This window comes from Rhinopithecus roxellana, chromosome 13 (assembly GCF_007565055.1).
Source record: "Rhinopithecus roxellana isolate Shanxi Qingling chromosome 13, ASM756505v1, whole genome shotgun sequence".
Classification (NCBI taxonomy): Eukaryota; Metazoa; Chordata; class Mammalia; order Primates; family Cercopithecidae; genus Rhinopithecus; species Rhinopithecus roxellana.
The window spans coordinates 35,897,288-36,036,555 of record NC_044561.1 but is presented as its reverse complement, the minus strand read 5'-3'; the positions used below and the strand labels follow the sequence as shown (position 1 = coordinate 36,036,555).

Below are 139,268 nucleotides of genomic sequence, written 5' to 3'. Positions count from 1 at the left end.
CAATTCACCTTCAGGTGACAACTCAAGAACCTCACAGCGCCACTGGGAAGGGTTTGGCAGGGTGTGAACTGCACATAGCACCTGGCTAAGTGTTCAATCAGACATCCAGCTCACCTCCATCTGCCAAACCCCTCATCCTGGGGTGGGGTTATACCTTTTCCTCATTTGCACAAAAGCGCTGATGGGCTACCATCAACCCTGACCCCAGACCTGGGTTCTTACTTTCTGGGCAACTTGGGGCAAATTACCTAACCTCTGTAAGTTTGTTCTTCTGTAAAATGGAGATTGTAATACCTACTTCAGGGGTTCGCATGTGGTTAAAGTGATAGCGTATGCACAAAGTCAGCACTCAGTTATGCCCCAGAAATCATGACACGCTTGCACAAAGGGCCACGTTCACAGATGATCAAGCAGCTTTGCTCGTAAAAGTCAAAGACTAGAAACAACCTAAATGTTCACCAGCAGGTGACTGGCTGAAAATGTTGAAGGTAGAATACATCCCAGCCTTTAGAAAGAGAAAAGTGTTTCACTGACATGGAACAATTTCCAAGACACGTTAAGGGAATAAAACCAAAGTACAGAACAGCCAGTATGGGCCAGGCATAGTGGCTCATGCCTGTAATCCTAGCACTTTGGGAGGCCAAGGCAGGAGGAACACTTAAGCCCAGGAGTTCAAGACCAGCTTGGGCAACATGGCGAGACCATGTCTCCACACAAAATATAAAAATCAGCCGGATGTGGTGGTGCACACCTCTAGTCCCAGCTACTTGGGGGACTGAGGCAGGAGGATCACTTGAGCCTAAGGGGTTGAAGCTGCAGGGAGCCATGTTTGAGTCACTGCTCTCCAGCCTGAGTGACAGAGTGAGATCCTGTCAGAAAAAATAAAAAATAAATAAATAAATAAATAAAAAGGGCCAGGCACGCTGGATCGAGCCTGTAATCCCAGCGCTTTGAGAGGCCAAGGTGGGTGGATCACGAGGTCGGGAGATGGAGACCATCCTGACCAACATGGTGAAACCCCGTCTCTACCAAAAATACGAAAAAATTAGCCAGGCATGGTGGTGGACGCCTGTAATCCCAGTTACTCTTAGGAGTCTGAAGCAGGAGAATCACTTGAACCCAGGAGGCAGAGATTGCAGTGAGCCAAGATCTCACCATTTTACTCCAGCCTGGGCAACAGAGGGAGACTCTGTCTCAAAAAAAAAAAAAAAAAAAAAAAAAAAAAAAATCCAGCAGGTGGCTCACACCAGTAATCCCAACACTTTGGGAGGCTGGGATGGGCTGATCACAAGGTCAGGAGATCGAGACCGTCCTGGCTAACATAGTGAAACCCCATCTCTACCAAAAATACAAAAAAATTAGCTGGGCGTGGTGGGGGGCGCCTGTAATCCCAGCTACTCAGGAGGCTGAGGCAGGAGAATCATTTGAATCCGGGAGGCGGAGGTTGCAGTGAGCCGAGATCGCGCCACTGCACTCCAGCCAGGGCGACAGAGCAAGACTCCATCTCGAAAAAATAAAATAATAATAAAAAAATAGATGCAGCCAATGTCTGGCATATTTTCACCTGTGTGGCACATAGAATATCCCTGGAAAGAAGCATGAGAAAGATATTGGCTGTGGGGACTGAGAAAAGAGGGAGACTTGCTTTTCCCTGTAAAACCCTTTTGAGCTGTGTAAAGTGTTTTTTTTTTTTTTTTTTTTTGAGACGGAGTCTCGCTCTGTCGCCCGAGCTGGAGTGCAGTGGCCAGATCTCAGCTCACTGCAAGCTCCGCCTCCCGGGTTTACGCCATTCTCCTGCCTCGGCCTCCCGAGTAGCTAGGACTACAGGCGCCAGCCACCTCGCCCGGCTAGCTTTTTGTATTTTTTAGTAGAGACGGGGTTTCACCGTGTTAGCCAGGATGGTCTCGAACTCCTGACCTCGTGATCCGCCCGTCTCGGCCTCCCAAAGTGCAGGGATTACAGGCTTGAGCCACCGCGCCCGGCCATGTGTAAAGTGTTTTAATCACATGCTTGTCTTAATTTGTCATTTTTTTTAAGTAGAGGTTTATCAATTGACAAGCTGTTTTTCTTCCTAATTTAGATTGTTCTCTTAGTGGCCAGCAGGGGGAGGCAAATGCTTTCTCTCTTCAAACATCTAAACCACCCCATTGACAACCATCTAAAAAAGGGGTGGCTGTAACCCGTCCCGCTGAGACAGGAGAATGGCTTGAACTGGCAGGCGGAAGTTGCAGTGAGCTGAGATTGCACCACTGCACTCCAGTCCGAACAACAGAGCAAGACTCCTGTCTCAGGGAGTGGGGCGGGGGTTGGGGAGTAGTGGCTGTACTCTGTGGCAGGGACTCACCTTAAAAGGTGGAACCTTAGGCCAGGCGCGGTGGCTCACGCCTGTAATCCCAGCACTTTGGGAGACCGATGGGGGAGGATCAAGAGGTCGGGAGTTCAAGATCAGCTTGGCCAACATGGTAAAACCCCATCTCTACTGAAAATACAAAAATTAGCCAGGTGTCGTGACAGGCCCCTGTAATCCCAGCTACTCAGGAGGCTGAGGCAGGAGAATTGCTTGAATCCTGGAGGTGGAGGTTGCAGTGAGCTGAGATCACGCCACTTCACCCCAGCCTGGGTGACAGAGCGAGACTCTGTCTCAAAAGAAAAAAAAAAAAAAAAAGTTGGGGCCTTAAAAGGAAAGGCAGTGAAAATAAGTTGCCATTAAGAACTCCAGGGAAAACATGATTTAAAAAAATAGCTTTATTGACATATAATTCACACACCATACAATTGGCCCATTTAAAGTGTGAAAAGTATTTGGTATATTACATTATAAAGGCTGGGCAAGGTGGCTCATGCCTGTAATCCCAGCATTTTGGGAGGCCAAGGCAGGTGGATCATTTGAACTCAGGAGTTTGAGACCACTCTGAGCAACGTGGTGAAACCCAGTCTCCATAAAAAATAAAAAATCAGCTGGGTGTGGTGGTGGTGGCGTGTGCCCATGGTCCCAGCTACTTGGGGGACTGATGTGGGAGGATGGCTTGAGCCCCAGAGGGTGAAGCCTCAGTGAGCCATTAAACAGTAACTCCACTATTCTCCCATCCCCTCAGCCCCTGGTAACTTCTAATCTACTTTCTGTCTCCATAATTGTCTATTGTAAATATTTCATATAAGTAAAATCATACAATATTTGTCCTTTTGTGTTTGGCTTCTTTCACTGAACATAATGTTTTCAAGTTTCATCCATGCTGTAGCATGTATCATGTATCGGCACTTCATCCTTTTTCATGACTAAATAATATTCCATTATCTGCCAGGCACAGTGGCTCACTCTTGTAATCCCAGCACTTTGGGAGGCTGATGTGGGTGAATCACAAGGTTAGGAGTTCAAGACCAGCCTGGCCAAAATGGTGAAACCCCGTTTCTACTAAAAATACAAAAATTAGCTGGGCGTGGTGGCAGATGCCTGTAATCTCAGCTACTCGAGTGGCTGAGGAAGAGAATTGCTTGAATCTGGGAGGCAGAAGTGGCAGTGAGCCAAGATCATGCCATTGCACTCCAGCCTGGAAGACAGAGCGAGACTCCATCTCAAAAAAAAAAAAAAATTCCACTGTCTGTATATACCATATTTTGTTTATCCATTCTTTTTTTTTTTTTTTTTTTAGACAAGGTCTTGGTCTATTGCCCAGGCTAGGGTGCGATGGTGCAATCATAGCTCACTACAGTCTTGGCCTCTTTTCTTTTTAGATGGAATCTCGCTCTGTCGCCCAGGCTGGAGTGCAGTGGCATGATCTCAGCTCACTGCAAGCTCCGCCTCCCAGGTTCACACCACTCTCCTGCCTCAGCCTCCTGAGTAGCTGGGACTACAGGCGCCCGCCACCACGCCTGGCTAATTTTTTGTATTTTTAGTAGAGACGGGGTTTCACCGTGTTAGCCAGGATGGTCTCGATCTCCTGACCTCGTGATCTGTCTACCTCAGCCTCCCAAAGTGCTGGGATTACAGGCGTGAGCCACCGTGCCCGGCCCAGCCTTGGCCTCTTAAGCCTAAATGATTCTCCCACCTCAGCCTCCCAAGTAGCTGGAACTACAGGTGTGTACCACCATACCTGGCTAATTTTAAAAAATTTTTCTTTTTTTTGTAGACATGAAGTCTCACTATGTTGCCCAGGCTGGTCTCGAACTCCTGGCCTCAATCAGTCCTCCTGCCTCAGCCTCCCAAAGTGTTGGAATTACAGGCATGAGCCACCATGCCCAGCTCTTTTCATCTGTTGGTAGGTGCTTGGGTTTTTCCACCTTTGGTCTGGTGAATAGTGTTGCTATGAACATTGGTTTACAAATACTAGTTTGAGTTCCTGCTTTCAATTACTTTGGGTATGTACATACTTGGGAGTGGAATTGCTAGATCATAGGGTAATTCTATGTTTAGCTTTTTGAGGAACTGCCTAACTATTTATCATAGCAGCTGCAACATTTTACATTCTCTTTAGCAACATATTATACAAGAATTGAATTTATTTTTATTTTTATTTATTTTTTATTTTTTATTTTTTTTGAGGAGTCTTGCTGTGTTTCCCAGGCTGGATGGAGCGCAGCGCTGCGATCTTGGCTCATTGCAACCTCTACCTCCTGTGTTCAAACGATTCTTGTGCCTCAGCCTCCTGAGTAGCTGAGATTACAGGCATGAGCCACCATGCCCGGCTAATTTTTGTATTTTTAGTAGAGATGGGATTTCACCATGTTGGCAGGGCTGATCTTGAACTCCTAACCTGAGGTAATCTGCCCCCCTTGGCCTCCCAAAGTGCTGGGATTAGAGGTATGAGCTACCCTGCCTGGCCAAGAATTGAAACCTTAATTTATAAAACCAAACAAGTGTCAGTTGCTTGGTAGGAAATAGACTGCTGAAGCAAGGAAACACTTATGTTTACTGGTCTATTATAAAGAATGTTATAAAACACACAGATGAAGAGATGCATAGGGCGGATTATGGGGAAGGGACACAGAGCTTCCCCTCCCACCTGGGGGAACCATCCTTTAGGACCACCAAGTGTTCAGCTATCTCAGAAGATGCCCAAACCCGATCCCCCTGGGCCTTTTATGGGAACTTTATTGTGCCGGCATGATTGACCTCTGTGTAGAACTGTGAATGGGCAAAAAGGATCTGATTTAATATTACTAGACGAAGTGTGGAACCCCCACAAGGCCTGTTTGTTCAGATGATTCTTGGCCTGTCTGTGCAGCATTTCTTACTCCAAAGGATGGGGCAGGACCTCTTCTGAAATGAGGGCCTTATGATCCGTAATCAGAAAAGGTAGGTCACAGAATTTCTTTAAGGAAGAATTTCTTGGCTGGGCGCGGTGGCTCAAGCCTGTAATCCCAGCACTTTGGGAGGCCGAGACGGGCGGATCACGAGGTCAGGAGATTGAGACCATCCTGGCTAATACGGTGAAACCCCGTCTCTACTAAAAAATACAAAAAACTAGCCGGGCGAGGTGGTGGGCGCCTGTAGTCCCAGCTACTTGGGAGGCTGAGGCAGGAGAATGGCGTAAACCCGGGGGGCGGAGCTTGCAGTGAGCTGAGATCCGGCCACTGCACTCCAGCCTGGGCGACACAGCGAGACTCCGTCTCAAAAAAAAAAAAAAAGGAAGAATTTCTGTTTTTTAGTTTTTGTTTTTGTTTTGAGGTGGACTCTCACTCTTGTGACACAGGCTGGAGTGCAATGGCGTGATCTCAGCTCACTGAAACCTCCGCCTCCCAGGTTCAAGTGATTCTCCTGTCTCAGCCTCCTAAGATGTGGAGGGGAGGCGGCCAGGGCGATCCAGCTGGGGGCCGGATCGCGGGGAGTGCCTCACCCCCCGGCGATGGGGCTCCCAATAGCCCTCGAGGCAAGTGATTGGCTGTTAGTCCCTACATCGCTAGGGGTGCGTCACAGATATCACACAGTTTGTGTTCACCTTCTGCCATTTGGGAATTAACACCGTCTTCTCCTCTTCCGGATATCAGGAAGAGCGTCACTCGGGGTTGTACAGTGTCTGCGATAGTCGGAGTAGTATCTACCTCTCGGCCTTCGAATATGAAGAAGAATGTCACAGGGTGGAGGTTCATCCTCTGTCATATTGGAAGTAATGTCAGCCTGTGCACTCCGTGGATATTAGGAACGATATCCCAGGCTGTGTGTACGCCTCCTGCTGTACGGAGTGTAATATCACCCTCTCCCTTCCAGGATGTTAATAACAATATCACAGGGCCGGTGAACACAGCCTGCGAATTATCATCATCCTCTCCTCCTCTGGATACTAGGAACAGTATCTCAGAAGCGCTGTACCCTCCCTGCGATATTGGGAGTAATAGCATAGGCTTCTTCTGGGAATATTAGGAGAAATATTACCAGGTGGCTGTCCATTCATTGCTATGTTGGGAGTCATGTCATACTCTACCCCCCTGGATATTAGGATCAGTGTCACGGGGTGAGTGTACAGCTAGTGCGATATTAAAACTAAAATCATGCTCTCCGTCCCAGGATATTAGGAACATCACAGGTAGGTGTACACTGCCTGTGGTATTAGGAGTAATAATATGATTATTAAACATCAATGATCGATTTTAATAATTATCAATGGTTCTAATAATAGGATACCATTATTAATTATGGATAATTATTTCAAATATATGAGTATGCAGACTTAAAATTAATTATTAATATTAATGTCATTTAACAATATTATTAGTCCCTAATAGTATTATTTTATTACCAGCATCACTGTGTATTGATATAAGTAACATTAATTGCTGATATCATTATTTGATTATTAATAGTGATATTACTATTAATTAATATTACAAATCGTTAACATTTTAAACCACTATTAATTTTTACTATCTTTAATGTGGTCATTAATATCAATTATTAGTATTAATTTTTATCATATTTATTAATATTAATAATTAATAGACTTGCTCCTGATATCCACCGGGGAGAGGATGATATTACTTTAAATATCACAAAAGGTGTACACGCCCCAATTGATATTGCTTCGAAATTCCGCGTGGGAGAGCAGGATATGACAGCCAACATCGCATGGAGTAGAAACACTCCTGGGCTAGTGTTCTTAATATTTGGGGGGAAGAGGATGATATGACTCCCAGTACAGACGGTTGTACACCCTCTGAGGGTGTACACACTTGGGGTGTACACCCGTTTGCGAAAGAGTTCATAATGTTCAGAGGGGGAGATAACATTACTCGGAATGTTGGAAACAGGCTGTGAGTCCACCATGGCCCCCAGGCGCCGGGGGACGGGCCGGGGCGGCTGCTGGGGGCTGGATCGCGGAGGGTGCCCCCCGCCGCGATCGGGCCCTCAGCCGCCGGGGGACGGGTCGGGGCGGCCGCTGGGCACCGGATCGAGGGGGGTGCCTCACCCCACCGGCGATGGGGCCCCCATCGCCGGGGGGCGGGGCGGGGCCGCTGCTGGGGGCGGGATCGCGGCCAGTTATTCCGGAGGCTCAGGCAGGAGAATCATTGAATCCAGAAGGTGGAGGTTGCAGTCAGTCGAAATCACGCCACTGCACTCTAGCGTGGGCGACAAGAGCAAAACTCCATCTCAAAATAAAAATGAAAATTAAAAAATGAAAATATCTTTTTAGAGATTAAGTCCTGCCATGTTGCCCAGGTTGGTCTTGAACTCTTATGCTTAAGCGATTCGCCTGCCTTGGCCTCTTAAAATGTTGGGATTACAGGTGTAAGGCACTGTACCTGGCTCCCAAATTTTTAATATATAATATGAATATATTCATTTGATTTTGCTGTAAAATAGAATTACATATATGTGCACACATATTTATGTATATCAACTATGTATATGTGTGTAGGAAGGGGCGGAAGTGCCTCAGGCATACAAAAGTCATAATGGAACCCTGGGGGCTTGTGAGGAGAGTCCTTAGGGCTGAGACACAGACTCATTCCCAGAGTCCTTAGGGCTGAGACACAGCTGCCAGGTGGAGATGACTGCCTCCTGCATAGGTGACACAGGTGGGGCACTGGGCTCTCTGATAATAATAAACAGCATCCTTTAAGTATAGGCCGGGTGCGGTGGCTCAAGCCTGTAATCCCAGCACTTTGGGAGGCCAAGGCGGGCGGATCACGAGGTCAGGAGATCGAGACCCTCCTGGCTAACACGGTGAAACCCCGTCTCTACTAAAAATACAAAAAACTAGCCGGGCACGGTGGCTGGCGCCTGTAGTCCCAGCTACTCGGAGGCTGAGGCGGGAGAATGGCGGGAACCCGGGAGGCGGAGCTTGCAGTGAGCCGAGATGGTGCCACTGCACTCCAGCCTGGGCGACATAGCGAGACTCCGTCTCAAAAAAAAAAAAAAGTATTAATGAAGGGTTGGACTTTATCTGCCTTCATTCTCACAATACTTAATGTTCTCATTTCACACACGAGAAACCTGAACTTAGAGGTCAACTGACTTGGCCCAAGGTCACACAGTTAGGAAAAGGTAGAACCAAGATTTGAGTCCCATACTATCCGCCAAGTGGCTTTTTTTTTTTTTTTTTTTTTGAGACGGAGTCTCGCTCTGTCGCCCAGGCTGGAGTGCAGTGGCCGGATCTCAGCTCACTGCAACCTCCACCTTCTGGTTTTAAGCGATTCTCCTGCCTTAGCCTCCCAAGTAGCTGGGATAACAGGCATCCACTACCACACCCGGCTAATTTTTGTATTATTAGTAGAGACGGGGTGTCACCATGTTTGGCCAGGCTGGTCTTGAACTTCTGACCTCAGATGTTCCACATGCTTCGGCCTCCCAAAGTGCTGGGATTACAGGTGTGAGCCACTGTGCCCGGCCTGTAGCATCATTTATTATTACGTAGTCAATCCTGTTTTACTGATGTTTCACATTCTAACTCCTTCCTGACGATGACGGTGGGGATGACTGGTATCCAGTTAATCAGTCAGTAAAGATTTATTAAGCACAGTTACTGAATGCTGAGAACAACTTTCTGACCCTCTGGCTTAATTCAAGGGTAACATTTACAGTGTTGAGGGGAACACCTCGGAACCTGTGAGAAATGGCCAAAGCGGCAGTCAGAGGACAATTTAGAACCTTCAATACATTTACTAGTAAACAGAGAATATGAAAAACAAGTGAGTGAAGCATTCAACCCAACAAGCTACAAAAACAGCAGTTAAATAAAAGAAAAACTAAAAGAATGCCAGGTGCAGTGGCTCGAACCTATAATCTCAGCACTTTGGGTCGCTGAGGCAGGAGGATCATTTGGGCCCAGGAGTTTGAGACCAGCCTGGGCAACACAGTGAGACTCCATCTCTAAAAAAAAAAAAAATAAAGAAAAAAGAAAAAAATAATTTTAGTTAGCTAGGTATAGTGGCATGTACTTGTGGTTCCAGTTACTTCAGGAGGTTGAGGCAGGAGGATTGCTTGGGACTGGGAGGTTGAGGCTTCAGTGAACCGTCTTTGCACCACTGTCCACTCTAGCCTGGGCAACAGAGTAAAACCCTGTCTGAAAAAAAAAAAATGCAGAAAAAAAAATGAAGGAAATAAAAACCAAGGGCTGGTTCTTTAAAAAGATTAGTATAGGCCGGGCACGGTGGCTCACACCTGTAATCCTAGCATTTTGAGAGGCCGAGGAGGGCGAATTACGAGGTCAGGAGTTCAAGACCAGCCTGGCCAGCATGGTGAAACCCCGTCTCTACTAAAAATACAAAAAGTTAGCTGGGCGTAGTGGTGGGTGCCTGTAATCCCAGGTACTTGTGAGGCTTAGGCAGGAGAATTGCTTGAACCTGGGAGGCGGAAGTTGCAGTGAGCCGAGATGGTGCCATTACACTCCAGCCTGGGCGACGAGAGCAAGATTCCATCTCAAAAAAGAAAAGGGGGAGGGGGGGAGGGATTGCATTGGGGAGTTATACATGATATAAATGATGAATTGATGGGTGCTGACGAGTTGATGGGTGCAGCACACCAACATGGCACAAATATACATATGTAACAAACCTGCACGTTATGCACATGTACCCTAGAACTTAAAGTATAAAAAAAAAAAAAAATCAGCATAGTATTATAGAATGTCTGTGGACATCTATGGACCAAAGATTCTTTACTCAGGAGGGAGGGAGGAATATTTTTTCTTCCTACTAACCTTCCAGTAACAATTGCTTGGCAAAATATATCAGTTATCTATCACTGCGTAATAAATTAACCCAAAATGGAGGGACTTAAAATAAGAAACATGTTTCTCACAGTTTCTTTGGGGCAGGAATCCAGCTGGGGTTTAGCTGGGAGCCTCTGGCTCTGGGTCTCACAAGGCTGCAGTCAGGGTGTCGGCTGCACGAGTTGTCTCCAGGCTGGCGTGGGGTGAGATCCAATGCCAAATTCACTCACGTGGCTGTTGGCAGGTCCTGGTCTTCATTGGTGGTTGGCTGGAGATGTCAGTTCCTTGGCACATGGGCCTCTCCATAGAGCTACTCACAAGGTGGTTTCATTGCTTCTTCCCCAGGGCAACAGCAGAGCAGAGGGCGAGAGACACACCGAGACAACAGTTTTGTTGTAACCTAACTTTGGAAGTGACATCCCATGACTTTTGCCATATTCTAGTATTCTTTTAGTTAGAAGCGAGTCCCGTGTCCAGCCATGCTCAAGGGAGCTGATTAGGCAAGTGTGTGATTACCAGGAGCTGGAGATCATTGGGGCCATCTCAGAGGCGGCCACCACACAGAGGGCTCGAGGTCACACTGGAGGTCAAATGCTCTTTTTGCTAAGTGAGGGCAGTGCCACACACCTTGGCAGGCGCCTGAGCCAGGGATTGGTTGCTAGACAGCAAGCTCTGCTACTTTCCAGTCGCATGAGTCCTGGGATCCCTAATTCCCCACCTGAAAAATGGGGTGAGAACAGAGATGAGGGCTGGAGAAAGTGGTTTGCAAAGTGCAGAATGCCCTTCAGAAGGTAGCCATTGTTAAGAGGACAATGTTACAGATGTGAGTATCGGGATTTCTGCTCTTTTTTTTTTTTCTTTGAGACAAGGTTCGTCACTGTCACCCAGGCTGGAGTGCAGTGGCACAATCACGGCTCACTGCAGCCTGGATCTCCAGGGCTCAAGTGATTCTCCTACCTCAGACTCCTGAGTAGCTGGGACTACTGGCGTGTACCACCATGTGGTACTGGCTAATTAAAAAACAATTGTTTTAGTAGAGACAGAGTGTCTCACTATGTGGTCCAGGCTGGTCTCGAACTCCTGGACTCAAGCAATCCACCCACCTCAGCCTCCCAAAGTGTTGGGATTACAGGGGTAAGCCATAACACCCAGCCATTCTTTTTTCTTTTTTTTAAATCTTTCATTGGTATAAAACATATACACAGCAAAGTACATAAATCATATGTATGGTCATGTTCCCCTGCTTTTGAACATTCTTTCAAAACAAGTGAACTTTAAGTTCCTTTAACTTTGTGTACTTTCTGGAACCTCCTATGGTGAGATAATATTATCATGATAATCAGAAAAGTACCACCTTTAAAAGGTATAATTTCTGTTTATTAGTTTCCAGGGAGAAAGCGTTTTAAAATTCCTTATCTCACTGGGATTTTACCATGCCTCTGGGAGAAAGGCCGAGAGAGGATTAATTTCCTTGTGGGTGAAAAGGGGAAGTCACTCCCCACTCCGGGCTGGCAGGGGACTGAAGGTGGTGTCCTACGTGGGCACTGGGCAGTGAGCCACCTGCAGACTCCTGGCACCGAGGGCCCTGGGCAAAGCCAGCTCCCCACATCCTGCCCGGAGTGACCACCGCCAACTCTGATGGAAAAGGCTCCGGCTCGCCAAATCCTGTGCTCCAGAAAAGTTCTTCTGGGAATCTGCCCTCCATAAGTTGTCACAATGCAGCCAAACTTTGTGTCCAAATAGATTTAACGCAGCAGTATTTTTAATAGCAAAAACTTAGAATTAATGTGCGTATTCAGCAGAAAGAAATTGGTTAAATAAATCCAGTTGTTGAAAGGTAGAATATTTCACAGGCGTTAAAGTATGGTTCTGAAATATAGATTTGTGGTCTTTAATGTTTCCCAAATGAAGAAAGATAAACAAATGCGCAGACAGAGGGATGTCTATAATATAAATCTGTGGAGAACCACCTGGAAGGAAATGTGCCAATAGAGTAAGCCGGTTCCCTCCTGGCGGTGGCATTATGAGTGATTATTTTTCTTCTTATTTAATATCTCTAATTGTCTATAGTAAGCATGACAGTTACATAAGTAACAGAAGTCAACAGCAAAGCATTTTAATCCTCCGTGTCCCCCACTCAGCCCTCCCAGTCCTTCTCCACTTTTATTTATTTTTTATTTGAGACGGAGCCTCACTCTGTCACCCAGGCGGGAGTGTAGTGGCACAATCTCAGCTCCCTGTAACCTCTGCCTCCCGGGTTCGAGCGATTCTCCTGCCTCAGCCTCTGGAGTAGCTGTGACTACAGGCTCCCGTCACCATGTCTGGCTAATTTTTGTATTATTTATTTATTTATTTTTGAGACGGAGTCTCGCTCTGTCACCCGGGCTGGAGTTCAGTGTTGCGATCTCGGCTCACTGCAAGCTCCGTCTCCTGGGTTCACGCCATTCTCCTGCCTCAGCCTCCCGAGTAGCTGGGACTACAGGTGCCCGCCACCACGTCCGGCTAATTTTTTGTATTTTTAGTAGAGACGGGGTTTCACCGTGTTAGCCAGGATGGTCTCGATCTCCTGACCTCGTGATCCGCCTGTCTCGGCCTTCCATAGTGTTGGGATTACAGGTGTGAGCCACCGCGCCCAGCTAATTTTTGTATTTTTAGTAGAGATGGGGTTTCACCATTGGACGGGCTGGTGGCTAACTCCTGACTTCAGGTGATTCACCTGCCTTGGCCTCCCAAAGTACTGGGATAACAGGCTTAAGCAACTGCACCCAGCTCTTCTCTGTTTTTGACAATTTGTTGTAAATACTTTGAAATCTTTTCTTTGAATCCATGTATTGGTTTTGAAACCTACATGTCCATTCGGATAAATAATATGGGGAGGGAAGTAGAAAACATAATGCTCTCTGACAGTGAATCATGACATCACAGAAAATTAGAAGTTTAGGCCGGGCGCGGTGGCTCAAGCCTGTAATCCCAGCACTTTGGGAGGCCGAGGCGGGTGGATCACGAGGTCAGGAGATCAAGACCATCCTGGCTAACACGGTGAAACCTCGTCTCTACAAAATATACAAAAGAATTAGCCGGGCGTGGTGGCAGGTGCTTGTAGTCCCAGCTACTTGGGAGGCTGAGGTAGGAGAATGGCGTGAACCCGGGAGGCGGAGCTTGCAATGAGCCAAGATCACACCACTGCACTCCAGCCTGGGGGACAGAGCGAGACTCCGTTTAAAAAAAAGTAGAAGCTTACCCTGTTTTTTTTTTTTTTTTTCTTGCAAAGCAAATCTCTCTTTTTACAGACAAGGAAGCTGGGCTCAGTGAGGGAGGTTGGGAAAGCTGTCAAGCGGCTGCATTGTGGTTTGTGTGGGGGCAGTGATGGGGTTGCCTCCCCTCTCCCGCTCTGGGAGGGCTGAGGAGGGGGAGGCTGGGCTGGAGGAAGGCCAGGAGGATGCTCCGGGCTGGGTGGGGTGGAGCTGGCTGAGGAGTCTTCTGCCTGTTTGCGCTGGGTACTGGGAGATGCAGGCGGGGAGATACCAGGTAGAAGGGGCAAAGTCCTCACTTAGGGACTTGAGGGAGTTAATGTGTAATATTCTAGGATATAAGCTTGACCACGAGTTAAGACCCTAAGCACAGGCCTCCAGGAGCCGCTGGGAGCTGCCACCAGGAGCTGTCACCATGATGGTAAGGACACCAGTTCCCCGATGCCTGCCCCACTCCGTTCATCTTTGTCTTTGCCTGGGTGGGGGCTTTTAGGGAAAACCATTGCTGTTCCTCTCTGGGCCTCAGTTTCCCCATCTGTGCAGCAAACAAGTTGGACAGAAATATTTTTTTAAAAAACAGCATATTGGGCCAGCCGCAGTGGCTCATGCCTGTAATCCCAGCACTTTGGGAGGCTGAGGCGGGTGGGCGGATCATCTGAAGTTGGGAGTTTGAGACCAGCCTGACCAATATGGAGAAACCCTGTCTCTGCTAAAAAAAAAAAAAATACAAAATTAGCTAGGCCTAGTGAGTGGTGAATGCCTGTAATCCCAGCTACTCAGGAGGCTGAGGCAGGAGAATTGCTTGAACCTGGGAGGCGGAGGTTGTGGTGAGCCAAGATTGCGCCATTGCACTCCAGCCTGGACAATAAGAGTGAAACTCCATCTCAAAACAACAACAACAACAACAACAACAACAAATACAGCATCTTGTTCTGTCACCAGGTGGAGTGCAGTGGTGGCGATCATAGCTCACTACAGACTTGACCTCCTTGGCTCAAATAATCCTCCTACCTCAGCCTCTTGAGTAGCTGGGACCCCAGGCACGCACCACCACATTGGCTAATTTTGTTTGTTTCTTTTCTTTCGGTTTTTTTTTTGTTTTGTTTTGTTTTTTTGAGATGGAGTCTCGCTCTGTTGCCCAGGCTGGAGTACAGTGGCCTGATCTCAGCTCACTGCAACTTCTGCTGCGTGGGTTCAAGCAATTCTCTGGCCTCAGGCTCAGGCTCCCAAGTAGCTGGGATTACAGGCATGCGCCACTACACCTGGTTAATTTTTTTTTTTTTTTAAGATGGAGTTTCTGTTGCCCAGGCTGGAGTGCAATGGCACGATCTGGGTTCACCACAACCTCTGCCTCCCAGATTCAAGCAATTCTCCTGCCTCAGCCTCCTGAGTAGCAGGGATTAGAGGCATGTGCCACCATACCCGACTAATTTTGTATTTTTACTAGAAATAGGGTTTCTCTGTGTTGGTCAGGCTGGTCTCGAACTCCCGACCTTAGGTGATCCACCCGCCTTGGCCTCCTAAAGTGCTGGGATTACAGGCATGAGCCACCCCACCCAGCTTATTTCTTATTTTTTGTAGAGATGAGGTCTCACTATGTTGCTCAGGCTGATATCAAACTCCTGGGTTCAAGGGATCCTCCCACCTTGGCCTCTCGAAATGCTGAGATTACAGGTGTGAGCCACTGTGCCTGGCTTCCAGTGATCTTTATAGAGATTAAAAAAATCTCAGCTTGGGCAATATAGTGAGACTTTGTCTGCTACATGTGCATGCCACTACGCCTCGCCTTAAAAAATTAGCTGGGGTTAGTGGCACACTCCTGTAGTCCCAATGACTTGGGAGGCTGAGGTGGGAGGATCACTTGAGCCCAGGACGTCGAGGCTACAGTGAGCTGTAATTGCACTACTGTATTCCAGCCTGGGCAACAGAGTGAGACCTTGTCTCATAGACACACACACAAAATCCAAGTCTGGGAGAGCAAATTGCCCAAGGCTACAAGCTGCAAATTGCAATTGGTTGAGTAGATTCCGACTGAGGTCTCTCTGATTCTTTGCTTCTACACCTGACTCCGCCACAGCTTTACTCTGTGGCCTTGGCCAAGTCGCTGACCCTCTCTGAGCCCCAGTCTTCCTTACATCTGTGGAATGGGATCACAGGCTGATCTTCTGAGGATTAGATGGTGTATTCATTGCCTAGGGCTGCAGTAACAAACTACCACCAAATTGTGGGTGGTTTCACACAATAGACGTTTGTTCTGTCTTGGTTTTGGTGACTAGAAGCCTAAAACCAAAGTGCTACGCTCCTGTTGAAGGTGTTAGGGGAGGATTCTTTCTTGCCTCTTCCAGCTTCTGGTGGCTCCTGGCATTCCTTGGCTTACATCACTCTAATCTCTGCCTCCGACTTCACATGGCCTCCTCTGTGTCTCTGTCTCTGTGTCTGTATCTCTCCTCTTATGAGAACACTGCTCATATTGGATTTAGGACCAACCCTAAAGCAGTTTGACCTCTTTTTTTTTTTTTTTTTTTTGAGACGGAGTCTGGCTCTGTCGCCCAGGCTGGAGTGCGGTGGCCGGATCTCAGCTCACTGCAAGCTCCGCCTCCCAGGTTCACGCCATTCTCCTGCCTCCGCCTCCCAGGTAGCTGGGACTACAGGCGCCCGCCTTGTCGCCCGGCTAGTTTTTTGTATTCTTTAGTAGAGACGGGGTTTCACCATATTAGCCAGGATGGTCTCGATCTCCTGACCTTGTGATCCGCCCGTCTCGGCCTCCCAAAGTGCTGGGATTACAGGCTTGAGCCACCGTGCCCGGCCCAGTTTGACCTCTTAAATGGATTACACCTACAAAGGAACTATTTTTAAATAGTTCGCATTGAGGCCGGGTGCAGTGGCTCACACCTGTAATCCCATCACTTTGGGAGGCCAAGGCAGGTGGATCACCTGAGGTCAGGAGATCAAGACCAGCCTGGCCAACATGGTGAAACCCTGTCTGTACCAAAAATACTAAAAAAAAAAAAAAAAAAAAAAGAAATAAAATTTAGACAGATGTTGTGGCGAGCACCCATAATCCCAGCTACTTGGGAGACTGAGGCAGGAGAATCGGTTGAACCCGGGAGGCAGATGTTGCAGTGAGCTGAGACTGCGCCACTGTACTCCAGCCTAGGTGACAGAGTGAGACTTCATCTCAAAAAAAGAGGTCACATTGACAGGTTCCAGGTGGACATGAATTTTGGGGGGGCGCTATTCAAGTGCAGGGGGGATGCAGGACGTGAACGTGCCAGGGGTCCTGCGTGGAAGGGTCTATGCCCTCATCACCCTCTGCCTCTCCGGGAGGACTGCTGTGACCACAGACTCTCCCAACCTCTTTCCTGGTCATTCCACCTCTGCCTTTTCTTTCCTCGCTCTCCGCCTCCAGAGGCCACATCATCCAAATCGCTTATATGATAGACAAGGGAACCAGGGCCCAGAAAGGGTCTAGGCTGGTCCCAGGCCCCTCTACCAATTAGGGGCAGAGTCGGCACTAGAGTCTGGGTCCCCAACTCCCCACCCCCCAGCTCTAGGGACGACCCCACCCCCACCCAGTTCTACCTGTCTCTCTCTGCGACTTTGACTCTGTTGGGTGGGGACAAGGCTCCCGGGCCTGCATCCTCCCATCGCTCTCAGCATCTCTATTTGTCCAAGTGCACCACCGATCCTGGCCTTCCGAGTGCCTCTGCCTTGCAGCAGTCCCCACCTCTACCCTTGGGGTTCTTTGCTGTTTCAGCCAGGCAGCCCCCAGGAGCTGCAAGGGGAGTAGGGGTGCTTCTTTTAGCCCAGACCTAGCTCCCCTACCCCGGCCTGACTGTTCCAGGGCTCAAGGTGTGGGCACAGGCTGCTGGGAGGAGGCAGGGAGCCATCTCCTGATGCTTGGTGTTAGACGTGTGTGTGCACAGGGCATACGTCTGTGAGTGCCTGCTGTGTGGCAGGCACACCTGTGTTCTGCTTCTTGTTTGAGCCCCTTTGGGACTGTCCTCACTGGGTAACCTCATCTCCCAGAGGTAATGCTCTTTGTCAGCGAGAGACTGATTTTAATCCCATCTGTCTGGCTCCAAAATCCGGACCACCCCGTTACATTAAGCGCAGACGTTGGGGGTTAGGTGTCCAGGCTCCAATACCCACTTTCTCTAAAGCAGGGAGGTTTTGCCCCCAGAGGACAATGGATCCTGTCTGGAGACATTTTTGGTTGTCACAGCTCAGGGGAGGGTGTCACTGGCATCCAGTGGCTAGAGGCCAGGGATACTGCTCAACATCCTACAACACATGGGACAGACCCCAACAAAGAAATGCCTGCCCCAAACGTCCAGAGGCCCAAGGCTGAGAAGCCCTGGTCTGAGCAGCCTCGTGTCTGACATGCTGCCGTCATGGCCCACTGTTCTGGGTTAAGCATTGCTGCCTCCTCCAGGCTTCTCTTCTAAAATGTACTGCCAGGCCGGGCGCAGTGGCTCACACCGGTAATCCCAGCACTTTGGAGGCTGAGGCAGGAGGATCCTTTGAGCCCAGGAGGTCGAGGCTGGCCTGGACAACATAGTGAGACCCCATCTCCAAAAAAAAAAATCAGCTGGGCCAGGTGGGATGCCTGTGGTCCCAGCTATTTGGGAGGCTGAGGGGGGAGGATTGCTTGAGCTCAAGAGGTCAAGGCTGTAGTGAGCTATGATTACATCACTGCACTCCAGCCTGGGTGACAGTGCCAGACCTTTCAAAAAAAAAACATGTATTACCGGTTGAGATGGGAGGATCACTTGAGAGGCAGGAGTTCCAGAGCAGCCTGGGCAACATAGCAAAACCGTATCTCTACAAAAAATTTAAAAATTAGCTGGGCATGGTGGCACACATCTATAGTCGTAGCTACTTAGGAGACTGAGGCAGGAGAATCGTTTGAGCTCAGGAGGCTGTGAGGCTGCAGTGAGCTATAATTGTGCTACTGCACTCTAGCTTGGGTGACAGAGTGAGACCCTGTCTCAAAAAAAAAAAAAAAAAAAAAAAAAAAAAAAACACACACAAGAAAGAAAAGAAAAAAAAAGCTGGGTGTGGTGTCTCACACCTGTAATCCCAGAACTTTGGGAGGCCCAGCAGGGTGGATCACTTGAGGTCAGGAATTCGAGGCCAACCAGGCCAAAGTGGTGAAACCCCGTCTCTACTAAAAATACAAGCAAAATTAGCTAGGTGTGGGTGCCTGTAATCTCAGCGACTTGGGAGGCTGAGGCAGGAGAATTGTTTGCACCCAGGAGGTGGCGGTTGCTGTGAGCTGAGATCGCACCACTGCACTCCAGCCTGGGCGACAGAGTGAGACTCCATCTCAACATCTCAAAAAAAAAAAAAAAAAAAAAGAAAGAAAGAAAAAAAGAAAAAAAAAAGAACTTAATTGCCTGTGGGAGAGTTGGGCAATACCTTACAGTCTATCCCTATGTGTAACCAGTGTATCACTTCCTCCTCTGCAGAGAGGAGGCGGCTGCCAGTGAGAGGGCACTAAGGGTCTTCCCATGGTCACTGCCCTTGACTTCTGGCAGATTGCCCCAGTTCAATGAGCTCATTCAGGGCATCTCAGATTATGCTCTTTCTGGAAAAAAAAAAAAAGAAAAAAGTCAGTGAGCAGAACTCCCACAATGTAAAAGTGTCCTCTCATAAGTTGATCTAAATCTTTGGTGCCTGTTGCATCCTGGTCAGAGCAACCCTTGCCCTCTGGTCATAGATGTGAAAACTGGTCTTCGGTAATGAGTTTTTTTTTTGTTTTGTTGTTTTTTTAGACAGTCTTGCTCTGTCGCCCAGGCCAGAGTGCAGTGGCACAATCTCAGCTCACTGCAACCTCCACCTCCCAGGTTCAAGTGATTCTCCTGCCTCAGCCTCCCAAGTAGGTAGGACTACAGACACCGCCACCACGCCTGGCTAATTTTTATAGTTTTGGTAGAGACGAGGTTTTGCCATGTTGGCCGGGCTGATCTCAAACTACTGACCACAGGTGATCCACCCGACTCAGCCTCCCAAAATGCTGGAATTATAGGTGTGAGCCACCGCGCCCAGCCTTGGGTAATGAACTTTGAAAACCCAGCTTAGAAATCTTCCCTAGTAACCACCATGAGGCTAGAGGAGGCTCCTGCTGTACAGAAATTCAGGTGCTACTTTCCTGTGGAAAATAAGGAGCGGATGAATCATAACAACAAGTAATCAAAATGATGGTCATTCGGGCAGACCACTGTCCAGAAAAAAAGAAAAAATTTAAAAAAGAAAATTAAGGCTGGGCTTGGCTCACACCTGTAATCCCAGCACTTTGGGGAGCTGAGGTGGGCAGATCAGTTGAGGCCAGGAGTTTGAGACCAGCCTCGCCAATATGGTGAAACCTCGTCTCTACTAAAAATACAAAAATTAGGCATGGTGGTACATACCTGTGATCCCAGCTACTCGGGAGGCTGAGGCAGGAGAATCGCTTGAACCTGAGAGGCGGAGGCTGCAGTGAGTTGAGATTGCACCATTGCCTGGGCGACAGAGCAAGACTCTGCTAAAAAACACACACACACACACACACACAAAACAAAAAAGGAAAAGGAAATTAAAACAATAAATGACGGTGGCCCTTTGATTTGCTATTGTCTATGTGAGGCCCTGTGCATGGGATTTCACAAACATGTTCTTGAATCCTCTCAAAACCAGCTTGAAGGTTGGTGGTGTCTCCCTGGTGTGGAGGGTGTGTCATACATCTGGCGTTCAGCAACAACAACAACAAAAATATAGAAATGGGGGTCTCGCTATGTTGCCCAGGCTGGTCTCCAACTCCTGGGCTCAAGTGACTCTCCTGTCTCAGCCTCCCGAGTAGCTGGAATGCAGGTACACACTTCCACACCCAGGCTAGCAACTGTTTTCTAAATGAATAAATCAAATTAGTCAATTTTACAGAAGGGGAAAATGAGGCTTGGAGAGAGACTTTGATGGATATGTTCAGACATGGGACTTGCAGAGTTTTATAGATTCTTAGTTTTTTTTTTTTTTTTTTTTGAGATGGAGTCTTGCTCTGTCACCTAGGCTGGAGTGCAGTGGCGTGATCTTGGCTTACTGCAACCCCTGCCTCCCAGGCTCAAGCAATTCTCCTGCCTCAGCCTCCCAAGTAGCTGGGACTATAGATGCGTGCTACCACACCTGGCTAATTTTTGCGTTTTTAGTAGAGACGGGGTTAAATGTTAGGCAGGCTGGTGTCGAACTCCTGACCTCACGTGATCCACCTGCCTCGACCTCCCAAAGTGCTGGGATTAGAAGTGTTAGCCACTGTGCCTGGTCTTTTTTTTTTTTTTTTTTTCTTTGAGATGAAATTTCACTCTTGTCACCCAGGCTGGAGTGCAATGGAAATGGAAGTGGCAACCTCCACTTCCAGGGTTCAAGCGATTCTCCTGCCTCAGCCTCCCGAGTAACTGGGATTACAGGTGCCCGCCACCACGCTCAGATAATTTTTTTATTTTTTTATTTTTTATTTTTATTTTTATTTTATTTATTTATTTTTTTTGAGACGGAGTCTAGCTCTGTCACCCAGGCTGGAGTGCAGTGGCCGGATCTCAGCTCACTGCAAGCTCCGCCTCCTGGGTTTATGCCATTCTCCTGCCTCAGCCTCCCGAGTAGCTGGGACTACAGGCGCCCGCCACCTTGCCCGGCTAGTTTTTTGTATTTTTTTTTAGTAGAGACGGGGTTTCACCGTGTTAGCCAGGATGGTCTCGATCTCCTGACCTCGTGATCCACCCGTCTCGGCCTCCCAAAGTGCTGGGATTACAGGCTTGAGCCACCGCGCCCGGCCAATTTTTTTATTTTTAATAGAGACGAGGTTTCACCATGTTGCCCAGGCTGGTTGCAAACTCCTGACCTCAGGTGATCAGTCCACCTCGGCCTCCCAAAATGTTGGGATTATAGGCGTGAGCCACTGCGCCTGGCCAGATTCTTAGTTTTGGATGGGCCAAGACCTCGTGCCTCTGATACAGTCATTTTCCATATCATATTTTTGTTTCTGGGGTTCTGCAGAGGGCAGTGTGATTTCATCACTTGAACACTTTGTGGAACTGGGCAGGAAGCACTCTGTCCATTTCATAGATGGGCAAACTGAGCCTCCCCCAACTAGGCCCTGTGCCTCCTTGGGTTGGGGTGGATAACAGCAAAACAGTGCAGGGAGCGGGGAAGCTCTGGGAGGCCTTGATCAGAGAACTCAGGCTCTGCTACTTTCCAGCTTGGTGGCCTCCTGCATCCTCACGTGGGCAGGGGGATTATGAGACCTGCAGCTGGGTTGGGATGAGATGGATGAAGGTGCTGGGCAAGTGTGGGATTGATTTTCTGTGGGGACTTGAGTGGAACGTTTCTCTGTTGGTCCAGGGGGAGCTTGAGGTTAAGAACATGGACATGAAGCCGGGGTCAACCCTGAAGATCACAGGCAGGATCGCCGATGGCGCTGATTCGTGAGCAAAGTTTCAGGGTAGGGGGAGTCTGCAGGCCTGGAACAGGCAAGGTGGGCGGGGCGGGCAGGGCAGCCCTGTGAACTGGTCAGGCAAGAGGGACTTCAGGCCAATGGGCCTTTTTCACACCCTTCTCCCCACACCCCTGTTGGCCCCCACTTCATGTCTGAGGCTAGGTTTGGGGACCTGAAGAATTTCAGAGTTGATGCCATATGCTCTGTTCTTTTGCCCTAACAGCAGCCATTGAAGGGGCAGGTGGAGAAGTCCCTGGAACTCTGCCTGGCCCCCTGTGGGGCAGGTGCCTCTAGGGAACCCCCAAATCCCCAGAGACACCACCCTCTTTACCCAGTGGAATGGCCACAGGCTGGCCTTTCATGCGCATTAAACCTGGGCAGCCACCGGGGAAGGCTGAGTGGTGTCGCTGGCATCCTCTTGGTTAGAACCAGAGGCCTCACCGCCTCTGTGAGTCACAGTCCAGTGACGGGCTGTCTCGCCTGCAGAACACGTCAGTGCCATCTTGGAACTATGCTTTATCTACTTTTTTTTTTTTTTTTTTTGAGATGCAGTCTCGCTCTGTCGCCCAGGCTGGAATGCAGTGGCCGGATCTCAGCTCACTGCAAGCTCTGCCTCCTGGGTTTACGCCATTCTCCTGCCTCAGCTTCCCGAGTAGCTGGGACTACAGGCGCCCGCCACCTCTCCCGGCTAGTTTTTTGTAGTTTTTAGTAGAGACGGGGTTTCACCGTGTTAGCCAGGATGGTCTCGATCTCCTGACCTCGTGATCCGCCCGTCTCGGCCTCCCAAAGTGCTGGGATTACAGGCTTGAGCCACCGCGCCTGGCCCTATGCTTTATCTATTTTTTTTTTTTTTTTTTTTTTTTTTTTGAGACGGAGTCTGGCTCTGTCGCCCAGGCTGGAGTGCAGTGGCCGGATCTCAGCTCACTGCAAACTCCGCCTCCCAGGTTCACGCCATTCTCCTGCCTCAGCCTCCCGAGTAGCTGGGATTACAGGCGCCCGCCACCTCGCCCGGCTAGTTTTTTGTATTTTTTAGTAGAGACGGTGTTTCACCGTGTTAGCCAGGATGGTCTCGATCTCCTGACCTCGTGATCCAACTGTCTCGGCCTCCCAAAGTGCTGGGATTACAGGCTTGAGCCACCGCGCCCGGCCGCTTTATCTACTTTTGATTAGAGAGGGGGCGGGCAGACGCACATCATAGGAGCTAAGAGAAAAGTGACTTCTTTCTCCTACTTGGGCCCCTCAAGTTTGCCAAAATGTGTGGTACCCTTGGTCTGAGACTCCCGAATGAAGGCACCCCATGACCCAGAATACCCCACTTTCAGGAACCCTTCAGGTCTAGCCCAGGATCCTGTGGTGATCCTGCCAAGAAGTCATACAACCCCAGTTGCATACCTGTAGTGACAGGAGCTCACCACCTTAGGTTGGCTGTTTGTGGCTAAATTGAATAGGTCTTCAGATATCTAATAGATAGCATTTCTCTCTCCCAGGAGAGCCACCCCCAATTCCTGAAGCTGTCAATATAAGTTACCCTTCTCTCAACAACTTGATCCCTGCTCCAAATAGAATGTGCTACCACAGTGCTAAGTCTGAGGAGGTTGTTACCTCCCTTGTTTTAAGGCACAGATCTCAACTAACACAAGCTTTGATTCTTCCAGCTTGTGGCCAACCAAGATCCTCTAACCCAAGCTGCTTTATCCAGGCCTGAGCCCCGAACCTCACCTGCTACCCCTTCTCCTACAGCTTTGTAATTAACCTGGGCCAGGGGACAGACAAGCTGAACCTGCATTTCAACCCTCGCTTCAGCGAATCCACCATTGTCTGCAACTCACTGGATGGCAGCAACTGGGGGCAAGAACAATGGGAAGATCACCTGTGCTTCAGCCCAGGGTCAGAGGTCAAGGTGAGGTCAAGAGGGGAAAGGGCACTGGGGATGATGTCAAGGGGAGGGCCCAGATGGAAGGGAGCCTGGCCTGGACACAGGTGCTGGCCTTGTTTGAGCCATCAGGCACTGCCCTGGTCCATTTCCAGGGCCTCCTGTCTCCTTGACATCCTCCTTCCCCACAGTTCACGGTGACCTTTGAGAGTGACAAATTCAAGGTGAAGCTGCCAGATGGGCACGAGCTGACCTTTCTCAACAGGCTGGGCCACAGCCACCTGAGCTACCTGAGCGTGAGGGGCGGGTTCAACACATCCTCTTTCAAGTTAAAAGAATAAAAGACGGCCGGGCGCGGTGGCTCAAGCCTGTAATCCCAGCACTTTGGGAGGCCGAGACGGGCGGATCACGAGGTCAGGAGATCGAGACCATCCTGGCTAACACGGTGAAACCCCGTCTCTACTAAAAATACAAAAACTAGCCGGGCGAAGTGGCGGGCGCCTGTAGTCCCAGCTACTCGGGAGGCTGAGGCAGGAGAATGGCGTAAACTCGGAAGGCGGAGCTTGCAGTGAGCTGAGATCTGGCCACTGCACTCCAGTCCGGGCGACAGAGCGAGACTCCGCCTCAAAAAAAAAAAAAAAAAAAAAAAAAGAATAAAAGACTAACAACCAAGATTCCCCATCTGAGGTCTGAGTCACAACAGGATCAATAGCCCTTGGGTCCCGGGTGTGTCCCCCTATCTCTACCTGCAGTTCCTGCCCCAAGGCTAAAAGCAACCAAAATAATCCATTTTTATCGAGTCTTCCTGTGGCAAGAACTGCGGTTCATGATTCCTTTCTCTCCTGGGTCCCTCGAGTTTACCAAAACATGGGATACTTCTGGTCTGAGGACCTCTGAATGCAGGCACCCCATGACCTAGAATGTCCCGCTTTCAGGGATCCTGAGGTCCCGTAGTGATCCTGCCACACATCCTCTGGCTGCATACCTCTAGTGACAGGGAGCTCACCACCTGACGTTGGCTGTTTATGGCTAAATTTAACTGGTCTTCTGATACCTAAGGAGGGCATTTCTCTTTCTATGCATTTTAATGCTCCTGGCATTTTCAAGATACTGAGGAGGAAACTGAGATATGAAGACACCCGGCTGCCACGTTGGGAGGCTGAGACATGCTCCCAACAGTTCTACGCACTTGCTCCTGTCTACTTGCCCCCACTATCGCCAGAGCAAATGCCACGCTACTCTGTGGGATTATGGGACAGACACCAGTCCCAGGCACCTGGGCCAGGAGCTGTTCCCGGAACTGCAGATAAGGCTCCCACCTGGGTCTCTTATCTCAGGGGCATTCCAGCCTGGTTACTCATTACCCTCCCCTTGGTGCGTACACTTCCCTCCCCTGCTGGGGGCCTTGACTTGGGGGGGGGGGTCCTTGGCTTTCTAAACGCCCTGGAGGGGAGGGGACTGAAGCAGGTAGAGCTGATGCTGTTCTCCCACGTCCCCAAGCATCTTGCAGGACACCTTTTATCAAAACAGCCTTATTTAATCAGGCCCCAGAGGCAAGTCTGGGGTATACAGGCAGGTGGGATTCCTCCCCGGCAGGTCATACCTGACCTTTCTGGGGTAGGAGGGAGGCTGAGGTGGGGATGTTGGGGAAGCCGCCTGGGAGAGGGCTGTCAGGGTTACAGCGGGGACGCTCTGGGATGAGCTGGGGGCAGGCAGTTCCTTTGGGAGGTGAGACAATGGCCCTGTGTGGTACACTCCCTGCCCCCCACCCCCCACGGGCAGCTTGGTCTGGCACAAAGGCCACACTGTGAGGCTGGGCCCTCCAGCTGGTGGGGGTGGCGTGGAGTGGGGCCTAAGGAAGAGCTATTAGGTCCAGAGTGGCGGTGGGAGGAGGTGGTCAGCTTGGCAGGGCCTCTGGGAGCATCCAAGTGCCGGAGCAATCCTGGCCTTCCCTGTCTTCCCTCCCATGTCTGTCCTGCAGAGGTGGAGAGGGGTTTAGGGGCAACTCGGCTTCTCCCCTCTCTGGTCTGGTAGGAACCAGCTGTTAGGTGAGGGGCCGGCTCTGCACCTAGGTGGGGCCCCGGGACCATGTCCCAGCCCCTCACACCTTGACCTCATCATCCTCCTCAGCATCTGCAAATTCAAAGGTGTTTGCTTGCACCGTGCTGGGCACCGGGGTCCTGCTGTGTGCCTGGGGCGCCCTCCACTCTTCATCCAGGCTCTCCCAGGAGGCCCGGGTTTGGGGCAGCACCTCCACCCGCTCCTGCCGCGCATTCATCTCCGGGTAGTGGCAGCTGCCACCCCAGCCTGCTCCCCAGTGCCTGCCGAGGGCAGGGCCAGCAGGTCCTCGTGGACCCCCTCCCACTGGGCTGGCCTTCACCTCAGCCACTGGGCCCAACCCAGCTGTTACCCCATTGGGACAGTGTCCATGGGGTGTGGAGCTTGTGGCAGGGGCTGGAGGGTTTGCAGCAGGACCCGGGGGGTTGGCGGCAGGGGCTGGGGGGTTTGCGGCAGGGGCTGGAGTCTCAGCTGCAGGGGCTTCCGGGAGGCTCATGACCCCTAGCAGCTCGCTGAGGAGTGAGGGCCCAAGGTCGAGGTCCAGGCGGAAGGACAAGAGAGAGTCTGAGCGGCGAAGCCCGGGCTCAGAGGGGAAGGAACCATCCCGGTCTCGGTCATGCGGCTTTTCTGAGCGAGGCAGGCGGGAGATGGTGCAGAACCCAGAGTCCAGGCCTAGAAGAGAAATGGGCAGTGGGCTCAGAGCTGGGGTCCCTCACCAGGAATTCAGGAGGGGAGACAGGACAAGTCCTGGCTTGCTGTATGGCTTCTGGCTAGTCCCTCCCCTCTCTGGCCTCAGTTTCTCCCACCTTTCCAATAGAATATGCTCCATGGTCACCTGTGTGGTCTTCCTGTCTACCCTGAAAGCTGAAAATCATCACTATCCTCATTTCCATTATGCAGATGAGGAAAGTGAGGCTGAGTTTGGGGTGGGGCGAAGGGGCTAGCCCAAGGCCATAGAAGTCTGACGAGGTGAAATCAAGCCTGGAGCTCAAATCTCCTCTCAGTCCCAATTGTGACCTCAGCCATGGCCACTGGCTCCCTGCCATGACCCTGGTTGATGGCTGCAGGTGAACCCATAGCACGTGGGTTGGTTTGTGGACACAGGATGGGACCAGCAGCCACGATCTGACTGTATAGAAATGAAGGACAGATACGTGCCTTCCCAAGGTCATCTAGTCCAGCCCGTGCTTCCAGGACTACAGACCTGAGACAGAATCGAGTTTCCGTGGACCAGTCCTCAGCAGTGGCATTAGAGCATTTGCCCCAAATGCCGCAAGGCAGGGAGTGGCCACCAGGTGGCAGCAGGGGCCCATGGTTCTCAGGTGAACTCTGCCCAAACCGCCAAGGTGGCACTTCTGGCTGGGTAAGAAGGCCCCTGAGTTGTGGTCCCTGTGAGTGGTTTTCCAAATTTGTCGAGTTACAGGAAACCAAGTTCAGATAACAACAGCTCCAGTGTCCTGAGCACCTACTATGTACCAGCCCCCCTACGCCTCTCCTGGCACTGAATCTTAGCAATGACCCCGAGAGAATCATTATCCAGGTGAGGACTTGAACTTACAGAGGTCAGTTGACTTCCTGAAAATCAGGCAGAACCGGATTGGAATCCAGAGCCCAGGCCCTTCACCTCTCCATGATATCATTCCAACATGAGGGGAAGGCTTTGGTTGAAGGGGGCAAGAATGGGTGGATGACTGGTTCAGTCGAGGCCCAGAGAGGGGGACGTGCTTGCCCAGGTCACACAGCAAGTAAGGGGCAGCTAGAACTCAAACTCCACCTCCTCACTCTCAACCTCAGGTGTTTTGGGAAGTCAGCTTGTTCCCACCACTGCACCCCCTCCCCATCCTTGATGTGGGGTTTGGGCCTGCCCTCTGTGGTAAGACCGAGGGGCTTGGGCAACAGAGCTCGCTTGGAGTTTGGAGGAACCACTGAACCCCTCTGGGCCTCAGTCTCAGCCTCTGAAAAGTGGGCCAAGATAACCCAGGCCCTCACCATAGCTGGAGTGGCCGTCCGTGGAGCTGCTGGGGCTGCTGTCGAAACTGAGCTTGCCAACCACGAGGCTATCGTAGGCAGCCTGGTTGAGCTGGGGCAGGGAGATGGCATTCTTGATGATGGGGGAGATGGCCGGTGGAGCCGGGGAGGGTGCAGGGGGAGATGCCATCCTCCGGGGTGGCGCCCCCACCCTCCGCACCAGCTGCAGCTTCTTGGCCAGGAAGTTGCGGGGTGAGCGATGGGTGCCCCCGGAGCTGCCACCATGGTTGCTGAGGAAGGAGGTGTCCCCGAAGACGTCCCCGCCACGGCCCACATGCATGGTGTGGCGGAAGTCCCCGAGCGGGGGGCTGATCATGTCTGCGGTCAGCCGCCTCTTTCCCTGTGAACTGGACCCCCAGACCACAGGTGAGAGCTTGCCCAGGCTCATGGTGGGGGCGCCTCCGCCCCCCTGGGGGCCGGGCATCAGCTCTGGCTGCTCACAGCTGCTAGTCCATGTCCACCAGGGGCCGGGGGAAGGAGGTGGGTCGGGCTCGGGATGGCTGCTCAGCTCCTTTGCCCTGGCGGAAGCTGTAAATGACGCTGTCCTAAAGTGAGGTCACCGAATGCTGAGGCTGTGGGGGGTCCATGGCTCGTCTCTCCCCAGGGCCGGCTGCCAGCCCCCCGGAAGCAGCTGTAGATGTTCAAGCGTAGAGAAAGCACCCCCGCGGTGGTTGGCTTCTCTCCTGCCCAGGGGTGGAGACCTGGAAGGAAGACAAAAAGGGCGGTGATGGCAAGCCCAGGACAGAGGAGGAAATCTGGGGTCCAAACATTGGTAGCTGAAGAGGATAGATCATCACACCCAACCACATGGATAGAGGCCCTCAACTGATGTGGGGCAGAAGCTAGGCACAAGGGGACCTGAGTGAGTCTGTGTATAGAAAGTTCAAGAACACAGCCAGGCACGGTAGCTCACGCCGGTAATCCCAGCACTTCGGGAGGTTGAGGTGGGTGGCTCAACTGAGATCAGGAGTTCGAGACCAGCCTGGCCAACATGGGGAAACCCCGTCTCTACTAAAAATACAAAACTTAGCCGGATGTGGTGGTGCGCGCCTGTAATCCCAGCTACCCGGGAACCTCCAGCAGGAGAATCACTTGAACCAGGGAGGCAGAGGTTGCAGTGAGCTGAGATCGCACTATGACACTCCAGCCTGGGCAACAAGACCAAAATTACGTCTCAAAAAAAAAAAAAAAGAAAAGAAAAAAAAGAAAGTTCAGTAACAGGCAAAACCAATTGATTCCATTAGCAATCAGAATGATAGCAGCCTCTGAGCAGGTACTGACTCAACAGGGGAAGAAGAATTCATCGAGCTATACACTTAAACCATGTATGAGGGAAAAACAGAAGCACTCATTCCAAGTCTGAGCAACGTAATGAGACCTGGTTTTCACAAAACATTTTTAAAAAATTAGTTGGGTGTGGTGGTGTGTGCCTGTGGTCCTAGCTACTCAGAAGGCTAAGAAGGGAAGATCCCTTGAGCCCAGGAGGTCAAGGCTGCAATGAGCCATGATTGTGTCACTGCACTCCAGCCTGGGCGACAGAGCGAGACCCTGTCTCAAAAAAAAAAAAGAAAAGAAAAAAGCGCTTATTCTGCAGGGCCCACTTATGAAGCACTTACTAAGTGCCAACACCTCACCTGCCTCATCGTTTAAACCCATATAATACTCCTGAGGGGCTGGGTGTGGTGGCTCACGCCTGTACTCCCAGCACTTTGGGAGGCCGAGGTGGGGGAATCACAAGGTCAGGAGTTACAGACCAGCCTGGTGGTGCTGGTCTCCACCATGGTGAAACCCCGTCTCTACTAGAAATATAAAAAATTAGCTGGGCATAGTGGCAGGCACCTGTAATCCCAGCTACTCAGGAGGCTGAGGCAGGAGAATTGCTTGAACCCAGGAGGCGGAGGTTGCAGTGAGCCGAGATTGTGCCACTGCACTCCAGCCTGTGCGACAGAGAGAGACTCTGTCTCACAAACAACAACAACAACAACAACAAAAACATTACTCCTGAGGGCAGCACGGTATCAGTTAGAGAGGGGAAACTGAGGCACGAAGTGAAGTAACTTGCCTGAGGCTACATAGCAACAAATGGTGAAACAGGCCCCACATCCCAGAGCTCTGGAGCCCCAGGCTACTCTGCCTTCTGCTGAGTAACTGAGTAAGTCACCTCCCTTCTCTGTGCATTAAAATCTCTGCCACCCAGCGAAGCCAGGAGGGAGCAGATGCCTCACCAAGGCTTTGTGAAGCTGGGTAAACGGCCAGAGCAGAGGTTCCTCCAAACCATCCACCTTCAAGGAGCTTCCTGGAATAAGGATCCTGTGGTCAAAAGTGGCTTTTTCCAGCTGCCTCCTCCATGCGTAAGCATATTCAAGGCTCTGAGAAGGCCCGCAGGAAAAGACTTTATCACAGTTTGTCAAATTGATGTAGGAGCCTTGTTGTCAGGGAGCAAGCTTTGGAAAAAGCTCAGCCAGTGCCAAAAGCTATTTCTTGCCCATCTCTCCCTTCCTGATTCCCCATCCCCACCACACACACACATATCCTCCCCAGCTCCAGCCTCTCTAAGCATTTCTTGTTCTGATCCCTTTCCTTCTGACCCCTTTTCTTCTAGTATCATACAAAGTCCAGGCTAGAGCACACCTGTGATCCTATGCTTTTCCTGTGGCCCACTGAGGGCAAAGCTGGCTCAAGGTCAGATCCACAGAGCTAGTCGAGACTTGAACTCAAAGCCTCTGACTCACATAAGTCCTTGACTGGCTTGTGGAGCCCTGTCTCACCTCCTGAGATCGGCAATGCACTTGGAGGGTGGGGCAGTGGCCTGGATTTTCCTGCTTTTCTCCCTGGGGCATCCAGCTTGGGCTCTGCACTTAGCAAGTGCCAAATCAATGCCAGCTGAATCACAGATCTCCATGATAACCTGCATGCCAAAACATCACCCTGGCCCCTTCTGAGAGTGGGAGGGCAGGCTGGGCTCAGTGTCCTCACAGTGTGACCTTGGGCAAGTCACCTACCTACACAGACCTGGGACCTCAGCTGATGAAAGTCAATAGTGATCCTTAACAAGAACACTTACATCTGCGGCTCAGCCTTCTTCCTTTTTTAAAACCATTGCTGTCACCTCCAAGCATAAAAATGTCAATACTGCCCTTCTAATGTTATTTGAAATTCAAAATAGGTTAAATAACAAGATAAGAACAAAGAAGCCAATAGGACAAAGCTTGCTTTGTTTTCTGACTACATTCTCTTCCCTTCCCACCATCTGATCCTCCCCCAACCCTAACTCCTCCCCCTTGGAGGGGAGGAACTTCTGAATCATCTTTTTCCCTCCCTGGCACCCCCGGCACCAAGAAGTCCTCGTGGAATGTTTGCTGAAGTTCTGAAGGGCTCCACAGTTGGCCAACCATTACATGATGTCATCTGATTCTCCAACAACCCTGCAAACCCACAGCTTGGCCCATTTGACAGGCAGCACTGAGGTTCGGAGGGAAGGGAGACCTGTCCAAGGTTCCGTGACAGGTTCATGGCAGGGCCAAGTTTCCCTGCTCAGCAGGGATTAAGGATGCATCTCTGGGGGAAGGAATGGGAGTGGGGAGGGTGTTCCTCTGTAAAAAGTCCTATAGAAGGGTCTGCCATGTGGCCTCACCCACTTGCTCCCATCCCAGCTCCCTGACTTTTTTTTTTTTTTTTTCTGATGCAGGGTTTCACTCTGTCACCCAGGCTGAGTGCAGTGGCTCCATCACAGCTAACTGCAGCCTCGAACTCCCAGGCTCAAGCGATCCTCCCACCTCAGCCTCCTGAGTAGCTGGGACTACAGACACGTACCACCATGCTCAGCTAAGTTTTTCCACTTTTTGTAAGGACAGGGTCTCACTCCATTGCCCAGGTTGGTCTCAAATTCCTGAACTCAAGCCATCCTGCTGCCTCAGGTTGCCAAAGTGCTGGGATTACAGGTGTGAACCACCACACCTGGCCTCCCTAACTTCTTGAGGCAGCACCTCTTCTCCCAGCAAAAGGGGCTCCTCCCCCCGAACCCCCATGGGCACTTTTGACTTGGGGGACCAGCTTCCTCCCCAATCTTGTGATGATCCCATCTTTCAAATGTTTCTGGGCACCCCCCAATAGTACCCATCCCCCACGCCACCCTGCCTCCTGCCGTATAGAGGCTGCGTAGTGCTGTGGCGCTGAGGGCAGGGTACTGGGACCCGCCTTCCCATGTGGAAAACAGGAACAGCACACCAGGCAGTTCCCCTCCCAGGGGAGTTGCAAGGGTAGAAAATGTAATGAAGGCCGGGTGCGGTGGCTCAAGCCTGTAATCCCAGCACTTTGGGAGGCTGAGACGGGCGGATCACGAGGTCAGGAGATCGAGACCCTCCTGGCTAACACGGTGAAACCCCATCTCTACTAAAAAATACCAAAAACTAGCCGGGCGAGGTGGCAGGCGCCTGTAGCCCCAGCTACTCGGGAGGCTGAGGCAGGAGAATGGCGTAAACCCGGGAGGCGGAGCTTGCAGTGAGCTGAGATCCGGCCACTGCACTCCAGCCTGGGCGACAGAGTGAGACTCCGTCTCAAAAAAAAAAAGAAAATGTAATGAAACCCCCAGATGCTGGATGGAGCAGGGCAGCCATGGGTTCAAATCTGACACCTTTACACATCTCTCATTCCAGGGACCCCTGGCGGCAGCCACATGACACTTGCTGCCAACCACAGGGCACTGCTGGCCATCAGGTGTGCCTCACCTGGCACTAGGAGTAAGCACGGCTCCAAGTGTCCTGGTGCCAGGCTCACCTCCCCTCACCTGCCCAGGAATACTAAAAGGGGTGTTAGTATTCAGAACACCCCTTTTACAGATGGAAAAAACAAAACTCAGAAAGGAGACATTTACCCTCAATCACAGACCAACATCGCTGATAAATGCCCCAGGGTGGGGGTGAAGACGATGGGGAATGGGGAAGAGGATTTGGAGGGCTTGGATGCCCAGTGCTGAGCACGGTGTGGGGTGCAGGTGCAGGCCTGGGAAGACAGGAGACCCAGCTCTGCAGATTCAGTGCCTGTGACCTGGGCAAGGAGGTCATCACACAGCTTCAGTGTCCCTGGAGTCCTTATATTTACCATATAGAGGATAGTCAGGGCCTGGGCGCATGGCCTGAGCTTACTCAATGGTGGGAATGACGCAAGAACAAGTTTTGGAGCCAGGATCCGGCCAACAGGGGCCGCTGTGGAGGCACATGTGGTCGCGGGGAGGCCAAGGGCCGCTCTGAAGGAGAGCGGGGGCGGCTGCAGCCTGGCATTCACCTGGGGGTCACCCGCAGGCCGCAGTGCTGGCCAGGGGCCCACGTCTCATCCTGGAGGTCACTGCTCGGGTGCACACAGCCCCCTTCCTGCGGGCATCCAGCTGGGTGATGCCCCCGCCCCCTACCGCTGGACAGCGGGTCCCTGTCTTGGTTACGGCAGCTCCCCCAAACTTGCTCTGGTCCCTGGGTTAAGGGGTTAACCCGGGCAGCTGGCTTCTCCTTCCCCTCAAAGTCCAGACGCTTCAAGGTGGAGAGACGTGGAAACAGGCCAGAACGGGGTAGCTAGTTGTTCTCAGTCGCGCTAGGGGACCCGGTCCTCCGTATTCCAAGGGGGCACCGTGGGCCATTGGGGAGCGACGGGAAAAGTGGAAAGGAGACGCGCTTCTTGCCCACCGCCCCGAGTTAGAGCCAAACCAGCCCTGGACCAGGCGAGGAGGAGCGGCTGCGGGCTGCGTCTCGGGTTCCCGCTCCACGTTTTGTGTCGCTGCGGCCTCCCGGCCAGTCCTCTCTCCTCTCTAAGCCTCAGTTTCCCGGTTTAGGAAAGGGGCTTCGAATGTTGGGGGTCTGGCACGGCTGGGGCAAAGGCAGAACAATCTGGAGGGCGACCGGGATTGGAAGTCCGGGAAAGACTTCGACCACCCAACGTTCCCTGGGGGGACGCGGGAGCCTGGGGCTCAGGACGCGGAGGGTCGCTCCGCGGGGGAAGGGGACGGCCGGCTGTCTTGGCCGGAGGGGAACCGGATGGGATGACCTCATCCGCGGCTCCAGCCTGGAATGCGGCGGTCGGGGAGGGGGCAGGGTGCCTGTCCCTCTCCCCGGGCCCCCCACCCCCCACTTCCCGCTCTCCGCGTGGGCCTCGGCGGAGGGGAGACATTCCGCCGCGTCGCCCGCTCCCCGCCCCTGCCCTTCCTTCCCCCGCGCAGGAAGACGCGGAGACAGCCCCCGCTCTGAACCTCGGCTCGCCCCCTCCTCACGCAGTTCGGCCGCTGAGTTTCGTCCGATCCTCTGCCCTCTCCGCCCGCCCGGAACGGGACACGAAGCCCGAAAGTTCGGAGTTTCCCCGCGCGGCTCCGCGGCCGCGCCTGGCCTTCCCGTGGGCACCCGGGGGCGCCTCTCCCGGGCTGGTCCGGTCCCCGTCCCGGCCCCGGGAGCCTAGGAGGGTGCAGAGCCCCCGCAGGCGCCCGGACTCGCCGGCCTCCACGGCCTCCGCCCCGAGGACCCGCGCGCCCCAGCTGTTACCTGGCTTCGCGAGCCCCGGGGGCGCGGGACGAGGGCGGACTCGTCCTGCAGCGGCGGCTGCCGCGCGTCCCGGCTGGCAGCCCGGGAGAGTCGCTGGGCCGGTCTGCGCCGCCCTGGCCGCGGGCTCCGCGGGCTGGATCCGGGGGCGGGGGCGGGGTGTGGGCGCTCCCGCCTCCCGCCCCTCTCCTCCCGCCCGCGGGTGGGGCCCGGCCCCCTTCCCGGCCCCCTTCCCGGCCCCCTCCCCGGCACCGTCCTCGCCCCCGCCGAGAGCTGGCAGGGACGCGGCTGGGGGGCCAAGCCAGGCCTCTCTCCTCGCCACCCCGGCCAGGGCCAGCCGGGGAACGTGCGGGCTGCCCCGGGGAGGCGACTCCGGTCCCCGGCCGCCAACCCCTCCTCCACCGGTTCCCCGCGTGGCCTTGGGGCGTCCAGGCCTGGTGAACTCTCCTCCCTCCTGGGCCCTCCAGCCGCGCCCTGCAGGAGTTTGGGGAATCGGGAAGCTCGATCTGAGGCCCTGAATGCCTGGGCCTTTAAACCTTGATGTTTACAAGCATGACATGCCCACTCCTTTCCTCCGGATTCTCATTCCCTTCCACCCGGTACAGGCCCCGCGGTGCCCAGGAGGAAGACAGCCACACTGGGGCGACTGGTAGAGTCGGGTAGAGTGGCTGTCAAGGCCGGGACCCTGGAGCCGGACAGCCTGGGCTCCTGTCCTGCCTCAGTAACTACTTACCTTTCTCTGCCTCAGTTTCCTGATCTGAAAGTGGGATAGATAATAGCAGCATCAGATGTTGTGTGAAATGTCCCCTGCTCCAAGAGCACCTAGGAGGCTTGCTTGGCAGGTAAATGAGGTCGCATCTCAGAGACTTTACAGATCCCGCCCCCCCCACCTCCATGGGGGGCAGGGAATCAGCCATACCCAGGACCCTGTGCCATCATCAAGGAGGGGAGATAGATTCTGGCCCCTGCCTCCCGTTGTTGTGCCCTCCTCTGACTACGCCCCTCTGACTATAGAGTCCTCGGGCTGTCAGGGCACAGGGAGGTCCCTAACACTGCCTGAGGTCCTGGGGCCTCAGGAAAGCTTCCTAGAGGAGATGATACTGGAGTTGTCTTTTTTTTTTTTGACGGAGTCTCGCTCTGTTGCTCAGGCCGGAGTGCCTTGGCACGATCTCGGCTCACTGCAGCTTCCACCTCCCCGGTTCAAGCGATTCTCCCTCAGCCTCCGGACTAGCTGGGATTACAGGCACCCGCCCACGCCCGGCTAATTTTTGTATTTTTTAGTAGAGAGGGGGTTTCGCCATGTTGGCCAGGCTGGTCTTGAATTCCTTACCTCAGGTGATCCGCCTGCCTCAGGCTCCCCAAGTGCTGGGATTATAGGTGTGAGCCACTGCGCGGTTGTGAGTTAAGTCTTAAAGGACGTGTAGACAGAGGGAAGGGCAATGGAAAGGCACAGTGCACAGCAGGCAGGGGGACAGCACAGCAAAGGCTGGGAGCGGAGGACCCCGCAGCGGAGGCAAACCTGGCTGGAGGAGACTGGCTAAGTGCTGTTGTGGCAGGGGACGAGGAGCCGTATTTACCCGCAGGTGGAGGAGACAAGGTCTTTACTGTTCACCCAGGGGCTAGGCCTCTTCCACTGGCTCCCTGAATCCCCATGCTGGCCACCAAGGGAAGGAGCTATTTCTGCAGCTGGACAAATGAGAAAACGGAGGCACAAAGCCTTCTAGCATTTGCTCAAGTGGCACAGCAGTAGGAACTCTTTCCCTGGGGGCCGGCCCAGGAGCATTTTGTCCCATGGAGAATTGGAACAGCATCAGGACAGTGAGCCAGCAGGCAGCACTGGCAGGTGTAGATTTAGAAGACTGACTGTCGGCAGGCGTGGTTGCTCACACCGGTTGTCCCAGCACTTTGGGAGGCTGAGGTGGGCAGATTACTTGAGGCTGGGAGTTTGAGACCAGCCTGACCAATACGCTAAAACTCCGTCCTGACTGAAAATACAAACATTAGCCAGGCGTGGTGGCAGGTGCCTGTAATCCCAGCTACTCGGGAGGCTGAGGCAGGGAGAATTGCTTGAAGCTGGGAGGCAAAGGTTGCAGTGAGCCTAGATCGCACCACGGCACTGCAGCCTGGTCAACAGAGCGAGATTCCATCTCAAAAAATAAAAATAAAAAAGTGCCGGTTGCGGTGGCTCACGCCTGTAATCCCAGCACTTTGGGAGGCCGAGGCAGGCGGATTACTTGAGGTCAGGAATTTGTGACCAGCCTGGCCAACATGGTGAAACCCTGTCTCTACTAAAAATACCAAATATTAGCCGGGCATAGTGGCGGGATGCTGAGGCAGGAGAATTGCTTGAACCTGGGAGATGGGGGTTGCAGTAAGCTGAGATCGTGCTACTGCACTCCAGCCTGGGCAACAGAGCAAGACTCTGTCTGAAAAACACAAAAAACAAAACAGAAGTCTGACTGTGAGTGAAGAATGGACTGAAAGGACAGTGATGGAAGCAAATAACTAGTGATGCTGTGGTTGTTACTATTAATTGCATCAGTAGTAACCAGCACTTAATGAGCACCTGATGCATACCAGGTCCTGTAGCTCCTTAACAAGCATTATGACATTTAATTCTTGTGAGACCCCCATGGGGAAAGTCCTGCCATGGTGTCCCGTTTGCAGATAAGTGAAGTGATTTGCGTAAAACCCCCTACTTTGACAGGATGGCCACACTTTCCAGTTTGCCTAGGACAGCCCAGATTACACATACTATTCCAGTGTAATTATTTTTTTTTTTTTTTTTTTTTTTTTTTTTTTTTTTTTTTTTTTTGTATTCTTTAGTAGAGACGGGGTTTCACCGTATTAGCCAGGGTGGTCTCGATCTCCTGACCTCGTGATCCGCCCATCTCGGCCTCCCAAAGTGCTGGGATTACAGGCTTGAGCCACCGCGCCCGGCCTCCAGTGTAATTATTAATAGCACTTCCTTTCATTCTCAAAGGTGACCTGTTTAGACAATCAATTACAAGTCACTTTAGTCAGAGGATCCCTAGAGCAGTAGTAAAGGAGGCAGTTTGGTGCAATGTCAAAGGCCCTGAGCTCAAATCCCGGCCTAGTGGCTGACTGTGGGCAAAGCACTTGGCCCATCTGAACCTCAAGTTTCTCATCTCTGAAATGGGTATAATAGCAGTGTGGGTATTTACTAGTTGGGGTGTTGTGAGCCCCAGGCAGATGACCGAGCAAGCAGTCCTGATGGAAGTGGCCACAACCTGCCCCATGCTTGCTCCATCTTCTTCATCCATGGGCAGGGAGGGCAGGCAGGAAAGAAAAAGTGGTTGAGAACCTCCCCTACTATATGCCACATGCTTTGTCTTCTCCAGCTCATTGACAGGAAACCTGTGAATCAGGAATTCTTGCGCCCTTTTACATCTGGGTAAGCTAAGGCAGAGAGGAGCCCTCTCCCTCCTTTGCAGCCTGTCTCCAGATAGAAATCTATCTCCATGTAGGCTGTGCCCTCGTTCCTGGCTCCACTCCTGATTTAAGGATCTGACTCAGGTTTTCCCTCTGGAAAACGGGAGAAAGGGAGAAGTTTCAATATCCCCAGGAAGGATCCAGGGTTGGGTAGTCTCCCTTTCTCATGCTTTTCTCCTCCCCCAATTTCCTGCAGTCCCCTTCCCTTTGAGAGGCTGTGCCCAGGAGTGCAGGGGTTAACCTTGGCAGGACTGTAATCACCGTGCAGAATGCAGAACAAATGCCTCCCAGCTGGGGACTGGGAGCTGCTAGGTGAACCAACTGCCCGGAGCTCAGGATCCCCTACCTCCCTGTTTTGAAGGAACCAGGCTATAGTCCCAGAGCTCAGCTGCCCCCTCCACTCAGCCCAGCAGATTGGGTTGGCCAAGGCAAGGGGTCTAAGGGAAGGAGGCAGGTCCTGGGCAGGGAGCAGTCTATACAGCCAGGGAGGAGGGGGCAGGGCACAGGTAGGGAGAAGTATTTCCTCCTGGGACCGAGGGATGCTAGTGGCTGCTTCCAGGTTCCAGGGAGGTTTGGGATGGGAGCCTTGAACTCAGGCCACAACTATTAGCCCCTCCCTAGGGTGCATGTCCCCTTTGTACCCCAAAGTCTGGCTGGGCTTTTGGTCAGTTAATGCATCTGCTCATTGACCTACTGATTGGTCTTTCCTGTTCTCCAGCTCTTGAGTATCCACTGGTCCATCGATCCACTGATGCGATTGCTAATTCATCCATCTACCACTGCCCACTCTCCTGTCCATCCATTTGCCCTCCCCTCCATGCACCCATTTACCCACCTACTTCCTGTCCATGTCTTGATCTGCCACTCACACACATCCAGTCACGGAACCACTTACTTACCCACCCCTCCATTGACACACTGCCTATCCCCCATTCATCCATCCATCCACTCACCCACCCATCCAGCCGCCTACACACCCATGCATCCTTCCACTCCATCATCCATTTACCCACCTGTACACCCACCCACCCACTTTATCCAGCATCGCTTGATCCACTGCCCACACCCATGGCCATCTACTCACCCACCTGTCTATCTACTCCTTACACTTCCATCCTGTAATGCCCTCACACTGACTCACACCTGGTCCCTGCTGACCAATATGGGTGTCTGAGCACGTCTCCATCTTTCTCACATACATGCACTTCACTCACCTCATCAGTGGGTTACCTGGAGGCAAAATACCCTTGAAGACTGCTTTTTTTTTCTTTTCTTTCTTTCTTTTTTTTTTTTTTTTTGTGAGACAGAGTCTTGCTCTGTCACCCAGGTTGGAGTGCAATGACGTGATCTCAGCTCACTGCAACCTCTGCCTCCAGGATTCAGGCAATTCTCTTGCCTCAGCCTCCTGAGTAGCTGGGATTACAGGCGTCCACCATCAAGCCCAGCTAATTTTTTTTTTTTTTTTTTTTTTTTGTATTTTTAGTAGAGATGGGGTTTTGCCACGTTGGCCAGGCTGGTCTCTAACTCCTGACCTCAGGTGATCCATCCGCCTTGGCCTCCCAAAAATGCTGGGATTACAGGCATGAGCCACCGTGCCCGGTCAAAGACTGCTTTGAAATGTCACCTTCTCCTGGAAGAACTCCTTCAAAATGAGCCTCCCCACTGCATCTGGTCCATCCTCCATGTTGGTGTCTATTTCCGGGTGAGATCGCCAATGGGACAGTGATGTCTGCGCATGCTCTGTGCTCCTGGCACACTGGGAAATGGATGATTAGGACCAACATAGGAATCCTTGTCACTCGTTCCTTGACTGAGCCAACCGAGAGCAGGTACCCTCCTCCTGGGACCAATTCAGGGATAATCACTGGCTAGACCCCTGCAGGGGGTCTTTGGACTCAAGAGGTTTGTGCTGTGACCTAGTTCTCCAGAGGTGACCTCACACCTAGGGAAGACTGGCAATGGGCCAAGGAGGCTGACCCCATGCTCTCCCCTCTGCGATCCAGTGTGCATTGCCAAGTCAGAAAAACCTGAGTGCAAATCAGGACTTTGTCTCTCACTAGCAGAGTGACCTTGGATAAGTCAGTTCCCAGCATTGGTCTCAGCTCCATTATCTGTAATAAGCCATAAAGTTCATTGCCTGACCTGTAGTTATGGTCAAGGAAGGGTAGCTGTTATAATGACTTTTCTTTATTTTCTTTTCTTTCTTTCTTTTTTTTTTTTTTTTAGATCAAGTCTTGCTCTGTGGCCCAGGCTGGAGTGAAATGGCACCATCTCGGCTCACTGCAAACTGCGCCTCCTGGGTTCAAGCGATTCTCCTGCCTCAGCCTCCTAAGTAGCTGGGATTATAGGCATCCGCAACCACGCCCAGCTAATTTTTGTGTTTTTAGTAGAGACGAAGTTTCCCCATGTTGGCCAGGCTAGTCTTGAATTCCTGACCTCAGGTGATCCGCCCGCCTTAGCTCCCAAAGTGCTGGGATTACAGGTGTGAGCCTCTGCACCCGACCTTTTTTTTTTTTTTTTTTGAGATGGAGTCTCGCTCTGTCACCCAGGCTGGAATGCAGTAGTGGTGATCTTGGCTCACTGCAACCTCTGCCTCCAGGTTCAAGTGATTCTCGTGCCTCAGTCTCCCAAGTAGCTGGGATTACAGGTGCCCACCACCACACCCGGCTAATTTTTGTATTTTTAGTAGAGACGGGGTTTCATCGTGTTGGCCAGGCTGATCTCAAACTCCTGGGTTCAAGCGATCCACTCACCTCAAGCTCCCAAAGTGCTGGGATTACAGGCATGAGCCACTGTCCCCAGCCTGTTAGCCTGTTATGACTTTATCATTTTCTCTTTACCGGTAGGCAGGTTCATTGAACACCTGGTAAATGGGTAGCAGCTGCAGCAGGCCCTGGGCTAGGTGCCTTCTGAGGGGGCAGCGGTAAGGAACATGGGCCCTAATTTCAAGACACTCAGAGTCTGCTGGGGAAGACAGAGCCGAGGAGACTGGTGGTGATGAAAGGCCGAAGCAACCGTTGAAGGGGCCAGGGAGGCAGAAGACTGACTGAGGAGGGCCAAGGAGGCTTCCTGGAGAAGGTGGCATTTGAGTTGGGCATTCTGTCTTGGGGTAAGATTGTCTGTAGGTGAAGTTGGGGAGAGAACCGCCCTCAGTAGAGAGGTGGAAGTGGGAATGGGTATACCTGAGGGCGGTTCATGATCTGGTTCTGGAAGGCTAGAAGTTGAGCTGGGTCTACTGTGGAGGATGCAGGAGAGGCATTGAATGCCACACACATGGAGGGTAGTGTTGGGTGCTAGGCTGGGCCACTGCCCCACCCAGTGATGGTGGTCCTCGGGGATCACAGACCCCGGGGGTGACTCAGGATCCTTGATGGGGCTTCCTCATTAGCAGAGGCTGGGGGCAACCCTTTCTAATGCTGTTTTTTTTTTTCCCTTGTGGCCCTTGATGACAGGAATGTGTTCCGAAAGAGCCAGGAGATGGAGACCCTCCTGGAAGGACCCTTTGGCTCTCTGGTTCCTTCCCCTGACTCCAGATCCCCACAAGTCAACACTTGATCGGGGATGGGGGCGGTTTCAGGGTTCTCAGAAGGCTCCTGGGGGCTAGGGGCAGTGGCTCACACCTGTAGTCCCAGCATTTTGGGAGACTGAGGCCAGCAGATCACTTGAGGTCAGGAGTTCGAGACCAGCCTAGCCAATGTGGCAAAACCCCGTCTCTACTAAAAATACAAAAATTAGCCGGGTGTGGTGGTGCACGCCAGTAATCCCAGCTACTAGGGAGGCTGAGGCATAGGAATCGCTTGAACCTGGCAGGTGGAGGTTGCAGTGAGCTGAGATGTGCCACTGCACTCCAGCCTGGGCAACTGAAATAATAATAATAATAATAATAATAATAATAATAATAATAATAATAAGGCTTCTGAGGCCACTGAGGCCCGGAGACAATCGACTTGTCGGGGTTGCATGCGAGTGTGCAGTGGAGTCCTGGGCTGCCACACACTCCATGGCTGGCTTCAGGGTGGTTGAGCATCTGTTGAGTGTGTGCCATCTCTCAGCCTAACAGGGTGAGACAGGCTCACAGACAGGTAAGGCTCAGCACCGACTTGGCAGGGCTTCCAGGAAGACTGCCTGGAGGAGGTAGGATGAGCGAGGCTCTATAGATGTATGAGGCTTTGTGCAAACAGTGAAAGCCAGGCTGGGAACACTGTGTGTGTCTGATATGGGTATACGCGGCCAAGGTGTGTCAGCCGCAGTGATGACTGAGACCTGCGGGAGTCAGGGCCTGGCCTGAGGCTAGGGAGTAGCCTGGGGGCCAAGTGATGGCAGATGCGTCCCTATCTGTGTCACCCAGCTGCTTCTCCTCCCTATCTGTGTCACCCAGCTGCTCCTTGAGGTGGTGTCTGGGTGCGAAAAGATTCTTGGGAGCAGTAGGGTCAGGATGGGAGTTAATCCCAGGGGCATTTTGGAGGGCGTGGCTGTGAGGCCCACGGGGAGGGCATGTCTCCAGGAGACAGCTGTCAGAGCCGGAAACGCCTCTGGAATTCCAGGCTCTGGGAAAAGGGCTGGCCTGTGGAAGAGCTTTCTCAGGCGGAGCCTTCCAAACCGACCCAGCTCTGGTTTCTTGTTCACTGGTCCGCAGGGAAATGGGGGTGGGGAGGCCCCCACAACCCCTCTGGCTCCCTTTCTCCTGGAGAGCAAGAAGTTGGAGGGGGGTTGAGGAAGGATGTGGGGTCAGTTCCTCCAGCCCCACCCCGAGGAGGACAGACAGATGGATGTACTGAGGGTGGAGTGGGGGTACGCAGTTGTAGTTTGAGGGGGTGGGAGGGGCAGCAGAAGGGGTCAGGGCCAGGTGACCCTGTTGTCCCTGGGTGATGACAGTGTGCTCTCCAGACCTGGACCAGGTGGTTGGGGCCTGGATGGAAGGGTGGTGGGGAGGGGTCCTCCAGGAGACCTTTGTTCTCACTCTGAGGTGGGTGGGGTGGAGAGAGGAGGGGCATGCAGGGGGGACAGGAAAAGCGTTTGAGGAGCAGAAACAATGGCCTATTCTCTGTGGCCCAGCCTGGCCTAAGAGATAGGCCTGTGGGCTGCAGGCCAGTCCTGCTTTGCCCTGACCATCTCCTGCATGGCCTCCTCCAGCCTGGCCCAGCCCTGGGGGCTTCACGTGGCCTTGCCTGGGTGGGCCGTGGGGGCACCTTCCTCACCCCCATGGCCACGCGCTCATTCCTGGACACATGGATCTCTCTGTTTTCTTCTAACAAAAGCCCGTCCGCTTTGGTTAATGAAGCACTTCCATGTTCATGATCTCCTTTGTGTGGTAGAGACAGAAATGGACAAGCAAACACCCCTTTTGCCCATGGCACCTGCCTATTCATCAAAGACTGGGAGTCGGACCTGGCGCTCCTGGCTCTAGGTCCTGGGTTCATCCAGCAACCTCCTATGCCCCAAACCTGCCTCCTAGCTCCTGGTTTCCTCCTCTCTTTCCTGGACTGATGATAAGAATAACAGCAGAAGCAGGAGGAGCATTAACTGAGCATCTCCTGATTGCCAGACACAGCTCAGAACTTGAAGTTCCACCTATATTTACTCTGATCCTCACAACGCCGTTGTGCAGATGAGGAAACTGAGAACACGGAGGTGAAGTAACCTCTCATGGCTTGGAAATGATCACGCTGGATTTGAGTCCAGGTCTGTCGCCCCTCAGTGGCCTGCTGCCTTGAGGGCAAAGGCTCTGGGACCATGCTCAGAGGGATCATGATCTCCCCTGGTCTCCATGGGTGAGGAGGAAACTTACGTCCTGTACACACATCCTTCTGGGGCAGGAATTGTTCAGAAGCTTCCCTGATTGATGGCTGTTGCCTCTACTTACATCCCTTTGGTGACTGGAAGCTCACCACTGCCCCAGGAGGACAGCTCTGCCAGCTAAGAATTTCTCCCTGAAATGGAGCAGAAATCAACTCCTCATAACCTCTGCTCACTGCTCCTCCTTCCACCTCTGAGAATAGAGAGTTCCCCAGATGCTTCCCTTTGCCGAAAGTCAGAAGAAGACCTGGCTCCAAGTAGTCCCAGTTGTGGATTTTGGGCAAGTTGTTCAGCCTCCCTGTGCCTCAGTTTTCTCATCTGTCAAGTGGGAGTAACAATGCCTGTGGTTGGCCAGGCACAGTGGCTCATGCCTGTAATCCCAGCACTTTGGGAGGGCCAGGTGGGCGGATCACAAGGTCAAGAGACTGAGACCATCCTGGCCAACATGGTGAAACCCCGTCTCTACTAACAATACAAAAATTAGCCAGGCATGGTGGCGCATGCCTGTAGACCCAGCTACTCGGGAGGCTGAGGCGGGAGAATCACTTGAACCCGGGAGGTGGAGGTTGCAGTGAGCTGAGATGGCGCCACTGCACTCCAGCTTGGTGACAGAGCGAGACTCCGTCTCAAAACAAACAACAAACAAACAAAAAAACACCCAAAAACAAACAAACAAAAAGTGCCTGTGATCAAACATGTCTGCGAAAGGAGCTTTAGAAACACAGGTTGGGGGTGTGTTGTAATCATTGCAGAGGCTCAAGCTTCTTGTACTTTTCTCGTTTGTTTCACGGACTTAACTTTCACTTCACAGCAAACACTCATGAAACCCCAGCTCAGCACCTGGCAGCAGGGCACAGCCACTGCCTTTGTGGTTTTTTGTCTTTCTTTCTTTGTTTTTTTGAAAGAGTATCACTCTGTAGCCCAAACTGGAGTGCAGTGGTGCGCTCTTGGCTCACTGCAACCTCCACCTCTCGGGTTCAAGCGATTCTGGTGCCTCAGCCTCCGGAGTAGCTGGGACTACAGGCGCCCACCACCACACCTGGCTATTTTTTTTTGTATTTTAGTAGAGACAGGGTTTCACCATGTAGCCCAGGGTGGTCTCAAACTCCTGAGCTCAGGTGATCTGTCCGCCTCGGACTCCCAAAGTGTTGGGATTACAGGCGTGAGCCACCATGCCTGGCCCAGCTGCCGCCTTTGAACTCAGAAATTCACACTCCCAGGTTGCAGAGAGGAGACGCAATGGTTTAGGGTTTTATGTGCAGAGTCATCTTTATGAATTCATAAAGACTCTAACAACATCCTCACGGGCAAGTGGAGGATCTCACAGCCAAGGAAACTGCCCAGAGAGGTGAAGTGACCTGTCTGAAGTCCCATACCACCATTCCAAAGGGGATTGACAGTGGATTCTCACCAGGCCATTCCCCGATTGGGTCTGCAGGGGTTAACCCGGCTGGCTGGCGCCTAACAAGCAGGAGGGGGGATCTCACAGAGAGTGAGAGTTGGAGAATGGGCAGCCCCCTCTGGATCTCTGACTCCCCCTCAGTGGGCAGCTTGAGCCCCTGCCAGCCTCTTGTTGACTCAGCCGGCCTCTCTTCTGCCAAGTCCTGCTGGTCAGAGCTCCTACGGGGAGGGTCAGGCCACATTCTTCTCTGGCTGGAGCCTGAGGGGTGGCTGGCACCTCCTGGTGGAGTCTGTGTGCTGGAGAGAAGCTCATCTGGTTTGTGGGCACTGGGACAGATGCTGGGGTGAGGCAGAAAATGTTTTTTGCGGGGATCGAGGATGGCTTCCCAAGGGACCATCTCAGAGCAAATGGATTAGCCTGGGAACTGGGCTACTTGGTTACATGGCTCAACTTGGTCTTTTTTTTCTTTTTCTTTTGGAGACAGGGTCTTGTTCTGTTGCCCAGGCTGGAGTACAGTGGCATGAATATGGCTTACAGGAGCCTCAACCTCCCAGGCTCAAGCAATCCTCCCTCCTCAGCTTCCTGAGTAACAAGGATCACAGGTGCATACCACCATGCTCAGCTTGGCTAATTTTTAAATTACCGTAGAGATGTGGTCGTGCTATGTTGCCCAGGCTGGTCTCGATCTCCTGGGCTCAAGTGATCCTCCCATCTCAGCCTCCCGAAGTGTTGGGATTACAGGCATGAGCCACTACACCTGGCCAGCTTTGCCATGAATGAGCTGGGTGATCTTAGTGAGACGCCCCCACCATCCTGCACCCCACCTCAGTTTCCCCATCTATCAAATGGGTATATGTGATAATATACCCTGCCTGCCTTACTCCACAGCTGTTGGGAGGATCAAAGGCAAAAACAAGTTGGGCCAGAGTGAATGCCCTTTGTAGAGCAAAGGCCCACACATGCTGGCTGGCCAGCCTGGCGTTCTCTAGGGGAGCAAGCGAAGGGAAGGGGAGGCAGGGGCAACCCTTAGCTGTGGTGTTATCTGCCTGACATCCCTGCCTCCTCCCTGCAGGACATAGTGACACTGATAGTAATAGCACTTCCTGGCCAGGCACGGTGGCTCACACCTGTAATCCCAGCACTTTGGAAGGCTGAGGTGGGCAGATTATGAGGTCAGGCGTTCCAGACCAGCCTGGCCAACATGGTGAAACCCCATCTTTACTAAAAATACAAAAATTAATTGGGTGTGGTGATGCTTACCTGTAATCCCAGCTACTCTGGAGGCTGAGACAGGAGAATCGCTTGAACCTGGGAGGCGGAGGTTGCTGTGAGCTGAGATTGCACCACCGCACTCCAGCCTGGGTGACAGAGTGAGATTCCATCTCAAAAAAACAAATAATAGGCTGGGCACTGTGGCTTACGTCTGTAATCCCAGCACTTTGGGAAGCCGGGGTGGGCGGATCACAAGGTCAGGAGATTGGGACCACCGTGAAACCCCGTCTCTACTGAAAATACAAAAAATTAGCTGGGCGCTGTGGCGGGCGCCTGTAGTCCCAGCTACTCAGGAGGCTGAGGCAGGAGAATGGCGTGAACCCGGGAGGCGGTGCTTGCAATGAGCTGAGATTGCGCCACTGCACTCCAGCCTGGGCGACAGAGCGAGATTCCCTCTCATAAAAACAAATAATAATAATAATAATAATAATAATAATAATAATGGCACCTCCTGCCAGGTGCACAGCCCTCTAGGGTTTACAAAGTCCTTTCATTTCCATACCTGTCACCTGCTGCCTGGGCCCTGGTGCTGCCCTTCCTTCTACAGGAAAGGGCAAGTGAGAGGCTGTTTTCTGCTCAGTTCAAATGTCCCCTCCTCAGGGGACTACAGGACCGGGGATCTAAATTAAGTTCTTGGCTGGGTGCATTGGCTCACGCCTGTAATCCCAACATTTTGGGAGGTTGAGGTGGGCAGATCGCCTGAGGTCAGGAGTTCGAGACCAGCCTGGCCCACATGACGAAACCCCGATTCTACTAAAAATACAAAAATCAGCTGGGCATGGTGATGTGTGCCTGTAATTCCAGCTACTTGGGAGGTTGAGGCAGGAGAATCACTTGAACCAGCGAGGTGGAGGTTGCAGTGAGCCGAGATTGTGCCATTGCCTCTGGCCTGGGCAAAAAGAGTGAAGCTGTGTCAAAAAACCAAAACAAATAAATTAAGTTCTCTCCCATCCCTGCCCCTCAGCACCCTCCCTTCCATGCTGCTGCTCTGTGCCTCTGGTGACTGCCATGACCTTGTTCAGGGGATCATCTTCCCCCATGATGTTAACCTCCGCGAGGGCAGGGATGGTGACTGCCTTGCTCATCGCTGTGCCTGGTGACAGACAGCAGCCTTCCACGGTAGCTGTGATTGTTTTCTTTTGTAGAGAAGCTTAGAGAGACCAAATGCCTTGCCCAAGTCCACACAGCTGGGAAGGAATGGAGCCAGGACTGGGGCCCAGGCCTCCTAGATTCCAGTCCGTGGCTCTTTCAAGAAATGCCCACAACTGCAATGCCTGTTTCCTCTGCAGGCCCTGACTCCCTGGAAAAGAGAAAGCATGTCTCACTCCTTTGTTACCCCACAAGGTCCAGCTCGTGTCTCCTCCTTACACACAGTAGGTGCTGTGCACATATTTCTTTGGAGGATATGGGAGGAAGAAGCTACTATATTCAACATGCAAAGCCTGGCTGCCACCCTTATGGGCCTCTGTCCCTTCACCAGGGACTAAGGACTAATGCCTCGGGCCCAGGGTAGGGGCATTCCAGGGGCCTCCTCACCCTGCTCAGGCAGTCCGGCTGGGCCAGCAGCTGTGGGGTGGCCGGATGCCCCACCCCTGACGCCTTTGGGCCCTGAGCCCAGGCCGCAGGCTGAGCTGTTGGCTGGCACTGCTCCTTAGGCTTGGGGCAGGAACACCACAGGGATTTTAAAAATAAAGGGCCTTGAGACAGTGGCCTGGCCCAGGCAACCACGGGGCGGGGCGGGGGCCAGACAGGGATGGTGGGGGAATGCTGAGCCCGCAGCGGGCTGCACAGCCAGGGTGGCCTCATTTTTTCCTCCAGAAACACTGCTGTCTTCCAAGAACACCTCCTCCCGGCCTACTCTAAACATGGATCTCAAATATTTCCCGAGCACCTACTATGTGCCAGGCCTTGGTGGCAGTGGGATGAATCCTCCAGACACTCTTCCCCGCAACTGTATGGCTCTCCTCAGAGGGGTCCCTCCCTTTTTACCCAAACTCAGGCCACAGACTATTTATTGAGTACCTACTGTGTGCCAGGCGGCTCTGGCCTTTCACTCTCGGCCTCGGTTCTTTCCCCTTCTGCTCTCACTCCCTCAGGCACCTCCCCTGTCCAGCCCATTTCAGTCCCCTTCTTTCTCCTCTGGCCCAGCTAACAGGAAACACAGCCAGGGAGGTCAAGAGCCCCCGGCCTCTGGAGCCCAGCGTCTGCACACACAGGGCCTGTGTACATGGTGCGGTGGGGAAAGGGCAGCTTCCTGTTTACGACAATCACAAGTACCCTTGGGTGGTGCCTGGACAGGCCTCCAGGGCAGCCCCTCTAGTCTAGATCTAATCCCTCCCTAGGAGGGGCCCCCTGAGTACCGCCACAGGCCCCAGGCAGCTACTTCAGACCCAGGCCACTAACACCCGTGCCCCCCGCCTGCAACATGGGATGGGTAGAGAAGGGAGGAGGAGCGAGGAGTCTTGGGAACAGCCTGGAATGTGGGAGTTGAAGGGCCGCAGGAAGCATCCCTGGCTCCAGGCCCCACTCCAAGTCTGGGTGCCCCGCCCCAGTCCTCTCCGCGGATCCCGGGGCCTCTCCAGCTCTGATGGGGGCAGGGCTGAGGGAGCCAGGAAGGAGGAGACCAGATTCCTTCCCGTCCCGCTGGGGCCCGAAGCTTCAGCTCTGGTTTGACCAGGCTCTGGCAGCCTGTCTCTCCATCCCTAGGGCAGGGCGTTGAGCCAGTTCACGGGTCAGCCCCCATTTGCTGCTGCCTCCCTTTTTTTCCCCCCTGCTGCCTCCACAATCCCAGAGGAGGGGTGAGGACATCAAGAGGCTGGGACCAGCAGGGAAGACCCCCACGGAGGGGTGGGGCTGGCCAAAGGTGCCCTTGGGGAAGCAAACAACCCTGCCTACCTCCCCCTCCAGGCAGCTCCAGCCAATCGATCCTGTGATTGCCCAATGGGTATTGACTGAGGGCCTGAGGGTCAGGGTCGCTAGTCCAGAAGAGGCTGGGCAGAGGGAGGCCTGCCCCATCGTCCACACCCTCCCGCACCTAACCCAAAAGGAGGTAGGTGACCCCAGTCCTCGTCTCCCCTCTGGACCCCGGCCCCTTAGGGCACAACATGGTCAATGCTTGGGGCAGTCATCCTCCAGAGGCCGTGGGGGCACATTGGAACTAGCTAGCTCGGAGGAGGCAGTCAGGGAGGGCTTCCTGGAGGAAGGAGGCCACCCTCTAAATTTAGAAGCCTGACATTGGGAAAGAGTGTGCCTGACCCAGGAAACAACTTGGCCAAAGGCATGGCACTTCTAGAGAAATGCTAGTGACATGATAGGGTTGGAGAAAGGCACAGGTGAGGGAAGGAGGGGAGGTTTTAGGGAGTGTAGGGCTGGGGTGCAAGGATGAGGTCATTCGTCCCAGTGGACTTTCCGTGGCTCTGGAGCGCCCTCTTTTGCCCCAGGCAGGAAGGCAGAGGGGAGCCTGGTAAAGGAGCCACCGCAATTTAATGTGGCTATGCAGACTTGGCGAGGGGACCGGCCTGGGGACTGGGACTGGAACTACAGCCTCTAGCTCTGTGAAGCCGCCCTACTGCCCTGGGAAGACCCCAGGTTTTCAGCCCTGTGAGACCCGCTCTGGGTCAGCGCCTCCAGGTGCTTGACTGGGGCACTGGGGTAGTTCAGGCAGGCTGTTCTGTGATGGGAAAGAGAGTCCTGGCTCTTCCGAGTTTTCAGCTATGTAACCTTGGGTGAGTTATGAACTCCCCTGGCCTCAGTTTCCCTCTCTGTAAGATGGAGCTAAAAATAACTGCCCCAGAGGGCTACTGGTGAGTGAAATTAATTAATTTATATTTTAGAAAGCACCTGGCACTAGTGAGCATCCAATTCCAGTTAGGAAGTGTTATTATTAATTGAGAAGAAGAGAAAGTTGGCTTTACCCCAAGGACATGTTGACAGGTGGGCGGAAGGTGTTTCACCAGAACAGTCTTCAAAGAAGGACCTGATACTCAGCCTCTAGGATTCCCAGATTTGCCTGATCCAAGAAACACCCCAGGGCTGTGGTTCGAAATATTAGCTTCTGGCCGGGCGCGGTGGCTCATGCCTGTAATCCCAGCACTTTGAGAGGCCGAGATGGGGGTGGATCACCTGAGGTGAGGAGTTCGAGACTAGTCTGGCCAACATGGTGAAACCCTGTCTCTACTAAAAAAAAAAAAATCCAGATGTGGTGGTGTGCCTGTAGTTCCAGCTACTCAGGAGGCTGAGGCAGGAGAATTGCTTGAACTCAGGAGGTGGAGGTTGCAGTGAGCCCAGATTGTACCACTGCACTCCAGCCTGGGTGATACAGCGAATCTCTGTCTAAAAAACAAAAACAAAAACAAACCCAAAATATCAGCTCCCCTCGTCCAAGTCTCTGACTGGGCAGGTCTGGGTGGAACAGGTCTTGGGATTTATAAGGAGGCCCCAGGCCTGAGCTTTCTACCAGGCAGGTATGGGGAACATTCCTCTCTGTTGACAAGGTCTCACCCAAATGGTTCCTCCTTGGAAAGTGAATCTTTCTTTCTCTCTCTTTCTTTCTTTCTTTCTTTCTTTCTTTCTTTCTTTCTTTCTTTCTTTCTTTCTTTCTTTCTCTCTCTCTCTCTCTCTCCTTCCTTCCTTCTCTTTCTTTCTTTTCTTTCTTTCCCTCCCTCCTTCCCTCCCTCCCTCTCTCTCTCTTCCTTCCTCTCTTTCTTTCCTTCCTTCCTTCCTTCCTTCCTTCCTTCCTTCCTTCCTTCCTTCCTTCCTTCCTTCCTTCCTTCCTTCCTTCCTTCCTTCCTTCCTTCCTTCCTTCCTTCTTTCCGTCCCTCTGTCCCTCCCTCCCTCCCTCTCTTTCTTTCTTTCTTTTTTTTTTTTTTGCGACGGAGTCTCGCTCTGCCGCCCAGGCTGGAGTGCAATGGCCGGATCTCAGCTCACTGCAAGCCCCGCCTCCTGGGTTTACGCCATTCTCCTGCCTCAGCCTCCCGAGTAGCTGGGACTACAGGCACCTGCCACCTCGCCCGGCTAGTTTTTGTATTTTTTAGTAGAGATGGGGTTTCACTGTGTTAGCCAGGATGGTCTCGATCTCCTGACCTCGTGATCCGCCCGTCTCGGCCTCCCAAAGTGCTGGGATTACAGGCTTGAGCCACCGCGCCCGGCCCTTTCTTTCTTTCTTTCCCTGCCTCCTTCCCTCCCTCTCTCTCTCCTTCCTTCCTTCCTTCCTTCCTTCCTTCCTTCCTTCCTTCCTTCCCTCCTTCCTTCCTTCCTTCCTTCCTTCCTTCCTTTTTCCTTCTTTCTTTCTTTCTTTCTTTCTTTCTTTCTTTCTTTCTTTCTTTCTTTCTTTCTTTCTTTCTTTCTTTCTTTTTTTCTTCCTTTCTTTCCTTTTTTTTTGAGATGAAGTTTCACTCTTTTTGCTCAGGCTGGAGTGCAATGGTGCTATCTCGGCTCGTCGCAACCTCCGCCTCCCGAGTTCAAGCTATTCCCCTGCCTCAGTCTCCCGAGTAGCTGGGATTACAGGCCTGCACCACCACGCCCAGCTAATTTTTTTGTATTTGCAGTTGAGATGGGGTTTCTCCATGTTGGTCAGGCTGGTCTGGAACTCCCAACCTCAGGTGATCTGCCTGCCTTGGCCTCCCAAAGTTCTGGGATTACAGGTGTGAGCCACCATGCCTGGCCTGAATCTTTCAAAATACTTTTAAAAACCCTGCTGTTTATTGAGCATATACTGCCCACCTGGCACTGCTCTGAGCCTCATCCGTGTTGATTCACATCATCCTCACCACAATCCTACGCTGCAGTAGGTACTTAGATTTGTTCCCATTTCACTGATGGGGAAACTGAAACCTACAGAAGCTAAGAAACTTGCCCAACCTCACAAAAACCCTGTGACTTGTGAGGTGTCCACTTGAGATTTGAACCTGGACATGGGCTCTTACTCACTGCTTTGCAGTTTCCCAACCTGCCTCAGGGTCCTTGAACGCTTAATGAAATTCCTCCAGGAGTCTTAGATAGGAGCTGGGATCCTTATTTTTCACTCTTTTGCCCTCTAAGTTTGTGACGTTTGAATCAAGAAATGGCTGAATGCTTGAGGCCCAGAGTTTGAGACCAGCCTGATCAGTGAGATCCATCTCTAGGGTGAGTCTACAGTAAGACTCCATCTCTAGGGTGTGGTGGCAGGTACCTGTAATCCCAGCTACTCGGGAGGCTGAGGCAGGAGAATTGCTTGAACCTGGGAAGTGGAGGTTGCAGTGAGCCGAGATCATGCCACTGCACTCCAGCCTGGGTGACAGAGAGAGACTCTGTCTCAAAAAGAAAAAAAAAAAAGAAGAAAGAAAGAAAATGAGCTAGACATGGTGGTGCTACTCAGGAGGCTGAGGCAGGAGGATCGCCTGAGCCCAGGAGGCTGCAGTGAGCCATGATTGCACCACTGCACTCCAGCCTGGGCCACAGGGCAATTCCCAGTCTCAAAAAAAAAAAAAAAAAAAAAAAAAAAAAAGGGCCAATTCTGCTTTAAACTCCGCTGGAAAGGCAGAAGACTGGGGTTCAACTTCCTAGGCCCTACTTACTTTCTTTGGGGTGGTCTTGGGTAGTTCACTCACCCTGAACTTTGGTTTCTGTATCTCTAAAACGGGGATATAGTACCTTCCTGGATACCATTCCTGAGTTACTCAAGACTGGGCTTGGGAAGGGAGGTTTGAGAATGGTTCAGGCTGTGGGTTCCTCGGGACCCAGGGGTGGTGGGCTCAGGGATAGGAGTGTGGACAGTCCAGGAGTTGCTCAAACTTGTCTGTCCCCAGAGCTAGGCTCTTTCCTAGCTAGTCTCACCAGTGGCTGGGGAGGTCATGCCGTGATGGCAAAGTTGGGGGTGGCAGGAGTAGCAAGGAAGTCTGGTTGTGAGCCTGCCTTCTCCCATCCACCCGACTGACACCCAGCACGCCCTGGCTGGCAGTTGCTAGTGATTCACCAGCTTTAAGCCCTAGTTTCATTTGTAATCAGGAAACGGGCCACTAGAGAGCCCGGGGCACTTTCTGGTGAGCCCAGACACCCTCCCAGAAACCTAGTGGGGAGGAGGAAAGCGGAGGGCCATGTCCCAGAGAATTTGCATAATTTGTTCTTTGAGGAGGGTGAGAAATCCCCAGGGCCCGATTTCCCTGGAAACCATTTGCTCATGAGCTCATTCATTCTCGTTTACTAAACCCCTGCGCTGTGCCAGTTACCAGGGACCTAGACAAGTACAGTGAAGTTTTCCGGGGGGCTTCGGGGATGGGGAGACCACCGTGTAATCGGGGTAACCCTTGCACAGCACAGTGAGGGATGTGTTTACAAAATTTGCAATCCACGGAGGAGAGGGTGGTGAATTCGGGCTTGGTGTGGGTAAGGGGAGGTTCAACAGTTCTGAGGCCCCTACCAGGAAGGTTGACAGTGCAGGCTGGGTTTGGCTCCTTTTGCCACTTCTGAATGGTTCTTCTCCCATCTGGGCCTTGGTGTTCCCATCTATGAGCTGGACACAGGAATGGTGCCTTTTTCCTGGGGTTGTTATGAGAATCCAAAGAGTTAACACATGTAAAGCATTTACAACAGCACCTGGTGTATGGTCAGCCTTGTGATGTTTTAGCTGATGCCATTGCTGAGTGGTGGGTACTGTGGGAAGGGCTGCCCAAGACATGGGTTGGAGCATGCCTGGCAGACAGGGAGAGGACATGCCAGGGGAAAGCCACTGCCTGTGCAAAGGCCTAGAGGTGTGTAGCACGTGGATGTGTTGAACACTGATGAGGTGCGAGGTGGGAAGGAGCATTTGAAGATGCTATCATTCCCTTTGGACATTCTCCTCAGGGCAGCAGGGAGCCATGGAAGGCTCTTGAGCAGAGGAGTGACATGGTAGAGGTGAATGTCAGGGCTACAGAGTGGTGATGGACTGGAGGGGCCAGACCAGGGCAGAGGGACCAGTGAGGAGTCAGCACAAGAAGGCTGGTGGGTGATGGGGGGCCTGAAAAAGGGCATTAGCTCTGGGGATGGAGAGGCCAGGAGAGGACTAGTGGAGGGGGCAGCATGTAGCTGAGCTGACAGTGATGAAACAAGGAGCGAGGAACACAGTGGGCTGAGGGAGATGGAGGAGTGTGGGTGTCCTGGAAGCCACTGATTGAGAAGATACTAATATACTTAGGAGGGGATGTTGAAGGAGGACTTTGAAGTGTCTCTAGGAGTTGTCCAGCGGATCAGCAAGGGAAGGGCATACCAGACAGAGAGTCCCCAAAGCAAGAGTGCAGAGGTGTCAAAGAGCCTGTGTGTTTGGAGAGCAGTGGGCGTGGTGGAGTTTGAGTTTTGGGGGGAAGTAGGGGGGCCAGGAGTTTGGAGCCTTGGGCACCATCCTGTAGGCTATTGGGAGTGGGGGTCAGTGAACTGTGTGACAGGAAGAGAATTTAAACGTCTCTATTAGTTTCCTGTGGCAGCTGTAACAAATGACCACAAACTTGGTGGCTTAAAACAATAAAAATTTATTCTCTCCACGCCAGGTGAAGGACTCTCGCTTGTGATCCCAGCACTTTGGGAGGCCAATGCAGGAGGATCGCTTGAGCCCAGTGGTTCGAGATCAGCTTGGGCAACATAGTGAGACCCTCATCTCTACAAAAAACTTTAAAAAATTAGCTGGACATAGTGGTGTAAGCTGGGAGTCCCAGCTACTTGGGAGACTGAGATGGGAGAATCGCTTGAGCCCAGGAGGTCAAGGCTGCAGTGAGCTATGATCACACCGCTGCACTCCAGCCCGGGCAATAGAGCAAGACCCTGCCACTGAAAAAACAAACAAACAAACAAACAAACAAACACGATTAGTTCTGGAATCCAGAAGTCTGAAATCAAGGTCTCAGAGGGGCCCCACTCCCCCTGAAGGTGCTAGGGGAGAATCCTTCCTGGCCTCTTCCCGTGTCAGGGGGCTCCAGGTGTCCTTGCCTTGTGGCTGCCTCACTCCTGCCTCTGCCATCGTGTCTGTGTAGCTCCCTCTGTGTCAGCATCTTTTCTTCTTGTAAGGACACTTGTCAGTGGATTTGGCACCCTCTGGATAATCCAAGAGGATTTCATCTTGAGAGCCTTACCTTTTTTTTTTTTTTTTTGATGGAGTTTCATTCTTGTCGCCCAGGCTGGCGTGCAATGGTGCAATCTGGGCTCGCTGCAACCTTCTCCTCCCGGGTTCAAGCGATTCTCCTGCCTCAGCCTCCCAAGTAGCTGGAATTACAGGTGCCCACCACTATGCCTGGCTAATTTTTTATTTATAGTTTTATTAGAGACGGGGTTTCGCTGTGTTGGTCACAGTGAACTCCTGACCTCAGGTGATCCACCAGCCTCAGCCTCCCAAAGTGCTGGGATTACAGGTGTGAGCCACTGTGCCCGGCCGAGATCCTTATCTTCATTACATCCACAAAGACTCTTTTTTCACATAAGGCTACATTCCCTGGTTCCAGGTGGACGTGTCTTTTGCACGGGGGCCACCAGTCAACCCACTGCAAAATCCCCAGGCAGTGCCCTCTCCCATGTTCCTCTCCTCCTCGGGGCTCCCAGCGCCTCCAATCCAGCCTCCTTGAGTAGGAACTGTGTGGTCCTCATTCACCTTTCCACCCCTAGGCCCCAGAGTGGGCAATGTGTTTGCAGATGTAACTCTGTTCCTCTCTTCTTCCCTCCCTCCAGTAACTGATGCCCCCAGAGGCTGGAACTGGCGCTGCACCTGCGGGATGAGGGCGCCACCGTGTGTCCAGCTTGGAGCAATGTGGTCGCAGGCTTGAGCCCAGTGTCTGCCCTGCTGACAGCCACTTACAGAGCGCCTGCCGTCCACCAGTCACTCCACACACATCAGTCCTCTTCTTCATGGCCACAATATAAAGAGGGATTACTATCCACTTTTTCAGATGAGGAGACTGAGGCTCAGACCTTGCCAATGTCACGCAGCCCTCAGCTGCTGCCCACTCCAAAGTCACACCCACGCCATGCTGTGGACAAAAACCAGACCTGTGCATGGGTCTGGGTGCAAGCCTTCAGACTGCTCAGGGTGTCCTGTTTCCTCTTCTGTAAAGGGGGGAAGGTGCCAACGACTGCCCCTGCCAGGTGGCCCCTTCCCCATCTCTGGCCCTGAGAGAAACCTGCAGACCCCTGAGGCCCGTGGGTCTTGGGGGAATGAATTTTTGGGGAACATAATTCTGAGTACTTTCCAAACACTAGTTTTTTTGAATATTTTGGTGTTCATTGTTTTTCTCTAAACATTTGCATATGTGTGAACTATTTAGTGATTTTAAAAACATACTTACTGGGTTAAAACTTTATGTAGGGCTGAGTGTGGTGGCTCACGCCTGTAATCTCAGCCCTTTGGGAAGCCGTGGTGGGTGGATCATTTGAGGTCAGGAGTTTGAGACCAGCCTGGCCAACATGGTGAAACCCTGTCTCTACTGAAAATACAAAAATTAGCCGGCTGTGGTGGTGCATTGCCTGTAGTGTCAGTTACTTGGGAGGCTGAGGCAGGAGAATCACTTGAACTGGGGAGGTGGAAGTTGCAGTGAGCTGAGACTGTGCCACCGCACTTGAGCCTGGGCGATGGAGCGAGACTCTGTCTCAAAAAACAAACTAAAACAAAACAAAACCAACTTTATGTAGGCCTCTAGTTCCCCTCTAAAAGATGACAGCTGGCTGGGCGCAATGGCTCACACCTGTAATCCCAGCACTTTGGGGAAGCCAAGGCAGGAGGTTCATTTGAGGCCAGGGCTTTGAGACCAGTCTGGGCAACATAGTGAGACCCTGTTTCTACTAAGAAAAAAAAAAAAAAAAAAAAGGCCCGGCACCGTGGCTCACGCCTGTAATCCCAGCATTTTGGGAAGCTGAGGCAGGCGGATCACCTGAAGTCAGGAGTTTGAGACCAGCCTGGTCATATGGCAAAACCCCTACTAAAAATACAAAAATTAGGCTGGGTGTGGTGGCTCACACCTGTAATCCCAGCACTTTGGGAGGCTGAGGCAGGCAGATCACGAGGTCAGGAGATCGAGACCATCCTGGCCAACACGGTGAAACCCCGTCTGTACTAAAAATACTAAAAGAAATCAGCCGGGCGTGGTGGCAGGCACCTGTAGTCCCAGCTACTGGGGAGGCTGTGGCAGGAGAATGGCATGAACCTGGGAGGCGGAGCTTGCTTTGAGCCGAGATTGTGCCACTGCACTCCAGCCTGGGTGACAGCGAGACTCCATCTTAAAAACAAACAAACAAACAAAAAACCTCCAAAAATAGCCACGTGTGGTAGGTTGGGGGGCGCCTGTAATCCCAGCTACTCAGGAGGCTGCAGCAGGGAAAATTGCTTGAACCTGGGAAGTGGAGGTTGCAGTGAGCCGAGATCGCACCATGGCACTCCAGCCTAGGCAACAGAGCGAGACTCCATCTCAAAAAAAAAAAAAAAAAAAGTAATAAAATAAATGAAAAACAACAACTGATGGCAGTTTTCCTCCATATTCTTGCAGAGATGATCTGGGATGATTTATCTATGTATGTATGTATGTACATGTATACAGTATATGCAGACACATCACACACACATTCCCCCACTTCTTTTTTAAAACAAATGGTGGCATACGATATACAATTCTGCACTTTCTTTTGCCACCTAATGACATTTTTGCATTTATTCCATATGATTGCATATAATTTACCTTTGGGGTTGTATTACTGTAGGCTGCCTTAACAAACAGACCGGGGGACTGAAATAGCAGAAATTGATTTCCTCACAGTCTGGAGGTTGGAAGGTCAGGATCAAAGGAAGGCAATGGTGGTTTCTTCCTAGGCCTCTCTCCTTGGCTTGTAGATGGCCGTCTTCCCCTCATCTTTCCTCTGTACATATCTGTGTCCAAATCTCCTCTTCTTATAAGAAGCAAGGGTACAATTTTGATAGATATTATATACATGAAATAAGTGTATACAGAGTGAACACGCCATGTAGCCAGCAACCAAATAAAGACCCAAATCATATTGGATTAGGGTTTGCCCTAAGACCTCATTTTAACTTCTTTTTTTGAGACAGGGTCTCTCTCTTTTGCCCAGACTGGAGTGTAGTGGTATGATCTCGGCTCACTGCAATCTCCGCATTCCCAGTTCAAGTGATACTCCTGCCTCAGCCTCCCAAATAGCTGGGATTACAGGCGTGCACTACTACGCCCAGATAATTTTTGTATTTTAGTAGAGATGAAGTTTCACATTTTGGCCAGGCTGGTCTCAAACTCCTGTCCTTAAGTGCCCCCTTGGCCTCCCAGAGTCTTGGGATTACAGGCATGAGCCACCGAACCCCGTCCCTCATTTTAACTTAGTCACCTCTTTATGTTTTGTTTTTGTTTTTAGAGACAGTCTCGCTCTGTTGCCCAGGCTGGAGTGCAGTGGCACAATCACGGCTCACTGCAGTGTTGACCTCCTGGGCTCAAGCTATCCTCCTGCATCAGCCTCCAGGGCAGCTAGGACCTCAGACAGGCACCACCACACCTGGCTAATTTGTATGGAGAGGAGGGTCTCACTATGGTGCCAGGCTGTTCTCGAACTCCTGGGCTCAAGCCATCCTTACTCCTCAGCCTCCCAAAGTGCTAGGATTACAGATGTAAGCCACCTCATCCAGTCTTTTTTTGTTGTTTGTTTTTTGAGACAAAGTCTTGCTCTGTCACCTAGGCTGGAGTGTAGTGGCACAGACTCAGCTCACTGCAACTTCTGCCTCCCAGGTTCAAGCAATTCTCCTGCCTCAGCCTCCCAAGTAGCTGGGATTACAGGCGCACGCCACCATGCCCGGCTAATTTTTTATATTTTTAGTAGAGATGGGGTTTCACCATGTTGGCCAGGCTGGTCTGGAACTCCTGACCTCTGGTGATCTGCCTGCCTCGACCTCCCAAAGGGTTGGGATTACAGGCATAAGCTACCGTGCCCAGCTTACCCAGTCTTCAGTCACCTCTTTAAAGACCTTATAGGCTGGGCGCGGTGGCTCAAGCCTGTAATCCCAGCACTTTGGGAGGCCGAGACGGGCGGATCACGAGGTCAGGAGATCGAGACTATCCTGGCTAACATGGTGAAACCCCGTCTCTACTAAAAATACAAAAAACTAGCTGGGCGAGGTGGCGGGCGCCTGTAGTCCCAGCTACTCCGGAGGCTGAGGCAGGAGAATGGCGTAAACCCGGAAGGCGGAGCTTGCAGTGAGCTGAGATCCGGCCACTGCACTCCAGCCCGGGCGACAGAGCAAGACTCCGTCTCAGAAAAAAAGAAAAAGAAAAAAAAAAAAAAGACCTTATCTCCAAATATGGTCACATCCTGAGATACTGGGGGTTAGGACTTCAACATATGGATTTTTTGGGGAACACACCTCAGCCCATGGCAGAGAAGCAGGGGTACAATTTTGATTGAAATATTGTATATATGAAATAAGTGTATACACAGTGAGTAAGCCATGTAGCCAGCAACCAAATAAAGACACAGAACGCAGCCAGCCTCCATGGACCCCTGAGAGCCCACTTTCTACACTTTCTCCCATAAGGAAGGACTGTCCTGACCTTGCAGATTTTAACCTGGTTTTTGTCCTCCGCGTAAATGGAATCCTGTCCTCTTTTCTGTCTGGCTTTCTTTTTTTTTTTTTGAGATGGAGTCTCGCTCTGTCGCCCAGGCTGGAGTGCAGTGGCGCGATCTCCGCTTACTGCAAGCTCCGCCGCCTCCCGGGTTCACGCCAGTCTCCTGCCTCAGCCTCCCTAGAAGCTGGGACTACAGGCTCCCGCCACCACGCCCGGCTAATTTTTTTGTATTTTCAGTAGAGACGGGATTTCACCGTGTTCGCCAGGATGGTCTCAATCTCCTGACCTCGTGATCTGCCCGCCTCGGCCTCCCAAAGTGCTGGGATTACAGGCGTGAGCCACCGCGCCCGACCTTTTTTTTTTTTTGAGACAGGGTCTCGCTCTGTCGCCCAGGCTTGAGTGCCATGGTGTGGTCTTGGCTCACTGCAACCTCTGCTTCTTGGATTCAGATGATTCTCGTGCTCACTATAGCCTTGACCTCCTGGGCTTGAGTGATCCTGTTCGGCAGCTGGGACTGCAGCCATGTGCCACCATACCTGGCTAATCTTTAAATTATTTTTTGTAGAGACTGGATCTCACTATGTTGCCCAGGCTGGTCTGGAACCTCCTGGGCTCAATCAATCTTTTTGCCTTGGCCTCTCAAAGTGTTGAGATTACAGGTGTGAGCCACTGTGCCCAGAGATGTATTTAGATCTTATTTAATTTCCCACAGTAATGTCATTTTATTAATTTTAAAAATTGAGATGTAACTCATATACAATAAAATTCACCTGTTTTAAAGTGTACAATTTAGTGGGTTTGTTTGTTTGTTTGTTTATTGAGACAGAGTTTGGGTCTTGTTGCCCAGGCTGGAGTGCGATGCCACAATCTCGGCTCACTGCAACCTTCACCTCTTGGGGTTCAAGTGATTCTCCTGACTTAGCCTCCCAAGTAGCTGGGATTACAGGCACCTGCCACCATGCCCAGCTAATTTTGTATTTTTAGTAGAGATGGGGTTTCACCATGTTGGTCAGGCTGATCTCGAACTCCTGACCTTGTGATCTATCCCTTTCAGCCTCCCAAAGTGCTGGAATTACAGGTGTGAGCCACTGCGCCTGGCCAGGTTTTTAGTGTATTTAAAAAGTTGTGCAATCATCACCACTACCTAATTTCCGGATACGTTTTCACTCCCGCCAAAACCCCATACACCACCCGTCACCCTCCATTCCTGTCATTCTCTGTTTCCCTTTCCCCTAGTCCCTAGCAACCACTAATTACTTTCTGTCTCTATGGATTTGCCTATTTTGGACTTTCCATATAAATGGGATCATACAATCTGTGGCCTTTTGTGTCTGACTTCTTTCGCTTAGTGTAATGTTTTCAAGGTTCATCCATGTGGTAGCACATATCAGAACTTTATTTCTTTTTATGGCTGGAATGATACGTTTATTATCCACTCACCCATGCATTTGGGTCGTTAACACTTTTGTTCTATTATGAATAATGCTGCTATGAATATCATGTGTAAAGAATATCATGTGTGGGCATGTATTTTCAATTCTCTTGGGTATTTTATACCTAGGAGTGAAGTGGCTGGGTCATATGGTAACTCTATATTTAACTTTTTGAGGAACTGCTAAACCGTTTCCCAAAGAGACCGTGCCATTGTACGTTCCTACCAGCAACGTGTGAGGGAGCTAATTTCCCCGCCTTCTGGTGAACACTTGTTTTGTCTTTTTGATTACGGCCATCTGAGTGGGTGCGAAGTGGTATCGAATTGTGGTTTGGATCTGCATTTCTTAGTGACTCATACATAATAACGTTCTGTAGTTTTCAGTGTACGGATCTTGCACATCTTTGGTTTATTCTTACCAACTTGATGTTTTTGATGGTTCCATAAATGGCTTCGTTTTAAAAATAGACTTTCTTTATTTTTTAGAGCAGTTTTAGGTTCATAGTAAAATTGAGCTGAAAGTACAGAGATTTCCCATATAACACCCACCCTGCTAACTCAGCATTCTCCACAAACATCACACACCCGGGTGGCACATTTGCTATAATCAGTGAAGGTACATGGATAGATACATCTTTACCACCCAAAGCCCATAGTTGACATAAGCTTCATTGTAAACGCTTAGAGTACATCCATGCTTGATGTACAGCCTATGAAATTGACAAATTACAATGACATGTATCCACCATTATAGTATCTAGTATCATAGTCAATAGTTTCACTGTCCTAAAAATCCTCTGTGTTCCACCTAATCATCCCCTCCCTCCCCGGGGCCCCTGGCAAACACTGATCCTTTTGCCATCTCCATAGTTTTGCCTTTTCCGGAATATCATATAGTATGTAGAGTACTCACACTGGTTTCTTTCACTTAGCAATATGCAGTTAAGGTTCTTCCATGTCTTTTTATGGCCTGATAACTCATTTTTTTTTTTTTTTTTGAGATGGAGTCTCGCTCTGTCGCCCAGGCTGGAGTGCAGCGGCCGGATCTCCGCTCACTGCAAGCTCCGCCTCCCGGGTTCACGCCATTCTCCTGCCTCTGCCTCCCGAGTAGCTGGGACTACAGGTGCCCGCCACCACGCCTGGCTAGTTTTTTGTATTTTTTTAGTCGAGACGGGGTTTCACCGTGTTAGCCAGGATGGTCTCGATCTCCTGACCTCGTGATCCACCCGTCTCGGCCTCCCAAAGTGCTGGGATTACAGGCTTGAGCCACCGCGCCCGGCTGTTTTTTTTTTTTTTTTTGAGATGGAGTCTCACTTTGTCACCCAGGCTGAATGCAGTGGCACTATCTTGGCTCACTTCAACCTCCACCTCCTGGGTTCAAGCGATTCTCCTGCCTCAACCTCCTGAGTAGCTGGGACTACAGGTGCGCACCACCACGCCCAGCTAATTTTTGTGTTTTTAGTAAAGATAGGGTTTCACCATGTTGGCCAGCCTGGTCTCGAACTCCTGTAATCCCAATACTTTGGTAGGCCAAGGCAGGTGGATTACAAGAGTGAGCCACCGTGCCCGGCCTCATTTCTTTTTAGTACTGAATAATATTTCACTGTCTGGACGTACCACAGTTTATCTGCTCACCCTCCAAATGACATCTGAATGGCTCTCAAGTTTTGTAATTACAAAGAAAGCTTCAATAAACATATGTGTGCAGGTTTTGTGTAGAAGTAAATTTTCAACTTTTTTTTGGATAAGTATCAAAGAGTACAATGATTGCTGGTTTGTATGGTAACAGTGTATTTATTTATTTATTTAATTTTTGAGACAAGGTCTCACTCTGTCAGCCAGGCTGCAGTGCAGTGGCATGATCATTGTTCATTGCAGCCTTGACCTCCTGGACTCACCTGATTCTCCCACCTCAGCTTCCTGAGTAGCTGGGACCACAGGCACATGCTACCACACCTGGCTAATTTTTAAAACCTTTTCATTCGGTAGAGATGGGGTCTTACTATGTTGCCCAAGCTGGTCTTGAGCTGCTGGGCTCAAGCGATTCTCCCACCTCGGCTTTCCAAACTGCTGGGATTACAGACATGTGTTACTGCACCCAGCCTATATTTATTTTTGTGAGAAGCTTTACTGTCTTGCCAACTGTCTTCCAATGTGGCTGTATCATTTTGCATTCCCGCCAACAAAGAATGAGAGTTTCTGTTACTCCACATCCTTGTCAGCATTTGACGTTTTCAGTGTTTTAGATTTTGGACATTCTAAAAGGTGTTTGTACTGGTATTTTGTTGCTTTAATTTGCACTTCCCTAACGACACAGGATATGGAACATCTTCTCAAGTGCTTATTTGCCATCTATTCATCTTCTTTGGGGAGGTGTCTGTTCAGATCTTTTGCCCATTTTTTAATCAGGTTGTTCATTTGCTTTCTTTTCTCTCTTTCCTTCCTTCCCTTCCTCCCTCCCTGTCTCTCTTTCTTTCTTTCTTTCTTTTTTTTTTTTGAGATGGAGTCTCGCTCTGCCACCCAGGCTGGAATGCAGTGGCCAGATCTCAGCTCACTGCAAGCTCCGCCTCCCGGGTTCACGCCATTCTCCTGCCTCAGCCTCCCGAGTAGCTGGGACTACAGGCGCCTGCCACCTCGCCTGGCTAGTTTTTTTTTTTTTTTGTATTTTTTAGTAGAGACGGGGTTTCACTGTGTTAGCCAGGATGGTCTCGATCTCCTGACCTCGTGATCCGCCCGTCTCGGCCTCCCAAAGTGCTGGGATTACAGGCTTGAGCCACCGCGCCCGGCTTTTCTCTCTCTCTCTCTCTCTCTCTCTCTCTCCTTCCTTCCTTCCTTCCTTCCTTCCTTCCTTCCTCCTTCCTTCTTTTCTTTTCCTTTCTTCCTTCCTTCCTTCCTTCCTTCCTTCCTTCCTTCCTTCCTTCCTTCCTTTCTTTCTTCTTTCTTTCTTTTTCTCTTCCTTCCTTCCTTCCTTCCTTCCTTCCTTCCTTCCTTCCTTCCTTCCTTCCTTCCTTCCTCCCTCCCTCCCTCCCTCCCTCCCTCCCTCTCTCTCTCTCTCTCTCTTTCTTTCTTTCTGTTGCCTAAGTTGGAGGACAGTGGCATGATCTGGGTTCACTGTCACTTCTACCTCTTGGGTTCAAGGAATTCTTCTGTCTCAGCCTCCTAAGTAGCTGGGATTACAGGCATGTGCCAACATGCCCAGCTACTTTTTGTATTTTTAGTAGAGATGGGGTTTCACCATATTGGTCAGGCTGGTCTCGAATTCCTACCTTAGGTGATCCACCTGCCTCAGCCTCCCAAAGTGCTGGGATTACCTTCTTTTCTTTTCTTTTCTTTCTTTTTTTGAGATGGGGGGTCTCCCTATGTTGCCCAGGCTGGTCTTGAATTCCTGGGCCCAAGTGATCCTCTTGCCTCAGCCTCCTGAGTAGCTGGGACTATAGGCACGTTCCACTGTTCATTTTCTTTTCTTTTTTTTTTTTTTTTTTGAGACGGAGTCTTGCTCTGCCGCCCAGGCTGGAGTGCAGTGGCCGGCTCTCAGCTCACTGCAAGCTCCGCCTCCCGGGTTTACGCCATTCTCCTGCCTCAGCCTCCCGAGTAGCTGGGACTACAGGCGCCCGCCTCGTTGCCCGGCTAGTTTTTTGTATTTTTTAGTAGAGACGGGGTTTCACCGTATTAGCCAGGATGGTCTCGATCTCCTGACCTCATGATCCGCCCGTCTCGGCCTCCCAAAGTGCTGGGATTACAGGCTTGAGCCACCGCGCCCGGCCCACTGTTCATTTTCTTATTGTTGAGTTTTCAGAGTTTCATATATTTTGGCCAACAGTCTTTTATCAGGTATGTCTTTTGCAAATATTTTCTCCTGGTCTTACCTTTTTATTCTCTTGACAGTGTGTTTCTCAGAGCACAGGTTTTAAATTTTTTTTTTTTTTTTTTTTTTTAAACACAGTCTCGCTCTGTCGCCCAGGCTGGAGTGCAGTGGCACGATCTTGGCTCACTGCAACCTCTGCTTCCTGGGTTCTGGCAATTCTCCTGCCTCAGCCTCCCAAGTAGCTGGGACTACAGGCGCCCGCCACCACACCCGGCTAATTTTTGTATTTTTAGTAGAGACGGGGTTTCACCATATTGGCCAGGCTAGTCTCAAACTCCTGACCTTGTGATCCACCTGCCTCGGCCTCCCAAAATGCTGGGATTACAGGTGTGAGCCACCGTGCCCAGCCAAGGTTTTAAATTTTAATGAAGCCCAAGTCATCAATTATTTATTCTTTTTTGTTTGTTTTTGTTTTTTGTTTTGTTTTGAGACAGAGTCTCACTCTGTTGCCAGGCTGGAGTGCAGTGGCACGATCTCAGCTTACTGCAACCTCCACCTCCCGGGTTCAAGTGATCCTCCTGACTCAGCCTCCTGAGTAACTGGGACTGCAGGTACACGCTACCATGCCCAGCTAATTTTTGTATTTTTAATAGAGACAGTGTTTCACTATGTTGGCCAGTAAGGTCTCGATCGTTTGACCTCGTGATTTGCCCGCCTCGGCCTCCCAAAGTCCTGGGATTACAGGCGTGAGCCACCGCGCCCAGCTCTTTTTTTTTTTTTTGAGTTGGAATCTCGCTCTGTCGCCCAGGCTGGAGTGCAGTGGTGCGGTCTTGGCTCACTGCAAGCTCCGCCTCCCAGGTTCACGCCTTTCTCCTGCCTCAGCCTCCCGAGTAGCTGGGATTACAGGCGCCTGCCACCACGCCCGGCTAATTTTTTTTTTTTTTTTTGTATTTTTAATAGAGATGGGCTTCCACCGTGTTAACCAGCATGGTCTTGATTTCCTGGCCTCGTGATCCCCCTGCCTCGGCCTCCCAAAGTGCTGGGATTACAGGCCTGAGCCACCGCGCCCGGCCTCATCAATTATTTCTTTTATGGATCATGGCTTTGCAGTTTTATCTAAAAGTCATTACCTTCTTTCTGAGCCTGTGACAAACCAGAAGGAAAAAAATAAAGAGAAAAATAAGACTGGGAGTGGTGGCTCCCGCGTGTAATCCCAGCGCTTCGGGAGGCCGAGGTGGGAGGGTACTTGAACCCAGAGGGTCGAAGCAGCAGCGAACCATGATTATGTCACTGCACTCCAGCCTGGGTGACAGTGCAAGACCCTGTCTCCAAAAACAAAACCAAAAACAGCAACAAAACAACAAAAGAAAAATAAAAAGAAAAAGTCGTTGCCAACGACTAGATTTTCTAAATCTAGATGACTAGGTCATCTAGATTTTCTTCCATATTATCTGCTAGGAGTTTAATGGGTTCATTTAAAAAACTTTGTTTATATTTGTGGCTAGTAGACAGAGATATAGTTGTTCTTATATATTGACCCCATATCTAGTGACTTTGTTAAATCTACATAAGTTATTTATTTATTTATTTATTTATTTATTTATTTATTTATTTTTTTGAGGCGGAGTCTCGCTCTGTCGCCCAGACTGGAGTGCAGTAGCGCAATCTCGGCTCACTGCAAGCTCCGCCTCCCAGGTTCACGCCATTCTCCTGCCTCAGCCTCCGGAGTAGCTGGGACTACAGGCGCCCGTCACCTCGCCCGGCTAGTTTTTTGTATTTTTAGTAGAGACGGGGTTTCACCATGTTAGCCAGGATGGTCTCGATCTCCTGACCTCGTGATCCGCCCATCTCGGCCTCCCAAAGTGCTGGGATTACAGGCTTGAGCCACCGCACCCGGCCTCACATAAGTTTTTTAGAGATGTGTGTTTAAGTCTCCTTCCACGACTAGACTTGCCCATTTCTCCTGTTAGTTCCATTAGGCTTTAGTTGTATTTTGAAGCTCTGCTATTGGATGTATACAGATTTGGGATTCTGATACCTTCTTAACTGAAATGAAATTTCTGCTCATGCTTCCTACCTTAAATTCTACTCTTTAACTTTGGGACAGGTATAGCAGATTTATTGTGGTTATTGTTTGGGTGATATATCTCTTTCTATCTTTTAATTTGCAGCAGCCTTTCTGTGTTCTTTTTTTTTTTTTTGAGAAGGAGTTTTGCTGTGTCTCCCAACCTGGAGTACAGGGGCATGATCTTGGCTCACTGCAACCTCTGCCTCCCAAGTTCAAGCAATTCTCTGCCTCAGCCTCCCGAGTAGGTGGGATTACAGGTGCCTGCCACCACACCCAGCTAATTTTGTATTTTTAGTAGAGACAGAGTTTCACCATCTTGGCCAGGCTGGTCTTGAACTCTTGACCTCATGATCCACCCACCTCGGCCTCCCAAAGTGCTGGGATTATAGGTATGAGCCACTGCACCCAGCCTTCTGTGGTCTTATATTTAAATCATGTATCTTGTAAGTAGCATATAGTGGGGTTTATTACTTTTATTCAGCCTGACAGTCTTATCTTTCATTTGGAATATTTTTATTTTGAATAATTAAAAAAGAACTACATGTTTCAATTTAATCAGTATGAATTGATTCTTTGTAACAAAAGGTGAAAGTTCTTTTACATTTTTTCCCTATTTCCCCTCCTACTATTATTGTTGATTTTATTTTTGTTTTCTCGGGGTTTATAACACTTAAATGCTGTTTTTTCATCAAGCTACGGTCTGAATGTTTGTTTCTTCCTAAAATTCGTATGTTGAAATCCTAACCTTCAAGGTGATGGTATTAGGAGGTAGGGCAGCCAGGTGCAGTGGCTCATGCCTGTAATCTCAGCACTTTGGGAGGCTGAGGTGAGACTAGCCTGGTGAACATGATGAAACACTGTCTCTACTAAAAATACAAAAAATTAGCAGGGTGTGCTGGCAGGTGCCTGTAATCCCAGCTACTTGGGAGGCTGAGGCAGGAGAATTGCTTGAACCCAGGAGGCAGAGGTTGCAGTGAGCAGAGATCGCGACATTGCACTCCAGCCTGGGCAAGAGAGTGAGACTCTGTCTCAAAAAAAACCTAAAAAACAATTAGGAGGTGGGGCTTTGGGGAGGTGATTAGATCATGAGAGTGGAGCCCTCATGAGTGGGATTAGTGTCCTTACAAAAGAGACCTTTGAGAGACCCCTTACCCCTTCCATCATGAAGACACAATAAGAAGGTACCATCAATGAATCAGAAAGTGGGCCCTCACCAGACCCAAATCTCCTGACTCCTTGATCTTGGACTTCTCAGCCTTCAGAACTATCTATCAGACTATAAAACAGGCTATACCTAGTCCTCCTCTTTCCCCTGAACCTGGGCAGACTTATATTTTGACTAATACAATATAACAGAAGTGACACTGGCTGACTTCCAAGGCCAGATCATAAAAGGCGATGGCTTCCTCTGGCTGTCTCTTGCCACGTGTCTTTGAAACCACCATGTAGGAAGCTGACTGCCCTGCTGCCACCATGTTGTAGAGGCCAGGTAGTGACACTACAGAGAACTGACGTCATGTGAGCAGAGATGAGCTGTCCCTGCTGAATCCTGCCAATTGCAGATTCCTGAGTTAAGTATATGGTTGTTGCTAAGTCAATGCAGTCATGTTTTTGGGTGGATTCCTATCAGCAAGAGATAACTGAAACATCTGCCAACCTTATTCCCCAGTGCCATCTCCGCTCCACTCCTGCCAGCTGCTGCACCCAGCGACTCAGTTCCCTATTGTAGGAATCTATTCCACTCTCCCAGGCCCAGCTTCTGCCCTCTCTCCTCCAGGAAGCCTTCCTGCTTGCAGTAGCGGGCAGGGTTGAAAAGCAAGTCAACTTTGTGAACCAGAGTGTGTCTAGGTTCAAATTCCAGGTCACACAGCTGGGTGCCCTTGGGCAAGTTCCTTGCCTCTGAGCCTCAGTTTTCTCATCCATAAAATCTGGATAGAAATTGTGGCTGCTGGCCGGGCGCGGTGGCTCACGCCTGTAATCCCAGCACTTTCGGAGGCCGAGGCAGGTGGATCACCTGAGGTCAGGAGTTTGAGACCAACTTAGCCAACATGGTGAAACCCTGTCTCTACTAAAAATACAAAAATCAGCCAGGCATGGTGGTGCATACCTGTAATCCCAGCTACTCAGGAGGCCGAGGCAGGAGAATCACTTGAACCCAGGAGGTGGAGGTTGCAGTAAGCCGAGATCACGCCACTGCACTCCAGCCTGGGTGACAAGAGTGAGACTCGGTCACACACACACACACACACACACACACACACACACACACAAAACAGAAATAGTGACTGCTTCACTGGTTCGTTGTGGGGAGGAAAGATGTTAATCTATGGAAAGCACTCAGAATGCTCCCTAGAATATAACAAGCATTCCATAATGTTGGCAATTATTATTATTATTATTTGAGACAGGTTCAAGCGATTCTCCTGCCTCAGCCTCCTAAGTAGCTGGGATTACAGGCATGTACCACCACGCCCGACTAATTTTTGTATTTTTGGTGGAGATGGGGGTTTCACTATGTTGGACAGTCTGGTCTCGAACTCCTGACCCCAGGTGATCCACCCACCTTGGCCTCTCAAAGTGCTGGGATTACAGGCATGAGCCACCGTGCCTGGCCTATTATTATTATTTTTTGAGACAGGGTCTTGCTGTGTTACCCAGCCCCAAGTGCAGTGGTGCGACCTTGGCTCACTGCAACCTCCACCTCCCAGGGTCAGGCCATCCTTCCACCTCAGCCCCTCTGAGTAGCTGGGACTATGGGCATGTGCCACCACACCCAGCTAATTTTTGTATTTTTCTTGTAGATACGGGATTTCATCATGTTGCCCAGGCTGGTCTCAAACTCCTGGGCTTAAGTGATTTACCTGCCTCGGCCTCTCAAACTGCTGGGATTATAGCCATGAGCCACCTCACCCAGCCATAATGTTGGCAATTATTGTATTTCCCCAGGCACTAGGGTCCCATCCTGCACTCTGGGAGCCCACTCATTGGGAACCTAATTCATAGTATTAATTAATTCATTTTACACATATCTCTTGAGAGCACCTATATGCCAGGCACTGATGAGCTAGGCTTAGTGTGTAGGATTTACTAGGAAACCTACTGCATACTATCCATCCATTGATTCTACCTGTATCTCTGGAGTACCAGGCACTGAGCTAGGAGCTAGGGATGCAGCGATGGAGGTGCGAACACCACCTCTGCCCTCAGGGGTGTACATTCTATAGAGACGGAAGTGGACAAATACATAAAAGAGTTGACAGATTTTTTTTTTTTTTTGAGGCAGAGTCTCGCTCTGTCACCCAGGCTGGACTGCAGTGGCGCCATCTCGGCTCATTGCAATCTCTGCCTCCCGGATTCATGCCATTCTCCTGCCTCAGCCTCCTGAGTAGCTGGGACTACAGGCAGCTGTCACCATGCCTGGCTAATTTTTTTTTTTTTTTTTTTTTTTTTGAGACGGAGTCTTGCTCTGTCGCCCGGGCTGGAGTGCAGTGGCCGGATCTCAGCTCACTGCAAGCTCCGCCTCCCAGGTTTATGCCATTCTCCTGCCTCAGCCTCCGGAGTAGCTGGGACTACAGGCGCCCGCCACCTCGCCCGGCTATTTTTTTGTATTTTTAGTAGAGACGGGGTTTCACCGTGTTAGCCAGGATGGTCTCGATCTCCTGACCTCGTGATCCGCCCGTCTCGGCCTCCCAAAGTGCTGGGATTACAGGCTTGAGCCACCGCGCCCGGCCAACCTGGCTAATTTTTTATATTTTTAGTAGAGATGGGGTTTCACCGTGTTAGCCAGGATGGTCTCGATCTCCTGACCTCGTGATCCGCCCGCCTCGGCCTCCCAAAGTGCTGGGATTACAGGCGTGAGCCACCGGCGCCTGGCCAGAGTTGACAAATTTTGATGAGAGTACCAAAGTGAAAAATAGGGACTGGAGAAAAAAAAACTAATTGGAGGGCTGGGCACAGTGGCTCACGCCTGTAATCCCAGCACTTGGGGAAGCCCAGGCGGGTGGATCACCTGAGGTCAGGAATTTGAGACCAGCCTGGCCAACATGATGAAACCCCGTCTTTACCAAAAATACAAAAAATTAGCCAGGCGTGGTGACGGGTGCCTATAATCCCAGCTACTCAGGAGGCTGAGGCAGGAGAATCGCTTGAACCTGGGAGGTGGAGGTTGCAGTGAGCCAAGATCGTACCATTGTGCTCCAGCCTGGGCAACAATAGTGAAACTCCATCATAATATAACATAACATAACATAACATAACGTAACATAACATAACATAATTGGAGGACCTCCTTTCTACTGGGTGGGCAGGACCTGTGAGCAGAGAAACAAAGGGTGTTTTGGAACCGGGCATGAGGAAAGGGGAGGGAAAAGCATTCCAGACAGAGGGGTGGAGCTAGTCCAGAAGTGTCTTTGGGGCCGGGTGCGTGGGACTTAGGCCAGGATGGGCATGAGATGGTGGGGGTTGGGGGGAGTGAGCAGAATTTGCTGCCACCCTGATTGCTGGTCAGGGTTGTCACGGCAGATAGTATACTCATATATGACAACAGCCAACACTATGCTGAACACTTACTGTGTGGAGGCCACTGTGCTAAGCAATTTATGTGTATTAACTCATTCAGTCCTCAGAACAACCCTATCTGCTAGGTGCTATTAAATAAAATGCACGGGAGGCCATTGTTTCAGACTAGCCTCCTGTACTAGGCCCATCCTACCAGACCAAATCAGAAAGGAGTCACTTGTGCTAAGAGCTCCATGCTCAAACTGAACTTTGAAATGAGTCTGTTGTTCTAGAAAACAGGAGCTGCCACTCAACCTGAGTCTCTGCTCTAACCCTTTACAAGGAAAGTAACTGTGAAACAACCATCCCGTTTTTTGTTCTCTGTCTCTGCCCTCTTTAGCGCCTCTCTGCCTATAAAAAAGTTAACATCCTCTGTTCAGCTTATGGGAATCTCCCTTCTATTTTACACAGGGAGGTGTTGCCTGATTCTAGAACTGCAAATAAAAGGCAATTAGATTTTTTTTTTCTTTTTTTTGAGATGGAGTCTCGCTCTGTTGCCCAGGCTAGAGTGTGGTGGCTCTCTCTCGGCTCACTGCAGCCTCCACCTCCTGGATTCAAGCAATTCTCCTGCCTCAGCCTTCCTAGTAGCTGGGATTACAGGCACCTGCCACCACACCCAGCTAATTTTTGTATTTTAGTAGAGACGGGGTTTCACCATGGTGGCCAGGCTGGTCTCGAACTCCTGACCTCAAGCAATCCACCTGCCTTGGCCTCCCAAAGTGCTGGGACTACAGGTGTGAGCCACTGCACCCAGCCCTAAAATCCAATTAGATCTTTAAACTAAATGTATTGTCATTTGACAGTGCTCCTGTCCTCCCCATTTTACAGATGAGGAGACTGAGACCCAGAGAGAAGGTGTGAATGCAGGCAGCAGCTCCAGAGCCCGTGCTCCTGACCCCAGGCCATGCTGCAGTCCCTTTCATTCAGGCTGCCCCTATTGCACAGGGATGGAAAATGGGGCCAAGAAAGGAGGTGTCCACTCCCCAAAGTCCAGTAACAAAAGAGGGGCAGAGTAGGGATTTCAGCTTGGGTTTCCACAGCCACAGAGGCTGCTCGTTCTCCCAAGTGTGTGTTGAGGCTGATGTAGGTGCCTGGGTGCGACCGGGGGCGCTCTGCCCATGGCCTTACCTGAGCCTGGGCCTCCTTGCTTGGACCTGGGGTAGTCACAGGCCCCGCCCCCTGGGGTAGCGTGAGATGGAATGAGTTCAGTCCTAGTGTGAACCCCAGTGGGATAATTATTCACTAGCCTTCCAGGCAGGGAGGGCCCACTCACCAGCTCCTCCTCTCCTGTGCGGGGGGCGCCTGAGTCATGGGAACAAGGACAAACAGGACCGAATGCTTCCTATGCTTGTACATCATACGTTGGATGCATAGAAAGTGCTCAAAACTGTTTGCTACTGAGCAAAGTGTTTGTCACTGAGTGACATCTTTGTGCCAAGCACTTTACATAAAGTCATTCATTTAATCAGACACATCCATGATTGTCTCTACACATCAGTCCCGTCAAGGGTCATGACCTGACAACCTCACTGATCTGGGATTTGAATCCAGGTCAGGATGATTCCGTGGTTGGGGCTCTGTGGTTGGGTGGGCGGCAGAGGAAGGCAGGTCAGCCTGCGCAGCCCCGGTGACTCAGAGCCACGGCTCCCCTGGCCCGCCCTTTCCTCTGAGTCAGCCTCAGTGATTCCACAGGCTCTTCTCTGGAATTCAGGGCCCCAGGCAGTGTTCCTCCATGGAGATGCTGGTGGGTGCCTTGAGCCCCCATGGCCGCCCTTGGCTGTGTCCTGTGGCCCCCTGGGAGCCCCTCTCAAGTGCAGGCGCTTGCTAGGGTGAGCATTTCCCTCCAACCACCTTGTGGTGCAGAGGGGCAAACTGAGACACAGAGAGGGGCAGGGACCGGGCTGGATGGCACAGCCTCAGCGAGGGGAGCCAGGCCTGGGGAGCCCAGCTTCACTTTTTTCCGTCTTTTCCCAGCCTGCCCCAGTCCCATCTCTCACCTCCTGGCACAGCTTCCTGCCCCATGCCTGGATATCCCCAGCCTAGCCCAGCTCCTTGCCTAGCCCAAGGTCAGGCGGTAGGCACACATCTCCGTAATTGGTCTGAATTGGGGTGAGGGTGGGTCAACATTTCTACTCCGTGCTCTCAAGGCTGCTGGAGGTGGCCATGGGAGAAAGGGAAGGTGGGGACAGGGCCACCCTTCCTCTGGCCCCTGCAGGAGTCCCTGGTTCTCAGGCAGATGCAGTCACCTGATACTGGAGGGCAAACACCATCCCTTTGGCTCTTCCTATCTCACTTCCTTGTGCTCGGCTCTCTCTGCCTTGGGGAACCCAGGGCTCACTTGGGCCACTGCAACCTCAGTTTCCCCAATATCTATCAAATTATAAAATAATAGTGTTGTTTTTTTTTTTTTTTGAGACAGAGTCTTGCTCTGTTGCCCAGGCTGGAATGCAGTGGCACCATCTCGGCTCACTGCAACCTTTGGCTCCTGGGTTGAAGCAATTCTCCTGCCTCAGCCTCCCGAGTATCTGGGATTACAGGTGCCCGCCACCACACCTGGCTGATTTTTGTATTTTTGGTGGAGATGGGGTTTCACCATGTTGACCAGGCTGGTCTCGAACTCCTGACCTTAAGAGATCTGCCCGCCTTGGCCTCCCAAAATGCTGGGATTACAGTTGTGCCTGGCTATAAAATAAAGGTCTTAAGTACCCTTTCAGCCTAGACTCTTGTGATTGGGCACAATAACCTCCCTAGCCCCTTCTCTCCCCAGTCTCATAGAATAGGACCTAGGGAGCCGGGCATGGTGGCTCACGCTTATAATCCCAGCACTTTGGGAGGCCGAGGTGGGCAGATCACAAGGTCAGGAGTTCTAGACCAGCCTGGCCAATATGGTGGAACCCTGTCTCTACTAAAAGTATAGAAATTAGGTGGGCGTGGTGGCAGGCGCCGGTAATTCCAGCTACTAGGGTGGCTGAGGCAGGAGAATTGCTTGAACCCAGGGATCAGAGGTTGCAGTGAGCTGAGATCGCGCCACTGCACTCCAGCCTGGGCGATAGGCAAGACTCTGTCTCAAAAAAAAAAAAAAAAAAAAAAAGGAATGTGACCTAGGGAAGGCTGCTATGTAAAGGTGCCCCAGGGGGACACTGGCAATGGGGAGGAGAAGCGACATCTCCAGATGAATTCAATTGAGGATGGGCATTTAGCATCGGTCTTGTGCTCAGGCTGTGCCAGAGCCCCTCAGATGAGGGGTAAAGAAAGGTTTAGGAACTTGTCCATGATCACAGGCACACATTGCCCTGGAATTTGAACCATGGGCATTCTGGCTGTGGTGTAGTGCAGCTCATCACAGGAATTCACCCCACTCTTCGGCCCACTCACTCATCCCCTGCTGAACACCTGAGTGCCAGGTCCTGTGCTGGGATCCATGCGGCCCAGGCCCTGATCCTAGTGAAGAGATGGCCAGAGGAGGCAAGATGGGGTTGGGGGCTGGGTCAGGGAGCACAGGTTCACTAGGCACCCTGACTTACGGACTAGATAACTCCAGACCCACATTTCTGGATGCAATCAGAGACCGACAAAAGGGAATAGAAGGGTTGCTAGGGTCAGGGGCATCCTTGAAGGAATGAACAAAAAGTGGATCCCTGCTTCTGTGGCCTCTGTGGCTGATTTGGGGAAGACAATGATAGCAGGGTATTGCTACCGAGAAAAGTGAAGGCCAAAGTCCTCATAATGACCTTCAGGGCTTTTGCTCTGTCTGCTCCCCTTCCAATCCTCCTTCAACCTCCTCTCCTCCCCTGTTGCACTCCTCATCCTCACCACTCTTGGAACATTCCAGCTCACTCCTGCTAGCCAAGGACGGCTCTGTTCTTGGATGGAAGTAGGCAACACACAGGTTGCTGACATTTTCCTCGTGCAGCAAAGCAAGCACCAAGAAAATGTCAGATAGAGAGGAAATGGCTGTCGGGGTTCAGAAAGTGATACCTGCCAAATATGGCGCTTTGACAGGCCGAATAAAGATGCAGCCTCAAGGTCTCTCTGCCCACCTTTCCCCCATCCTGTCTGTCAATCCTCTGTGTCTCTCAAAGCACAGGAGGAGGCTGTTCTCTGCAGTTCCCTTATCTACTAGAAACTGGACCCCCAAAGAGGAGCACGATTGCTTTCGATCCCTTCCCTGAAATCTCATTAACGGGAGATTAAAATTCATATCACAGAGGAAGAGAAAATTAAACATCACATCTAGAGTCCAGACAAACTTTGTCCCAAACGAGTGTTTCTTCTTCGGTCCCATTCAATTTCCAAAGAAAATAATCTGTAAGATAATGTCTACCTCCCAGGCCAATTAATGCCTCCTAACAGTCATTCACTCCAAAAGCCCGTCTCCCCTTCCCCAGTGAAGAAGCCGATATAAACGTCTGGACCTCAGTGGATTATTGGATAATCATTCTCCTATGACTCCCCTGTGCTATGTATGTTAAATACATTTTTTTTTTTTTTTTTGAGACGGAGTCTCGCTCTGTCACCCAGGCTGGAGTGCTGTGGCCGGATCTCAGCTCACTGCAAGCTCCGCCTCCCGGGCTCACGCCATTCTCCTGCCTCAGCCTCCCGAGTAGCTGGGACTACAGGCGCCGCCACCTCGCCCGGCTAGTGTTTTTTGTACTTTTTAGTAGAGATGGGGTTTCACCGTGTTAGCCAGGATGGTCTCGATCTCCTGACCTCGTGATCCGCCCGTCTCGGCCTCCCAAAGTGCTGGGATTACAGGCTTGAGCCACCGCGCCCGGCCGTTAAATACATTTTTTATGCTTTTTTCCTTCTACTTATCTGCCTATTGTCAGCGCATTTCCGGCAAACCTTTAGAGGGAGAAGGGGAAGCTGTCCTTTGGCCTCCAAGTAGCACAGAATGGCTTGGATGGGGTGTATGGAACTCCCTGCCGGGGGTAGGGGGTCCCCTGAATCAAGGGAGGGGAAATTTGATCTGAGACCTGAAAAGCTAGAAGGAACCGTCCATAACAAGAGTGGAGGGACAAGCAGTCCCAGCAGAGGCAACAGGCTGGACAAGGGCCTTGACGCGGAAGAAGCTGACAGGTTCCAGGAACAGAATGAAGCTGGTGAGTGAGTGGGGCAGTGCGAAGTGGAAGGCAGGGGAGCCAGCAGGGTCTGGGGACAGTTTGCATTTTATTCCAATTTGGTGGAAACCATTAAGAGGTTTTAAGCCAGATAAAAGCCTGTTCTGTTTTTAAAACCATCATTCTTTCCAGCTTAGGTAACGTGGCAAAACCCCTCTCTACCAAGAGTATAAAAAGGTAGCCGGGCATGGTGATGCATATGTGTAGTCCCAGCTATATGGGAGCCTGAGGCAGAAGGATTGCTTGAGCCCAGGAGTTCAAGGCTGCACTGAGCTATGATTGGGCCACTGTACTCTAGGCTGAGTGACAGAGCCAGACTTTGTCTCAGAAAAACCTCCCAAACCAAACAAACATCATTAAGGCTGTAGAGTGGAGAACATACCATAGCCCAGAACCCTGTGGGTGGGAGTTTGTGGGGGTGTGTGTGGCTTGGACCAATGGGGCTACAGGTGGTAGGACACGGACCTGTTTGAAACATGGAGGCATGCCTTTTGATGAGTTGGGAAGAGGACTGACATTCCTGTACCCATTTCACATACGGAGCGACTGCAACTCAGAGGCAGTCCCTGCACATGGGAGACTATTGTTCATTTTTCAGATGTAGAAGTTGAGAGGGGGAGGAATTTGTCCGAGTACATGCAGCTAAGGCTGAATGTTGGTCTCCAGGGCACTCACTGCTCCCGGACTGTCTGCCTTTGTAGGTGTGGCTGGGACTACTCACCGCCTGCCTTTTGCAGACAGGGAAATGAAGACTCAAAGAAGAACAATACTCATAGTGGTGAGCCCATGATAGAACCCAGGGCCCCTGGTACAAAGTCTAGATTCTCTGTGTTCCTGCTGTAGTCCCTGCCCGCCTTCCTGGCATAGCTATAGAGAGCAGATGAATGTAGCAGAACCCACAAGAGGACAATAATGGACGTGGTACCTAATCACACGCTAGCACACTCGGTGCTATGGACACCCAGGGAAAGATGAGGAGGCTCAGATGTTTGTGGGGAAGTGGGGACGCCCCTGTCTGCCTCCTGCCTGGCTTGATGCCCGCAGTGGGTGAGTGTGTATGTGTGCATGTATATGTGATGGTGTGTGTGCATGCCTGTATAATTGTACATGTGAATGTGGCAGTGCGGTGCCCACAGGAACACTGTCGTTCCCCCTGGAATGCCGGGCACCAGGGGAGCTCAGGGTACCCAGCTACCTGTCTGTTCGGACCCAGTGTGCCATCACTTCTCTGTCCACTTATCTGCAGAGACCTCTTGGCTTCTGTGCCTTATCTTTGGGCCCTGCTTAGGCTTCTTGATGAAAAAATAATTAACCATAGCCTCATTTTCCAAGGCGTCCATCCCACTCTGCTGGCCAAGTTAAAAATACTCACAAGGAGCAGGGCTGCTAGTGGGAGGAGCTGCCACTCTGCGTAGGACAGCAACCAAGGCCACAGAGAGGGAAAGGACATATTGAAAGGGAGGCCTGGTGCGTGCCTGGACTCAGGGCTTGGAGAGGAGAGAAGCCAGGGGCTGGGCTCCGGCCTATTCCCACCGTGGCTTCGCTGTGTGAATTTGGGCAAGTTCCTTGCCCTCTCTGAGCTCTGCTTCCTCCTCTATTAATTGAGGAATTTGCACTAGAATTCAGTTCTCCCAAAGCATTTCTTCTGCATGTGAACGGGTGACACCCAAAGCAGAAACACGTGTACAACAAATCCAAACCAAAAAGAGGCTGTGGTTAATTAAGTTTGGAAAAGGACACCAGGATATATAAAGTTAAATCTGTTTCTTTACTGCTGGGCCTCTTTTCTCTCTTTCTCTCTTTCTTTCTTTCTTTGGGGGAGTCTCACTCTGTTGCCCAGGCTGCTGGAGTGCAGTGGCACGATATCACTGCAACCTCCGCCTCCTGGGTTCCAGAGATTCTCGTGTCCCAGCTTCCTGAGTAGCTGGGATTACAGACGCGCACCATCACACCCGGCTAATTTTTGTGTTTTTAGTACAGATGGGGTTTTGCCATATTGGTCAGGCTGGTCTCGAACTCCTGACCTCAGGTGATCCACCTGCCTCGGTCTCCCAAAGTGCCGGGATTACAGGCATGAGTCACAGCCCCCCGCCTTAATTTAAGAAGGGCTTTGCAGAGCCTTTATTGATTGAAACCTTAATTCTTTGGATAAGTAATACATATGTCCACGGCATCTAATTCAGAAGTTGTGGAAGGGGTTTGGGGAGCTCACACCTCTTTCCTGTACCGGTTGTGCCTCCTCTGTTCCTCCCTGGCAGCAGGTACCTGGAAGCTTCTAATGCATAGCGAGGCTGTATCGCATGCACCAGCAGATACCGTGTAGACTCAGCCACTATCATGGTAAGCGACCACGGGCCTCCCAGGCGGGAGTGGGAGCATGGATGGCTAGCCACAGCCCGCCCCCAGCATCTCTAGGACCAACACCTGGAGGAACACCCTTTGAGAATTGTGGGGTCCCTGGTCCCCAAGTGCCACGGGGGTTTGCATAGGAGGGAAGTTGGTAGCGCCGCCCTGCAGGTTCAGATCCCCATCTTGCAAAAGGCGCCCATGACCTCTGCCCTTTGCTGCCCCCAGCTGGGCTGTCCTGCGCTCCAGGGAAGCTCCGAAGCCTGCAGTGTATGTGGGGACCCGGGAAGGGCAAGCTCAGGTTGTGAGCCCGCAGGCTGCGCCGGGAGTGAGCGGCTAGCCCCGCGCGGGCGGGCGCGCTGTGGGCGTAGGGAGGCGATGCGCGTGGCCCGGGGAAGGTGTGTCGCGGCGCGCTGGGGGTGTGAGCGCGCGTGCCCGCCCCGGCCCCGCCCAGAGGCCGGGCAGGTGTGGGCGGGCGGCCAGGACCCCGCCGAGCCGGGCTGGGAGAGCCGGCGGGAAACAGGAAGCAGGGGGAGGCGCGGCCGGACGGCCGGGAGGGAGGGCGTGCAGACGGACGCGCGGGGTGGCCGGGGGCCGGACGCGCGGCCCGGGGCTGGCGGCGATGTGGGGAGGCCCGGGCAGCCTGGGCGGTGGCGGGGACGGGGGCGGAGCCGGGGGCGCCGTGGGCACCGCCCCCCTGCGCCTGCGGAGCCGCCGCCCGAGCGCGGACTCGGGAGCCCGAGGCGGCTGTAGCGTGCGAGGTGAGTCGCTGGGAGCTCCGGGCGCGTCCTCGACGGCAGGTCCTGCGGACGACGCCCCCAGGTGGGCCCAGCCGCACACCCAGCCCCAGGGCGCCCTGGTCGACCCCCGTGCGCCTCTTGCTCGCAGACCCCGAGGACACGGCCATGCCGGGCCGGGCGGAGGCGGGGGAGACCGAGGAGGAGGCCGGGGCCGGCTCGGGGTCCGAGGCGGAGGAGGACGCGCTGTGGGAGCGGATCGAGGGCGTCCGGCACCGGCTGGCTCGCGCCCTGAACCCGGCCAAGCTCACGCCGTATCTGCGCCAGTGCCGGGTCATCGACGAGCAGGACGAGGAGGAGGTGCTGAGTACCTACCGCTTCCCGTGCCGCGTCAACCGCACCGGTGAGCCGCGAGGCCCGCGTGGGTCACGACCCGGGCCGGCCATGCCCTTGGGCGCAGCGCCCAGAGCCGTGGAGCGAGAAGCTAGGGCTCTGCTGTCCTGGGGCTCGGTCTCCGCATCCGTAAAGTGGGCCGGCTGGGTATGCTCACCAGCCTGCCTCGTCCCCAACAGCCACTGCGCCCTGGTGGTCCGCGTTGCCCACACCGGCGTCAGAGTTTTGTCTCGGGGTTCTCTCCTACTTCCCGGGTCCACATTAGAGCAGAGGGTTGGATGTGGCTGCCAGGGCCGGCTGGGCCTGGGACCTGCCGGTCACAGCCGGCGGACTTGGCACCTTTCCTGCGCTCTTTGATGTCCGAGTTCTGTCTGTCCCCTCCTCTGTGCGCCACACACTCCTGGGGGAGTCATTTTTCAAGTGTCAAGACCCATCGCAGCTTTACGAGGGTCCTCTCTCCCACAGGGTGTGCCTTTGAACCAGAGCTCACAAAGGCATGATGGAATGGTCTTAATGGTGGAATTTCAGGCATGGCCGATGGGAGAAGTATTTTCTTTGCTTCTGGTGATAGAGGGGCTTCTCTGTGCCACTGAAAAGGCAGACTGCATTTGCGGACCCGCATCTGTGTCTGTGGGAGGTGCTGGGGAGCTCTGGGAGCCCAGGAGTCATGAGGGAGTGTGCTCCCCTGGCTATGGCAGACTGGCTCTCTTCTCTTCCCTGATGTGTTGGGACAGGCCCCTGTGTGTGTCACTGGCTCAAAAATTTGGGGAACGTGGGCCTGGAGCATGGTGGGGGCAGAAGCAACCAGGCACCTGGGGAGGCCCTCCCCTGGACCGTGGGTGCATCCCCCCACTACTCTCCAGGGCGCCTGATGGACATCTTGCGCTGCCGTGGCAAGAGGGGCTATGAGGCCTTCCTGGAAGCCCTGGAGTTCTACTACCCCGAACACTTCACGCTGCTCACGGGCCAGGAACCCGCCCAGCGGTGCTCCATGATCCTCGGTGAGTGGACCTGCGGTGGATGCTGGCACCTCGGCTTCCAGTGCACAGGCTCCTTCCCCCATCCCTGTTAGGGAGGCGCTCCCACTATGCTTGTTGAACAGTAAGGGAAACTGAGGCATGGAGCAGCTGAAGGAGCTTGCCCAGGGCCCCACGGTAGGCTGAGGGTGGGGCTGGATGCTAGTGCTGTTATTCCAAGTTCAGAGCCACATGCTTAAGATGGCTCTTTCTCCCTGATACTGTTTTCAGACATATGTCGGACATACGCAGATGTACAGTTTTTTAATGTAAAAAAATACAGAGGCTTCAGGTGACTTTGAACTTTTTTTTGTGTGTGAGACAGAGTCTTGCTCTGTCACCAGGCTGGAGTGCAGTGGTGTGATCTCGGCTCACTGCAACCTCTGCCTCCCAGTTTCAAGCAATTCTCCTGCCTCAGCCTCCTGAGTAGCTGGGATTACAGGCATGAGCCACCATACCCCGCTAATTTTTGTATGTTTAATAGAGATGGGGTTTCATCATGTTGGCCAGGATGGTCTTGATCTCCTGACCTTGTGATCTGCTTTCCTCAGCCTCCCAATGTGCTGGGATTACAGGCATGAGCCACTGCGCCCAGCTGAATTTTTTAATATAAAACACACACACGCCTACATGTGTATTTTGCTTTTTTTTTTAAGAACAACTGATTTTAGTGATTCTTTCACCTCTGTTACATACACTTGTTTTAAGTGACTGCATACTATTCATTAGTGAAGTTAGGACATAATTCATTTATCCCATTTCCAGTTGATGGATACTTAGGTTTCCATTTTTGTATTATTACAACGATGCCAGCAACATTCTTGTATGTGCATCTTTGTGCAAATGCGTCTCAGGCGAAGAGGTTCTGAGAATAATTTCTCAAAGAGTCTGTGTATTTTAACTGTTAAATCAACATACCTCCTACCAGGAGTGTGTAAGTGACCATTTGAATCCTGGGGATCATGTTTAAATATTTTTGCCATTCTGATATGTAAAAAATAATGTTACTGTTTTAAGTTTATATTTCATTGAGTGATATCGTTCCCAGGTCACTATTTATTAAACTTTGGATAAATAACTGCTCTGTGCTTCAGTTTTTCTGTTTTTGAAATGGGTACAATAATAGTACTTACCTTATAGGGTTGTCATAAAGATTAAATAAGATGTATCTAGCACAAAGAATGAAGTTAACAAATATGAGAAGCTACTGTAATTATTGTTGGTAGGTTGGTGCATATTTTCCTGTATTTATTAGCCATTTTTATTTTGGGACTTGTCTATTGATAGTTTTTGTCCATATTTTTATTTGGTCATTGATCTTTTCTTATTGATTTGTAGGAGCTCTTTATATATTATGGCTGTGAGTTCTTGTTATATTTTCTCCCACTCTGTTGCTTATTAACTTTGTTGCATCTTTCATTTTTCAGAGGTTTAAACTTTTTTTTTTTTGAGACGGAGTCTCGCTCTGTCGCCCGGGCTGGAGTGCAGTGGCACGATCTTGGCTCACTGCAACCTCCGCCGCCTCCCGGGTTCATGCCATTCTCCTGCCTCAGCCTCCCGAGAAGCTGGGACTACAGGCGCCCACCACCGCACCCGGCTAATTTTTTTTGTATTTTTAGTAGAGATGGGGTTTCACCGTGTTCGCCAGGATGGTCTCAATCTCCTGACCTCGTGATCCGTCTGCCTCGGCCTCCCAAAGTGCTGGGATTACAGGCGTGAGCCACCGCGCCCGGCCGGTTTAAACATTTTTATATGGATTTGTCTCTTTTTTCTCTCAAAACTCCTGGATTTTGTGTGTTGTTTAGGAAGACCTCCCCTGCTCCCAAATTCTACAAATATATTCCAGAATTTCCCTCTAGTGTTTTTATGATTTGAGTTTTTTGACACAGTCTACTGTCTCCTGGATTTTACTTGCCTGAGCTGCCTATTCTGTCCCCTGTTCTGTCCTGGCAGATGAGGAGGGGCCTGAGGGCCTGACCCAATTCTTGATGACAGAGGTGCGACGGCTACGGGAAGCTCGCAAGGGCCAGCTGCAGCGGGAGCAGCAACTGCAGGCCCGGGGCCGGGTGCTTGAGGAGGAGCGGGCAGGGCTGGAGCAGCGACTGCGGGACCAGCAGCAGGCTCAGGAGCGCTGTCAACGGCTGCGGGAGGACTGGGAGGCTAGCAGCCTGGAGCTGCTGCGGCTCAAGGATGAGAACTACATGATTGCCATGCGCCTGGCACAGCTCAGTGAGGAGAAGAACTCGGCTGTACTTCGCAGCCGTGACCTGCAGCTGGCGGTAGGCCCTGGGGAGATGAGTTGGGGAGGCAAGGGAAGGGGCAGCTTTTGCAATATAGTAGCCAGCCAGCCTGTGTCCCAGAGCAACCATTGCGTGCTCTTTGACATGGATAAGTCCTTTTAGTGCTCGGTGTACCTACTTCATTGGGTTATGACTGTAATTCTCAATGGGGGACGATTTTGACCCCCTAGAAACATTTGGCCATGTCTGGGAGACATTTCTGGTTGTCACAATGAGTGGGGATTTATTGGCATCTGGTGTCAGGGATGCTGTCAAATGCCCTGAGGGCACAGGACAGTCCCCAACAAAGAATTACCCAGCCTAGGGCCGAGGCGGAGAAACGCTGGGCTATGAGGATTCAGTGAGTTTTTATTTTTTTGTGAGACGGACTCTCACCCTCGTTGCCCAGGCTGGAGTGCAGTGGTGTGATCTCGGCTCCCTGCAGCCTCTGCCTCCAGGGTTCCAGCGATTCTCCTGCCTCAGGTGGGTACCTGAGATTACAGGCATGTGCCACCACACCCAGCTAATTTTTGTATTTTTAGTAGAGATGGGGTTTCACCAAGTTGACCTGGCTGGTCTCGAACTCCTGACCTCAGGTGATCCGCCCGTCTGGGCCTCCCAAAGTGCTGGGATTATAGGCGTGAGAAACCATACCCGGCCCGGTGAGTTTCCATTTAAGACACAGAGTTTCAAACATGTACAGCCCCTAGCACACTGCTCACAACTTGTGTCAATAGCCATTGTTGATATTATCGAGAGCCACACAAGTTATAAACATCATGTCTTCTAATCCTCCCCAAAGCACCATACGCCAAGTCCTCATTTGCAAATACAGACTCAGACTCAGATTAGTGAAAGGACTTGCTCAAGGTCACAGAGCCAGGAAGCTGCACAGCCTGGGTTTGAACCGGGTCCGGCGGGCTCCAGTGCCAGCCCCCTTCCCACACTGCTGTTCCGCCCTGCCCCTTGTGTGGGGAAGTTTCACCCTGACTCCCTCCAGCAGCAAGTGAGGTCGTGCCTCCTACTGCATCTCACTTTCTTGGTTTCCGACTGGGACTCAGCAGGGGGATAATACTGGTATTTGACTGCCGCAGGGCATTGTTCCAAGGATTTAATGAGCTCATCCACGTCAAGGGCTTAGCAGTGCCAGCCGCATGGCACGCAGGAGGCTTTCTCCAGCCATGTTGCTCAAGGCTCCACAGTGGGTTCTGACTATGGAGTTTGAAGCCTCCCTACCCCAGGAGCCTCGGGCTGTGGCTACTGCGTTGCAGGTGGCTGTGAAGCTGTAGATGTGGGTGCACCGGTGTGCCAGTCCTCGGTTTGTGCATGCCAGGTGGGTCGATATCCTGGGGAGGTGAGCCCTGATGGGGGTGTTGAGGCCACCAGTTGAAGGGTCCAGGCCGCTGGTCCTGCTTGAGGATGTAGGTGGCTGGTTTGAGGTTGTGAGATGACCTTGAGGCCATCGTTTGAGGGCCTGGTTGGTGTGTGGCATGAGATGGAGGCTTTCTGAGGAGTGGTAGGCAGGGACAGGGACACAGGTCCCAGGCCTGCTCTACTGCGAAAAATCATGTGGCGTGGGGAAGGCTTTCCTTTCTGTGCCTCAGTTTCCTCATCATCACAGATAAGGGTGATGTAACAATTATAAAACACGCTTTTGCTTTATAGGTACCATCCTAAGTGCTTGCCACATATAGACCCCTTTAATTTTCCAGCCACCCTACGCTGGGGTGGACACACCATCTTCCCCGTTTCTAGAGGAGGAAACAGGCACAGAGAAGCTGGTTAGAGCACTTTCCCAATGTCCTGGGATTGAAGGATTTTTTTTTTTTTGGGATGGTGTCTTGCTCTGTTACCCAGGCTTGAGTGCAGTGGCGAGATCTTTGCTCACTGCAACCTCCACCTCCCAGGTTCAAGCGATTCTTCTGCTTTAGCCTCCTGAGTAGCTGGGATTACAGGCGTGTGCCACCATGCCTGGCTAATTTTTTTTTTGTATTTTCAGTACAGATGGGGTATCACCATGTTAGCCAGGCTGGTCTCAAACTCCTGACCTCAGGTGATCCGCCCGCCTTGGCCTCCCAAAGTGCCACTGTGTTCGGCCGGATGGAAGGATTTCTGAGTTGGCTCTCAGCACTGCTTGAGGGGTGGTGGCTGGCAGGTGGGAGTGCTCCCCTTTCTTTACCCAGAGAGTTCCCCTTTTTTCTGAAACAGACATGGGCTTGCTGTAACGTTTTCTCAGAAGAAATAATCTGCTGCTCAGAGAGGACGGCGTGAGGGCTGCGGACTGGGGGCTCTGGGAGAGGCTGCAGCCCGCATGGCTTATCCCACCTTTGGGTTGGGTGTGATGGGATCAGGAGATGTCCTGTGTGTGTGGCCATCTGGGGGCTGCTGTGACAGGGGAGGGGGATGGAAAAGAGATGGTTGGAGGTGCCTCTGTAGTCTGCAGGTCATCTACCTCTAGGCAGAGTGACTGCTTTTTCCTATTTTAGGGGCCTAAGAAGTGAAATTGGCCGGGCGCAGTGGCTCACGCCTGTAATCCCAGCATTTTGGGAGGCTGAGGCGGGTGGATCACGAGGTCAGGAGATCGAGACCATCCTGGCTAACATGGTGAAACCCCGTCTCTACTAAAAATGCAAAAAATTAGCCAGGCATGGTGGCACGCACCTGTAGTCTCAGGGACTCGGGAGGCTGAGGCAGGAGAATCGCTTGAACCCAGGAGGTGGAGTTTGCAGTGAGCCGAGATTGAGCCACTGCACTCCAGCTTGGGCAACACAGTGAGACTCCATGTCAAAAAAAAAAAAAAAAAAAAAAGGAAATGAAATTAAACTTAGCTACTATAAGTTTGCCTTAATGTATAATTTATGTTTAGAGCTTTTCTGCTCCAAAATTAACAAAGGTGTTGCAGATGGATCTGAACAGAGCACCTGATCGTGCTTGGCTTGGCAGCTTCTGTCCTCACCTCCCATGTACAGGTGTGTGGCGGCTGGGATTTAATACCCTGTTTTATGAGGTGCAAATTTAATGAGCGGTTATTTCCAAGCAACATAAACTGAAGGAACGAACGCTATAATTTTGTGCTCAGTGAGTTTGTGCACTGAGATTAAATGCATCTGTATTTCCTGTTGCTCGTCGGAGACTCCCAGGTGTCCTGTCCTCTGAGCTCATCAGGGAAGCCGGCCGGCCAGGGGTCAGGCAGGAGGCTCTGGTGTGTGGCTGCGGTTTGCTGAGAGGGTGTGACCACAGTTGTCCTTGTAACGAGCTGTCTTTCTCTGGCTATTCACAAAGCATGTTTTGTGAGTGGAAAGGAATGTGGGAGTCATGAATTTCTTTCTGAGTCTCTTGCGGAGGAGGAGGAGTGGACTGTTAATTTGTGGAATTGCCTGACCCAGCCTCCAGACCCGTGTGTGTGTGTGTGTGTGTGTGTGTGTGTGTGTTAGGGGTGCCATTCTAACCTCTCAAGGCTGGGGGACTAGCAAGTCATTTTCCAAGAGAGGCCGGGGGACTCCTGGGGCACCAAATATTGCATGCCTGACTATGGCACCAGAAGTCATTGTGACCTTTTCCCAACAATGACTTCATTTTATAGCCTGCCACCTGCTGCCACTCTTGTCACTGTCTGGCCACCTCAGACCCCACATGCGTCACACTTGGCTGAGTGCACTCATAGTCCAGCAAACTGACCATGCACGTCTGCTCCCAGCTTGGTGGTCACCCCACAGCTGCCCACTCACCACATCGGGCCAAGTTCTGGCTGCACACTCTGAACTGGTGATTGATTAGGGGCATGGGATTTTATTTAACGCTGTGAAGACAGCCACGGTCACACTGTGGCAGCTCTGTAGCCTGCCTTTCACAGTTTAGAGGCCTCTGCCCACTTGCCGCCTTGTTTAATTCTTGCAACACCTTTGGAAGGCAAATGATGAGGCCAGGAGATCGACTGGGCCCATTTTACTGATGAGGAAACTGAGGCCCAGAGGAGGTAAGTGACTTGCTCAGGATGACAGAGCCTAGAAGTAGCAAAATTGAAACCTGAACCCTGGACATGGAGCTCTTGAGGGAGGATGAACCAAAAGCCAAATCTTCTGGAGTAGAGGCTTTCTTAGGAATTCCTTTCAGGGTAGACCAGACTAAGTCTGTTCACTGAGAATATGTTGAGGTGAGATGTTGGCTTGCAGGGGGAGCGTCTGGTTCCTAGGCTGGATGAGACCCTCAACTCTTAAAACCATTGCCCTCTCCTCTCCCCTCACACCCCAGGTACAGATGAGAAGATTGAGGCACAGAGAGGGACCATGACTTGTCCAGGGTCACACTGAGCTAGAGACGGAGCTGGAGTCTGACCCTGGTTTTGTTTTTTGTTTTTTTTCTCCTCTTCTTTCTTTCTTCTTTCTTCCTTCTTCCTTCTTTCCTCCTCCTCCTCCTCCTCCAGCCTCCTCTCCCCTCCTTCCCCCTTTTCCTCCTCCTCCTCCTCCTCCAGCCTCCTCTCCCTCCTTCCCCCTTTTCCTTCTCCTTCTCCTCCTTCTTCTCCTTCTTCTACTCCTTCTCCTTCTCCTCCTCCTCCCTCCTTCCCCTCCTCCTCCCTCCTTCCCCTCCCTCTTCCTCCTCCCTTCTCCTACTCCCTCCTTCTTTCTTTTTCTTCTCTCTCTTTTTTTTTTTTTTTTTGAGACAGGGTCTCGCTCTGTTGCCCAGGCTGGAGTGCAGTGGCACGATCATGGTTCACTGCAGCCTCAACCTCCCAATGCTCAAGTGATTCTCCTGCTTCAGCCTCCAGAATAGCTGGGATAATAGGCAGGCACCACCACACCCAACTAATGTTTTAAATTTTTTTTGTTAAGAGGAGGTCTCACTGTGTTAACTAGGCTAGTGTCGATCCGCCCACCTCAGCCTCCTAAAGTGTTAGGATTACAGGTGTGAGCACTGCACCTGGCCTGGTTTCCCGTATTCTTTTTTTTTTTTTTTTTTTTCTGAGACAGAGTCTTGCTCTGTTGTCCAGGCTGGAGTGTAGTGGTGTAATCTTGGCTCACTGCAACCTCTACCTTCTGGGTTCAAACGATTCTCGTGCCTCAGCCTCCCTTGTAGCTGGGACTACAGGCATGTGCCACCATGCCAGGCTAATTTTTGTATTTTTACTAGAGACGGGGTTTCACCATGTTGGTCAGGCTGATGGGATTACAGGCGTGAGCCGCTGTACCTGGCCCCCCTTCTTCTGGATGTGGCCCTCCTCCTTTCTGCCATGAGGATACTGGGCTAAATGGATGGGAGTCAGTGTCAGAACTGCGGGACAGACAGCGTGTTGTGGTGCAGCACATCCACCCACAAGTTCTTAGAGTAGATTCCCCTGGGGGGTGTCCTTGGCCTTACTGCCCACTGCTTCTTCCTCAGCCCTGTTTGTTTTATATCTGCCCAGCCTGTCCTGTTTTCATAGACAAGTCTGGGGAGGACCCCTGCTTCGGCTTCTCTGGGAATCTGGAAGGCATCCAGGAGCGAGGGAGCAGGACTTCCCACCCCTGTGACCTGTGGCTCCCAGTGTGTCCCCCTCTGGGCTGACCCATGTCTTGGGCTCCAGGTGGATCAGCTCAAGCTCAAGGTGAGTCGGCTGGAGGAAGAGTGTGCACTGCTGCGAAGGGCCAGAGGATCGCCTCCTGGGGCAGAAGAGAAGGAGAAGGAGAAGGAGAAGGAGCCGGACAACATGGACCTCGTCTCTGAGCTGCGTGCTGAGAACCAGCGGCTGATGGCATCGCTGCGGGAGCTGCAGGAGGGCCTGCAGCAGGTACCAGGGCCAGGGCTCGTGGGCACAGGCTGGGGGTGGTCAGGAGGGCCTGCAGCAGGTACCAGGGCCGAGGCTTGTGGGCATAGGCTGGGGGGGCGGTCAGGAGGAGCTGCAGCAGCTATCATGGCTGGGGTTCATGGACATGGAGTGGGGGTGGGGGTTAGACCCGGAAAACAGGCCCTCTTGCTGCTTGCTCATCCTCCCAAGGCCTGGAAAGCTGAGGATTTCAGAACCAGGGATCTGAGATCTGGATGGAGTCCCGGCAGCCTCTTGCCTGAAGCTCTGAGCTGAGGGCCCTTAGCACGTGGCTGTCCCTGGTTGTCTGGTCTGAGGTGTGTGAGCAGCCTCCAGGAGGTCCCCGAACTCCCTAAAACTGTCCACCTGATTTTGAGTATGAGCATTTTTCTGGGGAAAGGGCCCCAGCTTTCATTTGATGTGTAGAGAGTGTGGTCTGGTGGTCCCAGAGCTTGCTTAGTGTCCTGTGACAGGTCAGTGGCAGGTCAGCAGCTACATGGGCCTGCCTCCTGGCCATTGTTCCACACTAGGAAGTGGGGGATGGGAACCAGTGTGTTTCATGAGGTTGGGGCACTTGGCTGGAGTGTGGGTCTGGGGGCAAGATCTTGGGCCCAGGGTCTACCTGTATAGGCCAGGCTCAGCCCCTTGAAGACCCCTAATCATGGGGGTGGGAATAGGCCTTGGAAATGGCTGCGGTCTGCTGCCCCGGATGGTGGGTGAGGGCCAGAGCACAAGTGTGTGCCTGGTGCTTGCTTAGGAATAAGATCCTGGCTGAATTTGTCCAGTCACACCCTCATCCACTTAGCTTATTAGCTTACTTGTACCCCAGATGCTCCCTGGAGGGTAGGTAGGGCTGGTGGGGCCACACCCACTCTGCCGAGGGGGAAACAGAGATCCAGAGATGGTCAAGTCCCCAGGCCAGCATGGCAGAGCTGGTCAGGTGGTTTTGGAGGGCTGACAGCTGCGTGTCCCCTTCCTTCCCACGCCCAGGGTGGGCCCCGAGCCAGACCCTGAGGTGGCCCTGCCCTGTGATCCCCAGGAGGCAAGCCGGCCAGGGGCCCCGGGCTCCGAGCGCATCCTGCTGGACATCCTAGAGCATGACTGGCGGGAAGCGCAGGACAGCAGGCAGGAGCTGTGCCAGAAGCTGCATGCCGTGCAGGGGGAGCTGCAGTGGGCCGAGGAGCTGCGTGACCAGGTGGGGCCCTGCCCATGCCCTGCCTCTGGTGGGGGAGGGTGTCAGCCAGGGCCAGTGTGCTCACGCCTTCTCTGAGCATCCGCTTGACGCAGGCGCCTTACTGAGAACTGCGTTCGTTCGTTCGTTCTCAGATGTTGACGGAGGCACCCTTCTAGGCGCTTGGGATGCCGCAGTGAGCAAAACAAAGGTGCCTTTTCCTTTAGGGGGAACTCCAGCAGGGGAGACCGGCAGTATGTGAGACACACAGTCCCACGTCAACTGTTTCATGTAGCCAAAGGCGATGAGTACCGTGGGAGACGCAGAGCTGGGGAAGGGGCCGGTTGCAGTTTCAGTGGGGAGGCCAAGGGTGGCCGGGTGGGTGAAATGATGATCATTCTTCTCATTTTACAGATTAGGCAGTTGAGGGCCCGTGAGGTAAAGTCAGTGGCTCAGACCACTCCACTGGGCAGGAGGGGACTTGCTATCGGGTCTCAGGCTCTTGGCTCTCACTGGCCCTCCTGGGCACCTGCTGGTTAGCTTTCTGGTGGTCCCCAGCCCTGTGGTCTGACCTCGCCCCCGTGCCACCCTCAGTACCTGCAGGAGATGGAAGACCTGCGGCTCAAGCACCGCACACTGCAGAAGGACTGTGACCTGTACAAGCACCGCATGGCCACTGTCCTGGCCCAGCTGGAGGAGATTGAGAAGGAGCGAGACCAGGTGAGCCCAGTCTGCTGTGTACGAGGCCCTGGGCCAGTTGCTGCTTCTCATATGGGAGGAGATGAGAAGCAATGGAGGGGACTAGAATGGTAGAAAGAGAGGTTAGCAGCTCCCTGGTGGGTTAGGACAGGGCACAAAGCCTGGGGGAACAGACAGGGGACCTGGAGCCCTTGAGATACCAACCTTACACCCTGGACCCACTGGCCTCAGTCTGAGCTCCCATGGCAGTTGCAGAAGCTGGTCCTGGTGTCTTCATTTCCGAATATCCCTTGTTCTCTCCATCTCAAAGACAAGGCCAGTACAGAGGAGGTGCTTACAAATAGAAGCCGATGAAGAAATTCTCAAAAGTTTTGGCTCTCCGTCCCTGGATGACCCTTGTCTCCTGCCAAGGTTGTAGGGTGGGCTGAGGACCTCCGGCCAGTGTCACCAGGTTCCATGTGCAGTGGGTGAGGGCAGGAGGTTTTTGTTCTTGACCAAGTGTGAATCCCACTAGAGGAGTTGAAGTCTACATATTATTATTATTATTATTATTATTATTACTTTTTGAGAGTGAGTCTAGCTCTGTTGCCCAGGCTGGAGTGCAATGGCGCGATCTCAGCTCACTGCGGTCTTCACCTCCCGGGTTCAAGTGATTCTCCTGCCTCAGCCTCCCAAGTAGCCGGTATTACAGGCATGCCCCCATGCCTGGCTAATTTTTGTATCTTTAGTAGAGACAGGGTCTCACCATATTCACCAGGCTGATCTTGAACTCCTGGGCTCAACTGATCCACCCACCTCAGCCTCCCAAAGTGCTGGGATTACAGGCGTGAGCCACCATGCCCAGCCGAGGTCTAAAATGCCCTCAGAATCCCCTGGCAAGCTTGAAAGTGCAAAATTGGGACTTCATTCTCCGGATGTTCTCATTCAGGTGGTCTGGGGTGGGCCCCAGGAATCTGCATTTTATGGGGCTGCCCTCAGCTCTCTCTGAGGCGTGGCTGTCAGGTCTGGACCATGGGTCTAGATCTGGAGCCCCTGGTCTCCACTGTGGATGCAATGGGCTGGGTTTGACTCCTGGCTTCCCCACCAACTGGGATGCTGGGAGTGAAGCCCCTGGCACTCAGCAGGTCTCGTGGAAAAGTTTTCATTTCTCGGTGAAACAGTGAGAGCCTGGATTCTGCAAATGGACTGCCCGATTTGAATCCCAGCGCTCTCTCTCCTGGCTTGGTTTCCCCAATCTGCAGAATGAGAATAATGATATTAATAGTATCTCACTAAGCCAGTTAGTATGAAGATATTTAAATGAGCTGATATTTAGCTCAGGGCCCGGCACACAGTGCTCAGTAAGTGATAGCTGCCGTTCTCCTTACTGTCCCCATTCTTCAAGTCATAGGCCAGGACAGCTGAGCCAGGGTAGCTCCTTCAGCTGCTGCCTCTCCTCCCCCAACCCTAGGCCATACAAAGCCGTGACCGGATCCAGTTGCAGTACTCACAGAGCCTCATTGAGAAGGACCAGTATCGCAAGCAGGTGCGGGGCCTGGAGGCAGAGCGGGATGAGCTGCTGACGACACTCACCAGCCTGGAGGGCACCAAGGCTCTGCTGGAGGTGCAGCTGCAGCGGGCCCAGGGTGGCACCTGCCTCAAGGTGAGCGGGTCAGGACTGTGGGAGTCCTGGTGGGAAGGCTGGGGTCCTGGCAGGAGCTCTTGGCCAGGGCTGGGAACCTGCCGGCCCTAGTGGGAGACCTCAGCCGGGGGAGGAAGCTCAGGGGAAGTGGTAAGAGCCCTCAGTTACGAGTGGGAACTTGAACCCAGGCTGGGCTGGGTGTGGGCTGGTGAGCAGGCAGGGGGCATGTTGATCTCTGAGTTTCTGTGGTTGCTTCTGGGACACTAAGAATAGCTTGGAGCTGGTCTTTGCATTTAGCTGGGGAAAGCTGGCTGCCCGAAGGCCTGTGTGCTTGTTAGAATGCAAAGCCTGGGCCTCAGAGACCAGCTAGTCAGGACTAGCATGAGCCTAAGCATCCCTCAGAGAACAGCTGGTATAATCCTCTCATTGCACAGGGCCCAGAGAGGGTCAGGGGCTTGCCCAAGGCCACATAACCAACTGGCACTGGAGCTGGAGTCCCAGACCCATTGTAAATTGGATCGTGGTCCTCAGGCTGCTGCCGGGAGCTCTGCTTTTCTCTCTTTTTTTTTTTTTTTGAGATGGAATCTTGCTGTGTCACCCAGGTTAAAGCTGTTCTCGTCCCTCAGCCTCCCTAGTAGCTGGGATTGCAGGTGCCTGCCACAACGCCCAGCTAAGTTTTTTGTATTTTCAGTAGAGGTGGGGGTTTCACCATGTTGGCCAGGCTGGTTTCAAACTCCTAACCTCAACGGATCCTCCCGCCTCAGCCTTCCAAAGTGCTGGGTCCTGCTTTTTCTTTTTCTTTTTTTTCTTTTTTGAGACGGAGTCTCGCTCCGTCGCCTAGGCTGGAGTGCAGTGGCGTGATCTCAGCTCACTGCAGGCTCTGCCCCTCCCTGGGTTCATGCCATTCTTCTGCCTCAGCCTCCCGAGTAGCTGGGACTACAGGAACCTGCCACCTCACCTGGCTAACTTTTTGTATTTTTAATAGAGACGATGTTTCACCGTGTTAGCCAGGATGGTCTTGATCTCCTGACCTCGTGATCCGCCTGCCTCGGCCTCCCAAAGTGCTGAGATTACAGGCATGAGCCACCGCGCCTGGCCCCAGCCTGCTTTTTCTTATTTTGAGTTGCCTGACAGTGAGCTCTGCAGGCTTGGTGTTTGAAGCATTGGAGCCCAGAGGAATATAGGAAAAGTCAGCATTAATCCATGACTTGTTTTTTTTAAACCCGCTGTGGCTTTTTTGCTGTCTGGTAAAGACAGAGTCCCTTTTCATGGCCAAGAGGCCCTGCAGATGGGATTCCTTTTGTCCTCTAGCCTGATTCTGTGGGTTTTAGCCTTTCAACTGGAATGCATCACAGTCCTGCCTCAGGGCCTTTGCACATGCCGTTGATCTGCCTGGACCATCCCAACTGGACCTACTTAGTGCCTGTATACCCTTGAGTTCTCAGTTCCAACCACACTTTCTTTGGAGAGTACTTGGACTCCCAGGCTGGATGGGGTGTTTGTATGTTTTCCACACCCCAGGCACCTTCCTTTTGCTATCGTCTCAGCTTGAGGCTATTTTGTTCACATGTCTGCTGGTTTACGGTTTGTCTCCCTGTCTAGGCTGTGAGCTCCCTGAGGACAGGGATCTGTCCCTGTGCTGGCACATGGCAGGTGCTCAGTAAAGGACTGTGGCTGGCCTGGGCCTAGCACTGCTCACCTCCTTCCTCCCCTCTCCCTCTTCCAGGCCTGTGCCTCCTCCCATTCCCTGTGCTCCAACCTCAGCAGCACTTGGAGCCTGAGCGAGTTCCCCTCCCCTCTGGGAGGCCCAGAAGCAACTGGGGAGGCCGCTGTCATGGGGGGACCTGAACCTCACAACTCGGTAAGACAACTGCCTCATCCCAAATAAGGGGGGACGCTGCTGTAGCATTATTACTAACGTAGAGAGTGCTTTCCGAAGGATCATTTCACAGGTGAGGACACTGAGGCTCAGGGAGGCCAAGTACTTTACTGAAGCTCACCCAGAACCATTTCCTTGCCAGGCCTGGGTGCCAGGAGGCCTGGGGAGCCACCCACACACTATAATCTTGCAGACCCCATTCCTCTGCTCTGGGCCCTAGTTCTCATCTGTGGAATGGGCACAAACCAGGTGTGCTGAGGACTGGGGTGGTGCTGAGCAGTGGGGGTGACCCAGGCCCTGTCATGGCATTGCAGGAGGAAGCCACAGACAGTGAAAAGGAGATCAACCGGCTCTCCATCCTGCCTTTCCCCCCCAGTGCTGGCTCCATCCTCCGCCGGCAGCGTGAGGAGGACCCCGCACCCCCTAAGAGGTGAGATGGCTGGGGATAGCAGTAGACACCCAGGGAGGTGGGGCTGCTGTCTCCTGAACAGCCACCTCCCAGAATCTGCAATGCCAAAGTCAGGTCCAGGGGGTCACTTCCCTTTATTGCCCTCAGATGGCTGGAGCTCTGGAAACCCAGGCCCTGTGAGTCACAGGGGCGACCAAGGTTAGAGTTAAGACAAGGCCGATGGGCAGAGCGAACTCAGTCCTAGCCAAGCATCCTGGCAGGAGAGTCACTGGGGGTCAAGCCTCGAAGATCCTATACCCAAGGAGAGAAGCTTGATGGTTCAGGACTAGGGGGCGTGGAGAATGTTTCAAGGTGTCAGGGACCTCGGGCAAGAAAGCCAGGTCTCAGGTTTGGGCATCAGCAGCAAATAGGGACCAGAAAATAGGGACCGAGGCGCACCCTCTGGTAACAAGACCAAGGGCGGGAGATAGCCTGCCTCCTGGGGCGCGATCCCTGTCACTGCTTTTCCCTGTAAGCAGCCTTTGATTTATTCCTTTACTGGTGAGAGGCTGGGCCTGGGAGGCTGTGGTCAGTATGGCCTCGGTCTGTGTGAATCTGTCCCAAGGAGGCATCTGATGAGGAGGTCATGGTTTAATTTAGGAGGCGTACCTGGGAGCCACAAACCACAAAGATGGCAAGTGAGGATGAGATGAGGGGTGAGAGATCAGGGGTGGCTTCCAGGAGGAGGTGGCATTGAAAGAGCTGGCTTTGAAGGGCATGCCAGGGCATTGTAGGTGGAACAACACCGGACAGAGGCCAGGACATTAACTTCTTGCTCTGTGAGTTTAGGGGAGCCAGGTGGCATGGATGCCTTGTACCTGGGATCCCGCCTTGAGTCTTGCCTGCATTTGCTTGGGGGCTGTGAGACCTTTCCCTGGTGTGGGGGCAGGAGGAGGGAACAAGGCAGAGTGCCCACTGTGCCTCACCTCCTACCCCCTCCCTGCCCTCTCTCTGCCCAGATCCTTCAGCAGCATGTCAGACATCACAGGTAACAGCCCTTGAGTTCCATGGGGAGAGATCCTCTGGGGAGGGGGAGGTGGCTTTGCAGTCCACCTGAAGCCTGCCACCTGCGCTACCCTTGGGCTGCATCCCCTTCCCTGAAGCCCCACCATGGCCCCTGCCAGGCAGGAAGGTTGTGCTTGGGAGGCCCCTGGGGGCTTTGGTTCCGGCCTCTCACCCTGAGCCCAGTCCTGGGCCTCACTCTTGTTCCTGGCTGTGATGTACGAGGCTCTTCAGTTCTGGGCCACCTTTCACCCTCTTCCGGGAAACTGCGGGGTCAGCCTGGTGGGCTCTGACCTGTCTCTGAGCCCAGTGGGTCTGATGTGTTCCTGGGACCTCCAACCTGCCAAGGCCTCTCGGGTCCTGGGCTGGAGGGGGTCAGCCCCGGTCGTGGACCCTGGCCATCCCTGTTTCCCAGTCCCAGACCCCTGAACCTTGTTCTTTTTCCCCAGGGAGTGTGACACTTAAGCCCTGGTCCCCTGGCCTCTCTTCATCCTCGTCCTCTGACAGCGTGTGGCCTTTGGGAAAGCCGGAAGGCCTCCTGGACTCGGGGCTGTGGCCTGGACTTCCTCAACAGGTACCGTAGCTGCCTGCGGTGGGTGGAGCTAGGGTGATTGCTTGAGAGGGGAACAGGAGTGAAGTAGGAGGAGCAACTGCCTCACCCCTGTTTTATGCAACTGTCGGAAGATTAAGGTCTGTAGACGCTGGCAGCCTTTGGATTCAGATCCTGCTGCTGCTCTTGATTGTCCATGTAACTTAGTCTGGTCCCTTCAACTCTGTGGGCCTCCGTTTCCTGAGTAGCTAAAGGGAGATCATGACCCGTTTTGCATGGAGGTCTTTTGAGGGCTCTGCTAACAGAAGCAAAGCACCCAGCTCTGCCAGGCACATAGCAGGTGCTTAGTGATAGTTGTCACTACAAGCTGTCCTTATCCCAATGTCCTGCCTGTCAGTCCCTTGGCTCTGAGTCCCTGGGACTGAGCCACCAGCAAAGTTTCATGCTGTGGGTGGGCTTGGGTCTCCTCAGGAGCCCTGTGACTGGGCCAGCCACAGGCCCTGTAACAGGAGTCACAAAGCCCATTAGCGCAGAGTGCACTGTAGGCGATGTGCTGTTGGTGTGGCTGGTGCGTGGCCACTGTTCACACTTGCCAGTGTATCTAAGGAGGGGTGAGGCACAGCGGGGGCTGCACTGCCATTGTGGTCTTGGAACTCAGCTGTGAGGAGAGGGCAGATAGGGAGAGCATCCGGTGACTGTGGAGGAGGAGTGAGGGGGAAGGGCGAAAATCAAGGCTTCCTGAGTCAGGCCGGGAAAGTGTGGACTTTGGCTTGTACACTCTGGGAAATGTGGGAGGGTTTAGTTATTAACTGCAAGGCCAGCTGCTGGCTGTTTTACAGCATGCTGTTTGTCCTGGGAGTAGGCATAATTACGATTATCTCTCTTCCATAGAGGAGGTAACTGGGGCTCAGAGAGGTTAAGCAACTTGCCCAGGGTCTCACAGTTGGGAAGTACCAGGTCTGGGTTCATAGTGACCTGATCAGATTTGGGTTTTGGAAAGGGCGTAGGAAACGTGAATTGTCAGCTCTGGAATGTGGGGGTGTTGGGTGCAGAGGGACGGGTCACACAGCAGATCAGTGCAGCATAGGACCAGGGCCTCTGGCCTCCGGAGCGGCTTTGTCAGGCCAGTGTCCGGGCCCTGCCCCCACCTGGCCCCCGGCAGTGGGCCCAGCGAGACATTGTTTTTGCCTGTGCAGGACGTGCTTCTCGGGGAAGGGGTGGAGGTGCCTCCCTTCCTGCTTGCCTCGGCCCTTCCTCCCTTCCTCCAGTTTGGGCTGCAGCAGGGGTCCTGGCTGCTGTCCAGGGGGCGCCAGCATGCAGCCAGGGAGCAGGAGCCTCTGTCCCAGCCCCGCCCAGGCCCCACGGTCACATGGGGCCACTTCTGCTGCCCATGCTGTTCCTGGGGAGGAGAGAGGATCCTGGGAAAGAACCCAGGCTGGGGAGGGCGCAGAGGTGGTGGACCGAGAGAGAGAGAGAGAGAGAGAGAGAGAGAGAGAGAGACAGAGACAGAGAGAGAGAGAGAGAGAGAGGCGGACAGGTGGAGAGGGAGATGAGGGCCCAGATAGGGCCCAGGTCTGGGCAACTTGCATGTCTCGTGGGGTTGTGTTGTGGTGAGGTGGGAAGAGCCGGCTTTGGTGCCAGCACTTGCTACTGTGGGACCTTGGGCAAGTCTCTGAATTTCCCAGTGCCTCAGTTTCCTGCTCTGTAAAATGGGCTCACATAGTGCCTGTCCCTTAGGGCCACTGTGGGGGTTCCAGTATCCCTTCTAGACTGCTTAGCACACTCAAAGTGGATGTCAGCATATGCTCGCGGTTAGCTATAATTATTGTCGCCATTGTTGTTTAACCCCCAGAGCAGCTCTGCAAGGCTGGAATTTTAACCTCGTTACACAAACCAGGACACTGAAGTGCAGAGACAGTTAGAAATTGGTCCCAAGGGCCGGGCGCGGTAGCTCAGGCGTGTAATCCCAGCACTTTGGGAGGCCGGGGCGGGCGGATCACGAGGTCAGGAGATCGAGACCATCCTGGCTAACACGATGAAACCCTGTCTCTACTAAAAACACAAAAAATTAGCTGGGCAGTGGTGGTGGGCACCTGTAGTCCCAGCTCCTGGGGAGGCTGAGGCAGGAGAATGGCGTGAACCCGGGAGGCAGAGCTTGCAGTGAGCTGAGACTGTGCCACTGCACTCCAGCCTGGGCGACAGAGCGAGACTGTCTCAAAAAAAGAAAAGAAATTGGTCCCAAGTCACAGGCCCCTCGGAGCTGGTTGGGGATTCCGATGTGCCTTCCCCCTGTCTCAGCTGCTGGAGATCTCACATCTGTGTTGTGTGCCCACTGTGTGCTGGGCACTATGCTAGGCATTTTCTCTCCTCTTTCCCATTTCCTGCCCATCTCTTGCCCTCAGCCTCTGCCCTGTCCTTCCCAGCTCCTGGAGCCTGAGTGCCGGGAGGGGATGGTGGATAGTGGGGGGCTGGGGCAGGCAGGGGGATGGACTGACAGATAGCCAGGTGGGGGACAGCAAGGGAGAGCTCATGGGGCAAGTGAGGTGCTGGGTGAGAGGGGCAGGGCATGGAGAGCACTGGAGGGTTTCGGGGTGCTGTCTCCCCAGCATAGCCCCGCCACTGCCCCAGCTCGCTCACGTGGCCCTAGGGGATCTCTGGCACTTTCTGTCTTTGCAAAGAGAAGATTCCCATAAGTCATTGCCTGGCTCCATGGCCTACTAGCTGTGCCATTCTTGGCAAGTTAACTTTCCTGTGCCTCAGTTTCCCTTAACCATCGGGTTGTCAGGAGGATTGACTGAGGTGATCTGTGTGGCATGCTTCAGTCTAAGCATCAGGTCCCTGACCTGGTACCAAGCAGGCATGCAGACTACTCAGAGATCTTCCCATGGGGCCCTGGGGGACACTCACTGAGGCCATGTGGCCCGTCACTGCTCAGAGCTGGCAGAGCTGGCAGACTTGCCCCATTCCTGTCTGCCTGTGACCTGACCTGACTTGGGGCGGGTGGCCGGGAGCTGGTGGCTAGGGACACCGTGCTTCCTAGCACTCCACAGGCAGCCAGTTGGTCAGCCAGTCCCAGGAGCGGGGAGCAGGTAGCCCCTCTCCCTGCTGTGTTATTTCTCTACCCCTCCTGCTTGTCTCTGCCCCTCCTGCTTGTCTCTACCCCTCCTGCTTGTCTCTACCCCTCCTGCTTGTCTCTACCCCTCCTGCTTGTCTCTACCCCTCCTGCTTGTCTCTACCCCTCCTGCTGAGGCGGGGGTGCTGGGAGGGACCCTATCTGGACCCTGCTCCCGCAAGCCCCCAGGTGGGCTCTGCAGACTCTGAGGAGTGCTGGGAGTGGGTATTCCTGATCTACTGGAGTCTCAGAGAAGTCGCTGGTCCTTTGAGGAGGTTGGCAAGGGTGTCCTGGAGGAGCGGGTGCCTGAGCTGGGTCTTCAGGGATCTGTAGGAGTTGTCAAGAAGAGCCTGAAAAACCTGTGGTCAAGGCTGGGGTCAGCCTTGATACTTGCATTGCAGAGGGGAGGGGTGTGGGGGAGGGAGCGAGTAGAGGTGGGTGGGGTGGGTGGGGTTGGCGGAAGAGCCTGGGTGCCGGCTGCTCACTGGGCTCTGGTCTGGGGAGGCCGTGATGGTCAGTTGTCTGTGGGTTTGAAACAGGTGGGGAAACTGAGGCGAGAGAGGTGATTTGTTATGAATTACACCTGGTGCCAGTCAATGTCTAGTTTTGACAGAGCACTTAGTGTCTCCTGGGCCCTGTTCTGAGAGCTGCCTATGTCTAAACTCAGCGAGTAGCCAGGGAGGTAGGTGGAGCTGAGGCTCAGCGGCTGAGCGGCCTGGCCATTTGACCCCAGAGTTCCTGCTGGCGCCCTGTGTGCTGTGCTTCTCAGACCATCTGACCACAACCCACAGTGAGAGAAACCTGGTACACACGCCTGGAACAAAAAGGTCATGAGATAATAATTGGATTTACCTGGGGTGACGGGAGGAGGGTGGGGGATAGCCTTGTACTTTCTATTCCATCGCATTATCTAGCTGTGCCAGTCACAACCCAGTGAATGTCACCACCCACTAAGGGCCAGGCCTGCAGTTTGGAGGCCCCAGAGCTCTCTGGTTTCCCCGCTCCCTGCATTATCTTTTATTCATGTGCCCCCCCGCCTACACCCACAGAGGGCAGGGGGTGCCATTGTCAGCCTCATGTTATGCATACAGTAACTGATGCTCAGCAACCGGCTCATTTGCCCAGGCTAGGTTACAGTTTGCCCTGGGGTTTGGAGCGGACTGTGTGCTCCAGCTACACAGCCAGGGCCAGCATAGCCAGGCCGGGTCTCAGGCCTGTCACCTTTCCATGCCACCTCGATGCAGCCAGGACATGAGCACTGAATGATGCCTCCCACGCCTGCATCTGCCCAGCCCCTCGGCCTGGCTCTGTGTCTTACCTGAGGGGGCGGGGCTGCTCCCCAGCGGTGCTGATTGGGTGAAGGTTCTTGCAGCCTCGCCCTCCCCAGGCTGGCAGCAGGGGGCAGTGCAGCTGTGTCTGGGCTGCAGCTCCTGGGGTGGATGGAGATGCTTTGCCCTGCTGCCTCTCCAGCCAGCACACCTGCTGACCTTGGTCTCCCCACCTCCTCCAGGCCAAGCTGTCTGGTAGGGGACTTTGGGTCCATTTGTCTCTGAGCCTGGCCACAGGGCCTCACCTTTTCTCATCCAGGGACAGGCAGAAACCTACCATGAAGGGGATTTTGGTGACGTCTTAACTGTCAGTGGTCCCTCTACCTATGGGAGGAAAACCAGACACCTCTGTTCCACGCCCTCCAAAGGGTGGCTCCAGCTTGCCTTTCCTGGGAGCTGCTTCCCAGGATGTAAAATGAGAATTAGTTCAAGGAGCTCAGCATGGTGTCTGGTGCATGGAAAGCACCCAGGAAGTGTTCGCTGCTATTGTTGTTATTAAATTCTTCCACACATCGTGTGTTCTGTTCTCCACACCTTTGCTTTGATATATTCCTTCAGCCTGGAACTCCAATTCCTCCATCTGTCACCAAAGTGCGTCTATTCTTCACCAGTGTGTAGCCCAGGTACTTCTTCCGTGGGAAGCTTCTCTCTGCTTCTATGGCTGGTTGTAACCACCTTCACATCTGTGCCACGTGCTAATGGCGACCTCCCTCCTCAGACTGTGAGCATAACAAGCGTTTTTTTTTTTTTTTTTTTTTTTTTGAGACAGAGTATCACTCTTGTTGCCCAGGCTGGAGTGCAGTGGCATGGTCTCGGCTCACTGCAACCTCTGCCTCCTGGGTTCAAGCAATTCTTCTGCCTCAGCCTCCCGAGTAGCTGGAATTACAGGCACCTGCCACCACACCTCGCTAATTTTTTTGTATTTTTGGTAGAGATGGGGTTTCACTGTGTTGGCCAGGCTGGTCTCGAACTCCTGACCTCGTGATCCACCTGCCTTGGCCTCCCAAAGTGCTGAGATTACAGGCGTGAGCCACCGTGCCCGGCTGTATAACAAGCTTTTATTAGTCATCCGCTATGTGCCTAGACACTGGGTTTGGTGCCAAGGATACAGAGCGTAACAGTATAGAAGTTTGGTCCTGGAGGCGTTCGTTCTGATGGAGGAAACGAAAGGGCCGTGGCAAGGCAAAGTTGGAATGCTCCTGTGGCAGGCTCCACTGCACTGTGTGCCCATGTCCAGGGGAGAGGCTGCTTGTGACTTGAGCTTTGAAGGATGGTCAACATTTCCCAGGTGGAGAAGGCAAGGAAGGGCATTCCAGGCAGAGGGCGCAGAAGATGGAGAGGCCTGGGGGTGGGAGTCATGGCATATTTGGGAAATGGAATCACTGTGGTTTTCCAAGAATGCTGAACTGAATCCAAGTACTGACTGGATTCTAATTCTTGTCTCCTTTCTCCCTTCTCAGGTCTCTGGCTATTCGGGTGTCTGGCCGGAGCCCCCCAGGGGGCCCAGAGCCGCAGGACAAGGGACCAGATGGACTGTCGTTTTATGGGGACAGATGGTCTGGGGCTGTGGTGCGCAGGGTGCTGTCTGGGCCTGGGTCCGCCAGGATGGAACCAAGAGAGGTGAGGCCCCGCCTCCTGAGCTGGGGGGCGGGGTCAGTGCTTTGGCCTGGGCTGGACACCCCCTAATTGGTGGATCAAGATCACTGGGCGGAGCTTCTGGGGATTGGCCAAAGTAGAAGCGGGCTGTGATTAGCTCTGGTTGCCCGCTCAGCCAGGGTTAATTGAAGTCTGATTGGGTGGGGACTGGGAGGTGGAGCCAACTGACAGCACCTTACATCCCTGCACTTCAAGTCGGATGAGCTGGGTGGGTTGGGGAGTCCTGTGGATGGAGGCGGGTCTGACTGGGCTGGGCATGGCAGTTTCTGAGGGGGCGCTATCTGAGTTGTGAGGCATGATCATCCCCACACCCGGTCTTCCTCCAGTCCCTGGGCTGCTCTGCTCTCAGTCTCACTTCTTTCCCTCCCTGCCTGGGTTTTCTCCCAGCAAAGGGTGGAAGCTGCTGGTCTGGAGGGGGCATGCCTGGAAGCCGAGGCCCAGCAGAGAACCTTGCTCTGGAACCAGGGATCCACCCTCCCCTCCCTGATGGACTCGAAGGGTAAGTCTGCCTTGGGAGTTGGAGCTGATGGCCCGAGAGGGGTCCACTAACCCGTGGTGCATGGGGGCAGGGGGATCAAGGACCTGAGAAGGGACCAGCCTTGCCCCAATTTCCCTTCTCCTGGCTCCCCTGCTGCTGACGCCTCCTTCTGTCTGTCCTTGTGCCCTTTCTCTCTGTCTCCCTCTGTAAGCAGCGTACAGAAAAGGAGCACTGCATTAGGAGTCCAGAGACCTGGGTTTGAGTCCTGGCTCTCCTCCTAGAAGGCACTGGCCTTGGGCAAGTCCCTGCTCCCTCTGGACCTAAGTCTCTCATTCTAAGAAGGGGAAGGTGAAGTCCTGGGAGCTCAGGCCTCGAGAGGGCCATAGGCCACCGAAGCCGATCCTGGACCTCACCATCCACCTCTTGTCCTCCTTGTTGCCCCTTGCCCCATCCATGCCCAGCTTGCCAGTCCTTCCACGAGGCCCTAGAAGCCTGGGCAAAGGGGCCAAGTGCTGAGCCCTTCTACATTCGTGCCAACCTCACCCTGCCTGAGAGGTCAGATCCCCATGCCCTTTGTGTGAAAGCCCAAGAGATCCTTCGGCTGGTGGACCCGGCTTACAAGCGGAGGCAGGAATGGTTCTGCACCCGGGTTGACCCCCTCACTCTGCGGGACCTGGATCGGGGCACCGTGCCCAATTATCAGAGGTGATGCAGAGCCAGGAGCTGGGGATGGGGTCCTCCTGGGAGCCAGGGCCCAGATGGGGGTGCTCTTCCTCCTCCCGCAGTTCCTCACTATCCTCTGGGACAGGGCGAGGGATTCGAGGAGAAGAGATGAGGTGCTTTCCTTCTTCCTACACACATGATGTCACTCCCTCCCACAGAGCCCAGCAGCTCCTAGAAGTTCAGGAGAAATGCCTGCCCTCCAGCCGGCACCGAGGCCCCCGCAGTAATGTGAGCACAGCTGGGCGGGAAGTGGGTGGGGGGGCCCCAAGGGTGGAGCCCAAAAGGGAGCTAGCAGGCTCTGTTCTCTGGCAACCTAGGAAGACACGCCCTCCCTCCTTCCCTGGTGATTTAATTGGTCATCTACTATGTGCCCAGCAAGCAGAACAGCAGAGCTCACCGTCCGGGGTAGTTTAGAGATGAAATGAGGTAAAGTGTGCCTAGTACTCAGGAGTACCCCTGGCACATTTGACAGGCCGGGCACGGTGGTTCACGCCTATAATCCCAGCACTTTGGGAGGCTGAGGCGGGCGGATCACAAGGTCAGGAGATCAAGATCATCCTGGCTAACATGATGAAACCCTGTCTCTACTAAAAATACGAAAACAAAATTAGCCAGACATGGTGGTGGGCACCTGTAGTCCCAGCTACTCGGGAGGCTGAGGCGGGAGAATAGTGTGAACCTGGGAGACGGAGCTTGCAGTGAGCCGAGATCACGTCACTACACTCCAGCCTGGGCGACAGGGCGAGATTCCGTCTCAGAAAAACCCCAAAAACAAAAAACAGCCGTCACGTACCCTTTTCCAACGCCTGGATGGTGGCTGGGCTACATGGCCAGCCCTGCTGTGCACAAGGGCAAGTGAGGCTCAGAGCCATCAGATAAAGGAAGAGCAGGGCCCCAGCCAGGCAGCCTGCATTCGACCCCAGCTCTGCCACTATCAGTTGTGTGACTGGACAATCACCTGAACCTTCCTTAAGGCTGTTTCCCTATCTGTAAACTGCGGGGGTTGCACTGCCTCTCAGGCTGTGTGCATGGCGGGAGATGGCCTCTGTGAGTTATTGCCCCTCAAGGGCTTAGTGAGTGTTTGTCATGTCGTAGGCATTCGAGACCTGTCAGATGTCGTTATTGGTTTCATTAATGTTCCCACCAAGGTCCCATTGCTAATTCATTGGAAGAGACCCTAAAGTTTGCCTCGTATGTGACATTTGGTTCCTCTTGGTCTCTGGGCCTCAGTCTCCCCATCTGTAACTTGGGGGTTAGACCTAAGGCTCCTCCACCGGGCTCAGACGGGCTGGTTTCCTGGGGCCACAGGGATGGTTGCTCTCATCTGCCTGGGGGACTGCGCTGGGCCGGGGAGGGGCAGGAGAGGGCCTGGTTGAGGAGGACATCTTTGTTGACCCAGGCTCTTCCAGCAAGCCTAGACCACAGTGGCTGGGGGGTCCACTCTGCCAGGGGTCCCCTTTCCTCCTCTCTCCCTGAGCAGGCAGGGCTGAGCTCTCAGATGCTCCTCTCTCCCTGCACCCTCCCAGCTGAAGAAGAGAGCCCTGGACCAACTGCGGTTGGTGAGGCCCAAGCCCATGGGGGCGCCCGCAGGGGACTCGCCAGAGCAGCTGCTGCTGGAGCCCTGTGCAGGTGAGTGCGCGGGGGCAAAGCTGTATCCGTGTTGCTCCTGGTGTCCAGGGATGTGTGCGGCTGGGTGTCCTTTAGCTTGGGTGGCCTCTTTGGCCTGGAAGGGCCTGTTGTGAGGGTTCCAACAGGGGTGGGGGTCATGCTGGTGACCTGAGAGACAAGACCACCCTGCTGCCATAGTGATCGCCAAGGTTGAGGGAGACCCTGCGGGGAGGTGCATGTAGGCATGACTGTGGCTGTGGGTTCGGACAAACATGGGCTTGTTCTTGTCTGGCAGAGTGTGTGTAGTGGTGGGTGCTTTGAGGACCCAGGGGGGTTCCCGGAGGCAGTAGGGTGAGGTCTTAGGCCAGACAGGGAGAAGGGGCTGTGGGAGCTCAGATGAGGGAGTAGTAAATCTGGGGCAAGAGGAGTGGGTAGTTAGGGAAGACTTCCTGGAAGAGAGGGAGTTTCCACTGGGGCCTTCAAAGATAAAGAGGAGTTTGTTCCAGGCAGAAGGCACAGAGGCATGGCTGTGTGTGGTGTGTTTGGAAGGTCTTGGGTACAGCAGGTGAGTATTGAGCACCAGCTCTGTCAGGCATTGGGGATGTGACTGTCCCTGCCCTCATGGAGCTTGCCGTCTAACTTGGGGGTAGAGGGTCAGATAATCCCACCTGTGAACACAATTAGAGAGTGTGAGGTGTGCAGTGGAGGAGAACCGGGGGCCATGGGGCACATGCCAGGGGCCCTGCTGTCTGGGGACCAGGGAAGGTGTGACCTAGGCTCTGAAGGGAGGGCAAGGGTTAACTGGACTGAGTGGTGCAGGGGTGGGGCTTTGGGCAGCCTCAGGGCATGCAAAGGCCCCGTGGTTGGAGGCAGCTGAGAGTGGAGGTGGTGGTGTGGGGTCAGTGGCTAGCAGCCTCCCCAGGCTCTCAGGCAGGACTGCATCACCTACGTGGGGGTTGTGGTTTTTATTCCAGAGAATTTGGGAAGTCACTGGTGTGTTGAAAGCAAGGGAGTTAACATGATCTGATTTGCTTTTTAAAGCCTCTCTGGCTGCTGGGTGGAGAATGACCTGTAGGGGGCAGGGATGAGGCAGACAATCAGGGAGGAGCCTACTGCCACCGTAGGTCCTACTAAGGGTGTGTGTGTGTGCGTGTGTGTGTGTGTAGGAGGAGCAGCAGCAGGACTTAGGAAGGGATGGGTGGCGGTGTGGGTTTTGGGGTATCAAGGAGCTGGTATGCTGTCTGCCTGTGCCCTTATCTCTTCTGCGCCCCTCCCCTGCCACAGAGCCAGAGCGGAGCCTCAGACCCTACAGTTTGGTGCGGCCGCTGCTGGTGTCTGCCCTGCGGCCCGTGGTGCTGTTGCCTGAGTGCCTGGCGCCCCGGCTCATCCGCAACCTGCTAGACCTGCCCAGCTCCCGGCTGGACTTCCAAGTGTGCCCAGCGGGTGAGACCATGTGCCGTGGAGGGGAGGGCTGGGGGGCCCTCTGGGCAGCTGGGCCCATGGCCCCTTCATCTCTCCCTCTCCACTCCCTGTGCAGAGAGCCTCTCCGGGGAGGAACTGTGCCCATCCTCAGCGCCTGGAGCCCCCAAGGCTCAGCCTGCCTCCCCTGGGCTGGGCAGCAGGATCCGGGCCATCCAGGAGTCTGTTGGGAAGGTGGGTGCTGAGGGCTGGTCTGGGGTGCTCAGAGAGGTGGCCCAGAGCGGGAGCTGCTATTCTGGGCTTGAGCGCTGGCGTCTGAGTGCGGGCCATGCTCTTGCTGCTCACTGGCAGGGTGGCCCTGGGCAAGTCCTTTCCCTCCTGTGGCCCTCAGTTTCCTCACCTGTGGCCTGGGTGTGTGGGGGGCAGTTGACTGCATGTGGGCCCCCCTTGCGGTGTCCGGCTGACACAGCTCACCTACACGTCCTTGTCGCTGAACTTGCCACTCTCCTGGGAGCTGGCGGTTGGCTGGTGGGTGGAGGGTGGTGGGTGGGTTTGGGTCAACTTCATCCTCTGGATGGGGAGGTCTGGGTCCTGAGGGGGAGGTCTATCTCCAGGTCGCCCCATGAGCCCAGGCTTCTTGTCTGTCCTGTTGGGCTCCTTCCTCGTTGCCAGGGTTCCTTTGGGTGGGGAGGCAGGACTTGCATCTGGGAAGGCGGTGATAGGGGACCCTTCTGGGAGCAGAGCGTGGGAGGCTGATGTCTCTGGCCCAAGAGTACAGTGTGGCCTCGATCTTCCAAGCAGAAGCACTGCCTGCTGGAGCTGGGCGCTCGGGGTGTGCGGGAGCTGGTGCAGAATGAGATCTACCCCATCGTCATCCATGTGGAGGTGACTGAGAAGAATGTCAGGGAAGTCAGGTGAGGCGGGTGGGTGGGTGGGGGAGCGGGCGGGGCACTCAGACCCCAGAGCTTGTGCCTTGAGGATGTCTCTCTCCCTTTCCTCTCTCTCTCCCTCCCACACTCTCTCCCTCCCCCACTCTCTCCCTCCCTGCCTCTCTCCCTCCCCCCTCCCCCTCCTCTACCCCTCTGTCTCCCTCCCCACCTCTCTCCCTCCCCACCCTCTCTCCCCCCCCTCCCCTCCTCCTCTCCCTACCCCTCTCCTCCCTCTCGCCATATCCTACCCACTCTCTGCTCCTCTTCCTCCCCCCCCCCCCCCTCCTCTCCCTGCCCTTTCTCTCTCTCCCCCATCTCTCTCCCTTCCCGCTTTCTTCCCTACCCCGTCTCTCCCTTCCCTCTCTCTCCCCTGTCTCTCTCCCTCCCCCTCCTTCTTCCCTACCCCTCTCTCTCCCTCCCTCCTCTTTCCCCCTCCCCCCCTCCCCGTCCCTGTCTCCTCCCCTACCCCCTTTCCCTTCCCTCCTCCCCCTCCCTCCTCCCTTCCTCCCCCCTCTCTCCTCCCCTACCCCTCTCTCTCCCTCCCCCGCCACCTCTCTCTCTCTCTCTCCATCTCCATCTGCCATCTGTCTCTCTTGTCTTGGGTTGTCCATCTTCTCTCTCTGACTCTTCCACCTTTGTCTGTCCCTCTCTCCCTGTCTCTCTGTCCGTCTTGGTCCCCCACTTTGACCACCACCCACTTCTCTCTCGGCAGGGGTCTGCTAGGCCGGCCAGGCTGGCGGGACTCAGAGCTGCTGAGGCAGTGCCGTGGCTCGGAGCAGGTGCTCTGGGGGCTGCCCTGCTCCTGGGTGCAGGTGCCTGCCCAAGAGTGGGGCCACGCAGAGGAGCTGGCCAAGGTGGTGCGCGGCCGCATCCTGCAGGAGCAGGCCCGCCTCGTGTGGGTGGAGCGCGGCAGCAGCAGAGGCTGCCCCGGTAGCAGTGAGGCCTGAGGCTCATCTGATACCTGCAGCTTCTTCCCAAGTCAGGGGGGACCCTGGTGTCTGCGGTGCAGCTGGGCCCTCCCACCCTGAGCCTTCCTAGACCCTTGGACTCTCAGACACAGGGCCCTTGGCTCTGGCATCTCACCCCCAAGACTGTCTCTGGCCCTGCCGAGCCTGCGGGAGCCCCGGGACAGAGCGCCCACTCCCCTCTACTTGCTGCTCTGGGCCTCCCCACGTGTCCCGGGCTCTCCACATTCCCACTAGTGGGTCTCACATGTGTGTCTGTGTCTTCTCCTTAAACACTCACCCTGGAGTCTGTTCTCACACCTGTGCACAGGTTTGCACACTCAAGTTCTCATGGGCAGGCTCAGGTCTGTCCCGCTGCCCTGGGCACGAGATCTCCCAAGGACCTGGGCCTGTTCTGCTCCCAGGAGCCCCGAGCCTGTTACCGCATGACTCCTGCCATCCAGCTCATGTTCCTCATGGATTCAGCCGTGCATGGACTGGGGGCTTCCCTGCCCACGGTCACCTGTACCCCTTGTGTCTCCTCACATGGGTGTCTGTGGTTCTCTCCTGTGTAAATGTCACGCCCCACCCCGTTTCATGTGGGCACTAACACGTGTGCGTTCCTGGTGTGCACACGCAGGACTGTGCCTTACAGGGCCCACTCCCTGCCTATGCCTCCCTCTTGGGGGGCCAGGGAGGGCGGCTGCTCTGTCATGAGAATGTACGGCCCGTGGGTGATTAACGGGCCTTTTTCACTCAGAAGCTGCACATTATGGAACATTAAACACTTTTGTCATAGATGCTGGTGGCCTTCTGCTCGCTTGTATCCCTGGCCTGGGCCCCCGCCACTCTCCTCGTTTGTCTCCCAGCTCAGGTGGATACCACCTTTCAGGTCCCCGCTTGCCCATTGGGAGGATCAGATTTCCCGCCTGCCTCTTCCCAGGGCCGCCTGCCATCTGCTGGCGTCACCTTACCTGCCCCTGAATGACCAGAGTAGGGCCCCACAGATGGGCCACCCCAGTGCTCAGCCCTGCCCACAGCTGACCATCAGAGGAGTGTCCCCGGAGTGGGGCACCAAAACTGGCAGGGTGTGGCCTCAGACTGAAGGGACCTGGCTGCTGAGCCCAGGAGCTCAAGAGCAAATCCTCGGTATGCACACGGGTTCCTGAGACGGCTCTACTAGAGAGAGGATGGTTGCTCCCACTGGGAGCAATCCAGGCAGCCTTACTGGAGGAGGTGCCACTTGAGCTTGGGAGTTGGGATTCCTTCCTTCCAGAACCACTTATTGGACCTATGTGTCCACGTGCAGGTGACTGTCCTCAGCCACAGTGAGGAGCCTGGGCAGGCCCCTGGGGCTTGGGGTGTGGGTGTACTAACTATGTAGGGCAGCCTCAAGGGCAGAAGCTCTGAGGCAGCACAGGGGTTGGATCTGGCCACCTTGGATGGGGTTGGAAATGAGGTTAGGAAGGGTAAGTCCAGGGGTGGGGAGTTGGGAGCACAGGGGAGCTTCAACTGTGCCCTGGAGGCTGTGGGAGCCTCTGGGGATGCGGGAGCACGGTTGTGGGAGTTGACGCAGAGAGGGCTGAGGCCGACGGGGGCGGGGGGTACAGGGGCAGTGGAGGAGAGAGGAGCAGACAGGAAGGAGGGGCTCTGTGGCCTCCAGGGATGGGTCTGGATCTCCATGTTTGACAAGAAAAATGCTTAAGAAGGGGTCAGGGCTGGGGATTTGGGGTGGTGGGTGGAGAAGGGAATGGAGAAGCTGAGAGGGGATTGGGGTGTGGATTGGGGGGCCACAGCTCCATCTTTAGTGGGAGGAGACAAGGAGTGGGTGTAGAGGAGAGGTGGTGAGGGTCTCAGAGACTGGACCACGCAGGATGACGGTGCTTGGGTATGGAGGCCGGGGGGATGGTGGGCCCAGGCTGTCCTGGGAACCCAGAGAGGCTTTCCCGGGATGGAGTACAGGCTGCGCAGGGCACTGTAGTTTGGTTGAAAACCAAAGCTCTGGTCAGCCAGGTGACCCTGGCAACTCGGGTGACCTCTCTGGGCCCAGGGCCCCACCCCGTGGAGTGGAGGCCAGGATGGTGGAGTGAGCATGGAGGTATGGATTGGCCACAGCTCAGTGAGCATGTGTGGCTGGGGCTGAGCCATTGCTTGGGAACCAGCTCTTCCCACTCTCTCCACGACAGGGTGTCTTGAACAAGGTGCGGATTGGACCTTGAGGCCTGCCGGTCTGTCACCACTGGGGTAGGGGCTGGAGAGTTGGACCCTGAGTGGCAAAGGTGGTGCCGTGGGGGAAGGGCAGCCTCCCTGCATGGGAGTCAGCGGCAATGCCCCTTTCCACTCCAGGCCTTCCCAGGTGTTGACCCTCCCATCCCCCCAGCCTCGTCCTCCCTACCTCAGGCGGTGGCAATGGGCTTTCAATTTACCCTTAGCTGTGCTCCTCTGCTCATCTGAGCCCTGCCTGGGCTGCCCTCCCTGCCTGAATCTTCCTGAACTTTGAAGCCTGGCTGAGATACTACCTCCATGAAGCCCACCACCAGGTCCTCCCAGCCCTTGGGACTTCTCCTGGGCCATGCCATGTTCTGCCTTGTGGCAGGACGAGGGCATCTGTGTAGCTGTCTCTCAACGTCTGTGGCTCCCTGGGCATGGAAACTGGGCTGTGCGCATTTGGGTACATGAACCTCCCCCTGCCCCACAGTGAGCCTGGCCCAGTGCTTGGCCTGGGGACATGCAGGGGCCCTGTGACTTGCCTGTTACCCTTTCTATGAGGTGGAGAAGCCCACTCATCCTGTAATCGTTGCCAAGTCATATATTTGTCCCCATTTTAGAAATGATGAAGGTAACTTGCCTAGAGTCACACAGCCAGTGAGTGGCCCGGTTGGGATTTTTTTTTTACTTTCTGAGAAGGAGTTTTACTCTTGTTGCCCAGGCTGGAGTGCAGTGGTGACATCTCGGCTCCCTGCAACCTCCGCCTCCCTGGTTCAAGTGGTTCTCCTGCCTCAGCCTCCCTACCAGCTGGGATTACAGGCGCCTGCCACAATGCCTGGCTAATTTTTGTAGTTTTGGTAGAGACAGGGTTTCACCGTGTTGGCCAGGCTCATCCTAAACTCCCGACCTCAAGTGATCTGCCTGCCTCGGCCTCCCAAAGTGCTGGGATTACAGGCGTGAGCCACAGCGCCCAGCCCCCAGTCGGGATTTGAACCTGGTCTGTGGAGCACAGAGCCTGGCATCATCACCAAGGCTGGCATCATCACCATTCTGAGAATATGGCCTGTGAAGGGGCCTGGCTGGGGGCTGGCCCATGAGAGGGTGATTCAAAGGGTTGGTTTTCCTTTCCTCTCCCCAAGCTGTCCTCATGCAGGGTTGAGCCCGGCAGGGCCAGTTCACTTCGCCAGCCACCTGGTACTTTGTTGTGAATTAACATTGATTGAGTTATTATCTGCCAAGCACTGTTCTAGGCACTGGGGATTAGGGACTCAGTGATCAAAAAAGAAATCCTGCCCTGATATTCTCATGAGGAGGACTGACAATAAATAAGTTAAACATACAGAATGTTGGAAGATGAAAAGCGTGATGGAGAAAACAGTGAAGGCTTGGGAGGGACAGGCCTAGGGGGCTGGGAAGGAGGTGGCGAGGGGTTGCAGTGTTAACAACATGGAGAGGCGGCGAGGGGTTGCAGTGTTAACAACGTGGGGAGGCGGCGAGGGGTTGCAGTGTTAACAACGTGGGGAGGCGGCGAGGGGTTGCAGTGTTAACAACGTGGGGAGGCGGCGAGGGGTTGCAGTGTTAACAACGTGGGGAGGCGGCGAGGGGTTGCAGTGTTAACAACGTGGGGAGGCGGCGAGGGGTTGCAGTGTTAACAACGTGGGGAGGCGGCGAGGGGTTGCAGTGTTAACAACGTGGGGAGGCGGCGAGGGGTTGCAGTGTTAACAACGTGGGGAGGCGGCGAGGGGTTGCAGTGTTAACAACGTGGGGAGGCGGCGAGGGGTTGCAGTGTTAACAACGTGGGGAGGCGGCGAGGGGTTGCAGTGTTAACAACGTGGGGAGGCGGCGAGGGGTTGCAGTGTTAACAACGTGGGGAGGCGGCGAGGGGTTGCAGTGTTAACAACGTGGGGAGGCGGCGAGGGGTTGCAGTGTTAACAACGTGGGGGAGGCGGCGAGGGGTTGCAGTGTTAACAACGTGGGGAGGCGGCGAGGGGTTGCAGTGTTAACAACGTGGGGAGGCGGCGAGGGGTTGCAGTGTTAACAACGTGGGGAGGCGGCGAGGGGTTGCAGTGTTAACAACGTGGTCAGGGAAGGCCTCACAGAGATGGTGACCTTTGTGTAAAAACCAGAAGGGAGTGGGGGAGTGAGACGTGCAGGTCTCTGGGGAGGGGCCCAAGTGGGAACAACAAGTGCCAAGGTCCTGTGGCGGCCGCATGCCTGGGCCAGCCGGGATCCCAGGGGTCTGGAGTGGAGTAGCAGTAGATGGGGTGGGAGTAACTTGGGGGCCAGCTCACGCAGGGCCTTGTGGGCTGCTGTGTGCTTTTCGGCTTTTGTTCTGAAGAAAATGGGAGCCAGTGCAGGCTTTGAGTGGAGGAGGGAGGAGGTGTGAGTGAGCTTGTGCGAAACGTGATGGAGGTGGTGGCTGGAGAAGGTCCTCTGTCTGTCCACTGGCTGGGTGCTGGGAGAGAGGCAGCTCCAGAGACTGCGGAGTGAAGTCAGGTATGGGCTGGGGCACAGCTGGGCAGGTGCGCTCAGGGGACCTCCTGTGAACCCGAGGAGGACCAGAGACCTGGGTCCCACCAGCTCTGCGGCTGAGTTGCTGGATTGTTTTTGCTCATTCTGTACCTTTGTGCCATATGCCCTCAGCTATAAACTGGGAATGACAGTCCTAGTGCTGTTGTGAAGACCACAGGAACTGAGCAAACAACTGTGGGAGCCCCAAAGGTTAAGAGGTTATCACGGAGGGCTTCCTGGAGAAGGGAACCCTTAAGCTTTGAAGTCCAGATAGAATTCAGCCTAGCGGAGGGAATGTGGGTGAGACTGGTGGAAGATGGGAGAGCATCCCGGAGGAAACTGGTGAGCAAAAGCTGGGGGCTGGATGAAGCAGGACACCAAAGTCATGAGTGTTGAATGGGCCAAGCTGACAGCTCTCTGCAGGAGTGGACAGTGTTGGAGGACCCTCTCTTCCACCAGGCACGGAGGGTTTGCTGTGACTTCCTCCCACCGCAGCAGCTGGCAGAGCCGGGGCTGCCCCTTCTGCTGCTGCCTCCTTTCAGCCGCGTCTGTCTGGGGTTCCCTTCGTCTGGCCCCGCCCCTCGGGCTGAGCGGGGCGGGGCCAGGCGGTCCCCGGGGCTGCGGCAGGCCGGACAGCGGGAGCAGGTGGAGGGCTGGCGGCTGTCGAGATCGTGCTGCCATGGCTCAGCCTCTGGGTCCAGAGCCTCAGCTCCTACCTCTTCCCTCCTTGCCAGCCCCTGATGCCTGCCAGACTTTTGCCTCTGCCGGAGCCCCTGCCTGACCAGCTTCCCCTCCCTGTCTGGTTGGGATTTGGGGGCTGAGCTGTCTGGGGTCCCAGGGCCAACCAATGCAGTGCCGGCTCCCACGGGGCCTGGCTGGAGCCCTCCTCACCCTCCTGTGCATGGGGCTCCTGTGTCTGCGGTACCACTTGAACCTGTCCCCGCAGCGGGTGCAGGAGACCCCCGGGCTGAGCCAGCCGAGCCCGGGGCCCCCTGAGCTGCAGCTACACGATGTTTTCATCGCAGTGAAGACGACCCGAGCCTTCCACCGCTTGCGCCTGGAGCTGCTGCTTGACACGTGGGTTTCCAGGACCAGGGAACAGGTGACAAGTGGGTGACATTGGGCCCTGGGAGTGTCCCCTGGCCTAAGGGGTTCTCAGAGGCCTTTCTACTGGGCTCTACTCCCTGACTGCCTCATGGGAGAAGCTGCCCGCTACCTGCCTAATCTGGGATCCTCTTCCCCTCTCCTTCTTCCCGGCTTCAGGGGCTGCCTGTGGTCCTGCCTGTGCCCTGTACTGGTCCTGACTCCAGGTCCATCCAGGTCCCACCACTCCACCACTTTTAGGGGCCAGGCTGGGCCCCTGCTCCAGGCTTCCGGGTCCTTCCTGGGGGTCCTTCTATTCCTAGCTGCTCCCGTGAGGGCTTCACTCCTAGCCACCCAGGCCCAGCCTGGCATCGGGGGTAATGGTGGATGTTGGGCAGCTGGGGTGGAGGCTTCCAAGAGGTCCTGACCCTGACCCGTGCCCAGGCCAGGCTGTTCCACCCAGGCCCTAGGTGCTGTCCTGCCCAGGCTCTGAAGGTGGAGGATGTGGGGAGGATGTCTAGGTGGGGTCTGTTCTTGGTGGAGGCATCCCTTCGGGCTTCCCGACAGCCCGTCCCGCTGTGCCTCTGCTGCCCTGGGTGTGCTGAGGCTACCATGTCTGGTCTCCTGCATTGGCTTCCTGTGGGATGCTTCCGAGGCAGGGAAGGAGAGCGCATGCCACAAGGGTGGTGCCTGTGGCAGTGGTGGGCAGTAGGTCGGGGAGGCCTTGGTGAGGCAGTAGGTGGGATTGCGTGTGTATATACGCGTGCTCACACGCACGGAGCTGGAGTGTGCTAGATGTGCGTGACAAGAGGCATGTCTTGTCACATGGCTGCACGGCTCTGGCAAGCCAAGTCCCTTCCAGCCTTTCCCCTCCTCGCATCCAGTATCTTCCTTAAGCAAAGTCAGTGATGTCGGGTGTTAGGGACCGTTGATGGGGGAGGTGGAAAACGGGTACACACACACACACACACACACACACACACACACACACACACACACATCCGTCCCCTCTTTGGCGGCTGGCTCAGTGGGAGGAAGTGACTGAGTGGAGATAGTTGAGGCCTCCTGGAAGACCAAAAGGAGGGGGAGAGGATGGCTGGCAGAGGCCAGGCCCTCCTGGGGAGGGGCACCTTGCCCTGATTTCTGCCCTTATACTCAGGATTAACTCTTCCCCAGCTGGCCCCCAGCACCCCAGCTCTTCTCTGGGCCCCACACGGCTTCTCATCTTGGGGAGATCCTGGTTCTTCCTGCGGAAGCCGCCAAGGCGGGCCCTCCCGCAGACCTTCCTGTTTATGCGTCTGTGTACCCGGGAGCGTGGCCTCACGTGGCCCACGGCCCTTTCCTGTCTTGTCTCCATCACTGCGGTGGTGCCCTTGCCCCGGATGAGGAAACTGAGGCCAGAGAGGAGGAAGTGCTGGCTGGCGTGGTGTCACGCAGAAGGCCTGAGGGGGCAGAGCCCAGTGGGACCTAAAACCTTGTTCCTGGCTGGGTGCTTTTCTTCCCTGCTGAGACTTGGGAGCCCTGTGAGGCCTGGGTCACAGGGCTACAGGAGAGGGTCCTTGGCCTTCAGCCTGGGCAGCTGTGTCTGGCAGTACCAGGCCAGGAGAGGCAGGCAAGAACAACCCCTTCCCTGTCCCAAGCTCGATCCCACATGCGAATCAGGCGGTGGGGTGGGAGTGGGGGTGCTGGCAGCTCTGCCGCCGCTCAGGGCTGTAGATCAGGCAAGTTGCTTGTTCATCCTCACAGTAAGCCCCAGAGATTGGCTGTGATGACCGTGATCTTCCCGCCTTATAGTGCAAACACTGAGCAGGGTTCGGCCGAGGTGGGAGATGAATCCACTCAGCTGGGCCCAAGGGGCGAGGGGCAGACTCTAGAAATCTTGTCCTTGAAGTTGAAAGAAGGAAGGATGCTGAGATAGAGGAGGAGGTGGGAGGACAGAGAGGCCCTTGCTCACTACCCCACATCTCTCACTCTTTGACTCACTTCTGTCTGTGACCTCGGCCAAGGCCCTCCCCTTTCAGCCCGCAATTTCCCCGTCTGCACAGGGCAGGAGTGTCTGGACCAGGCCTGAGCTGGTTAACTACAGCGCTGGGCGCCTGCCTGGCTGGTTAAGGGCAGTCGGGTGGCAGGTGGGCCTTGTGGCAGGGGCTGGGACTCGTGTGCTGGCCTTTGTCCTGGGCCAAGGGGTGGGCTGGGGGAGGCGGGTTTTGTGCTCAAGGGGAGTCTTTCTCCTCCCTATGGTCCCCTCGTTGGGGAGACGTGGCAGCAGCCCCACAACTCCCCTCCTCTGCAGCAGATGGTCCCCGGCCACCCCTCCCCTGCCCTAGCAGGCTGCGTGTCCCTTTGTTTCCCGCGGCTGCCTGTGAAGTTTTCACCATTGTCAGATCTCCTCCTTAAACAAGTCAAATACAGCCCTTGGCTCCGAGGAAACTCTGCCCATTGCTCTGTGCCAACCTTAGGATTCCCAGGGACTGAAAGCACCAGCCTCACTGCCCTCTCCCGTGTCCCCGCCCCCTCTGGATCCGGACTCCCCTTCCCGGCTCCTCCCTCACTCTGCTCACGGCTGCTGTTTTTTGTTTTGTTTTGGTTTGGTTTTTGTTTTTTTGTTTTTTTTTGAGACAGAGTCTCACTCTGTTGCCCAGGCTGGAGTGCAGTGGCGCGATCCCGGCTCACTGCAACCTCCTTCTCCTGGTTTCAAGCGATCCTCAGCTTCCTGAATAGCTGGGACTACAGGCATATGCACCATGCCTGGCTAATTTTTCTATTTTTAGTAGAGATGGGGTGTTGCCATGTTGGCCAGGCTGGTCTTGAACTCCTGGCCTCAGGTGATCCGCTCGCCTTGGCCTCCCAAAGTGCCTATTCTGCTTTATTCGGGTTACTAGATCTTCACCCGGAAACCGTCCTCGGCCCGTTTGGCCCATGCTCCAAGCTTGAGAGTGCTTCACTATCTGGTGGCTGTTTGGTGGCAAAAGTTTGCCGAGGGCAGGGCAGGAAAGGCCTGGCTTCTTTTATAGGGTCCCTTGAGGCTGTGTTGAAAACAGTCTTGGGGTGGGAGCAGAACAGAGCAGGGAGGCCAGGGAGGAGGGCCTGCGGCAAAGCAGGCAGCAGGTGACGACAGTGGCCAGTGGAGGGGACCTGGGTGGCTGGGGCGAGCTGGAGGGAAGAGCAGCGTCCCAGACTATTTGGAAGCTGGTGAGCTGAACTGATGATAGGCTCGGGGGGAGGTGCGAGAGGAAGAGAGGAGGAGCAGAGAGTCTGAGGTTTTGGGTTCCAACCAGTGAGAGGGAGGAGCAGGTCTTGAGGAGCACGGGGGCTCAGTCTTGATGCATTAAGCCCCCAGGAGACGTCGTGGTTTCAGGGGATGTGACAGTTTGGAGCTCAGGGAGAGGCTAGGGCTGGTGGTGTCCACGAGTCTCCAGCTCCCTGATGGTGTTTAAAGCTGAGAGGCTGCATGGCGTCACTGATGGGGTGGGCTTCATGGAGAAGCGGACCAGGGCCTAGGCTTGGACCACCACCATTTCCCCCTGCGGAAATCCGGAGACCTCCAGCATTTGCTAAATCTGACTGTGGGAGACAGACCCCAGGGAGAGAGGCTCAGAGGGTGGACGCTGCCCAGGCCTTCCCGAGGAGAGCCAGGTGCCGGAACAAGGAGACAAATTGGACCAAGCCTGTGGCCTCCAGGATGCCATTGTTTGGTGGAAGAGACGGAGAGATACATTTCTGTAACTAGGGAGTTTTGCTAACTGCTGTTAGTGACAGGAGGAACAGAGGGCTGAGGAACACATAGCAGGGGCCCCTAAAGTAGCTGGAGGGGTGTCAGGGAAGGCTTCCTGGGGGAGGTGATGCCTAAGCTGGGAGCTAGAGGGTGGAAAGAGGGCACAGCATGTGCAGAGGATCAGAGGTGTGGGCCTGTGTGTGTGTGTGTGTGTGCGTGTGTGACACAGAGAGAGAGAGAGAGAGAGAGAGAGAGAGAGAGAGAGAGAGAGAGAGAGAGAAGCCCCAAGAGTGGGCAGGAAGTAATGAGATCAGACTATATCAGGCAGGGTGGCCAGGTGACCCCTCACTGGCCACAGGGAGGCTGGCCTTTATCCCAAGGATGGCAGGGAGCCATGGAAGGTGTTAGTGGCCAGTGGTGGAGGTGGGTGTTATCCGATTCTGGTCCTGGCAGGAAAACATATCTGAGGGAAAGAGGCAGAGTCTTGCAGTAGTCCAATGAGAGGTGATAGTGGTTCGGAAGCAGGGCTGTGGCCATGGGCCTTGGGAGACAGCCTGGCTCCCTCTTGCCCCTTCCTGTGTCAAACCTGGCTCCTGGCCTCCTGGCCTCCTATGCCTCAGTTTCCCCTGAAATACAAGTAGGTGAGCCTGACTTCACTGTCAACTCTTCCTTGCTCTTTTACACACAATCTTGTTTTATTCTCACAGCCACTACTACTCACAGCCATCTACCCCTTTTGTAGATGGGTAAACTGAGGCTCAAGGCAGGGACTGTTCTGATCTGAAGGGCTAATTCCTGGGAAGGAGGGAGGGGATTGTGGGTAAGCAGAGGGGAGCATTGCAGTTGGAGGCCCTGAGCTTCGAGGGAGGACAGGGCTGAGCCACGAGTATGGCCCCAGAGGGGGCTGAGAGAGTCTGGGGGCTTTAAAGAGGTGGGCCACTTGGAAAGGGTCCAGAATTGTCCTGAGTCCTGGGCCAGGCAGTCCCAGGGCCAGGGAGGCCCTCAAAGGCCCTTGAGGTGCTCACTGGGTGAGAGGACCCACTTGGGCAGCTGAGAAGCTCTGCCCCGTTGGGCTGGGCGTGAAGTGGGAAGGACACCAATCCTCAGCCTGGCTTGTCTTTGTCCCCAGCCTGGCTTGTCTTTGTCCCCAGCCTGGCTTGTCTTTGTCCTCAGCCTGGCTTGTCTTTGTCGCATCCATGTGCTTCCTCTACCTCTCATTCAGAGTTTGGGTTTGGATTATGTAGGGGCTGAGCAGCTTTCGCTGCCTGGGAGGCGGTGGGGAGAGGTCCGTGGGTTCGAAAGTCAGCCTGGCACTTGCCAACCCTGGTCCATCGCTCAGCCTCCTTTTTGTCGTCTGGGAAGAGAACAGATGAAAACATCTGCTTTGTGAGGTTTGAGGGTCGCTGGGGGCAGGTGCATGTCCAATCTGGGAGAGTTGGACTGGGTTGTGAGGCAGCATTTCCGAGATGGCTTTCTTTTTTACTTTTTTTTTTTGAGACGGAGTCTCGCTCTGTCGCCCAGGCTGGAGTACAGTGGCCGGATCTCAGCTCACTGCAAGCTCCGCCTCCCGGGTTCACGCCATTCTCCTGCCTCAGCCTCCGGAGTAGCTGGGACTACAGGCGCCGGCCACCTCGCCCGGCTAGTTTTTTGTATTTTTAGTAGAGACGGGGTTTCACCGTGTTCGCCAGGATGGTCTCGATCTCCTGACCTCATGATCCGCCCGTCTCGGCCTCCCAAAGTGCTGGGATTACAGGCTTGAGCCACCGCGCCTGGCCCCGAGATGGCTTTCACAGGGGGTTTGTGTGGCTGTGAAGGTGTGACGTCTCCCTAGTGGCGCGGTGTCCCAGGGTATGGGTGTGGGTCTGTTCACATACAGTTTGTGTCCTGATAATGGGTTTAACGTTGTGTTACGTGACTATGGAGGAGCCGAGTGCAGCTGTGTGTGTGTGTGTGTGTGTGTGTGTGTGTGTGTTAGAAAAGGGTGAGATGCTGCCCAGGTGTGTGGTTGTGGTTGGGTCCCTGTGGCTGCTCTGGAAAGGGGGCGAGTGTATGTGTTTAGACTGTGGGCTGTGTACACCCTGAAGTTGTGTGTCTACGAAGGCTGAGTTGTATGTGTTATATGTTGTCCTGAAGCAGCGTGTGACCATGAGAGGGGTGTGCGTGTCACTGGAGGAGTGCAGAGTCCATCTGGGGCCTGGTGTTGGTGGGCTGTGGATTGGTCTGGGGTGTTGCTTGGGCCGACGTGAGTCCTGACCCCTTCTTTTCCTTCCTAGACATTTGTCTTCACCGACAGCCCAGACAAAGGCCTCCAGGAGAGACTGGGTAACTCTGCCTTGCCTGGGTGGGGGTCTTTAGCTGTTGCCCAGGAAAGCTGGGGCGGCTGTGTCTTGGCCTGAGGGTTTCCGGGAAATGGGCTGCCCACCCTTGGCATGCGGGGATCCCCCTTTGTCCAGGAGGGAAGTGGGCCTCTTCCCTGGAAACCGGTGTGGGCGTGGGTAGGGGAGGAGCTGTGCTGGACAAGGCCCTGGACACCTGAGTCCCAGTCCAGCCTGCTGTCCACTAGCTCTGTGGTCCTGGGCAGGTCTGCCTTCCCCGGGCCTCAGTGTTACCATGTGTCAAATGGGAGTGGGTGGGCCGCTCCAGGCTCCCTGTAGTCCAGCCTTGGTCTGTATTCTGTGTTCAGGGCTGCGAAGGGGGGAGCTGGGCGGGGTCCCCTGACTCCTCCTCACTTCTCCAGGGTCCCACCTTGTGGTCACCAACTGTTCTGCGGAACACAGCCACCCCGCTCTGTCCTGCAAGATGGCTGCTGAGTTCGACACCTTCTTGGCCAGTGGGCTTAGGCGAGTGTTCCTGAGTCTCTGGGGATAGGTGTGGTCTGGGCCCAGTGGAAATAACCCGTGGGCCTCCTGGGATCTGACTTCAGCCCCCACTCCCCTAGCAGGCAGTGGGCAGATGAAGTCCAGCTGGGGGTTCAGCTGCCATTCAGGATTGGATATGTGACCTTGGGAAAATGACTTTTTTTTTTTTGAGTTAATTTCACTCTTGTTGCCCAGGCTGGAGTGCAATGGTGCGGTCTCGGCTCATTGAAACCTCCGCCTCCTGGATTCAAGCGATTCTCCTGCCTCAGTCTCCCGAGTAGCTGGGATGACAGATGCCCACCATCACGCCTGGCTAACTTTTGTAATGTTAGTAGAGACGGGGTTTCATCATGTTGGCCAGGCTGGTCTCGAATTCCTGACCTCAGGTGATTCACCCGCCTCGGCCTCCTAAAGTGCTGGGCTTACAGGTGTGAGCCACCACACCTGGCCAGGGCGAGTGTCTTAACCTCTCAGTCTTGGTCCTCAACTGTGAAGTGAGTGCCCTCCTCACGAGCTTACACAATATGCAACTTGGCACAAAGCAGATGCCTTAAATGTCAGCCTCCCCAACCCCTACCCCCATTCTGTCACTGTTGACCGACTGTGGGGGTGCTTAGGGACCCTGGCTTGGAACACCCCCCCCCCCCAACAAGTTCACTGTCCCCATTTCATCCCTACAGGTGGTTCTGCCACGTGGACGATGACAACTATGTGAACCCAAAAGCGCTGCTGCAGCTGCTGAGAGCCTTCCCGCTGGCCAGCGACGTCTACGTGGGAAGGCCCAGCCTGAACCGGCCCATCCACGCCTCAGAGCCACAGCCCCACAACCGCACGGTGAGTCCCTCTCCTCCTCCTTTGCCTCTTGGCCCATTGGTCCCAGGGCCGGGCCAGTCCCAGGGGCGGGGGTGTGCTAGAGAGATGAGAGGGGTTCTGGGTTCTGGGTTTGGCCTCATGTGGGTTTGGCACCTGTAGTCCCAGCTTCTTGGGAGGCTGAGAGAGAGAATCGCTTGAACCCGGGAGGCAGAGGTTGCAGTGAGCTGAGATGGCGACATTGCACTCCAACCTGGGTGGTAGAGCAAGACTCCATCTCAAAAAAAAAATTGCTGGAATATTATGGGGCTGGGTGGTCAATTACTGCTGCCTGAGCCCCAGAACCTTTCCCCCACTTCCCCTCCTTGGGCACCCTCTCTCTCCAGACACCTCCACTAGCCTGTGACTGAAGAGTTGACACCTGGCACAACAGGGGGCTCCATACCCACCTCAGTTCCTGACCTGGATGGATGCTAATTCGGGTTGCCAGATTCATTAAACAAATAAATGAAAAACCACTACATCCAGTTAAACTTGACTTTCAAATAAATAATGAGGAATTTTTTAGTATAAGTATGTCCCAAATATTGCATGGTTCTTTCCCTGTCCCCAGGACCCACTGGATATCAGGTGTTAGAGTGGTCCAGGCCTTAGGGCTCCCTTGGCCCAAGGAAAAAGGCAGGTTGGGAGGTCCCTCTCTAGAGGCAGTACCTGGTGCAGGAGCTGGGCACACAGCGGGGCTCAACCTCCCTTCTCAGGTCACCATCTGCTTCATTAGAAAAAAACAAGAGCAGAAAACACAAAACCTTAATTATCAGTAGCTAATCAGCCTCTGAGCCTTAATTAAATTCTTCTGGGCCCTGGGGCTCTGTGTGTGAGTGATTCCAGGGGAGCCAGGGGGTCCCCCAGGCTCCCATACCACTTCACCACTGGCCACTCACCTCTGCCTAAGCCATTTGCCTCTGGGGTGGAGAACTGCACACTGGAGCCTGACTCCCTGGGTTTACACGGCAGCCCTGCCACCTCCTGGCTTTGTGATCTTGATGAGGTCACCTCACCTCTCTATGCCTCAGTTTCCTAATCTGTGAAATGGGTAATAACAGCCCCTACTCAAAGAGTGGTTGTGAACATAGAAGAAAGAATGAAATGATGTCATCTATCCAATCCTTGGAATGAGACCTGGCACGAAGTCAACACTAGAAAGTGTTAGTGATCTGAGGCCAGGCGCGGTGGCTCATGTCTGTAATCCCAGCACTTTGGGAGGCTGAGGCAGATGGATCACCTGAGGTCAGGAGTTTGAGACCAGCCTGGCCAGCCAACATATAGTGAAACCCCGTCTCTACTAAAAAATACAAAAGTTAGTTGGGCATGGTGATGCACGCCTGTAGTCCCAGCTACTTGGGAAGCAGAGGCAGGAAAATTGCCTGAACCCGGGAGGCGGAGGCTGCAGTGAGCCAAGATCACAACACTGCACTTACACTTGAGCCTGGGCAACAGAGCACGACTCTGTCTCTGAAAAAAAAAAAAAAAGGAAAGAAAGTGTTAGTGATCCGTATTGGACACAGCCTGACCTTCGTTTCCCAGCCACATCTTTCCTCTGCACACTCAGGCCCCGTCAACCTAGGCCCACCTCTGTGGCCCAGGAGAGCAGGTGCGGTGTTTGGCAGCCCCTCCCAAGCCACATGGAGTGAGGTAGAGACCTTTCTCAGGGAAAAGGGGCACAGTGGCCTTTTAGTAGAGACAGGGTTTCACCATGTTGGCCAGGCTGGTCTCGAACTCCTGACCTCAAGTGATTCACCCACCTCAGCCTCCCAAAGAAAGTGCTGGGATTACAGGCATGAGCCACCTAAACAGAGTCTTGCAGGATGGGCTGGAGTCAGCCAATGCTGAGGGGAGAGAGGAACAGAGTCCCAGGCAAGGACTTCAACTGACCGCACATACCCCATTAATGCCGCTGCCCTGGATGCCTGGCCAAGGGGCAAGTGGGTAAACCAGTACTCATCCCCTTTAACTGGAATCCAGCTGGACTTGAGTCTGATCAGTGACTTCATCACTCCTAATTAACTATGTGACTTCGGGCCTCTGTTTTCTTATCTATAGAATGGGCACAGTAATGCCAGGCCGTAGCAAGATTCTAGTGAGATTCAAAATAAAGAGCTTTTGAGTCATACTGATTGGGGGTGAAGGGTGGCCTGGCTGTCCCTTTCCCCCACAAATCCCACCAGGCTCACGCTGCCCCTTGACCTCCTCTCCCTCAGAGGCTGGTACAGTTCTGGTTCGCCACTGGGGGTGCTGGCTTCTGCATCAATCGCAAACTGGCTTTGAAGATGGCTCCGTGGGCCAGGTAAGCAGAGACCCTGAGGTGGGCAGGAAGGCAGGGAGGGGGTGGTGGCTGGGGTACTGGAGGGCCTTTGCAGCAGGAAGGGCTTTGAGAGTGAGCTCAGGAGAACCTGCTCCTCATTCATGTGTGTCACAGTGTGGCAGTTAGTGGTGAGCAAACCACCTGCCACCTGCCCTCGGGGCTGCGCGGCTGAGTGCATGACTTGCCACACACAGGCAAGTCATATCATCTCCAAGAGCCCCAGTCCCTCCGTCTGCCCATGGGCCTGATAATACCATGGCCAGTGGTGTGATAAGGGTTAAATGAGAAAATGTCTGGGCTGGCCCTGGTAGCTGCTATTTGCTGCCCTTTTCTGACCGGTCTGTGCTGTAGGGGAGGTGAAGGCCAAATGTAAGGGCCTTCAGAGGAGGGAGAAGGGCCTTCTGGTTGAGGGCAGAAGGGAAGACTTCCAGGAAGAGGTGGTATTTGAGCTGGGTCAGCCCCATGTATCACAGTGGGTGTACACCCTGTGATACTACTCATAATACCATCTAAGGGAGATGATATCACTCCTAATATCAGGAGGGGATCTCAGGGGTAGTGGAGGCCGCAGTGTGGGTGGGGGCGGGACACTGGTATTCCAGAAGTGGCAAGGCCTGGCCTCCGGAGGTCTTTCTGGGCTCTTATTATTATTAACAGCACCATCAGCGGCCACTCTCTTGTATTGAGGGCTGACTCTGAGCCAGCTCTGTGCTCCATCAACAGGATCACAACACCTCAGGGAGCAGGTGGCCTTAGCCTTGTGTTTCTAGATCTCAGGCAACTGAGGCGCTGAGATTAAGCCAGTCTGAGGTCAGCCAGGTTCAAGGTCATTCAGTTGCTGGGTTTGGCTCCAAGGTCTGCAAGCCTTGCTACTACCCAAGCCTGCCCTGCCTTGCCTGGCTGGGAGGGGCCCCCCAGGACAAGAGCGGGCTAATTGTCCTGAGGCATGTCCACAGAGCTGTGTGTGTACACATGACCAGGGTCATCCCTGTGCCTGGGATGCCCCCACCCAGGCTTCTGCCAACCTCTAAATTACCTGTGTGTGAATTAGAAAAAGCCCCCTCCCTCCAAATCCTGCAGGTGCAGCTTGAGGGCTCGCAGGCTAGGGAGGGGAGTACAGGCTGGATTTCTGCACCCATTTGCCCCTTGGCCAAGCATCCAGGGCGGCAGCATAAATGGGGTATGTGTGGCCAGTAGAAGTTCTTGCCTGGAACTCTGTTCCTCTCTCCCCTCAGTACTGGCTGACTCCAGCCCGTCCTGCAAGACTGCTTAGGTGGCTCATGCCTGTAATCCCAGCACTTTGGGAGGTTGAGGTGGGTGAATCACTTGAGGTCAGGAGTTCGAGACCAGCCTGGCCAACATGGTGAAACCCTGTCTCTACGAAAAATACAAAAATTAGCCGGGTGTGGCGGCGGGTTCGGGAGGCTGAGGCAGGAGAATTGCTTAAATCCAGAAGGCAGAAGTTGCAGTGAGCCGAGATTGCACCACTGCACTCCAGCCTGGGCAATGAAGGGAGACTCTGTCTCAAAAACAAACAAACAAACAAACAAACAAACACACACACAAAAAAGCTACCACCTCCTCTGGGAAGCCTACCTGATTCTTCCTATACCCCCAGGCAGCGTGCTTCCCTCTGACTTAGCACCACTCTTTGAAAGCCCTGCTCCCTGCTCTGTCTCCCTCCAGAATAGGGACTGCTATCGGGGGCAGGAAGCGTTTCCTTCTCATCTCTGTATCCTCAGCCCTAGCATAGTATCTGGCACCAACAATGAATACATGAGTGAATCAATGAATAACAAGACAGGGAGAGAAGGAAAGGCTACATGTATAAAGGGCCTCACCTTCCCATTCCCCGTTTAATCCTCACAACAGCCCCGTGAAGACAGGGCCATTAGCATCCCCATTTCATAGAACAGGAGACTGAGGCTGAGGCTCCCCAAGGTTCCCGACTTGCTCAAGGTCATACAGTATGCAGGAGGCAGGTGCTCTGCTCTGCCAGCTTGTCCCAGGGGAGGGCCTTCGTGGGGTAGCCCACGGCTTTGGGTGTGGAGGGCCTGGGCCAGTGTCTACAGTCTGGCTCTGTCCCTCAGCGGCTCCCGTTTCATGGACACATCCGCTCTCATCCGGCTGCCTGATGACTGCACCATGGGCTATATCATTGAGTGCAAACTGGGCGGCAGCCTGCAGCCCAGCCCCCTCTTCCACTCCCACCTGGAGACGCTGCAGCTGCTGAGGACTGCACAGCTCCCAGAACAGGTGAGCTGGCCTTGGGGCAGGTGGCAAATGGGAAGGGGGAACCAAAGGAACATGAGGTCTCCCCAACCCTCCCTCCTGGTGTTTGAAAGAAACCTGGAACTCCAGATTATGGGGCTTGGCTCTTCCCTATTGATGGGGAAACTGAGGCCTAGGGTGGCGAAGGACCCCCTAAGGGTACACAGGGACTCATCCCCTTCACCTCTAACCCTCAAGGATTAGCATTTGTGAAGCTGAAATTCTTTGATCTGGTCCTCAAATGCCAGCCGGAAGGACCTGAACAGATGAGATGAGGCTGTCTCCAGGTTTCCAACACCCTGCTCCCCACCGCTGCCTCTACTCAGTCTTCCATCCTCCCCACATTCCTCCCTGGGCGCCCAGCTGGCCCTTTCTGATTTCCCTGTTGGGAGCCCCTTCTTCATCAAAACTCCCCTATCCATTGCTGAGTGCTGTTCCTGCCAACCCTGAGGTTACCGGGATGGAATGGGTCTTCGGGGGGATGCTCAGCATTACGTTAGGCTGGGGGAGAAGGGGGACCCCATCCCACCACCTGGCAGGTAATACAGGCCCAACTGGCTCTGCCTCGGAGAGGCTGCCCTCTGACGCTGTAGATGGTCCTGGCTGGGAGTGTCCCCGGAATCTCCTGCCCAACAGTATGACAGAAACTCAACATGGACTGGGTAGCCTGAAAAGGAAATGGTTGGCTCACATAACTGAGAAGCTGAGGGCCTGGCTGGCTAGATCCGGCGGGGTCTAGGCGTGCAGATGGCCTCCCAGACTCTCTCCACTCTAGTCCGCTCTCCCCCAAGTTGGCCCGTCCTCAAGCGGGCTCAGCCTTCATGTTGGCAAGATGGCAGCCCCAGCTTTCCCCCCACCATCGGAGGAGAGCACCCCCTTCCTTCAGATCCCAGGGCTGACATTCATGGGTCTGACAACTTAGCTTGGGTCACGTGACCCATCTCCTGCCAGCACCTGGAGTTAGTGTTGATTGGCCAGGCCTGGAACTGGGGTGTGAGGTTGGTCCCATTAGGATGGCAGGGCCTGAAGCCAGGAAAAGGAGGCAGATTTGAGGCAGCCCACACCAGGGACTCTAGTGGTTAGGGTATCCTGAGTACCCACAATGCCAGGCACCACGCTGGGGGCTTTCTCTTCCTTTTTTTTTTTTTTTTTTTTTGAGATGGAGTCTCGCTCTGTTGCCCAGGCTAGAGTGCAATGGCACGATTTTGGCTCACTGCAACTTCCACCTCCTGGGTTCAAGTGATTCTCCTGCCTCAGCCTCCTGAGTAGCTGGGACTACAGGCACCCACCACCATGCCAGGCTATTTTTTGTATTTTTAGTAGAGACAGGGTTTCACCATGTTGGCCAGGCTGGTCTCGAACTCCTGACCTCAAGTAATCCACCTGCCTCAGCCTTCCAAAGTTCTGGGATTACAGACATGAGCCACCGAGCCCAGCCACCCTTCTTTAACTCTCTGTTTCCTCACAATATTCACACGAGGTCAGTACTAACATTATCTCCATTCTATAGATGGGGAAAATGAGACCCGGCGAGCTGAACTAACCACGGCACGCAGCTAATATGGGGCAGAGGGGCATTGGAACCCTAGCTGAGTGGTCCCTATGCCCACAATCTTTAACCACTGTGCTCTGCAGCCTCTGAGCTGAAATCATGATCTATGTCATCACTGACTGGTGCAGTACAGGCTCCAGGTGAAGAGGGATGTGCTAAGGCCCTCCAGTGAGTCTCAGAAAACCTCCATTCTAGTCCAGGCATGCAGCTTACTGGAAAGGTGCCTTTTCCTGTTGAGCCTCAGTGTCCAAACCTGTAGGTGCGGTATTGTTCCAGCCTCTCAGGGGAGCTCAACCTTCGAGGGAGCAAATGGGATTAAGGGCATGGCAGTGCTTTTCCAGCTGTCAAGTGCCTTGGGGTGTGGGGTGGGCTTCCACCACCAGTGGGGAATTTCAGGTTCCGGGGCAGCTTTCCCTGCGGCTTAAACACCCTCCTCCACCTGTGCCAGGATGCTGCCCCCTTGTGGGGATCCCCAGTGCGACACCCCAATCACTCTTTTATCTCCCTGCCCAGGTCACCCTCAGCTACGGTGTCTTTGAGGGGAAACTCAACGTCATTAAGCTCCAGGGCCCCTTCTCCCCGGAGGAGGACCCCTCCAGGTGGGTCTGAGGGCTGGAACCTTGCATGGGAGGAGTGGGGGCTGAGTCCAGGCATCCAAACATGGGGGAGCTGGGAGGGAGCGGAGTTGGACAGGTTTTGGTGGCTGACAGCACAGAGGTAGGAGTGGACGGAGTGGATTTCCGTTTCTGACCCTGCCACTGGCTTGCTGTGTGACCTTGGGCAAGTGTCTTGCCCTCTCTGGGACTCAGTCTCCCATTAGTAACACCTGGATGCTGGCTATCGTGAATCTGAAGAGCTCTCCCAGCCCCAGTCCTCTGGGTTCTTCAGGAGTCCCTGGCAGGCTGAAATGCCTTCCCTGAGCGCAGGCAATGCTCTCATGGTGGAACTTCAGGTTCTAATGGGGGATTGTTTATTTTATCTCTTTTGGACTTATGGTTTCTTTGATACTCTTACATGCTTCTTTTAGGTAGGTAAAGGGTTGGAATAATGCCTTCCAGTTCTGCCCAGAACTGGCCACGGGGAGATGGGCCACCCAAATTCACTCCTGACTGGTCTAGAGCAGTCTTGGAACATAGCCTATGATATGCAGCTTCCTTTCCACACACCAGCACCTGCCAGCCATGGCTGGTTTTCTTTTTCTTTTTCTTTCTTTCTTTCTTTTTTTTTGAGATGGAGTCGATGGGGTCTCGCTCTGTCGCCCAGGCTGGAGTGCAGTGGTGCAATCTCGACTCACTGCAATCTCTACCTCCTGGGTTCAAGCAATTCTCCTGCCTTGGCCTCCTGAGTAGCTGGGATTACAGGCGCCTGCCACCATGCCTGGCTAGTTTTTGTGTTTTTAGTGGAGGCGGGGTTTCACTATGTTGGCCAGGCTGGTTTCTAACTCCTGACCTCAAGTGATCCGCCTGCCTCGACCTCCCAAAGTGCTGGGATTACAGGCATGAGCCGCTGCCCCCGGCCCAGCTATGGCTTGTGATTCTGGCCAGGGGTGGTGGGATGGGGGTGGAGAGGAGTCGGGAGAGGGGACACATGGACTCTGGGTCCATCAGTCCAACCCCAGAACTGATGCTTGACCCCTCCCAGCATCTCCATCAACTAATGGGCTGGCTTCACCTTGCATGCCTCCAGCCATGGGGAGCTCCTCCCTCCTGTGGCAGTCTGTTCCATCTCTAGGCAGCTGGACTGGCCCCAGCCCTTCTATTTCCATTTCTGCTCCCTGTAGTGACATGCAGTGGGTCTGGAAACTGGGGAAGGAGGCCTGATCCTACCTTTGGGGACTGAGCAGGGACTGAGGGAGGTAATGAGTAGAGGAGGGCATGGGTGAACTCTGGGTTCACTTGAGTGACAGAGACTTATCCAGAGGGAGTCCTGGGGGACGGGGAGTCCGGGAGACTGTGTGTGTAGGGGATGAGGGTGAGTATGCAAGTACAGGCTGTTATGGGAGAGTAAGCCAGAGCCCTGATATTGACTGGGGAGTAGTGGCTGGCCGGGGAAGGCTTCTCTGAGGAGGTAACGTGAAGGACCTGAAAGGCTAGCAGGAGTTCGCTAGGAGAAGAGCAGGTGGCAGATCGCTGCTGCAGAGGGGACAGCATATGCAAAAACCTGATGGCAGGAGACAGGCCTTGACCTGCTCAAGGTGGGAAAGGGAGCCTGTGTGACCACAATGTGGAGAAGAGGAAGGAATGGTGTCAGATTTGGTTGGGGACGTGGCAGGGGGCCTCTCCAAGGCCTTTGTAGGCTCTGTCTGGACGCTTGCGATGCTTGGGGGAACCAGGGCGCCTGGCCCTGACATTCTGCAGTGCTGCCTGTCCCGGGGCAGAGGGCTCCCACGATGCTGAGCGCCCTTGCGGCCAAGACTGCGTTGAACAAGTTGGATATTACAAGGAGACAGAATTTGGCTCGATATAGGAACAAAAATTCAAAATTCCAAGATGAATGAAGCTGCCTTCTAATAGAATGAGCTCCCGTCAGCAGAAGTGTGTAAGCCATAGCTATACTGACAAGAGGTTTAAGAATTGCTGTTAAATTTCCTCAAAGCCCGAAGATTTTAGAAGTCATAGATTACTGTCAAATGGGTCTGGAGCCACTTAGATGGTCAGATGATTGGCCTCAGCTGAGGTCTCTTGATGGCTTCTCTGGCTTTTGAAGTTTGTCCAAACCAGCAGTTCTCAAGTGGGGGTGATTTGTCTCCTAGGGGACATCTGGCAGTGTCGGAGACATTTTTGATTATTACGATTTGGGAAAATGCTACTGGAATCTTGTGGGTAGAGCCCAGGAATGCTGTTAAATATCTCGCAAGGCACAGGATGGCTCCACAACAAAGAATTCTCTGGCCCTAAGTGTTAGTGGTGTTGAGATAGAGAAACCCTGCTCCAAACCGTTTCTGTGGCATGTGTCCACCTAGGAGAGTGGGCTGAGAGCAGAAGTGGGGGTGACCATCCTGTCCTTTTCTGGTTTCTCTGCAGGTTTCGCTCCCTCCATTGTCTCCTCTACCCAGATACACCCTGGTGTCCCCAGCTGGGTGCCCGATGAATCCTGAACTGCTGGGCAAAGGTTGGGCAGAGGCTTCTGGGTGTGCCTTGGCTCGCAAGGTGGCACTGAGGGTCCCTGGCAAGTGTCTTGTGATAGACAGTCCCTGGCAGGGCCTTCTGGTGGTTGGCAAGCCCAGGATCTGGGTGGCAATTGGCACTGAAGGCACCCCAGGCCCCTGGGAGGTGAGTTAGACAGCCCAGGGGACCAGGTGGATCAGGTGATGGCCAGAGAAGCTCCAGGGGCTAGACTCCCTCCGGAGGCTGAACTGAAAAAGGGTAGGGGCACTTGAGCTGGCCTGGGGCTCAGGGGTCCTAACCCTTTAGGCAGTGACATGGCCTCTGGGTGGGGTCTGGCCCTTGGCCCTGGCTCATGTCTCTCAGTCATTCCCCTGGGGCTCAAGCACTGGGCCGCCCACTCCTGCCTCCCTCGCCTGGGTCCTGAGTTCCTAAAGGGATATGGGAATGATGGCAGAACCCAGGGTCTGAAGCACCTGCTGTTGTTGCCAACCAGTCTCCCAAAGCTCCTTGCTCCCCACCCCTTGCTAACAGGACCAGATTTGGTTTGGATCCTCAGCATGCTGGGACCCAGATGATGGAGCATAGTGGGTCCCAGCCAATCGTGATGATCCTTTTTGCCCATTTCCCAGCCTCCCTTGCTGTTAGGGGCTACCATGGGACCAGCTCTGGCCAGAGGGAACTAAGCAAATCCAATAGAGACATTTCTGGGGAAGGTTTTGCAGCCCACTCCCCATCTTCCTGCTGTGAATGTGGGTGTGATGGCTGGATCTGGGGCAGCCACCTTGCTACCATGAAGGAAAGGCCAAGACAATCATCCCAGCTATTCCCTCCAGCATCTGGTTCTGTACGAAAATTAAATGCTTATTTGTTTAAGTCTCTCTTGGTCCAGTTTTCTGTTACATGCAGCCAAAGTGTTCCTGACGGGGGTAGGGTCTATCTGTCTATCACAGTGCAGATGGTGGTCACTTTTGGTGGTGTGATATGATGCATGCGAAGACCATGTTACAGAGCCTGGCACAGAGAAAGGAAGGGCGCAGTGGATGGTGACTGTTACTAGTGTGTTTGTGAGTCATGGTGTGTGAGGCGGTGCACAGGGGTGTGTGTGTGTGTGTGTGTGTGTGTGGCATGTACCTTCTACATGTGTCTGTGCATAAAGATGTACATGTGTTTTTCTTTTGTTTGTTTGTTTGGTTTTTTTTGACAGAGTCTCACTCTGTTACCAGGCTGGAGTACAGTGGCACAATCTTGGCTCACTGCAACCTCCGCCTCCCAGGTTCAAGCAATTCTCCCAATTCTCCTGCCTCAGCCTCCTGAGTAGCTGGGATTACAGGCACGTGCCACCATGCCCGGCTAATTTCTGTATTTTTAGTAGAGACAGGGTTTCACCATGTTGGCCAGGATGGTCTCGATCTCCTGACCTTGAGATCCGCCTGCCTTGGGCTCCCCAAGTGCTGGGATTACAGGCGTGAGCCACCACGCCCAACCTGTGGTGTGTGTTTTTGTGGCTGTGTTGCATGTGTGTACATGATGTGTACATGTGAGCGTGCATGCTGTGAGGTGTGGAGTGGTTCCTCCTTTTCTCTGCCCCTGGGTTGGGGGAGGTCAGAGAATCAGGGAAGGCGGAATGGAGACTCAGGGCTGAGGGACTTAGCCTCAGGTATCAGATAATGGTGCCAAAGGGCGATTTGACAGCCAAGGGCAGGAACTGAATAAACACAAGTGCCCTTGGAATGTCGGATCCCAAGGAGGTGGATGGATGAGTGAAAGTGATCATGGTGAAATTTCAGGTATGGCGGCATGTAGGCAGGGAAGGGTTCGAGAGGGGAGGTCTGTATCATGCCCAGTGACGCTAGGAGTTGGAGTCACAGTGAGGCTCTCGAATGGGGAAGGAAGAGGAGGGATCCTGAGGGCCAGAGGGGCCCTGACACAGGGAGCCAGGGCCAGGGGCTCCACCCTTGAAGAATCAGAAACTGTCTTCTGGCTACATCTGTGTTGGGGACATCTGGAACCACTGAGCACCTGAAGCCAGCCCCTTGTTTTCCAGGGAGGAGAGGTCCAGAGAGGGACTGCCACGTGCTGTGGTCACACAGTGAGTTGGGTGCAGCCGGCCTCTTGTGCTTCTCCAAAGCCCCATTTCTTTCTGGGCTGGCCCAGGGCTGGGTTTATGGGATGCCAGTCAAGTGAGGGCAGCTTCTGGCCCTGCAGCCCGGTAGGGCTGGAATGGTGCCATCCATAGCCGCCGTCCTCCCCACCCCACCCAGGGAAGGCTGCTCGTCGGCCCGCATTTAGACGCAGCAGCAGATTTTCGGGTTGCTCCCAGATCCTGAGGGTCGGGTGGAGGGAACAGGACTTGGGCCATCTGCTGCCTCCATTGTCCCAGAATAGCTGGGGGTAGGGAGGGGGAGCAGAGTCAGCAAGGATCAGAATTGGGATGGAGGAAGGAGGGAGTCTGAGTTTAACCCTTTGCGTGTCTGCCTGGAAGTTAGGAAGCTCCCTGTGCCGTGTGCCGAAGTGACCCATATGGGCCCCAGAGGGAGGGCCTGAGTGTGGGGTGGGGTAGCAAGGTTAGGCCACCTAGTCTTGGCCTTGCCATGACCCTTGGGCACATAGCTGCCGCTCAGCGTCCTCGCGTTTAGCCTGAGCCCTGCCTGCCCATTTTAGGGTGCATGTGGATGGGATACTTTGAGGACCATGGGTGGCCACTTATCCTTCGGCTGGTTGGCTGAGGGTAGGCCCCCATGATAACAGGGACAGAGAGTGACTCCAGAACAGGAGCCCTGGCCTGGGGCAGACATTAGAAGGAGCCTAGAGATCTCCTCCAGGGGTCTACGGCTCCCTCAACCAGCCCCTGTCCCCAGCAAGGAGAGTGCAGGGGGCCCAAGGTAAACCTCCTCTCCTCCCAGCAACTTTTTTTTTTTTTTGAGACAGAGTCTCACTCTGCCACTGAGGCTGGAGTTCAGTGGTGTGATCTTGGCTTACTGCAACCTCCGCCTCCCGGGTTCAAGGGATTCTCGTGCTTCAGTCTCCTGAGTAGCTGGGATTACAGGCATGTGCCACTACGCCTGACTAATTTTTGTATTTTTAGTAGAGATGGGGTTTTGCCATATTGGCCAGGCTGATCTTGAACTCCTGACAAGTGATATGCCCGCCTTGGCCTCCCAAAGTGCTGGGATTATAGATGTGAGCCACCGCACCCGGCCCTGACAACCTCTTTTTGTTGCACCTGCACCTGCTGTGAGTGAGGTGGACTCCACCCCAGGAGGCTGGTGACCTAGCATCTCAGCTTTGCCCTTCTGTAAGTACTGATGCCAACAGAACTATAAACGTAAATATCTACCATCAAGGGCATGCTGGCGGTCAGACACTGTTCTAAGTACTTGACATAAATTAATTCATTTCATTCCCACCTATTTGAAGTAGGTGCAATCATTATTCCTGTTTTACAGATTGGGAAACTGAGGCACAGAAGGGGAGAAGGTCCTTGGGCCAGGTCACAGGTCTCCTCGGTGCCAGAGCCAAGGTTGGAGGCAGCCTGGTTCTGCAGTGGTCATCTCGCTGCGGGACGACTTTGAAGAGTTGGAGAACCTTCTCAGGCCTGGGCTCCACCTTGCTGCCCACCTGTGGCTCTAGGCCCTTAGGCAGGTGGCTTCACTCTTCACTAGCCTCATCTGTAAAATGGGCACAGTGACTCCTGTGCAGCAGGATGTGAGGCTTTGAGATGCTGCCTAGAAAGCTCCTGATGCGGGGTGGTTGCTCAGTAAGTAGCACCTCTCTGTCCTTGCTGAGCTCACGTTCTCAGCAGTAAGAGGTAGGGGTACTGGACTGGCCATCACCTCCACTCCCTGTCCGGGCTGTTATCACAGTAGCCTCCTCACTGCTCCTGTAGTTCTCTCCCCACTGCTCACTGGCTCCAGGCACAAGGGCCTCCTTGCTTGCTGTGGCAGGTGCCACGTTCTCTGCCAGCACCAGTTTTTGCCTCTCCTTGTATTGCAACCCCCATTCCTGCACGGCTGGCTTGTTCTTGTCAAGCTCCCATGTCCCATCTCTTAGGGAGGCTCCCCACTGCCATGACACAGCAGCCACTCATGGTCATCAATGACCTCCTGTTACAGTCACTCGTAACCCGTCACCCTTGCAGACCTGCCTTCCAGGTATTTGTTTGTTGTCTACTCCCACCTGGCTGTGAGCTCCATGATCAGGGATCCCTTTGCTTCTGTTCCCTGCAGCTCGTGACCTGGCATAGTAGATGCTTAACAAATATTTGAGGAACAAATAGAAACGTAAGTGAATGGGCTTCTCAGATCTCTTCCATCTCTGTCCGTATTTTAAGATTCTGTGAAAGGTACTGAAATAACTGAGGCAATGCAATGGGGGCTTCTTAATGGAGGGATCAGACTGGCAATAGCAGAATGCACCAAACCTTCTTCTTTTTTTTTGAGATGGAGTCTTGCTCTGTCACCCAGGCTGGAGTGCAGTGGCGTGATCTCTGCTCACTGCAAGCTCTGCCTCCCGGGTTCATGCCATTCTCCTGCCTCAGCCTCCTGAGTAGCTGGGACTACTGGTGCCCACCACCATGCCCGGCTAATTTTTTGTATTTTTAGTAGAGACAGGGCTTCACCGTGTTAGCCAGGATGGTCTTGATCTCCTGACCTCATGATCCGCCCGTCTCGGCCTCCCAAAGTGCTGGGATTACAGGTGTGAGCCACCGCGCCCGGCCGGTCCTATGATTTTATGTGCTGGCCGTGGCCGGTGTCTTGAGCCCCTTTACCTTCATTCTTCCCTAAGGGTGAGCGGTGCACCAGCGCCCCACACCTTCTTAGTATCACCCAGGTAGCATTCTTAGTATGCTCCAGATGTGATCCCGTAGGAAGGATGCAACGCTTCCCAGGAAGTCTGCTTGCTAGAATAATTGACACTACATCACATCCACCCTCTGGACCTAAACGCCAGTCCACAGGAAGCAGGAGGACAGTGCAGCATGTTAAATGATACCATGAGGGTTCGGTCCACCACATCAACAATGAGGACAGTCTCACATGACAAAGGGCCTGGTTTCCTCAACAAGTAAAAGGGCATAAAAAGGAAGAGAGAAAGGACTGTTACAGAGGAAAAGAGATTTAAGAAATAAAGCACCAAAATGCAATGTATGGGCCAGGCCCCGTGGATCATGCCTATAATCCCAACACTGGGAGGCCAAGGTGGGCAGATTACCTGAGGTCAGGAGTTCGAGACCAGCCTGGCCAACATGGAGAAACCCCATCTCTACCAAAAATACAGAAATTAGCCAGGCGTGGTGGCAGGTGCCTGTAATCCCAGCTTCTCGGGAGGCCGAGGCAGGAGAATCACTTGAATCTGGGAGGCGAAGCTTGCAGTGAGCCGAGATCATGCTGCTACATTCCAGCCTGGCCGACAAGACCTTGTTTAGATCTTTATTCAAACAGATGAACCCTAAAATGGCATTTTTCAGGACAATGAGAAAATTTGAAGATGGACTGCATATTAAAGGATCTTAAGGAATGCTTCATTTTATTAGGTGTGGTGATGATGTTGGACTTATTTTTAGAAATGTGCTAATGTGTGAGAGATACATTCTGAAATATTAATGGGTGAAATGATCTGATGTCTGACATTTTTGTTAAAAAGGGGCTTGAGAGAGGAAAGGAATGAGAATGGCAAAGTGGGGATGGCAGTTAGAGCTGGGTGAGGGGTGCGTGGGAGTGCCTCATACCAGTCCCTTTACTTCTGTAGGGGTTTGAGATTTTCCACAATAAAAGTAAAATGGAATAAATAAAAGTGGGTCTGTGCATATTTCATTTCTCTGGCTGTGGCCCTCCCCTTCCAGTTCTCCCCTCCTCCATGCCCCACATTCAGGCCCAGAGAACATCTGTTTTCACTAGGCACAGCTGTCCTGGCCCCACTCCTTGTTAGCCCCAAACACCCAGAGAAAGGAAAGCCAGGCCTTGACTCAATGTTGGCCCCTGACTGATTTGCATTTGGCCTGTTGCCTGGTTTCCCAGAGGCCCACCCTGATTTCTTTGGGTTCTGAGCACTTGTCTCAGCTGCTCTGTAACCCAGGAGCACTGCCCCTGGGCACATTTCTCTCCCTACTCATCCTCCAATAATTACTCACCTCCTCTGGCAGGGGTCAGGGTGGCAGAAGTAGGGATGGGATGGGTCTCTGTGTCAGATGCTACACGGGACAATCAGATGCAAGCCCTGCTCTCAATAGGGAGTCCCAATCCCAGTTGGGACATGATTGAAAACATAGCAGCCACACAGTGGCTCACACCTGTAATCTCAGCACTTTGGGAGGCCGAGGCGGGTGGATCATGAGGTCAGGAGTTCAAGACCAGCCTGGCCAATATGGTGACACCCCATCTCTACTAAAAATACAAAAATTAGCTGGGCATGGTGGCATATGCCTACGATCCCAGCTACTCAGGAGGCTGAGGCAGAAGAATCGCTTGAACCCGGGAGGCAGAGGTTGCAGTGAGCCAAGATTGTGCCACTGCACTCTAGCCCGGGCAACATAGCGAGACTCCATCTCAAAAAAAAAAAAAATAAAATAAAAAATAAATAGCACATCATGTAAACAACAATAATCAGCAACCGTGTGGTGCAGGGAGGGTGGACTACATTCTGGGGGGTTCAGGGTGGCAGGAATCAGGCACATTGATGTGTGAAGTGGCATTGTGTCTGGGTCCTAGGCCATGAGGAGATCTGAAGGAGCAGACTGTGTCATACTCCGTCTTGCAGATAGGGCCATGGAGACTCCAAGGAAAGATACAGATGCTGGTTATGGTTATAATAACTACTGTTTTCATGTGCCTTTGTATCTCATCTTGCAGGATAAAGACCAGGTATGTGCCTGGTGCTGTGTCTACACAAAACAGAAGGGGCTCCCTCTGTCCCTCCCTCCCCACGTCTACCCTGCCTGATGCAGCTCTGTGCCTCACAGTATCTGGCACAGTGCTGAGTACATAGCAGGCAATCCATGAAGACCAACTGATTATTGAGGTCAGTGTTCAAACTCAGGCCAGTACCAAAATGGCTGGATAGAATCACAGGCAGTTAGGATAGTTGGTTAAAACAGATCCCAGGGGTCCATATTAGACCCTCAGAGCCCAAGCCTTTAAAGAAAGGGCCAGGGAATCTGTATTTTTACCTGGCCCCCACCCAGGAGGTCGTAAGTTGCTGCTGGGTTAGAGAAGGAGGTGAAGGAGTTAGAAGAGAGTTCAGCACCGCGGACAGAGCCACAATGTCCCCTCCATCGACTCTCTTTCCTGGGACTGACTAGCTGGGGGCAAGGAAGGTCAGTCTCTGTATGTGGCAGGGATCCACAGTCTAATCCCGATGGGGGCCAGGTGACACCTGTGGTCTTGACCCCCGCATGACGCAGCCCCGGTCCCTGCTTCAGGAGCAAGTTTCAGGGAGGACAACGGTCTCGCTGCAGAGACAGCTTCGACTCTGTGCAGGGAGGGGCCGTCTAATAAATATCCCCTCAATTTCCTTTATAAGTTGTAAGCGACCCCCATACTGTGCAAGCAGCAAAGCATGAAGCCTGAGCCTGTGTGAACAAATTAATCTCCCAAACATGGTTTGAGCACCTACTGTGTTCAAGGGCTGTACTGGTAGCCATAGGGCATGTAGGGATGAGAGAGAGATACAGCCGCCGCCTCAAGCCACCTGCAGCTTGTCAAACATGGTTCACTGGTTGTTAGAAAGGAGAGCAGCCTTGAAGATAACCAGACCCTGAGTCCGGTCAGTGTGCATGTTAGAGAGGCAGCCAGGGGAGTGGAGAGAACAGACATTTGGTGGCAGAGGCTTCCCGCATTTGAGAACTGGCACTGACAAGCTGCGTGACCTTGTGCATGTGTCT

General features: G+C 53.5%; 4 protein-coding genes across 5 annotated transcripts; 3 read left to right on the top strand and 1 right to left on the bottom strand.

Annotated features, from left to right (window-relative positions):
- The first annotated feature begins 13,628 nt into the window (after window positions 1-13,628).
- On the top strand, window positions 13,629-24,091 carry LGALS2 (galectin 2). The gene is made up of 4 exons (XM_010389204.2): window positions 13,629-13,817; window positions 21,770-21,852; window positions 23,604-23,763; window positions 23,928-24,091. Exons 1-4 carry the CDS (start codon window positions 13,812-13,814, stop codon window positions 24,075-24,077), a joined length of 399 nt encoding a protein of 132 aa, XP_010387506.1. The 5' UTR covers window positions 13,629-13,811; the 3' UTR covers window positions 24,078-24,091.
- Window positions 24,092-25,252: 1,161 nt separating this feature from the next.
- Window positions 25,253-34,524, bottom strand: CDC42EP1 (CDC42 effector protein 1). Of its 2 annotated transcripts, none has more exons than XM_030915737.1 (3): window positions 34,344-34,524; window positions 27,784-28,523; window positions 25,253-26,466 (listed from the first exon to the last, which is right to left on the bottom strand). In XM_030915737.1, the coding sequence occupies exons 2-3, from the start codon at window positions 28,244-28,246 to the stop codon at window positions 25,838-25,840; spliced, it is 1,092 nt and encodes a 363-aa protein (XP_030771597.1). In that variant the 5' UTR covers window positions 28,247-28,523; window positions 34,344-34,524; the 3' UTR covers window positions 25,253-25,837. The 2 variants fall into 2 exon arrangements, with proteins under 2 accessions (XP_030771597.1, XP_030771598.1); XM_030915738.1 differs by lacking the exon at window positions 34,344-34,524 and adding an exon at window positions 34,079-34,191.
- Window positions 34,525-79,750: 45,226 nt separating this feature from the next.
- Window positions 79,751-109,712, top strand: CARD10 (caspase recruitment domain family member 10). Its single transcript, XM_010389202.2, is given in 22 exon segments — window positions 79,751-79,902; window positions 80,030-80,281; window positions 81,135-81,272; window positions 83,241-83,566; window positions 89,127-89,330; window positions 90,385-90,540; window positions 91,111-91,236; window positions 92,666-92,857; window positions 94,563-94,697; window positions 95,030-95,145; window positions 96,123-96,151; window positions 96,615-96,706; window positions 96,708-96,739; window positions 102,616-102,775; window positions 103,199-103,310; window positions 103,751-103,994; window positions 104,171-104,240; window positions 105,539-105,641; window positions 106,905-107,063; window positions 107,158-107,273; window positions 107,841-107,953; window positions 108,681-109,712. Coding segments are annotated over 22 exon segments (3,249 nt in total). The 5' UTR covers window positions 79,751-79,763; the 3' UTR covers window positions 108,916-109,712.
- A 4,393-nt stretch (window positions 109,713-114,105) lies between these two features.
- MFNG (MFNG O-fucosylpeptide 3-beta-N-acetylglucosaminyltransferase) lies at window positions 114,106-132,267 on the top strand. Its single transcript, XM_010389201.2, has 8 exons — window positions 114,106-114,733; window positions 120,703-120,751; window positions 121,167-121,269; window positions 121,968-122,121; window positions 124,356-124,441; window positions 126,550-126,715; window positions 128,796-128,881; window positions 131,306-132,267. The coding sequence occupies exons 1-8, from the start codon at window positions 114,479-114,481 to the stop codon at window positions 131,370-131,372; spliced, it is 966 nt and encodes a 321-aa protein (XP_010387503.1). The 5' UTR covers window positions 114,106-114,478; the 3' UTR covers window positions 131,373-132,267.
- Window positions 132,268-139,268: the final 7,001 nt, after the last annotated feature.

What these genes read in the sequence shown, in the direction of transcription:
- LGALS2 (XM_010389204.2), top strand. An exon ending in ATCGCCGATGGCGCTGATTC is followed by an intron (nt 21,853 to 23,603) that starts GTGAGCAAAGTT and finishes CTTCTCCTACAG; the next exon opens with CTTTGTAATTAACCTGGGCC. An exon ending in GCCCAGGGTCAGAGGTCAAG is followed by an intron (nt 23,764 to 23,927) that starts GTGAGGTCAAGA and finishes CCTTCCCCACAG; the next exon opens with TTCACGGTGACCTTTGAGAG.
- CDC42EP1 (XM_030915737.1), bottom strand. Translation starts at nt 28,246, where the DNA reads ATGCCCGGCCCCCAGGGGGGCGGAGGCGCCCCCACCATGAGCCTGGGC. An exon ending in GGACGGCCACTCCAGCTATG is followed by an intron (nt 26,467 to 27,783) that starts GTGAGGGCCTGG and finishes TTTCTCTTCTAG; the next exon opens with GCCTGGACTCTGGGTTCTGC.
- MFNG (XM_010389201.2), top strand. Translation starts at nt 114,479, where the DNA reads ATGCAGTGCCGGCTCCCACGGGGCCTGGCTGGAGCCCTCCTCACCCTC. An exon ending in AAGATGGCTCCGTGGGCCAG is followed by an intron (nt 124,442 to 126,549) that starts GTAAGCAGAGAC and finishes TCTGTCCCTCAG; the next exon opens with CGGCTCCCGTTTCATGGACA. An exon ending in CTGCACAGCTCCCAGAACAG is followed by an intron (nt 126,716 to 128,795) that starts GTGAGCTGGCCT and finishes CTCCCTGCCCAG; the next exon opens with GTCACCCTCAGCTACGGTGT.